Source organism: Mus musculus, chromosome 1 (genome assembly GCF_000001635.26).
Source record: "Mus musculus strain C57BL/6J chromosome 1, GRCm38.p6 C57BL/6J".
Taxonomy (NCBI): Eukaryota; Metazoa; Chordata; class Mammalia; order Rodentia; family Muridae; genus Mus; species Mus musculus.
The window spans coordinates 36,661,774-36,783,669 of NC_000067.6; the positions used below are offsets into that span (position 1 = coordinate 36,661,774).

Below are 121,896 nucleotides of genomic sequence, written 5' to 3' on the forward strand. Positions count from 1 at the left end.
GCCAGGGCTATACAGAGAAACCCTGTCTCGAAAAAAACAATCAATCAATCAATCAATCAATCAATAAATAAATAAATGGAACATTGGGACTGGCAGGATGGACCATGTTCCATACATAGACTTGACTCAGGACCATTGAGACTGGCAGGATGGACCATGTTCCATACATAGACTTGACTCAGGACCATTGAGACTGGCAGGATGGACCATGTTCCATACATAGACTTGACTCAGGACCATTGAGACTGGCAGGACCATGTTCCATACATAGACTTGACTCAGGACCAGGCTTGGAAGACCAGGCTGCAGTGAAGATGGCCGCCAGCTGCTAATGAAAGCCTGGAACCCAGTGACCTAAGGAAATGAGTTTATAGAAGTTTGCTCTAAACCAACTAGGTTCACACTTAATAACAGTGGAAAAAATTCAAATCAGCTGGGCATGGTGGGGCATACCTGTGATCCCAGCACTCGGGGGTAGAGACAGGTGGGTCTCTGTGAGTTTAAGGCCAACCTGGTCTGCAGAGTCATCTTTATAACTGCAATATATCACTAAAAATTTAATTTTTATAACTGATCAAAAAATTAAAAATGATTACAATGAATACTGACATGTGAGAAATGATCACTGCTTACACTTAGAATGGCTTGTTTGGGGTCAGCAAGGCGCCTCAGCTGGTAAAGGTGTTTGCCATGGAAACCTGGAAACCTGAGCCCAACCCTTGGAACCCAGGTAAAGGTAGAAAAGAGAATCAATTTCACAAAAATGTCTTCTGACCTCTCTTCATGAATCTGGGTATAAAACATGCACACAAGTTCATGTACACAACACACACTAATAATATAATGATAATAATAATAATAATAATAATAATAATAATAATAAAATGGCTTCTTTCTTTTGTTCATTTGTTTTTTTTTTAAAGATTTATTTACTTATTATATGTAATTACACTGTAGCTATCTTCAGACACTCCAGAAGAGGGCATCAGATCTCATTATGGATGGTTGTGAGCCACCATGTGGTTGCTGGGATTTGAACTCAGGACCTTCAGAAGAGCAGTCGGTGCTCTTAAACGCTGAGCCATCCCACCAGCCCCCATTTGTTTGTTTTTTTGAGATAGGGTCTCACTATGTAGCTCTCTGGCTGTCCTGAAACTCACTCTGTAGACTAGGCTGGCTTTGAACTCACGAAGATCCACCTGCCTCTGCCTCCCAAGCGCTGTATTAAGGCATGCATTACTGGTTAAATGGCTTCTTTCTTTTAGGGACCAACCTATCAAGGAAATGTAACCATAAAAAATGTCTGTACCCTGGAACAACATCAATAAAAAGTTATTCAAAAAGCCTTAGGATATGAGCTGTCAAAGGTCTATAAGCTGGTAAAAGTCTCAGAACCAACACTTTATGAACTATGAAGTTTAATAAATTAGAACACCTAAAAAAACAGCTGGATATAGTGGTGGCCACAGGTAGACATTCTATTCAGGAGTCTGGGGTAGAAGGATCAACTGAATTCTGGAGTTCCTGGCCGTTCTAGGCAACAAAGCAAGAGAGGAGAGAGAAGAGAAGAGAAGAGAAGAGAAGAGAAGAGAAGAGAAGAGAAGAGAAGAGAAGAGAAGAGAAGAGAAGGGAAGGGGTCTGGAGAGATGGCTTAGTGGTTAAGCGTTCTCACTGCTCTTGCAGAGGACCTAGATTCCATTCCTAGATTCCATTCCTAACACCCTTACAGGTGCTCACAACTGCCTGTAACTCTACTCCAAAGGAGTCTGACACCCTCTTCTGGTGTCCACAGGCACCTGTGTCCATGTGGTGCGCATATTTGCACTCACATACACATATACATGAATAAATTTTTTTAAAAAAAAATCTTAAAAACCAAAACCAAACAACTAGGCATGTTGGCAGGCCTTTAATCCTAGCACTTAAGAGAACAGATTTAGGCAGATCTCTTGTATTTGGGGCCAGCCTGGTCTACACAGAGTTCCAGACCAGCCTGGAACACCTTATCTCAAAACAAACAAACACAACAATTAAAAAAACCCAGAAAACAAGAAATGAATCCAAAACAAGTAAGAATGTCACAATGACCTGGTCGTATCCCTTTGCCCTAGCTGGATAGATACAGAAGGATAACTGAAGGTGCTCTTCAGGGTTGGCATCGCAAGTCTCCAGAGGCCCCCCAGGGACTCGACTAGAGACCAGAGGCTTATGGCTCTAAACCATAAGAGCTAAGAGCCTCTAGTTTCTGGCTGTAGAAGCTAGAGACTTAAAAGTTCTCGGCATTAGGTTATTACAGAAATATAAAGCAGGGCAGTGGTGGCACATGCCTTTAATCCCAGCACTTGGGAGGCAGAAGCAGATGGATTTCTGAGTTTGAGGCCAGCCTGGTCTACAGAGTGAGTTCCAGGACAGTCAGGACTACACAGAGAAACCCTGTCTCGAACACCTCCCCCCAAAACAAAACAAAACAAAACAAAACCAACCAACCACCCAAACAAACAAACAAAAAGAAATAAACTGTAACAACCAGCACTGCCTTGGCACTTGGAGGCCACTGTAATCTCAGCTTCCAGCAGCAGTGTGTAGCAGCAGCAACTCCAATAGTGGCATCCCAGCAGGCCTCTGGTGCTGGAACCCTCAGCCCTACAGTGGGTCAGTGGGTCACAACTCAGGTATCAGCATCCTCAGTCCTTGACAGAAGCTGGTGATACAGCTCCTGGGCTCAGGGTGTCACAAACACTGGCCTTTGAGGCTTAGTAGTGTAAGCAGGACTTTTTATGGTCCTCGTTGTCCTTATCTTTACCCTTTGTTTCTGCCCCCCCAACCCCATCATTTCTGGAACTCTTCAGCTGCCCTCTTGTGGTTGCTGTTGCTATCTTCAAGGCCACTCTACAGTAACACCCACCCTCTTATTCGATAGTGTTATCAGCTTAGCAAACTCTTGTGATAATGAATATCAAAATTGGGCCATCGAGATAGCTCAGTGGGGAAAGGCATTTGACCAGCAAGTCTGATGCAATTAAATTCAATTTCTGGAATCCATGGTGGAAGAAGAGAACCAACACCCACGGCCATGCATGTGTACTCAGGCCAGAGGCCTTTGGCTCCCAGCAGCTGTAGTTATAGGTGGTTGGGAGTCACCTAACATGGGTCCTGGGAACCAAACTCTAATACCATGGAAGAACACTTAACCACTGAAGCCATCGTTCTATCAGCCCCCCCCCCCCGTACACTCCCCCCCTCCCCCCCACGGCAGTGCACTTCTGAATCCTACCCCTTGGGGGTGGAAGCAAGGAGGATATGAACCTTGTCATTTTTGGCTGGACCCTGAGTACAAGGCCAGCCTGAGTTATTCTGATACCCTGTCACACAGAACCAGAATAATCACACCAAAATAAAACAACCTCTAGAACTATAACAACACCAACAACATCAATATTAAAAAATAGGCAAATTAAAAAGACCACTGAGAGAAAACCTGGGCTTAATGCTGTAACATTTGGAAGCCAGCGCAGGAGGGTATCTCCTGGATGACTCAGAACGGGAGGAGAACAGCCTGCCCATCCCAATAGAAGGGTTGGCAAACATGTCTGCACCAGTCATGGCATCCCCTCATGTAAATGAAGGACCGAATGTGAACCAACCACACAGACTTTCTGCTGGGCCCCTGGAAAAGTGCTGCTCCTCTGGCCTGGGCGAGAGCTCGGCTACAGGGTCATTGAGAGTTCAGAGGCTTTGACGGCAACCAGTCAAGCAAGAGTTGTTGAAACAGTCATGGCTGAGTTAGCACTCTGGATTGGGACTACTTCTGCAGCACTCAGTGCAGCTAGGGCCGCACTGAGGCTTACTAAAGATGCATGTGGAACTTCAACGGTGGGCTGGCATGTGGGCACTCAGCTGGGTGCTCGGCTCAGAGTCCTTGTGCGAGGCGGCAGTGCACCAGCCTAAGAATCGAATGCTGTCCGTGTTGTCACACTTTCTACTCCCTAACACTCTGTCTGATTCAAAGGAAAGACAAACATTAAAAGGGATTGTGGTGGTTTGAATAGGAATGTCCCCATAGACTCCTGTGTTTGAATGCTTGGCCCATGGGAGTGACACTACTAGGAGGTGTGGCCTTGTTGGAAGAAGTGTGTCCCTGTGGGGGTGGGCTTTCAGCTTTCCTATGCTCAGGCTCCCCAGTGTGCAACGAGAGCTTCTTCCTTGCTGCCTTCTTTCTGATCACGATGAAGAATTCTTGGCTCCTCTAGCACCATGTCTGCCTGCATGCGGCCATGCTTCCTGCCATGATGATAATGAACTAAACCTCTGAACTGTGAGCCAATTAAATGTTTGCCTTTATGAGTAGCTGGGGCCACGGTGTCTCTTCACAGCAATAAAACCCTAAGAAGTGGTGGCTGGGGCCTACAAACATGGCTCAGTGGGCAAAGTGCTTGCTGAACAAGCATGAGAGGCAGAACTCAGATCCTTAGTGTGTATTTAAAGATCCAGCTGTGGTGGTGCACATCTGGGTACTTGGGGCCAGCCAGTCTAAACAAAACAATCAGCTTCTGGATCAGTGAAGAGACCTGGTCTCAAAAAATAAGGCAAGACTGTGAGGTGGCTCAGTGTCAAGTGCTGGCTGCAGGCACAGGAAGAATACAGAGCAGGGCTGGAGAGACGGTTAAGAGCACTGACTGCTCTTCCAGAGGTATTGAGTTCAATTCCCAGCAACCACATGGTGGCTCACAACCATCTGTAATGGGATCTCATGTCCTCTTCTGTTGTGTCTGAAACAGCTACAGTGTACTCATGTACATAAGATAAACAAATATTAAAAAAAAAAAAAGCCGGGCAGTGGTGGCACATGCCTTTAATCCCAGCACTTGGGAGGCAGAGCCAGGCTGATTTCTGAGTTCGAGGCCAGCCTAGTCTACAGAGTAAGTTCCAGGACAGCCAGGGCTACACAGAGAAACCCTGTCTTGAAAAACCAAAAAAAAAAAAAAAAAGGCATAGAACCCTTTAAATGTTGAGGGGGTGTGGTTACCCACTGGTAATTACAGTGTTTAGAGGATGGAGACAAGGGATCCTTGACATTTTCTAAACACACACACACACACACACACACACACACACAAGACAAAACAAAATGTGGAGAAGAGTGAGGAAGATCTACTGATGTCAAATTCTAGTCTCCTTATGCACCTGTACAGGTAAGCATACATGTAAACACAGGTATACCTACACAAGCAAACAAAATAAAATACACACCTATAATAAATTTTTTATTAGCATCAACTGTAATTTTTGTATCTAATAGCACCTACAGAACAATCAGCCCATGACTCCATGCTCCAGGGAGAAGTGGGCTGTGCTAAGTTGAAATTTCAAACGTTCATACTACCAGTCTCTCCTTCCCGCCACCTCTCTCTCTCCCCCCTCCCCTCACCCCCTTCTTCCTATGGATCAGGATGTAGCCCCCTCAGCTTTGGTTCTAGCATCATGCCTGCTTGCATGGTACCATGCTTTCTGCCATGCTAACCCTCTGAAACTGTACACAACATCAAATTAATTCTCAAAGAGCTGTGGCTGAGGTTTGTGGTGCCTGGGATACAACCTGGGGCCTCCCACTCTTTACCACGGAGGTAATTACCAGGCCCTGGTTCTGTTTTCTGACTCCAGCACCATCTTGCAACTCTCTGATTCTGAAAATATCCTCTTGGGCCTTTGTTTCACCTTCTCCTACTCAGGACTTCTTCAGAGATGGAGTGGTCTTTGGGGAAGCGTTTGTCAAAAGCATGAAGGGCAAATATGCTCACTGGCTGGATGGAAAGAGCAGCCAAGGGAGCAAAGAGCTGGGCAAGGAACAGAAGCTGATCTCGCTGGGGAGTGCCTGAGAAGACCCTCAAGGTTAATGCCTGCATGATCTCCCAGAAGCTCCTAGTGAGGAAGCCCCAGTTAGGCAGTGGCAGGAGACCTGGTGAGTCGCTGAAGGAGCACCCAAGGGAACCAACAAGCACGGCCAGTGCCTCTCCTGCTGCAGGTCTCTTTCCCCTCACTTCCTCTCCCCTTTTCTTCTTTTGCTTTAAACTCTGGCTGTTTAAGACACTCTATTAAACTTCTTTTTGAAAGAAGAGAGAAAGAAAGAAAGAGTGTGTGTGTGTGTGTGTGTGTGTGTGTGAGTGAGAGAGAGAGAGAGAGAGAGAGACAGACAGACAGACAGACAGACGTCTTCATATACAGCACTGGCTGGCCTCAAATTCATACCTGCCTCAGCTCCCTTCCACTCTCAGCTTTGAAATAATGTAATGGTCACTCAGCTAAAGCAACAGAAACAAGTGATCATAACCAAAAAAAAAAAAAAAAAAAAAGCCTCTAGAGAACTCACTACCCACACAGGAACAACAAATCCTAGAGCGTAAGAAGCCAGCTGTAAGCCAAGTGTTATCAAACACACCATAAAAATGCCCAGTTGTGGGCTGGTGAGATGGCTCAGTGGGTAAGAGCACCCGACTGCTCTTCCAAAGGTCAGGAGTTCAAATCCCAGCAACCACATGGTGGCTCACAACCATCCGTAACGAGATCTGACTGGAGTGTCTGAGGACAACTACAGTGTACTTACATATAATAAATAAATAAATCTTTAAAAAAAGTGATGCAAAAATTGAAGTTACAATTTCTTACATTAGCACATAATTTGCATGTTGATGTAGGATTAAAGCTTTTAAAAATTAAAAAAAAATGCCCAGTTGTGCCTTTTTTGTTTTGTTTTAATGACCTGTTATCTCTCCTGTAGTTTTGGCTATTCTAGAACTTCCTATGTAGACCAGCTGGCCTCAGCTCACAAAGTGAGTTCCAGGACAGCCAGGGCTACACAGAGAAACCCTGTCTCGAAAATAAACCAATAATAATAATAATAATAATAATAATAATAATAATAATAATAATAAGTGAAAACATTTCAATGCCTCACAAATAAGCAGATGAATATAAGCCAGTGTGTGGTAACTCCTTTTTCTCCTGACTTAAAAGATGGCTATGTAACGCAGCACTCATAAATCTCTTCTGACAGACACAACATATAAAGTTATTACTTATATAATAATGTCAACATAAAGGAGGGATACTATAGCTATACTGGTATACAAAGGTTTTGTGTGTTTGAATTTAAGGCCTCTAGCCTAGGCTGTCTCACACTTCACTCTCTCTATGTAGCCAAGGATGGTCTGACCCTTCTGAGCCTCCTCTCTCCATCTCTTAAGAGTTGAGGTTACAAGCAAATATTACCATGTTTGGTTTATATAAAGAGTATGTTAGACTGGGGCTTGAACCTAGGTTGGTGGTTTGAATGTCCCCATGAGTCTGAGAGTTGTGGCCTTGCTGGGGAAGTGTGTCACTGCAGGCAGGCTTTGGAGCTCGTTCTGTTCCCTGCTCCTGTTTCAGGATGTGATCTCTTGGCTACTTCTCCTGAATGAATAAATAAATAAATTCTGCATTTATTTTATTTTATGTGTATGGCTATTTTGTCTCCATGTATCTGTATGGACTCTGTGTATGTCTGGTCCTCCTGGAGGTCAGAAGGGGGCATTGAATTCCCTGTGAGTGGAGTTATAGACAACTGTGAGCCACCACGTAGGTGCTGGAAACTGAACTTGGATCTTCTGGAAGAGCAGTAAGTGTTCTTAACCTTTGAGCAAATTCTCCAGCCCCTCAGACTTTATGTAAGGGGACCATGGTATGTAGAGACCACTGAAGCACAGTCTTTTTTTTGTTTTTGTTTTTTGTTTTTTTTTGAGACAGGGTTTCTCTGTGTAGCCCTGGCTGTCCTGGAACTCACTTTGTAGACCAGGCTGGCCTCAAACTAGTGCTGGGATTAAAGGTGTGCGCCACCACGCCCGGCCTCATCAAGTGTTCTAGCCACAGAGCTGTATCTCCAGCCTCTGTAAGACTATCTTAAAGGGTGGACTGGAGCTCAGTGGTACAGTGCCTGCTTTAGCCTGCATGAGGCTTAGGTTCAACCACACACACTGGGGAAAGGCTTATTTGGCTTCCAGTTATCCTTCATGTCAAATGAAGACAAGTAGGACAGGAATCTAGAGGGAGGGGCTGGTGCAGAGGCCACAGACCAATATAACGACCTACAGGCCTGCCTACAGCTCAATGTTATGGAGGCAGATGAGGCTCCCTCTTTTCAGATGACTGTAGCTTGTTAAGTTGATTAAAAACAAACCAAAGCAAACCAACCAAACAAAAACCTACCTACTTGCATGGCAATCAAAAGCAGCTTGAGGGGCTGGAGAGATGGCTCAGCGGTTAAGAGCACTGAGTGCTCTTCCAAAGGTCCTGAGTTCAATTCCCAGCAGCCACATGGTGGCTCACAACCATCTGTAATGGGATCTGGTTCACTCTTCTGGTGTGTCTGAAGAGAGCAACAGTGAACTCGCATACATAAAAAAGTAAAATCTTAAGAAAGTATTTATTAAAAAAACAAAGCAGCTTGAGGAGGAAAGGATTTATTTCAACTCCCACTTCTAAGTTCCAATCCATCGTTAAGGAAATCAGGCAGGAAGTGACGCAGAAACCATACAGGGACACTGCTTGCTGGCTTGTTCCTGAGCTTCAGCTCAGCTAGCTTTCTCAGACACTGCAGGACCACTGGCCCCACAGACACACGCCCACAGGCCAATCTGACAGAGACAAGGCTCAGTGAGGTTCCTTCAGATAACTCAGGCCTGAGTCAAATTCCTAACTGCAGTCATCTAGGAGTGTGTAAACCAATGCTTAAGCTCATTATCAGACTCAGCACTGCATTACACAGTACTTCAAAGCACAGACTGTGCGCTATGAGGACATACAGCTTTTGCCAGCTAAAATTAATTAAGGATCTATAGCAACTATAAATATTAATTATAACTACCTAAAAACAGAGCCCTAGAATATATGAAGGAAGCGGACAGAATTGAAGGAAAAAAGACAGGCAATGATAGTTAGGGTTTTTATATCTATTACTACAAATGAGAATGTGGTTCTAGCATAGAGCATTGCTGAGCATGACAGAGGCCCTGAGTTCCATGCCTAGCAGCACAAAAGAAAACCATAAGAAAGTCAACTATAGACAGAAATCAAAAGAAAATAAAGGGTTCCAGAGCCTCATGTCTATAAACAGGAATTGGTGAGTCTGAAGTCAGCCTGGACTAGACAGCAAATTCCAGCACAGCCTGGGACAAAAGTTAGACCCTAACTCAAACCAAAAGAATGAGCTGAGCAATGATGTCACATGCCTTTAATCCCAGCACTTGGGAGGCAGAGGCAGGCGAATTTCTGAGTTTGAGGCCACCCTAGTCTTCAGAGTGAGTTCCAGGACAGCCAGGGCTACACAGAGAAACCCTGTCTCAGAAACAAACAAACAAACAAACAAACATACAAACAAAAAATCAAATGAACAAATGAGAGAGAGAGACACAGACACTGCAGCATGGACCTTACTGGGCAGCTTACAACTGTCAGCTTCAGGGGATCCAACATCCTCTTCCAGCCACTAGGCATCTACACTCGGATGTCCCTTGCGGGCTCCGGCACGGACACTTGGCCTCAGTTGGTTGCCCTTTAGGGAGGTTTAGGAGGTGTAGCCTCGCTGTAACGCTGACTCTGAGAGTTCATATCTTCTTCTACTACTGTGCTCTCTCAGCTCCGTATCTGCTGTAACAGATGTGATCTCTCTGCTTCTTGCTCCTACCACCATATCTGCTGCCAGCGGCCATGCCTGCCATGCGTCCAGTCATGATGGACTCCGTTTATTTATTTATTTATTTATTTAGAGATGGAGTCTCTCTATTTTTGTAACTCTGACTGTCCTGTAACTTGCTAGACAACCCTTCTATTAAGTTGCCTTGCTTGTGGAGTTTTAGCACAGCTACAGGGAAGGAACACTACATACCTACTTTAAATTTTTTTGTTTTTGTTTTTGTTTGTTTGTTTTTTTCGAGACAGGGTTTCTCTGTATAGCCCTGGCTATCCTGTCCTGGAACTCACTCTGTAGACCAGGCTGGCCTCGAACTCAGAAATCCACCTGCCTCTGCCTTCCAAGTGCTGGGATTAAAGGCGAATGCCACCACCGCCCCATAATACATAAATCTTAAAAAAAAGAAAGAAAGAAAGAGAGAGAAAAGAGAGGAGAGAGGAGAAGGAAGGAGGGAGGAGGGAGGAGGGAGGAGGGAGAAAAAAACCCAAAAAGCAAAAATGTCACTGTTGCTACTCAAGCTATATTCTTTTTTAAAAGATTTATTTATTTTATGTATATGGTACACTCTACTCATGGTTGTGAGCTTTCATGTGGTTGCTGGGAATGGAGGTTGTGGTTGGCCCTGCTCACTCCAGTCCAAAGATTTATAAGTACACTGTAGCTGTCTTCAGACACACCAGAAGAGGGCGTCAGATCTCATTATGGGTGGTTGTGAGCCACCATGTGGTTGCTGGGATTTGAACTCAGGACCTTTGGAAGAGCAGCCGGTGCTCTTAACCGCTGAGCCATCTCACCAGCCCCCATTTGTTTGTTTTTTGAGACAGGGTCTCACTATGTACCACAAGTTTCACTCTTGAAAGGACAAAAGAGGACAATGATGGAGAGACACATCAAAAAAAGTTACATCAGGCCTGGAGAGATGGCACAGTGGTTAAGAGCACAGCTTTCTGTTCTTACAGAGGACTAGAGTTCCAATCCTAACACTCATAATGGTGGCAAATGACCACCTATAAGTACAGTTGTAGGGGTTCTGACATCCTTTTCTGGCCTCCAAAAGCACTCACGCATGTGGTTTACTGACATACATGTAGGCAAACACCCATACACATAAAAATAATTATTTTAAAAGTGGCTTGTGTTGTACTGCTGATAGAGAGGCAAGAGGGAGAGGCAAGGTCTCTGGAAGCTCCTTGTGAGGGACCATGCCTCTTGAGGTCTTCCAAGTGTAGGACAGAAGTCATAAAACTTCTCTTTAAAAAGACAGTTTATTTTATTTGAGGATTTTAAAGTAGCAAGCAAGTCTGTAACATATGCTGAAGACTGAGCGGCTACCGAGATGATAAATCAAATACAAAAAGGAACGGCTGATGTAAGGATGAGAGGAATTCCATGTGGTCGGGCCACATGTGGCAGGGAGGGAGGGAGGGAGGGCGGGCATTTTCTCCGTTTTAGATCCGTTTCTTTTCTGAGCACAAGTGCTGTCTGTGTCATCCTGACAATGCAGAGCCGCTAAGTTTAGGCGACATAATACCAGTCTTTGTTTTGTCCACTCGGGTTTTCTGTTCCCATTTCGGCTGCTCCTCAAGATCACCCAGGGGTTCTGCGAGTTCAGCAGTGCTCCATCCCCGGAACCCGTGGCTGGGGGAGGGGGGTGATCCCAAATGTGGATCAGAGGAGAAAATGTGTCACCACTGACTGAAAAGCTGACATGACACCCAGCTCCTCTTCACCCTCACAAAGAGGCTTGTGTGTCTCGACCACATTGATGAGCTTCAGTCCCTCAGCACACAGATGAAGAGTCTCTGTGCCAGGCACCCAGCCTAGGGCCTGGCTCAGAAAGGATTCGCAGAAAGTTAGGGGCCACTGTTCGCTAATGTGCAATGTACTAAACACAGAGCAGAGATGCAGACCCAGTAATTACTGTACAATGCACATACAGACAAGTATACTCAAGGAAAAAAAAGAACAAAGACACTGTTAATTAAAATATTACCATGTGTGCACGAGAGAGTACCATGTGTGTACCACATGTGAAGTGAGATGACAACTTGTGGAGTCTTTCCTTCCACCCTGTAGGCCCCAGTACCTGTTTTACTTAGGGTTCTCTAGAGGGACAAAACTTATAGGATGAATATATAGATAAAGGGGATTTATCAGAACAGCATGCAGGCTGTGTCCCAGCTAATCCAACACTGGTTGTCTCTATCAAGAGAAGGCTCAAGAATACAGTAGTTAGCCGGGCGGTAGTGGTGCACGCCTTTAATCCTAGCACCTTTTCTGAGTTCGAGGCCAGCCTTGTCTACAGAGTGAGTTCCAGGACAGCCAGAGCTATACGGAGAAACCCTGTCTTGAAAAAAACCAAAACAACAACAACAACAACAACAACAACAAAGAATACAGTAGTTATTCAGTCATGAGGCTGGCTGGATGTCTCAGCTGGTCTTCAGTTTACCCCAAAGCCTAGAAAAAGAAGGTGCTGTTGCGGGTGAAGGAATGGCCTTGCCAGCAAGAGATAGAGCAAACAGGTGAAGAGCAATCTTCCTTCTTCCATGTCCTTGTATAGGCTGCCCTCACAAGTTGTGGTCCAGAGTAAAGGTGGGCCTTCCCTCCTCAAAAGTTCCAGATTGAAAGTTTAAATGATTTAATTAAGAAAAACAACCCTCTCTAGACTCACACTGACTGAGCCTTAGGACAGTCTCAGCTCAAGACACAACCTCAGATCCAGTACAGCACAGTATGGAACCAAACGCTCACCTTCCAGGTTCTACCCCATCATACTCTCCCTCCTTCCTCACATTCAAAAGGGAATGCTCGGTGTTAGTGTTTTAGGATGTCCCTCAAGGGACACTCTTTTAGTATCTCAAGCATAGGTATACTAACCACTGCTACCCTCTTAATATTCTTAAAGACACTGAGGAAAGAAAACACAAATATTTGTACATGTTAACTATAATCTTCATTTCTACAACTTGTCACATGAATTTTTTTGTTTCTTTGTTTTTCGAGACAGGGTTTCTCTGTGTAGCCCTGGCTGTCCTGGACCTCACTCTTTAGACCAGGCTGGCCTCGAACTCAGAAATCTGCCTGCCTCTGCCTCCCGAGTGCTGGGATTAAAGGCGTGTGCCACCACTGCCTGGCTTGTTCACGTGATCTTAGCTGGTATTTGTAACTATCTTCTACTAACCAGTTTATACTTCCTTCACCCCCAGTAAGTACCTCAGCAAGTCTTGGCCTTTTTCCTAGAGGTTTGACCCACACCTTCATCCGTGAAGGGTCTGTGCCCTTTTGTCATCTGGCCTGAATTAGGCTGTTGTAGTTTCTCATGGACTTTCTTCTCAGGCCATGGAAGCACCAAGAGACACCTAACAGACCTCCTGCACTCCAATCTCTCTTACCTGTATGCAGAGAAGCAAACCAATTTCCCCTTGGTGATCTGCATCAATCACCCCTCCTAACACCGATATTCCTCTTATCCTGTCGGCTTAAGGGCATCAAAAGTCCAGAGTGGTGGTGGGAGGGGAGGTCGGGATTTATGTCCCTAATCCCAGCACTTGGAAAGCAGAGACAGGCAGTTTAGGGCCAGACAGCAAAGGCTACAAAGAGAAACTCTGTCTTGAAAAAACAAACAAGTCCACAGTGGCCAACAGAATGTTTATCATGGCTCCTGACAGGAGCACTCTCTACTCTGGGACTAAAACTACTAGGCCAATAGAACTTAAGGTCACAGGAAAAGGAAACAAAATTTTTCCTAGTGGGTCATTAGGGTGATAGTGAGTGGAACTCTTCCTTTTCCACCCCTTGACTCCTGGCTATATGAGAAACTGCACCATATATCTGATATATGGACAATGACTGGAAGCATTTACTGACTTCTGGAGAACCCTGCCTTACCCCTCCAGGATGCTGCCACCTAATTAGCCCTGTAATTTTGTCTTCAAAAGGCCATTCCATCATTCTATCAGACGGTGGGGGACATTGTAAGACCAGTGGAAGCCATGATCATGGGTCCACTCTCACACTTCTGGCTGTGAAGTGAGTTTCTCGGGCAGAAGCAATACAGAGTGGAATGCCGAGATGGTGGATAAGACATTCTGTAAATCCTTGGATGGTGGTTTTGGCAGAATCATTATGCTCAGGAAAGGCAAATCCACAGCCAGAACAAGTATCTACTCCAACGAGGACAAAGTGGTATCCTTTCCATGAAGGAAGTGGTCCAATGTAGTCAACCTGCCACCAGGTTGCTGGCTGGTCACCCCTAGGGAATGGTGCCATCCATGGGACTCAGTGTTAGTCTCTGCTGTTGACAGATCTGGCGGCAGCAGCTGTGGCCATATCAGCCTTGATGACTGGAAGTTCATGTTGCCTAGCCCATGTATAACTATAACCTCTATCGCTGCTACTGTGGCCACTGTGTTCATAGGTCCATGAGGTAATGACAGGGATGGCTGAGAAAAGAGGTTAACTGTCCTCAGAAAGAGGCATCCTATCTACTTGATTACTGAAGTCAACTTTTGATGAACATTTATGCAGGACACATCCCATGTATCTTCACATCCTCTGCCCACTTGAAAATCTATTCACATGCTTCTTCCTCAGATGTTTTGCTCATCAATTATTCTATTGTGATCTTTCCAAGTCCTTGACCAGCCAGCCAGTCCATTGGTTCAGCGAACAATTGCACATCTGGCCACTTCTCCTTCCAATCAAAGTGTATGACCATGTGTACTGCTTTAAGTTCTGCTCTCTGTGAAGATCTCCCTTTGTCAGGGTCTTTCAGGGTTGCCCCAGAAAGGTGTTGTAATGCTGCAGCTGTCCACTTCTGCGTGCTGTCTGCATAATGTGCAGAACCATCAGTAAACCAGATCTGAGTCACCTCTTTCTCAGTCAACTAATCATAGGGCATGTCCCATAAAGCTACAGGAGCATGTTTGGCAGCAGTCTGCATTGTAGTACAAGTAGAAACCATAAGCATTCAGGCAATTTCATGTAACTTGCCTTCAGGACCTATTCAGGCCCAATCGTGTATATACCACTTCAGTTTGATAATATATTGCTGCTGTGCATGTCCTACTTTATGACTTTGGGAGTCAGATAATACCTAGCTCATGATGGGCAGCTCAGATTGCATGGTAATTTGGTGGCCCATTGTCAAACACTCAGTTTCCAATAAGGCCCAACAGCAGGCCAAGAGCTGTTTTTCAAGGGAGAATAGTTTTCTACAGATGATGGTAGAACCTTGCTCCAAATCCCAAAGGTCTCTTCTGTGATTCTCCTATAGGGGCCTGCCAGAGGCCAGAGGCTCCAAACAGCATTCCTATCTGCTACTGACATCTCAAATACCATCAGGTCTGCTGGATCATCCTGCCCAAGAGGGTAGAGCAGCTTGTGTAGCAGCTTAGACCTGTTGAAGAGCCTTTTCCTATCCCAGGCCCCACTCAAAACTAGCAGCTTTCTCAGTCACTTGGTAAATGGGCCTGAGTAACACACCCAGGTGAGGATCTGCTGTCTCCAGAACCCAAATAGACCCACTAACCATTGTGCTTCTCTCTTGATGTAAAAGGGGCCAGGTGCATTAACTCACCTTTCACCTTAGAAGGAATATCTCTGCATGCCCCACACCACTGGACTCCGAAGAATTTCACTGAAGTAGATGGTGCTTGACTTTTGGTTGGATTTATTTCCCATCCTCTGATATGCACTGTGTGTTACCACATGCTGGTGCCCTCTCACCATTTTGCAACTTATAGGACTGGTGAAGAACATGTCTTCTGGGTCTTCTCATTGTGGAGGACTAGGTTTTACACAGCATACCCACTCTGGCATTGTAATTTCCCTGAGCCTTATTCATCAACACTAAGCCAAAGAAAATCAGGCCTCTCCAGCTCCTTTTTAACAGGCCATCTTTTGACAAATGCTGAAGTCAACAATTCAAACATCTTCAAACCTGGATGCGCTTCCGTATTAAACCAAGAATCTTCCCTCAGAGAGCCCATATCAATAAACTCAGCCTGATCCAGTTTTATGTTCCTTCCACCATTATCCCACACCCTTAGAATCTGTTCCCACACATAGTCCCCAGACTTCTGCTTGAATGAATTAGCAAACTCATTACTTTTTTAGTAGTCTAGCACACTCCTCCAGGGTCACACTTTTTAGCTCTCCTCTAAGGAGCCTGCTTAGCTTGAGTTTGGTTGGACACTGCTGATGGGCCCTGAGGGACCTCAATATTGTCTTGCCTGGCATCTCCTTCTGAGATAAAGGACAGTGAGGGATTAATTTCTAGGTCAAAGGCAGAAAGGAGTGGAAATGGGAGTAACATCTGCTGAGGGGTCCTTAATACGGCTGCCACATAAGGTATGGCCCAGGTTAAAGGCAGATCTTCCTATCAAAAGATACAGATTAAAAGTAGGTCTTCACTGGACAGTGGTGGCATACGCCTTTAATCCCAGCACTTGGGAGGCAGAGGCAGGTGGATTTCTGAGTTCAAGGCCAGCCTGGTCTACAAAGCGAGCCCCAGGACAGCCAGAGCTATACAGAGAAACCTTGTCTCAAAAAACCAAAAAACCAAAAACCAAAAACCAAAAAAAAAAAAGTGGGTCTTCACACTTCAAACCATTTTTCTTTTTTTTTCCATTTTTTTCCATTTTTCTTTTTTTTTTCCATTTTTCTTTTTTAAATGTATGTTGAGTACACTGTTGCTGTCTTCAGACACACCAGAAGAGGGCATCAGATCCCATTTCAGATGGTTGTGAGCCACCGTGTGGTTGCTGGGAATTGAACTCGGAACCTTTGGAAGTACATTACAGTCAGTGCTCTTAATCATTGAGCCATCTCTCCAGCCCCCAACTTCAAACTAAGAAAAAAATCCCTCAAAAGTGTACAGAGTAGCTTGGGTTTTATTTAATTCCAGCTGTAGGAAAGTTGACAACCAGAAATAGTCATTGCAATATCTAACTCAGGTCATCTGGCTTGGTGGCAAGTACCTTTACACACTGAGCCATCTCACCAGCCCAAAATACCCAACATTTTATACCTTAGAAAGATTTCTTGTTCTGTCCCATCAAGGAAACACCCCTTAGCTTGAACACTAACAATTTATTTTGCCTATTCTGGAACTTGACACAAATATACAATCATACATTTTCCTTTTTTTATTTACTTACTATCTATAAATATTACATATATAAATATTATATTACATCTATCTATCTATATAATTTTTTGAGATAGCATTTCTCTGTATAGCTTTGTCTGTCCTGGAACTCACTCTGTAGACCAGGCTGGCCTCCCATTCAGAGATCTGCCTGCCTCTGCCTTCTCTGGGCATGTGCCACCACACACAGCTTCAACATACATTTTAACTCTTTCGTGCCCGACTGCCCTTTCCTCAGCATCATACATATATGGAACTCATGCATGTTGCTGCGTGAAGCACTGGCTCACCACATGGCATTTTATCACAGGAACACCTCACAGCTCACTGAGCCACTGCAATGCCCTTCCTCCATCCAGAGCACCGAAAGCCCCTCTCTCTACTGCTGAAATTCTCAAATGTCTCTTTGGGGGCACAAGCACTTATTTATTTCTATCCCCAATTCACCAGGTCATACAAGATTTTGATGTTATGGTACCATAAAAGGCACTTGCAAAACCTTCTCATCTCACATGTATACGTTTTTTAATCCCTCCCTCCCTCCTTCCTTCCTTCTTGTTTTTTTGAAACAAGAGTTTCTTCATGCAGCCCTGGCTGTCTTGGAATCCACTCTTAGACCAGACTGGCCTCGAACTCACAGAGATCTCTACCCACCTGGGTAGGTAGGTGCCTCCCAAGAGCTGGGATGAAAGACATGCACCACCACACCCAGCCCTTGACCTATTTTTTATTTGGAATTAATTCCAGACTTGACTCAAGTTCCATTTAATAGAAAGATTTAGCCAGTCATCAAAATTCCCCAAACGTCCACATTTTTTGTACATGTTCTATCGGTACTTTCTTTAGTCTCGATGTACACACATGTACACATGGCTGCTACTTTTGCTAACATAGACTTTGCCAGCCAGGAGTAGTGGCGCACACCTTTAATCCTAGCACCTGGGAGGCAGAGGCAGGTTGATCTCTGAATTTGAGGCCAGCCTGGTCTACAGAGTGAGTCCCAGGACAGCCAGGGCGACACAGAGAAATCCTGCCTGGAAAAACAAAAGGACAGACTTTGCCTCCGTGCCTTCTTTCTGCTGCGGCCTCCTGAGTGTTGGGGTCCGGGGTCTGCCACCACACCTGACTTAAATACCTCATTTTCACACTGTTTGAGCTCTGGTGAGTCAGCCTGGACCTGGGTTACCAGTCAGGGTCTGTGTGGGGCCGTGTGTGCTGAGACCCAGGCTGTATGCTCTGAGCAGCCCTCTGAGCACCTTGTCGGAAGGCACATACACAGTGCCCATTTGTCCTGGTACAGCTGTTACTAACTTCAGTCACTGGCCAAAGTGGACCAGGATGCTCTGTGCTGCCGCTCCACAGTTTTCTTATAACTATCAGTTCTTCCAGGAAGATGCCCCAAGGCAATATAAACATCCCATTTCCTGCCATACTTTCTTTCCCCAGTTTCAGCATCCACTGACGATCCTTGCCGGGAAAGATTTTCATTGCTGTGCTTGAAAACTAGTTTTGTTTATTTTTTAAAAATAACTTTTAGTACTTTGAAGAAATCAAACTCAAAAACAGAAGATCAAATAATATCTACAAGTAAAACATACCCAGGGCTGGCAGGGCTCAGGAAGAGAGCATGCTTGCTGCGGAGCTTGAGCTCAGCTGGATCGGAGGAAACCTACCCTTGGAAGGAGAGAACTGGCTCCCAGACTTTGTTCTCTGACCTCCACAGACACACTATGGTACAATATACATGACCTCTACATATACATTTCTATGCCCACAAATATACATACACATGCAAAATAGGTAACTGAAAAGCAAAAGAAAATTAAAATGACACCCCAAAGTCATTCTCAAAGATAAAAAAGCAAAGCTGGCCCTGATGCCACATGCCTCAACCCAGTACGGGGGGGGGGGGGGGGGAGGCAGATGGATCTTTGTGAGTTTGAGGCCAGCCTGGTCTACATATCTACACATCGAGTTCTAGGACAGCAGGGGCTACATAAAAAAGACCCTGTTCAAACAAAACAAAGCATAAAGAGATGAAAAAGCAAAACCAGCCACCTGGTGTGGGGGTGACAGTAGTTGTGACTTCATCTGAGAGCCAGGGAGATCCCAGAGGTGGGAAGGGCGACGTCCGTACACACCATGGCCATGTTAGCTATGATTTACATGCTAAAAGAATCTAATTTTAGAAGAAGCTAAAAAGTCATCCATGAGTGGTCCCAGCAGGAGTCAAATCCACAGAACACAAGGCCTTCTGGGGTCTAGTGTGTGTTTTCTCTCAAGACAGAGACCAGGGTGATGACCCTTAGCCTTAGGCTTGGTCCATGCCCATCTGTTTAAACATACCACCGGCCACAGACAACCCGTGCTGCTGACTGGTACCTCTGATATCCTGCAGCTTCATTAGTGAACCTCACTGGGAGCACAATCGTTAAGCCAGCTTACAATACAGTAGTAAGTAGGCCAAATCCCCAAAGCTCATCTGGCACGCTCACTTAGAAACAAAAGAAACAGGGCTGGAGCAATGGCGCAGTAGTAAAGAGCTCCAGCGCTCCTCAGAGGACCTGTGTTCCATTCCTATCATCCGCATCAGACAGCTCATAACTGACTGCTTACAATTCTGGGTTCAAGGGGCCTGCTACCCTCTTCTGGCCTCTGTGGGTACCTGCCAGTATATGTACATAACCCCTGACACCGCCCCCCCCCCTCTCTCACACACTCACACACACACACACACACACACACACACACACACACACACACACACACACGGTGGCATGGGAGGGAAAGATCATGTCCAGGTGAGCTCCGAGTACTAATAACTCATAAAGTAGCTGCAGCAGCAGAAGTCTGAGACCCAAGGACTGGGACTGCTGCTTGCTGGGCAGCTAAGTTTGGCTGCTTTAAATACCTTTCACTCCAAGGCATTTCTCTATCCACAAAAGAACATGTACACACACACACATTATACATGCCTATTTTCAGAACCTATCCTTTGGCTCACATTTCTTGACTACATAAACATTTCCAAAGAAGTCAGTCCAAGGATCTTGGAATCCAGTCTGATAGCAGCTCACTCTTTCTCCCTGAGTCTCCAAATCAGAAACCTAAAATCACTCAATCAACAACGCAGCTGACAGAGATGCTAATGATTTCAAGGACACCGGTGACTTTCAAGCTGCTAAGACAAGATGACAAAGGGAAGGCAATTATGGGACCCAAGTTCAGCGCTGTCTCCATGTGAATAAACACACATCTTAGAATCAGAAAGAGGAGTTGTTAGGTGTCCAGGCTAGAACACAGGAGATGAAGGTCTAACAGAGAGGCCTCAGGTCCCCTGGTTAGTGTGCACCATGGCCAGCAGGAGGGCCAACATGGCCAGCAGGAGGGCCACCATGCTCTCCCGAGTTAGTGCTTTTCCCAAATCACACATAGCCAAGACTCTCTCCACTCTCCATCTCGGTCTCATGGTGTGCTTTCAACACGTGACCTCCCACCTTTCTATCTTTCTTTTTTCTTGGCTTTATGGAAACGAAAATAAGAACAGATCCTTGGAAAATAAGAATATACTATTTTCTATACTAAATATAGAAACTCCAAAGCGCTTTGAGCATCAATGTCCAAACAGTCATGATGAACGTGGAAAATTATAGCTGCCTCGAGTTCCCTAATACTGCTGCAGCAATATGCTTTGCTCCCAGGAGCATGCTCTATGTCTTCTTTTAAACAAATATTTATTGGCTAGGGATGCTAGCGAGGGCAGTGGCAGGGAGGCCCCAGCTCACAAGCTGAAAGACTTGAAGATCGGAGTGTCATTCTCTAAGAAAAATTAAGCAGACCCCAGCGTTGTAAAACTCTTACATCTATCAAACTAAGCATAAGCCGGGTCTGAGAACAGCCGATGGTTCCGGAAAGACAACAACTCATTTTTATGCCCCGGGAAACATTAAGAAACAAAACAGGACAGGCCACACCACCCCAAAAAGAAACCATCACGCCAGGCCTTGGCGTACAGCATGCTCGGCAGAACAGGGCTGTGGGATTCTGTTCATGTGGGCTGACCTGACAACATGGAGGGGTGGGTGGGGCTTGGCCTACCAGTGAGGGCTAACCCTGAGCCAGATGCAGGAAAACAGAAGGATGCAGGCAACCGCGCTAACATGGCCTCCCAGGCCCGGATCACTCACGGGTGAGGAAATTGTGGTCCCGGAGGAACTTACCGGTAAAAGGCAGCTTTTGGTCCTACCCCGCGGGCTGTGATGGAGGCCTACTCATGGGAGCCCTGGACTCAAGAACCTGAAGAGCAGCCACAGGAAGCCGTGGCACGGGAAGGAACCTCCGAGGCAGCCTCAGAAGATGGGGCACAAGAAGCTGGAGCAGGAGACCACGGTGGTGGGGGGCCAGGTCAGCAGGGACAGTCGAGAGGAGGGACCTTCTCGGGGGCCCAACCGAGCCTGCCAGGCCTAGCGCACTCACCGTTAGGGCAGGCTGTGACCTCTCACGTGCTCCTCCCCACCCCGTCACGTGGCAACCCCCTACGCGCCCTCGGGTCGCGTGGCAACCCCTCCACGTGCGCGCGCCCGGATCACCCCGCGCCACTCAGCTTCTGAATTTCAGCCAGCCTTGGGTTTTCCAGATGCGGATGCGGAGGGCTTGCTTGTGGCCCAAGATCAAAGGGAAGGCAAGGAGATTTGAACTCGGGATGCGCAGTTTAACGTTCAGCGGTCTAACGACGGGACTTTTCCAAAGTCGAGGCGCCGCAGTTAGTGGTGCATAGCTCTACGCCTTTCGCTGTTGAATGTTGGCCACGAGCTGCTTTGAGAACCTGTTCTGGGCGTTCTTCTGTGTGAGTATGCAAGCGTGAAGGAGAGGCAGCTTAAGGGATGTCAACCCTGCGGATTGACAGCCAACACTGGTTGAGCCCTGGCCCAATAACTAACATTGAGAGAGGCCACTTATATGCGTCATTTTGATTTAGCCTCAGCCAGACCTGTCTTCCATGAAAATCTGTGCCCTACACACTTGAGGAACCAGTACTTAATTAGGCATTACTTGTAGCTAATTAATGATCTGTTGGCCCTGTTCTCCAGGCAAGAGGGCAGTAGAGCTGAATTTTGCCAGCCCGACTCTGGAATTTTAGCAAATTCTGTCTCTGGAGGGAGCCCTTCTTTGGTGACCAGGATGGTATGGGCAGGATCACAGCTGTCCTAGTATGCTGGAGGAGTCTTCCTCTTTTCTTTTAATGGTCTAGTCAATTCATCCGACTTCCAGTTGCAACAAGCATTTTTACTTTTAATTTCATTAATTGTTTTTGAGACAGGTAGTCACTGTGTACCACAGGCTGACCTCAAACTCCAATTAAAATATCTGATTCTCCTGCCTCAGCCTTATGAAGAGCTGGGTTTACTCAAGGAATCAGCCCGGTCCTCTCTGAACTCCTTACTGTTCTTTGGAAAGCGCAGGCCATCTTAAATGTTTGGGCGGGTTTCTATTAAAGAGCACCATTTGAAAGTTTAATAGAAAGGCACGGAGCCAAGCCCAACCAAATGAGAACACAAAGGATAACTCAGTGGATAAACTGTTTCCAGAAACGGAACCGCGCGTTAGCTGTCTGCAGCCCGCTAGAGGGTGCTGGTAACCTGACCAGTTTCCAGATAAGAAACAGGCTCTAGGGCCACCTGCTGGGCCCAGAGCTACTGTATAGGCTTCTGAGAGCCCAGCTTGACCCTGGGGCTGTTTCTACTGGCCCGTCTTTCCCCGTAAGGGATTCCATTCTGTTTAGGGACTCCCCGTGTTTTGTGTCTTTAGGACATTTGAATTCATCCAAGGGATTCTGGAAAGAGTGGAAACGGTAGTTTGTTAAGCCGGACTGCTTCATACCCTGGAGGCCTGCTGACTCTTTCTCCTCTTAGAATCTGCTTCCTTGGATTTTATTCCAGGGTAACCACATGTATGTGTGAGACTACTAAGTTATGAGTCAAAATTAATCCCTTTCTTTTTCTCCTCCCTCTCTCTGCCCAGGCTGATCTGGAACTCACTACATAGTCTTGAACTCACTGCAAGTCTCCTTCCCCAGCCTCCTTATTTATTTATTAGTCTTCATATACCCCAGAAGAGGGCGTCAGCGCTCATTACAGGTAGTTGTGAGGGCACCATGTGGTTGCTGGGATTTGAACTCAGGACCTTTGGAAAAGCAGTCAGTGCTCTTACTCCCTGAACCATCTCTCCAGCCCCTTCCCCAGCCTCCTAAATGCTGGGTTATGCAGGTTAGCTACCACCCATGACTGTGATTTGTTCTGTTAACACAGTAAAACAGGTAGCTTTAGGCCTTAAAGTTTAGGCTGAAGCAGGGACTGCCCAAACTGGCTGAGTACTCCGCAATTGTCCTCCCAGAACCTCCCTGATCTGTTCCCTCTGCTCTCTGTGCTGGAGGGAGGGGAGGGGTGCTTCCCTCCACATTGGATATCAAAGGTTTTCTCAGGGTCTAGGCTGTCCCTCTGAATGCCAGTGGAGCTCAATGGTAGAAATGGGGGGGGCGGCGCACAAACTCCTCTCACTGCCCTGGCACAACCCTTACCAGTGACAATCCCAGGTGCCCAGTGGCTCTCACAGAAATTTCAGTGAGGCACCTGAAAAAGGGGTAGGGGCTGACTTGACTGCCCAGCTGTCACGCTTGACTCCATTCCATAAAATAATAGATGCTTTCAATAAGCATCTTAGTCTAACCCCCTGAGCCCAGTGGTAGCCAGGCTCCATGCTGGCAGTAATTTCACATGACCCATTTTGGATTTGTGGTGTCTGCATAAAAACATTTCACTCTGATGTGAAAGGGTTTTGGCTCCAAGCAGCTCTCCTCCTCACACCACCAGAGGCTCCTTAGGGTCAGGCCTAGCAGGCCCGAGGCACGTTTACTCCTCACCCCTATTATAATTTTTTTTAAAAGATTTATTTATTTATTCTATGTATATGAGTACAATGTAACTGAACAGATCGTTGTGAGCCTTCATGTGGTTGTTGGGAATTGAATTTTTAGGACCTCTGCTCACTCAGGTCAACCCCACTTGCTCTGGTTGGCTCTGCTTGCTTAGAGCCCAAAGATTTATTTATTTACTTTTGTTTTGTTTTTCGAGACAGAGTTTCTCTGTGTAGCCCTGGCTGTCCTGGAATTCACTCTGTAGACCAGGCTGGCCTCGAATTCAGAAATCCTCCTGTCTCTGCCTCCCAAGTGCTGGGATTAAAGGCGTGTGCCACCACTGTCCGGCGCTTTATTTATTATTATACATAAATACAATGTATCTGTCTTCACACACGCCAGAAGATAGCATCAGATCTCATTATGGGTGGTTGTGAGCCACCATGTGGTTGCTGGGATTTGAACTCAGGACCTTCAGAAGAGCAGTCAGTGCTCTTACCCACTGAGCCATCTCGCCAGCCCATCCCTGCTATAATTAAAAACTTGCCCAGCATGCATGTTCCAATGGTGTCCAGGGCCTCTGGGGCCACCAGAGGTCAGAGCTGTATCATAAGCAGCAGAACTAAACCTGAAGAGCTGCTTTTTGTTGTTGTTGTTAGATTTATTTATTATATGTATGTGAATACACTGTCATCTTCAGACACACCAGAAGTGAGCATTGGATCCCATTACAGATGGTTGTGAGCCACTGTGTGGTTTCTGGAAATTGAACTCAGGACCTCTAGAAGAGCACTCAGAGCTCTTAACCGCTGAGCTATTTCTCCAGCCCACTGAAGAGCCTTTTGACCCTACCATTTCAGCTTTGGTGATTCTGACCATACTAAGGACACAGATCCACAGACAGACAGACAGACAGACACACACACACACACACACACACACACACACACATACACACTATACCAAATAGATTTTAAGGCAGAAATATTTATTTGACTTAAGAACCAGCCTTGGCTTTGGTCCTGAAGACTCAATATAATTGCTTTAATATTCAGTAAGAATCAGAAAAACAAACAGTTCCCCTAAGTAAGAATATCACAATCTCTGAAGAGGTAACTGTCTTAGTTAGGGCTCTCCAGAGTCACTGAACTTATGGAATGTCTCTATATATTAAGGGAATTTGTTGTGTGACTTACAGGCTGCAGTCCAACTACCCCAACATTGGTCAGCTGTGAATGGGAAGTCCAAGAATCTAGTTGTTCAGCCCCACAAGGCTGGTTGTTTCAGCTGGTCTTCTGTAGAAGTAGACTCCAACAGATGTGCTGGCAAGTAAATGCCAAGCAGGTGAAGAAGAGAGAATCTTCTTTCTTCCAATGTTCTTATGTAGGTCTCCAGCAGAAGGCATGGCCCAGTTTAAAGGTGTGTACCACCATGCCTGGATCTGGGACTTGTTTTGTCCCAAGCTGATCTTGAACTTGGAGACCTCCTTGCCTCAGTCTCCTGGGATTAAAGGCATGTGGTACCTTGCCTAAATTTTCATAGCCATTGTGCCTCAAGATCTCCATGCCAAGATCCAGTCAGAAACTTGTATCTTCCAGCCTCAAGATCTGGATCACAGGTGAGCCCTCCAATTCTGGATTGTAGCTCATTCCAGATATAGTCAAGTTGACAACCAGGAATAGCCATTACAGTAACATAGTCACAGAGTTAAACACAAACTCAAAACAGTCAAAATAGGAAGTAAGAAGTGTTCGTTTCATCCCCACCTCCCCTCATGGACCAGCTCCCTCCAAGTCGACCCTTCAATTTCGTGTTCACAAAGGTAGCAAGCAGTTTTGTTTTGTTTTTGCATGTCTAGAATTTCCCCCTCCCCTTTTAAGTTTCATTTGTTCATTCACTCATTCATTCATTCCGTGTATAGTCTGTGGACACACGTGCACATGTGCCACAGCATGAGTGTGGAGCTCAGATGACAACTTGTGGGAGCCAGTTCTCTCCTTCCCTGGGGGTTCCAAGTATCAAACTCCTTCTGCTCTTGGCCATTTTTCTGGCCCCAGAATTCCTTTTTGTCAAAGGATGAAACTATGAGCACACTGAATAGAACACCATTAGGCTAACATTTACTGCTAGTGTATATTCACTGTGTTTTAGGCAATTACTCTGTCATCTGCAGAAAAATGTGGAGACATGGAAGACACTGTGTCAAGTGAGAGAAGAGACTCACAGAGCGACCAGCACAAGTTTCCTCTCTCATGTGGAAGCTGAACAAGGGCGTCTGGACTGTAGAATAGGTTTGATATGCTTGGCCCAGAAACTGGACATATTTAGAGGCGTAGCCTTGTTGGAGTAGGTGTGTCACTGTAGGTGTGGGCTTCAAGACCCTCATCCTATCTGTCTTGAAGTCAGTCTGTTTGCCTTTGGAACAAGATGTAGAACTATCAGCTCCTCCTACACCACGGCTGCCTGCACGTTGCCATGCTCCCACTTTGATGATAATGAACCTCTGAACCTGTAAGCCAGTCCCAATTAAGAGTTGTCTTGGTCATGGTGTCTGTTCATAGCAGTAAAACCCTAAAACAGATAGTAAATGCTAGAAGCTGGGAAGGCTGAGGAGGGGGCATAAAGGAAAGCTAGATTTGATTAGTGCCCACCATATACATGTGTGGAAATACCACAGGGCAGAAAACGCCATTCAAGGCCTCGCTGTGTAGCCCTAGCTCACTGGGAACTCACTACATAAACCAGGATGACCTTAAATTCACCCAAGATTTGCTGGCATCTGCCTCCTGGGTCTGGGGATTAAAGGACAATGCCACCACTCTTTAATACATCTTAATAAAAAATAAAATAATAAGAAAAAGAAGAACTAAGACACAGGGTTAGTGTAAGGTAGTTTGCCAGAGTGGCAGTTGACAGAAAGGGCAAAAGACCGAGACAATCTGAAAAGATGTGCTGCCCGAGGCCTTGGGACTCAGGTAGCTGAATGTCTGTAGCAGAAACAGCTCTGCACTGTTCTCTCAGCTAGAGGCAAACTGGGAAGACCCTACTAGTATGGAGATGAAATTGCTACACATTTCTAAGCAAACAACTCAGCATAAAGTGTCAAAATGTTTCATGCCCACACTCCTGTGATCCCAGCTACAGGATGCATTGCCACAGCCTAGGAGACAAAAATGGGAAATCTGGCCTGGTGAGGAGATTCATTCCTGTGTTCCCGGCACTCAGAAGTGAAAGAAGGGTTAAGAGTTCAAGGCCAGCCTGAGGTACAGGGTGAGAATGTCTGAAATGGTGGTTCTCAACCTTTCTGTGACCCTTTAATCCATTTCCTCATTTTGTGGTGACCCCCCACCCCCAGCATAAAATTATTTCGTCGCTACTTCATAACTGTGATTTTGCTGCTGTTATGAATCACAATATAAATTTCTGATATTCGAACTCCAAAAGGGTCCTGACTCACAGGTTGAAAACCACTGGTCTAAACCAGAAAGGGCTGGGATGCAGTTGAGTGGCAGAATCGCAGCCTAGCATGAGCGCGGTGTCCAGGATAGTCCTGTACCACAATGGCTCAACCACATGTCTCTATTGTGCTCCTGACTGAGCTCATGAAGAGTCTTAAAAAAAAAAATCCTCAAAAACAAAGCCTCAGAAATCTCTATATCCACCAGTCCACCAGGGGGATAGTTGGAGTCATTCCAACACATCTATAAAGAATATTATGCAGCAATTATAATATATGTGTTGACCTGGAGGAACGTCCACAAAATATTCTGTTCAATTAGAAAAGCAACTCCTCAGTCATTTATATTTTTATCTCACAAGCAAATCCATCTCGTGTATGTGCATTTCTTTGTGCTCAGGACACTTCTGTTGCCACCCTGGAGACTTCCAGGAGGGAGAGTTTCCAAGTCCCACAGTACACAAAGGGAACCCTCAACCCCTCCTTGCTTCAAATCATCTCCAGGCTCAAAATATTAATTGTGCTGAGGCTGAGAAAAATCTGGCTTAGTGTGGGTCGGGGACAGAAAGAATAAATGCCAAATTGCCAGCTTGTGTTGTTTGTGTTATATGATTTTTTTTTTACAATGTGCTTTTGATGCACATTGACTAAGAATGGCCTCCATGGTCTCATATATTTGAAGGCTTCGTCATTAGGGAGTGGCATTACTTGACAGAGATTAAGAACTATGGCCTTGTTGGCAGAAGTGTGTCTCTGCAGGTGGGCTTTGAGGGTTCAAAAGCCCAAGCCAGACCCAGCGTCTCTCACTTCCTTCTGCCTGTGGATCCTGAGGTAGAACTCTCAGCATCTCCTCCAGCACCATGTCTGCCTGGATGCTGCCCTGCTTCCCTCCATGATGATAACGGGCTAAACCTCTGAATTGTAAACCAGCCCCAATTAAATGTTTTCCTTCATAAGTGTTGCCGTGGTCACAGTGTCTCTTCACCCTAACAAAGACATCTAGTCTTGGTTTTCCTGAGTGTTCTCTAAAGGAGGAAAGATGGTGGAGCTGGCTGATGGGGCTGACTGGGGTTTTCCCTCTTAATGTGGACACAAATCAATAATGGGTTCATTGGAGGAAAGATGCCTTGAATTAGGAATTAATCCAGATGATTGTAGTGGAGACAAGGAAGTAAAAATGAAAACTATGCAAAGTGTAAGCCCATCTTCACAGTCAAGAAATTTGGTGCCTCATTATAGGCTATTTTTTTTTCTTGGTTGAGGGCAGCCATGAAGACCAGGTTAGTTCCTCTGAAGGAATGTTCCACCAGACCCTTTTGAAAATAACCTACAAGGGGTAGGTGACAACACCCAGGAATTTAGTCCTTTGTAGTTTTCCTCAACTTGACCTTTTGTAGTCACAAGCTCTATAAACTATATTTTTGGTCCAAGCGGCAGGATTTACTAAAAGTCATTTGATATTATTATGTCAGGCCTCTGCAAGGTACTTAAGATTTCATCACTGGGACGCAATTAGGGAAGCATAGATACTGTATGCAGCCATAGTGTTTCAGGAATGTTCCACAACGAGAATAAATCGAAGAAGCCAGTGTTTGGAAATCTAGTGAACGCTCTGCCGTGAGTTGTCAGGCTTTACCTGTGTGCAACACTGAGCAATGGAGGACGTTTTCTGTCTAAATTAGAGACTTCTGGCCACGGTGCCTATTGTCATTTCCAGTTGCATTATTAACTTTCTTTCTGTCCCTCCTCCTCCTAGTATCCTCATCGTGGTGGAGTGGCCATCAGGAGGTATCCTACATCTATGCCTCCAAAGCCCTTCTGCACCGCACCCCCCGCACCCCCCTCATCCTTGTCCCTGGGGCCAACACCATCACCTCCCATAACATTACTATAGGAGGAAAACTGAGGACGGTGCAACAGCTTTAATCCCAGCAGAGGTAACCAGATCTCTGTGAGCTTTAGACCACCCTGATCTACATAGGGAGTTAAAGGTCAGCCAGGCTACATAGTGATACCGTGCTTAAAAAACAAAACAAAACAGAGTGGAGGAGGGAATTGAGGCTAAGACTGTGTGTGTGGGGGGGTGTACTGTCAATTTCTGACGGAGTGGGCCATTGCAACAATTTGGTAACAACTAAAGCTGTCTGCAGTCTCGAACCCGTGGCTAACAGGCATAACAAACACAACAGGCTTCCTGAGCTCACGCCCAAGGTTGTATGATTCGTGGTGGAAGCCCTTGACTGCGGGAACTTCGGCTTCCACAGCACCTCCACTACAAGAACTACTATGTGGCTGGGACACTGGGCGCGAACACTCAAGCGGACAGGTCATGAACCCGAAAGCCGCTAGCTGTCAGGGTGACTGACGCCACGCCCCGGAGGCGGCGGGAGTCTGCGCGGCCCACGAAGAGGCAGAACTGCGCATGTGCGGCGTCTACTTTTAGCGCTGCTTCGGCTGGTCGGGGCAGGAAGCGGAAGACTGACCGGGCGTTGTTAGACTCCCACCAACGGAAGTCCCGCCCATCTTGCTCAGCCTGTTCCCGGAAGTGCATCTGCTTGTCTCGGGCGAGATGGCTTCAAGGTTACTTCGCGGAGTGGGCGCTTTGGCGGCGCAGGCCCTGAGGGCCCACGGCCCCCGTGGCGCGGCCGTGACCCGCTCCATGGCTTCTGGAGGTACGTGACCAGCTGGGCGGGACAGGCCGGTGTCCATGGCCTCCGGCGTGGTTGGTGATGGGCGGTCGAGCGGGGTCGGCCATTAGCGTTCTCTCGAGCCCTGCTGACCACCTTAGGCTCCGGGAGCCGGCGCTCTGTCCGGTCTTGCTGTAATTTCGGCCGCCCACCCGATCGAACCCGCTTTCAAAGTGCCCTCACTGGAAGGTGCCGGGTGACCTTGGAACACAAGGACTTGGAGGGCTGAAAAAGCGCTGGACCAACATTCAAATCCCTTGCCCGCCACCAGCCAGTATACTCTCATGACTTGATTGTAGGGAAAGTCGACAACCAAGCTTCCGCGGTGGGAAGGGAAAAACGGTATGGCTTGGGAGTCATGCCTCAGTGGGCTTAGGGGACTGTGGGAATGGGTAGCTTGGGAACCCACCAAAGAAGCGGATAACGTCACCTTTCCCGTGTTGATCTTTTTATCGTGTATCCATCGTGGTCATATCAATTGCCGTAGCTCATTTTTCTTCTTCTAGGTGGTGTCCCCACTGATGAGGAGCAGGCTACTGGGCTGGAGAGGGAGATCATGATAGCAGCACAGAAGGGACTGGTAAGGAGAAATGCTGTGTCCTCTGGAGCCCTGGGGCTTGGATGGGATTAGAGGAGTTCCTGTCAGCCAGCGTCTGGTCCTGACAACCCAGCTTGTAGGAACGGCCCTTTTGCAGTGCAGTGGCAGGCGTTATCTGTCATAAATAGTCAACTCTTGTCTCTTTCAGGACCCATACAATATGCTACCTCCAAAGGCAGCTTCAGGCACCAAGGAAGACCCTAATCTAGTCCCGTCCATCAGCAACAAGAGAATAGTGGGCTGCATCTGTAAGCACTTTGTTTTTATTTTCTGGCCCATTTGTTTATAACCTGCCTCACAGAATGTCTATAAATTGCTTCAGATATGTGTGTATGATGGACTGTATGTGTGTAAAAATGTAAATATGTGTATACATTGTTGTAAGGGTTGTTGACTGTCTTAAGTCTCAGTATGCATGAGAAGTCACAGAAGGCAGATGACCCTGGAGCTGTAGTTACAAGCAAGGCTGTGAGCCACTTTGCTGTGGCTACTGGGAATTGAACTCAGGTCCTCTGGAAGAGCAGTCCATGCTTTTAATTGCTGAACTATCTTTCCAGCCCAGATTATTTACACACACACACACACGTATGTACATACATATGCCAGGTACTGTTTGTTTCAAGCACTAGGGATACACATGAGTACAGATCCTGTTTTGGAATTTTGCATAGGGACTGGAATTGTTAGAACCTACAGTGACCCCATACAAGGTTATCTTACTCACAGGTAAATGCATCCCCGCTTTTTCATTTGAAGGAGCGGAGCGTGAAGTGGTCTCCTAGTCAGTGGCAGTTTTGTTGCTGTGTCCGAAGTGTCTGTAGGAAAGAGGTGAATGCTGAAAGCCTCCCTCTGTACATGGACGCTGGATGACTGTCAACCGTCTTTCCCTTTCAGGTGAAGAGGACAACTGTACTGTCATCTGGTTTTGGCTGCACAAAGGCGAGAGTCAGCGATGCCCCAACTGTGGAACCCATTACAAGCTGGTGCCCCACCAAATGGCCCACTGAGCCCCTGTGTTATCTTTTCAGAATGTAAAGAAAAACTTCTCTCTAATAAAGATTAGCCATTGCACTGGCTCCTCCCATAGCTGGCTAGTCTTATGTCTATAGTCTTTTTTTTTTTAATATATATATATTGAGACCACCTATCTCTTAATACTAGTTTGGCATCCACTTAGAATGTAAAACCAGTATAGAATTGTTAGAATTTTATTTTTAAAAAATTTTAAACTTTTTGTTGTTGCTGTTATTTGTTTGCTTTTCGAGACAGGGTTTCTCTTTTCTCTGTGTAGCCTTGGCTGGCCTGGAACTCACTCTGTAGACCAGGCTTGCCTTGACTTCAGATTCTGAGTGCTGGGATTAAAAGTATCTGCCACCACAGCCTGGCTAAAAATTCTTTTAAATTTTAACTTTTATATAATGTAGAGGGGGCAAAAACCAAGGGGGATTGTTAGGGGCAAGAGCAGTGACAATATGCTGACCTTGCTCAGATCTTCATGGTTCCGTTTTGCCCTGCTAATGACTGAATAACTGGGCCATATGCTACAGAGACACTAACCCTGACGCAGGACTTAGGGGAAGGACGTTACAGAGCTCCAGCCCACTCTGTCCTCCAGTGAGAACTGTCACTGTGATCTCTGCACCTGTCAGTGGTTCCCTTTAAAAGGGAGAATGAAGAAAGAGAGACGCACTGAGCTGGACCCGGTCATGGAAGTCCCAGTCACTTGAGAGACTGCCGTGAGACGATACCTGAGCCTGGGTGACCTAGACCTCACTCTATAAAATAACAGTGATGATTGGAGCTTAGTATTGGTGCCTAGGTATTTACTGAATTTTTATGTGTGAGGAGTTTTTCTTTGGAAATACTCACGGAAATATAAACTGGGGAGGGCAGCCACAGCTCATCTCAGCCAGCAAGTTTATGATTCATGTTGAAATTCTCAAGGCAGATCCCTATAAAGTGGAAATGCCTTCTCATTCTGTGTTGAAATTTGCCAGAGGTGACTTTGGTTACTATCTATTAAGCGGGTTCACTATACATAATTTCCCGGTTGATTTCAGGGATGGAAAGTGGAGTGGCCCACCATCTTGGTGACCGGTTTGGAAGGTGTAGTGTAAGCCTTTGCTTCCACTCTTTCCTCTGAGTGATCATCTCTGCTTCCAAGCAGTCAGGCATCGATTGGCCACTTGAGGCCTTTGCTGTGGGAAGGGAGTCCCGTTGAGCTGTTAAATCTTCCTCTGCCAGCCGGGCGTGGTGGCGCACGCCTTTAATCCTAGCACTTGGGAGGCAGAGGCAGGCGGATCTCTTGAGTTGGAGTCCAGCCTGGTCTACAAAGTTCCAGGACAGCCAGGGCTATACAGAGAAACCCTGTCTTGTAAAACCCCCCCCCCCCCCAAAAAAAATCTTCCTCTGCCAATCTCACTTTAAATGCTGTTCCTCACTAGCTGGACCCTGAGGGCTCCATGTACTGCTGGGAAGTTCCTGTTTGCAGCCTGGTGCACTGCACTGTTTTCACACGCTCCATCACGCTCTATAGAAAGATCTAGATCATTAGGTCAGTCTATGTTCTCCCGGGCTTCTTATTGCCAAATCCCCCCTCGCTGCTTTTCTTTTAACATTTGTTACCAGTACAGAAAGGAGAATATCCAGGACGTTTCCCGGCTGTGGTGTGCAGAACAACAGTCCTCTCAAGGTGTCCACATCCAAATCGCCCCACCCCCAAACCTGTGTGTACTTTAGGTCATACAGCCAATAGGAATTAAGGTTGTGGATGGAATTGGGTTTGCTGGCCTTAGAGCTAGGACAGCTGGCTGGCTGGCTGGTCACCTCTTGCTCAGCATGTAAACTACCAGCTGCCCAGCCTGATGACAGAGTTCGATCCTTGGAACCCTCATGGTGGAAGGAGGGAACTGTTAGTTGTCCTCTGCCCTCCACACATGTGCTATGGCATACATGCACACTAATAAATGAGCCAAGAAATGCTAATGGTCTCTGGAAGGCAGGTGAAAGTTATTATCTGGTCTCCAGATAGGAAGGCCTATGGGTGCTCTGGTTTTAGCTCAGTGAGACCCGTGCTGGGCTGCTATGTAAGATAATAAAAATTTTATATCCTAAGTCACTGCATTTGTGATTAACTTTTTATAGCAGCAATAAGAAACTAAAACAGACTAGTGAATTCTTGAGTCCATAGGCCTTTAATTTGGCTGCACTTTGGAATCACCCAAGATCTACAAGTCTTAGGACCCAGGCCATCCATCCTACTGACACAGTCTCTGGTGGTGGGACTTGGGTAGCAGAGCTTTGGCTCCCTAGGTGCTTCTAGTCTTGGCTAGCCACATGGGCTTGGGTAGCTCCTGTAGCATCCCGGGAGCATCTGGGCTCTGAAGGAAATGCAGTGTTTTGCACAGAAGAGGGTTTCATCTGAACCTTTGGTTCTGTCTCCTGCCACCAAGGAAAAATAAATTATCTGCAAGCTCAAGAATAAACATTTCCAGGACTACTTGCAAATTGCTAATCTGATGTTCCATTATGTATGTATATATGTATGTATGTATTTTTGTTTTTATTTTGATCTAACTGGCTGGTGTGGAACTCCCTGTGTAAACCAGACTGGCTCAAACCTGCCTGCCTCTGCCTCTCGAGTGCTGGAATTAATGCTGTATGCCACCACTGGTGCACCTTTTGTTTTGGTTTTCGTTTTATTCTGTGTGCACAAATGCATGTGCATCATTTGTGGCCATGTGGACTGTGGCACACATAGAAGTCAGGACAACTTTGAGAGGTCTGCTCTGTCCTTCCATTGTGTTTGGGAGGCTGGCTCATGACACCAGGCTTGCGTGCCAAGTGCCTTTACCCACTGAGCTCCATCTTTAGCTCTTATGCTACATCCTACAGACTATTAATTCCTCCAGTGTGACTATCAAAATTAGGAAAGTACAGTTTATATATTTAAGTCACCTAATCTCTAGGCATCAAGTTTTCCTAAGTGTTCATTAGTTTTGTATTTTTTTATGATGAGTGTATGAGTGAAAAATGTTGCTGTATAACCCAGGCTGGCTACAACCTCCAGGTCCTGCCTCAGCCTCCTAGTTGCTGGAATTACAGCTATGTGTCACCACATCTAGCTGTTCAGTGTCTTTTCCAGCAGGAGGGTCCAGTCCAGAGTCGCATTTCCTTCCATTGTCATATCTGGGACAGTTCCTGTCTTATTCATTCTTTTGACCTTGTCTGTAGTTTTTAAATTTTAATAACCCAACTTCCATTTGTGCTGTTTATATACTTGTGGGTGTGGAGCCATCTACTGGAACACAGGTCAATTTAGCAGCAACTTCAACACTTAAAGAACAGACTCTCTCCCACAGATGAAATCAACAGCCCATAGTCCCTAAGTGGGTGGGAGCTCATGAACCCATTTCCACGCCATGCTAGGCCGACTGGCTTGATCTTGTGCAGGCCGCCAGAGCTGCCGTGAGTTCCCGAGTGCACTGGTCCTGCCTATCACTGCCAGAAGACAGTTTCACTCCAGCCCTTACTAATTCTCTGCCTCTTCAGTGATAGTCTGAGTCTTGGGGAGGGGGAGGTGTACCTTAGGTGTCTCTGGTGTGGCTGAGCTCTCTATGGGGTCATGGAGTCTTCGAACTCTGACCAATTGGGAGTTTGCGGTAACCATCATCCACTGTACAAAGGAACTTCTATGTTAAGGTCTGAGAGCTGCACTAATTAAATGGGAATTTAGAGGGGAGGAGGTTCGCCCTGGGGCCAGTAAGCCTCCCCAGGAGCATGCTTGGACAGGTTTGTTGCTCCCAGGTATGTTTCTTCAGTCAGCAGTTGTCACTCCCCAGACTTTGGTGTCACAATTGCACCCGTGGGCATCTCTTTCCGGGTCAGTCATTTCAGTTCACAGCTGGGCTAAGACTTACTCTTCCCACAGCAGCCTGCATAGCACCTTGCAGTGCTGAGCGAGCCAGCAGGGATGAAGCTTCAGTCAGTTCCAGTTTGATTTTTACATGCCCTGTCACCAATGTGTGGGTATCCTCAGTGATCAGGTCTTTCCATCAGGCACTGGGGGCAGCCAGAAGCAAGCAACAGCCTGAACGGAGAGTCCCCCAGACACAGGGACAACACAAGGGGAGGAATTCTATACATGAAGGCAGGCTTTCAAGCAAGTACTGCATTAACTGAGCCATCCCTTCAGCCTTTACTCAGTCATGGATCCCTAAGGACTCAACTATTTTATTGTATCGTTTATATTACAGCCTGGAGTATGGGGGCTGCTTCAATCTGGTCCATGTGTCACTTAGACACTTGAGCTGTTTACAGTGCCGTAAGACATAGTGTGGATCTTGTGTCTCCCGTTAGGGAACTGAAGGATAGTGCCTAGAAGCCAAGGCCTAGACACTGTGCACACTGTTTCTGGGATGCCACTAATCATAGGCCCTGGAAGCAGACAGGCAGAAAACCCATGTATATACTCTAACCTGGTGCTTTCTTGCTCACAGTAAGTGTTCTTGTCAGTGTTAGAAGAGTGAGACCGGCTTATACCTGTAACTCAGTACATGAGGCTCAGTCCAGCAGCTTTCCTCGGCTGTAGCTTTTTCTATTACAACAGGCTGCCTTTTACCAGGACATCCCTGCCAGAGGGGTATGGGGATGCTTAAGGGAGGGACTGAAAAGAACCCAAATGTGGCAGCCTGTGGTTCCTAGAAATGACTTGGCCAGTATCACACCGGCTGGCTTATTTCCCCAGAAACTGGAATTCTGCTCAACAGATAGCTGGTGCCCCCCCCCCCCCCGGCTATATTTACTCATAAGGACTCATGAATATTTTATTGTATGGCTTATAAATCATTACAGATTTGAGGTGGTTACCCGCACAGTAGATTATGAGCACACACACTGGGTGGGCAGGAAGGAGCAGGGTCGTGGGCGAGGCTGGGGCCCCGATAGGAAAGGATGGGTAGCAGGATACTGTAGAGCATAGACTTAGACTGACAAGTGTGGGCACGAGGAGCTCAGCAGGAAGGTTCCAAACACGGGTGGCTGGGAGCCCATGGTGCCAGCAGGACCCTGCACAGGAGCTGGTTTGCAGGGCCCCTTAGCACAGGCGTCTGTGTAAACTTTGATGCTGTGACCACATGGCCGCACAGCATCTGCTGCACACATTCCTGATCAGTGCTTTGGCCTATAGCTTTCAACACTTGGCTCTGCTCACTACTCTTCCACAGTGAAAACTTGTCACCTAGCAAACGGTTAATGTCCTTTCTTCAGATCCCCCACATGCTAGTCCATCTGACCTCTTTGGTTTATGTCACTGTGCCACAGACCAATTTACCTTCCTTGCCAACTGTCCCTCCCCAGCCTGTCAAAGGGCTCTCCCTAACCACTGACCAAGCTCTTACAAGGCAGCATGGTGCAGCCCTAACCCTAACGGCCTAACACTGTTCCAAACTGGCTGGCATCTTTCTCCTTTATGATGAGCCCTTTGTATCTTGTTTCCTCCATCAGCCTCAATCATGTGTTGTGCACTATGCACCCACACACTAACAAGCAAGCTTCTCTACTTGCTGCCTGCAGGACTCCTGCAGATTGTTCTGTTTCTTCCTGTAGAGCCTGGTCCATTCTCAGGCTGCCTCTCCTTCTTCTTCTCCTGCTGTAAGCTGCTAAGCCTGCATCACTGCCAGCACCTGCACACCTCGGTGGGCCCATGGAGGTGCGGTACACACATGCGAGGCACACACAGCAGCCCTAGCAGGTCACAGTGGGAGGGTACGAGGCTGCTCTCACCTGTCCTGTCGCCTCAAGCTCCTGAGCTCTGCCAGTGTTCTTTCTCTCAGCACTCCCAGTGATGGGCGAGCAAACAAGAGCACAGAGCCCCAAGAATCAGAGCCACACACCGGGCCTTGTCCATAATTATTACTATAATGATTTATAAAAACAAGTATTTTTCAGGCAACTGTGTTAAATTACTGTTCAGATCTGGAGAGGGAGGGGAGGCCCTGGTCATGGTGAAGACCTTTCTTGATAGAGGTAAGCACATGCCTTCCCTTTGGGTCTGAATCCTGATTAAATGGCTTTCCTTTAGCAAATAAAGACCATTAACCCCTTCCTGTCCAGGGCACGGAGGGCACGAGGAGGGAGTAGCAAATCAGTGTAGTGCTTTGAAAGAGAGTGGGGCAAACCACGAGCTGTGGCTGCCCATGGCTCTGATGCTCTGACTCTTGGCTGCATTCCCTCAGTGGATGGAGGACTGTCCCCTAGTCAGTCCTATGCAGGACATTTGCCCTGCCAGGCCAGAAAGAGGAGGCAGCATCAAACACCACTGTGCCTCACCACCCTGAGGGGAGCTCCTGGCTGTCCCTCCCTTCAGCCTACTCCAGAGATCCAGGGAGTCTAGCCCCATTGGGAGCCTGTCAGAGCAAATGGAGCATGTGAGTCTGGTCTCAGAGCTTCAAGGCCAGAGCAAGGAACCACAGGCCACAGTGGCACTGCAAGAGGGTCACTCACACCAGCTCGATGCTGGGTTCCTCAGTTCCGATGCTCCAGCTTGGGACTGCCAGCCATGCAGCCAATCATTACTCTGTGTGTGTCTGTGTGTGTGTTGAGCACAGGGGGAGGGGAGGGGAGGGCTACAGGTGACCATGATCGCACCACCTGCTCCGGGGTCAGGGCATGCAGGGGACCCTAATCTTAGAACATGAACCCAGACCAAAAGGGGTCAAGGGCTCTGGCTCCCCTTTTCTCCCTCTCTCCCAGTATGTCCACCCTCCTCGGGCATTAGAAGGTTTTGCGATGAATCGCGCGGGAGCCATCTTCTTCATATTCCTTTTTGGATACCCACATCTTCTTGAAGGTATCCAGTGAGGCGAGGATGGAGCCTCTGTGAGGATAGAGAGACAACATTTTTGAGTTCCTGTGGGCTGGGCCAACTGCCTTCCCTGGGTCCTCGGATCTCACATTCCTTTACTTGGGAAAGACGTCCATCCACTTCCCCCGGCCAGTCCCTCCCCGAGCCCTTCTCCTTGAGCCCAATCTCACCCAATCCACGTGGAGTACAGCCGTTCCTGAGGAGCAGAGATCTAGGAGCAAAGAATCGGATAAGCATACGGCTGCCACCCTCTAATCCAAGTCTTCGAGACCATGAGTGGTTGGACACAGTGCAGAACGGGAAAACAGGCTCAGCAGGGGTCCCATCTCCTTAGCCTACACCCTCTGCCCCAGAGGTTCTCAGTCTTACCTTGATTTTAACATCCTTCGGGGCAAGCTTCTTTACTTCACTTAGTAACCTGTCTCCAAAGCCTGTGGATACAAGGATGGCCAAGCCTGGACCACAGCCCACCTCTTGTCACAGTGGCCTTCAGACCTTAGCTGGTGCTGTCCCTCTTCCTGCATGTCTCCCCTGCACAACTGAGGGGCGTGACGTAGTACCCTGGCTGTGGGTGGGCTCAGCTTGCTCAGAGACTGACATGGGTGTAATCTAAGGCCACGCGGCTCCACCTGACCCCGTGTCCTCTCCGAGCACTGCAAAGTCACGGCTAAGGAGCACTCACTTCACTTTAGTGCCTGAGCATTGTTCTGTCTCTCCCTTTTCCTTTTCCTTTTTTCTTTTAATGGAGTCTCATCCCATGTAATCCAGGCTTGGCACTGAACTCATGTTCTTCCTGCCTTAGCCTCCTGAGTATCAAAATGACAGGTGTAAGCCCTCATGCTGGCGTGCAACAAACTAAAAGCATCTCCTATCAGAAAACTTAGCTCACTGAGAACCGCCAAACAGGTGACAGAAATGGCACACCGCTGGCTCCAGAGATGCCTTACCACCATCCCCACAACAGTACCTTTGAAGAGTGTTGAGCCCCCTGACAGCACGATATTGGAGAAGAGTGTCCGGCGGAGGTCCATGTCAGACTTGTGGATGGCGAAGGCCAGAACTTCATGGAGTCCCTCACTCTCATCCCCTACCAGGTCTGGCTGGAACAGCAGTTCAGGGGCTCGGAAGCGCGCAGGCCCCACCTGTGGAGAAGACGGCTGAGGCACAGGTTCTTCAGAGAAGCCAATGTGTCGTTCCCCCACACCCCCATGGTCGGCATTAGCTACCACCTTAGAGTCAGGCCTGACTACTTACATCAAGCGTGCTGCCGTCTGGAAGGGTGTACTGCACCTTCTCAGTCTCGAGAGCCTCGTCCTTTTGTGGGTTGATGGACAGATAGCAAGCTCGCTGTATGGGCAGGGCAGACTCTTAAGCAGGCTGTAGCAGAGACACTTGTAGACAGAGCTTGCTTTCATATCTTGGCCTCCCCAGCCCCAGCCATGCCCACATGCTCTTTATCCCCAGCCCGGCCAAGCCCACATCCCCCCCCCCCCCCCCCGCCCTGCCACCCCCCATCACCTCTTTGATGGTCCGGACCACCTCAAACTCAGCTGAGGTGTGGAAGTCTGCCCCTTCCTTGCGTAGCAGCAGCCTCAGATATCGAGAGACGTCCCGGCCCGCAATGTCAACCCGCATGATGGAGTGTGGCATGGCAAAGCCCTCATAGATGGGGACAGCGTGAGTGACCCCGTCCCCCGAATCTAAAACCACTCCTGTGGTGCGTCCTGTTGCGTACCTGCCACCAGGTCAGTATGCTTTTACATCAGCCACTGAGGTGAGAGGATCTCCTCAACCCCGCAAGGGACCCTGGGATATTATTTTTACTAGTGTAGAAGGCATGGAGGGGACCAGAAGGCTGTGCCTCCCGGGACATCAGGGCTTGGGGCACTCACAGGCTAAGCACGGCCTGCATGGAGATAAACAGTGCAGGAACATTGAAGGTTTCAAAGAAGACCTCTGCCGCCTTCTCCCGGTTCTTACTGGGGTTCAGTGGGGCCTCCGTTAGAAGAACAGGATGCTGTGAGAGATGAGGGAGTCACACACACAAAACAGGCCAGGCCTTTAAAGAGCTTTCCTGGGCTAAAAGCACCACTGAGCAGCCACCTGCCCCTCTTGAGGACTCCATCTGAATCAGCTCTAAACCCCAAGCCGTGGAGCATTTAGCCTGGCTGTCACTGGGTGTACACACACACACACACACACACACACACACACACGCGCGCACACACCACACACACCAAACAGAACAGGACGTTCTGTCAATAGGCAGTCAGAAAGCTGGGAGCAGGGGGAAGGGTGGGTACCACACCTCCTCAGAGAAGGTCTGCAGCTGGTCCTTAGAGTAGACGTACTGCCAGATGCGTTCCATGTCATTCCAATCCCGTACCACACCGTGTTCCATGGGGTATCGGATGGTCAGCAGCCCCCGGTGCTCCTGGAGGACAGGGAGAAAGCCAAACATAACACCTGACCCTCACATGTTGCAAATCATGAAGCTACCTCCTGCCTCTGCCTGCTTCCTATCTCCCTGGTGTGTACAGAGACTCACAGAACTCAGCTGGCTCAGCCCTCTCAGGACCAGGGAAAATGACATGTGTATTGAATACAGGTTTTTGAGCCAAACAGCAGCCATTTTCATCAGATCAACTGTGCTGGCAAGACACCACCACAAGTAGGTGAGGGCTAACTGAAGGGGAGCTCCATCACTCATAATGGGTGGGACCTTTCCAGGTGCTTCAGGCTTCCCTGCAAGTAGCCCCTCATGCACACACTGAGTAACCTCACTGTTTGCCCAATAACCTCACTGTTTGCTGTAGTTAGAGTTTGGGTTTCTTAAAAACTCAGTTATATGAATGTTTTTGTTTTAATCCCAGGTGTGAGATGAGAGGCTGCTTCACAACGGGTGATTAGGATTTGCCTTGTGCACTAGCAGGGGTGTGACTTTGCCAACTGCAGATAGTTTAACTCTGGGAACTATGGAGAGGGCATAAATGTCAGAGTCCCGAGAGGGATGGGGTCACTCTGAAGGTGGCTTCCCTGCCCCATCCCTGGTTGTTGTTGTTTGAAGTCGGCGATGAAGATTGGACTCACCCTAGGAACTCTATGTCCCTAATCAGCAGGAAGTAGTTTACAGAGGTCTACATTTCCTTTCCCTCTAACCTTCCTTCTCTCCTACCTAGTGTTGAGGGGCTCTGTCTCTGAAGCCCTGAGAGAAGCAGCCTGTGTGAAAGAGGTACTGCAATGCATATATACACATGGCTAGAACCCTCCATGTTAGCCTGGGATTTAGACAGAAACGTGGAAAAAAGGAGAGTGGTGTTGGCTTAATTTTTGTTATAGGAAGGGGACCGAGAAGCACACAACTCAGATCTGGGTTAAGATCTGTTTGCTGTAGTGACCTTGCTGAGGCCCAGGTTCTGGCACCAGTGGGAAGCACTGCGTTAACAAGAATGGGGCAAAGAACTGAGAGGTGGTGTTTAGCACTCCAGTCGCTGGACAAGACAGGATGGTGTTTATGGGGGCTTAGAAGGAAAATGACTCAGCAGGGTCCTTGGGACAGGGATAGGGATGGAGCTTCAGTGGTGTTCATGGCTCATTATGCCAGCTGCTGGTGGAGGTAGCTTTTGGGAGGGGGTAGAGATCATAACAGCCACTTTGCTAATGAGGTAGCCAGGGATACCTGTAGGTGTGGACCAGATAAATGCCATCCTGTCTTGTCTAGAGGACAGGAAGCCCCTTGCTGAAGTATGAATTTATTGGCTCTCCAATTATATGAGCCAGGCATGGTGGCACACACCTTTAATCCCACCACTCAGAAGGCAGAGACTGGTCAATCCCTGTGTGTTTGAAGCCAGCCTGGTCTACAGAGCCAGTTCCAGGAGAGTCAGGGTTACAGAGAAAGACCCTGTTTCAACACCATCCTCCACCCCTTAAAAAAAACCCAAGACTATTTAGGCTTGGGTAGGTGCTGGGAGCAGGTGTTCCTTGGTTCTTGGTAGCCCCCAAGAATACCAAAGACAACGAGTCTCAGGTGATGGAAATGGGCTAGAACAGTACAGGTGAAAAGAATTAACTCTGGTTGGCCAGAGTTAGGCAACCTCCCTCTCAGTGTGCTCTCAAGTCCTTTTAGCAGCCTAGTGTGGCAAACAGAGAGGCACTGCCTGGCTGTAGTGCTACTGTAGTGCCAAGGATGTATCAATCTCAAGTCAAGAAGCTGCAGCCCTGAGAGGTGGACAGGCATAAGAAATCTGTTCCCCTGGCCTTAGGTCTGGTCAGCTTGTGCCATCTGAGCCACACTGAATTCATCAACAACAGGAAAATGCATCAAGGACCTATGAAAATTCCCCAAGGATGAGGAAGCCGGATGACTGGTACAAACAGGTGGGATCTCTTGATGCTGTGCTGCGCTGATGTTTTATGTTAGTGTCTCCTCTGCTTGGATTTCTGAGAACGGAAACTGCCTGGAATGGACTGTGCATTCAAGGTTATCTTCACTTCACAGCACTATTGGATGGGGACCTAGGCTCTTGCTTTGACGTCCTGAGCATCCCCGGTAAAGGGTTTAAGTATAAAGAAGACATAATGCTAGCCTGCGTGCTTTGTAGGTTTGGAAGCCCACGTGGAAGACTTACCAGTGCATCTAGAAGGGGCACAGATGGGAAGAAAGTTGGTTCACAGGGTGCTCGGGAGTCTAGTACAACTATGGAATTCTCAGGGGCTTTATGGTTGGGTGGAGCACAGATGATATGCACTGTGCTGGCAAGTCTTTTATCTTCTTGAAACAAGCTAGAGTTATTTGAAAGCAGGGGACCTCAATCGAGGAAATGCCAGCATGAGATCAGCTGGCTGTAAGACATTCCCTTGCCACTGGTTAGCTTTTACAGCCCTGGAGGGTGCTATGGAAGCTGCCGGGAGAATTATGGCCCAAAGCCCTACCTGGTGGCAGCCCTTGCATGCTGCACCATGAAGTGGCCGTTAGTGAGATATTGGCCGTTATAGGTACAACCAACTTTCTGATTAGACTTACATGGCCGGCTCCACAGATGGGAACTTCATCCTCTACTGTGAGCTCAGACAGAAATGCTCCCTGGATGGGGAAAGTTATAGACCCTAACCAGGAAACAACCATGGTCATTAAACAAATGTGATGCTCCTGGCTAAGGTGCCTTCCAACTATCTGTGTTTACACCCTTAGGTTCTTTCTGCTGTTAGCTTCCACTGGATGTCTTTATGTTTCCTCTTTCTCCCCTTTTCTTACTTGTTTCTGAGAAGGATAACAACAAGTCTATAGACATGGAGAGATGGTTAAGATGAGGGCTTGGTACCCTGCTGAATAGCCAGATACGCGTCACCCCCTCTAAGGCCCGGGGAACACTGCTGAAGGGAGCGTGTGTGTGTGTGTGTGTGTGTGTGTGTGTGTGTGTGTGTGTGTAAAGCCTTTAAGAGCTGGAAGAAGAGGTGCAGCATTATAGAATGCAATACTCCAAGCAAAAGAGGAGCCATTTTCCTCAGGTCAGCTAGACCTGCTTGCCAGAATCCGTTTGAACAGCCCTGCTGAGGTTCCCTTAGGAGAGGTTGTGGGAAGGGTCATTGGACCTCCCAGCCATTGGCAGGGAGCTCTACCCTACCTGCATATGGTCTCAAGGTCTTGAGAAGTGGTGGTGTACAGTCTGGGGAAGGCTACTGGAGAGTTAAGGCTGCCGTGGGTTTCCCTGGATCCCACACTAATCTCTCACCCATGCTCTGTCAGTAAAGTCTCTGGTTCCCCAGGATGAACTCTGGTGGAATCCTAGTCTGGTTTCTCACTGGGGCCTTAGAAAGAACCACTGTTTACATCTACTCAGGGGAAGAATTCTTGAAATATGCCCGCCCCAGTCCCTCTTCTTTCCATACACACGTTCCTCGCTCACTGCCTAGGCTCTCTCCAGCATCTCATTATACACTGTCCAGCATCCATCTGCAGCACAGTAGCCCATGCTCTGTCTGCACTGTCCCCCCAGGCCACCTGAGCCCATCATTCCTCCAGAGTACAGCTGGAGCTCTGACCTCTTGGCCCAACTCCCCACCTGCCCTCGCCTGTCTGTCTAGGAGACACTTTGCTTCTCATACAACAGTGGCTGGCTTTCATCTCCCACAGCCTCTCGTGTGCCCTTCTATTCAGGCCTCCCCTTCCCAGGTGCCTTATTCCCCAGGTGCCTACCTGGCACCTGCCTGTGCTTGGCTGACACTTCCCCCACACCCTATACTGGCACCCTCAGAGTCTGATTCAATGTGCAGTCCCCAGGTAGGCCATCCTAGCCAGAATAAGAAATGGCCCCGGCCTTCCTCAGAGCAGGTATCAGGTCCATAAAACCTAGGTGATTCTAATTCTTAACTCACTTTTGGGGGTGGCTGAAGAAGACTTTGAGCTTCTGGTCTTCCTGTCTCCACCCCTCCCAAGTGCTGTGACCTTAATCAGTTCTTTCTCCTATAGTTTCCAGTTTCTGAAAGCGGACACGGAGTCAAACCACGAGTTCCTCAGGAACGTTGGTTCATTGGCATCGTACAGAAGGGGGGTTGCCTCTACACACACACACACACACACACACACAAACACACACACACTGAACTGAAGGTAAGAGGCCCAAGAAGGCACAGAAAGGAACAGGTTGCTCTGATCACCAGCTAGATCTATGACTGACAAACTCAACTTAGGGACAGTTACCTCTGCTTTCGGTCCAATGAACAGGTCCCCCTCCAGGGCTCCAGCCATAACCCGCATGTGCTTTGGCCGTCCGACACTGCAAGGTCACAGAAGGTCAGTGAGTTGGGCAGGTGCATGGCTGAACCTGTGTCCAGGAAAACTGGAGTCCAACTGCAGAGCTCTAGAGGGTGGCCATGCTAAGCACTGGGAAGTGGCTCAGAGCCTAGACCTATGGGGAGTGGGAAAGCAGCCTGGCTCTTAGAAGCACAAGCACTTTGGGGTCTGAAGGAACGAGCCTCTCCCCAGGGAGGGCTAAGTGTGAATGTCAGGATCCCGTCTTAGCCTGGCTCTAGCAAGGCCACACTTCTATAGCCACACTGACTAAGCCCACCCACCCTCTTGTCTGCTGATGGATGGAAGACAGCCCTAGAACTCTGAGGCTTTCTGGTGTATCCCTCCCACAGTGGCCACTCTTCCACTGCCAGGGCTTCCAGAATAGAGATCAGTTCTTGGCAAGCACATATGTGATGAGTTACCATTCTAAATTGTGACCCACATTCCCCACAGACTGCCAACAGCCTTCCCTGACACCCACCCGGAGTTTGGGATGGAAAGCTGAAGCCCTCTGTGAGTCCAGGCTGGCTGTAGCTCTTAAAGCCACTCTAGGTTTCCAGCTCTGATCTGCAGGCCACTGACAGATCCTTCAAGCTCTGAGAGGTGCTTCAAGGGGAACCTTCCCAGTGGGCAGGTAGGACCCAGGCAATCCTCGATCTTTGGGACAGAACCACCCTGTTACCATTGGCACTCCCTGGGGTGTGTGGAAAGGGCTGGGCAGGAACAGTTCCTAGATGCTATACATAACTGAACCTTGATGAAAACATTTCTGGGGGCTGGCGGGGGCATTGCTTAGAATGTATGCTTAGTTTTCTGGAGGCTAGGGGTTCACCCAAACTCCACAATAATCTGAAAAAAAAAAAACTTTCCAGGGAGGAAGGGGTAGCTGTGTACACCCCCCCCCCAACTCTCTGTGGGAGTTTAGCTCTTTCCCTGGAGAGAGGTTCCTCTTATTCCTGCTCCCGCCTTTACCACACCCCATCCCCAGGGCAATGCTGGATGCTGCTCCTAACAGGCTGAGCCAGAAACAAAGGCAAGAGACTCTGAGACCCAGCAGTTACTCTCAGGGTCACCTCCACCAATCTGGTGTTTCCTCTTCCAGGTAGAGGAGGGACTTGCCTTCCAAGAGGGAAGCTGTAACACCACAGGGGACGCATTCTTCCCAAAAGCAAATAAGGGGCTGGGGAGCTTGCTGCCCTCCGCCCCCCAGGTGACAGGTGACACTTACTAGTTTGGGAAACAGTACTTAGGAATCTGGTCTCCTGCAAAGCCAGCCTTGATCACCCCTGAACCCTGCAAGGAAAAGCAATGTTTTAGCTCCTGCCAACGACTCAAGATGCAGTCAGGGTCCCCAAGTGGAGAGAGCTGGCAGTTCTACCAAGGCTGGACAGGGAGGAAGCCAGAGACCTGACCTAGAGAAGGAGATCACTTGCAAGCACTAGCACATCAAAACTAGGTGTGAGGCTGCATTTTCTGTCCTGGGGACCCAAGGGGGAGATGAGAACTGTTAGGGGCATCTGTTGGGTGGAGGTTATCAGCAATGACTGGCCCCAGATGGGCATCCGTGAAGAGAGACCACAGATCTCCTCTGTGAATGCTCTGGCTAGTACCTGTAGGGAGAGGAAATCAGCTACACTTTAAAGATAGCTAGATGCTACGCCTCAGCCTTACTCTATTCAAGAACCCTTGTCTTCACCAGCAGACAGAGACCACATACTGGGTCCATGGAGGGGAACCACTTGGTGGTCTCCAAGTACCTTTCTTGGGTAGTAAGAGGAGAGGCAGTCCCTGTCCCTGCTGGAAGCTGGACCTAGGCTTTCAACATGAACTGGACACACCTTCCACTTAGTAAATGAGTCACCTACTCACACCCTTTGCCTACCAGTCTCTATTAGGGCCAAAATAACATATCCAAGTAACAAGCGAGAGGCTCCAAGCCCAAACTCAGCCAGGCAGGTGCCTCTGAGCTCATTAGCTTGTTGGCCACCAAACAGGTAGGTAGCCTGATGTACACTGTAGCCTGCCCCAAGCACACCCCCAAAGTCCAGGACTAGCCTCTCTGATAAACAAGTTATGATTTAAGGGAGCCCACATGGGTGCTCCAAAAAAAGGCAGCCACAAAGATGCCATCAGGGGCTCACGTGGGAAGGAGTCAGTTCCCAGAAAGAGAAGTGTGTCACCGTCAAAAGCTCCAAGGCCTACACATCAGCTCTGGGCACAGCTAGAGAAAACCCCAGCCACGTCAAGGCCTCTAAGGATAGACAGCTCCTAGGGCCACTGAAGGTAAGCACAACCCAGGCTGGAAGACAACGCCCCGGGAAGCAGGACCTCTTTTCTTTCAGGCTTGCAAACTACTACCCCAAACTGCTCCGTCCTGGGGAAAGTGGCTACACTCTCCGAAAAGATCATTTAGAGTGAGGGGGTTAGTTAAAGCGGCAAAGAGGCCACCAGGTGGTGGCTGGTGGAAATTAACGTGCAGTGTTTGCTTCTGGGTGCAGCCCCTTGGGAAGTGTTGTAAAGATCACCAGGCCCTTCAAGAGATAAAGCCAGCAGTGTGCAAGAAGTCAAATGTCAGCCGACCTCCATCAGGCGGCCAGAGCTTACCACCAAGCAAAGGGCCAGGGGTCTTAACTTGCCCAGCGATCCCACCCCAGACAGACGCGTTCACCGGCCTAGAGCATTAAGGACCGCCTGACTGTGATCAGCTGTACCGCACATCCTGGACTCCGAGGGAGGTGCTCCCGAGGCCCACCCCTGGCCCCACCAGCGTGGGCCACCGCACGCCGCCTGCGACCCCGCGGCGGGTCACAGTCCTTCCCCCACCCCCCGCTGCCCGGCCTCACATTGTCGATGACCACGGGCTGGTTAGCGATGATGTCGTAGGACTCCATGGCCCGGCCGAGCCGGCCCTGCCCAGCAGGCGGGCTGCAGGAGGACCGGCGGGCTACAAGGTTCGCGGGGAGACCTGGACGGATGCGACTCCAGACACCGCGCCGCTCCCCTCCCCCAGTGCGCTGCCTACGCGAACGCGGCCCCGTGGCCAATCACAGATGCCAAATGACCTGATTGACGGCCGGCGCCGGGGAGGGTTGCTGGGGGAAGTGGGAGGGGCCTCTTGGAGCCGGCTAACCAATTGAAGCTTTCCGGAAGAACAGCCAGGCGTTGCCAAGGTAGGCTGCGCGGCCGTAAGATGATGTCATGGCTGGGTTCTTAAAGGGGGCAAGAATTAAAAAGGAGGTGGTAGGTCTATTGAAATCAGGAAGTCTTTTGAGTTCACCTACTGGAAGGTCTTTCTTTTGATGAGACATCTGTGAGCATTCCTCTTCTTAGGATGTCAGCTCTGATTATTTCAACGGGAGAGTTAGTTTAGTTAGATTTATTCATCTTTTTTGGTTTTTAGAGGTAGGATCTCTGTGAAACCAAGGCTAGCCTTCAACTTGTGATTCTCCCGCCTCACAAATGCTGGAATTACAGGCATGTACTACCATACCAAGCAACAGTTTTGGATTTAATAAGATTCAAACGCTAGGTGAATAATTGTATTTTATTTTAGAAGTATCATAGATTTACATTTAGACCTATGTTTAATTTGAGTTAGTTTTTATACATGTATCAAGTAAGCATCGGGGCATTTATCACTAAGGCTGTCTACCTGGGGTTTGATCCCAGAGACCCATATGGTAAAAGAGAACCGGCTTCCACAATTCTGATTGCTACAAGTGCACCATGGAATATGTACAGCCACACACACACATTCGCAAACAAAATAAATAATGTACAAAAAAAAGTGGGGGGTTGGCAAAGAGAAACTGGGTGTGATCATGTCATTCCTGGTAACAGGGAGGCAGAGGCAGGCCAATATCGGAGTTCCAGAGGTTGACAGAGGCTACATAGTGGAATCCTGCCTCAAAAAATTATATATATATATATATATATATATATATATATATATATATATATATATATAATTTATATTTATATAAATTTATAATGAGAGAGAGAAATTTTTTTCAAATTGCCTTGGTGCCTATGTCAATAGTTGATAGTTTCTGTCTACCTTTTATTCTGTTTCACTGGTCCATTAGCCAATAACACATAAACTTGTGGCGTCAGTTTTATGTTGTTGGGCAAAACATCAGAGAAAATCATCTTAAGAGAGGTCATATCTCTTAACTGTTTGATAGCGTTCACTCATGAAGTTACCTAGATCTTGAGTTTTCTTTGTGGGAAGAAAGTGTGTATATTTATAATATACAAATTAAGTTTTTAAAAAAGAGATGTAGACTGGTTCTGGTGGTGGTGGCAGCTTCCCCTTTCCATCCTCCTCTTCCTCTTCTTCCTCCTCCTTTGGTGTGCTGAACACAGAACCTGCACCTAGATAAGTTCTCTACCAACTAGCTACACTTGCGGTCTTGCTGTATCTTCTTGAGTTACATTGTTTTGTTACTTTGTATGTCATGGAATTTGTCAGCTTTGGGCAAATGTAATGGGCAAAAAGTTGTCCATAATGTATCCAGGGTTTTCTTTCAGTGTCTACAGAGATGTTTCCCTTCTCACTGGACACCTGGGATGCCCCCCCCCTTTTAACCCTGATCAGGCAGGCTAGAGCAGGGGAGCAGCAGTTCTCAATCTGTGGGTGGCAACCTCTTGGGGATCCCCTAAGACCATTGGAAGATAGGGATTCAAGTTATGATTTACAACAGTGGCAAAAATTACTGTTATGAAGTAGCAATGAAAATAGTCTTATGGTTGGGGAGTTACCACACAGGAGGAGCTGTATTAGAGGGTCACAGCATTTCCTCAAAACACTAGCTTTCAATTTCATTGACTAGTCTTTCCAATGGTGCTTGCATTCCTTTTTTTTTTTTTTTTTTTGGTTTTTTGAGACAGGGTTTCTCTGTATAGCCCTGGCTGTCCTGGAACTCACTTTGTAGATCAGGTTGGCCTCGAACTCAGAAATCCACCTGCCTCTGCCTCCTAAGTGCTGAGATTAAAGGCGTGCGCCACCACGCCCAGCTTGGTGCTTGCATTTTTAATGGATTGTAGCATTGACTATGAAGAAGAGTATACTGTAGAGAAGTTTGTAGCTCACAGACACTAGAGTATTTTCTATTTACCTCTCAACAGGACAAGTTTGCTGACTCCTACTCTTGTCCTAGGCAACTTGTGTAAAAGTTTTTTTTAACCTAGGTGTAGTGGCCAAGAGTTGGGCCAACAAGATGGCTTGGTGTGCAGTGGTGCATGCCGCCAAGTCTGACAGTTCAATCCTTGAGTGCCACATGGTGGAGGGTGAGAAATGACTCCTCTAAGTCTGCCTCTGTCCGCCACATATGCACTGTGACATGAAATACATACTCTTTTCTGGTGTGCATGAAGACAGTATACTTATATACATACAATAAATCTTTTTAAAATTTTTCTCAAAAAACAACAAACAAACAAAAAACCCAAACACACTTCATATGAAGGCTGGAGATATAGCTCAGATATGAGGAATATGCTGTACCTAGGTGGAGCCCCTTACAACAATTTGTATGTAACTTCAGTTTTAGGGGACCCCCACATTGTCTGGTCTCCAAGGGCATCCACACGCATAGATAAATACACATTTAAAATTTACTTTATATGATAAAAGGGAGAGTATTAGAGGAACAGCTAGTAAATGCTTGTGGAGTGTATTGTTTCATTAACGTGAATAGCCTATCAAAATCATTTAGCATGCATTATATTTAAAATAAGTATTACTGCATTAAATTTTATATTTACATTTAAATATGAATATTCAAAAATCCACATATACAGATATATTGGAAATAGAATTTTTATTTTTTTTATTTTTATTTATTATTTTTTTTTGTTTTTGTTTTTAGAGACAGGGTTTCTCTGTATAGCCCTGGCTGTCCTGGAACTCACTCTGTAGACCAGGCTGGCCTCGAACTCAGAAATCCACCTGCCTCTGCCTCCCAAGGGCTGGGATTAAAGGCTTGCGCCACCACGCCTGGCCAGAAATAGAATTTTTAAAAGTAGTTTTCTTTAAAAACTTTTTTAATTTTATTTTTTGATAATTTCATATATGAGTATTATATTTATATCACTCTCCTTTCCTCTCTTTCCTTAAACCCTGTCATTTCCTCCCACTCCCGAAGTTCATAGCCTATTATTCTTTGACTATAATTGATGTCTGTGTGTCTAAGTACAGTTATTTAGTGAGATAATTTAGTGTTGCTCAGTGTATTTAGGGCTGACCTCTTGGGACTAGATAGCTTATCAGGAGCTTGACCCGGGGAAGGCTGAGTCTCTCTCCCAGTGACCGTTCATTGCTTGTAGAGATGGTCTTGTTAAACACTAGTTTCTAATTAAAACACAAACTAGTATTCTGTAATTATGATTCAAGTAGACTAAGATTACTCTACTATTGTAAATATTGCTCCTATTAAAAATTATTCTCAGCCAGGCAGTTGTGGCACATGCCTTTAGTTCCAGCACTAGGGAGGCAGAGGCAGGCAGTTCTCTGAGTTCGAGGCCAGCCTGGTCTACTTTGGTTTACTTTGACTCCTTGTTTCAGAGGTTTCAGTACATGAAGTCAGCAAGACAAAGCACCATGGTGGAGTAGGGCTGCTTGGCAGAGCAAACTGTTCCCCTTATGACGGCCAAAAAGCAAGATGGGGCAGGGTCCCACTATTCCCTTGTTTGGTTACTGTTCTAGTGCTGTGAAGAGACACCACAACCAGATCAATTCTTATTTTAAAGAAAGCACTTCACTAAGGCTTGCTTGCAGTGTCAGAGGTTTAGTGCATTATCATGGTGGGAAGCATGGCAGCACACAGGCAGACATGGTGCTGAAAAGTAGCTGGGTGTTCTACTTATGGATCTGTAGGCATCAGGAAGAGCAGAGAGACTGGGCCTGGCTTGGGCTTTTGAAACCTCAAAGCTTCACCCCCCCCCCCCCCAGTGACACACTTTCCCCAACTAGGCCACACCTCTTCAGTCCTTCTCAAGCAGTGCCACTCCCTGATGACTAGGCATTCACATATAATGAGCCCATGGTGGCCATTCTTATTCAGACCACCAAATGCCTGAAACAGCCCATTTCTGGTGATCTTCCAGTCACCACTCCTGCCTCCTAAAGAGTCTATTGTCTTCATGGGCTGGTGACCAGATCTTTAATCTCTGGCCCTTCCAGAGCTAACCTATAGTGAGAACACTTCACTAATGCAATCCCTTCTTGTTTTCTTGGTGCTAAGGTTCCACCTCAGGGCCTCATATGTGCCAAGCAAGCCCTTTACCACCACAGGACAACCTCTCCTGTCCCTCCTGTTAATGTGCTATGTTGACCAATACAGTACACCTGGTGGCTCTAGCTCCAGTGGCCACAGTTGAGTTTCATTCCGTGTATCCTGTTGACACATTCCCATCTTTAGGTTGCAGGGCATGCAGGATTAACCAGACCTCAGAGAGCTGAGACAGTGAACAGAGAGACTGTTTGAGGGTCACAAGTGTCCCTCTCCGTCCCTGACTACAGACTTGCCCCTTTCCCAGTGTGACCTCACAGAACACGGGTTCCACAGCATCCTGGAACTTGGGGCTGTCCTATCTGCGAGCAGTTCAGGAGAATGGCTCCTCCCTGATGGCATTCTGGTTGTGGCAAAAATGAGCGACACTGTGTTCTTCTCCTTTGTTATCTTCCTGGGCAGCCATTGGGGCACAGAGCCCCTGTCTATCCCTGTGATTGAAGGTATCATCATCAGTATACTGTCATGGCAACTGGAGGGATGGAAGACCCCTAGGGAGCCTCAGCCAGGCTGGCTGGTGGGCCCTTCCTGCCGAGGCTGGGACAGTGAGCCCTCCTCATGTCCTACTTCCTTTACCTGAGCTTGCCCACCTGTGACACTCCCTCAAATTCTAGAGCTTTGTAAAACTATCCCGTATTTAGAAATGTCGACCCTTTATTAAAAAAAATTGTTTTTCAAACCTCTCACAAGTAGAACAATCATTAGAAAAAACAGCTATCCACAAACTTCTCAATCTTATCCACACATTCATATTTTAAAATTAGTATATACTAAGCCGGGAGGTGGTGGCACACACCTTTGGTCCCAGCCCTCGGGCAGGAGGTAGAGGTGGTCAGATCTCTGTGAGTTGGAGGCCAGCCTGGTTTACATAGTGAGCGAGGTCTACATAGAGTATATACTGATTATATACAACCAGCTATGGCATTTTTGTACTTGTGTGTAGTGTATTTGTTTAAATTCACCTGTCACCTGTTGTTCCCACCCCACTCTCTCCGGTCTCCTCCTTCACCCCAGTTACTCCCACTTGTAATTTCATCTCTTTGTAAAATAGCCCAGTGAGTTGAATTACACTGTTTACAGCAGGATGGGGGAGATGTCTGTAGAAGTGCCACATTAGTGGCTACACCACTGAAGAATGTCCACCCCACCCTGAATCATTAACTTCATGTAAACCCTCAGGGAGTGGGGGAGACCTTGTGAGCTCATTCCCCCTCCGTGACAAGGTGTCGGCTGATGTAAAGTGGAGGTTTTGTGCAGATAGTCATGGCTGCTGTGGGTACCCATGTATGATGGCTGTGTCATACCTGGGAGTCAGTGTTCCACACACTCCACATCTTCCTCTGTCTCTTACAGTCTTGTGTCCCTTCTGCAATGTTCGCTGCAGCTTGGAAGCTATGGTCTAGATGTCCCATGTATGGCTGGGGATCCCAACCTCAGGAACTCTCATCTCTTTGATCAGCTGTGAGTTTCTGTAGTTGCCACTGCTTGCTGCACCAGGGAGCTTCACTGACTGAAGCAGCCAGCAGCATTAATCTGTAGACACAGACACAGTTACTTGATGGGTATGTCCTGACTGTTGAGCTGGGCAGTAGCTCCTGTACTAGAGCTTATGACCTCCCAACCACGGGCTTTTGACCAGGCTTAAGGTACCAGACATGAATTCTCTCTCTAAGTGGGCCTCAAATCCAATTAGAATCTGGTTGGTTGCCTCCTATAACAGACTTGCCATGGTGGTACTGGTGGGTATATTTTGCCTGGCTAATTGGTAGTGTAGCATGCAGGATCCATGTCTTAGTAAGACTTGGTGACTGGAGAGATGACTCGTAGGTTAAGAGGTCTTATTGCTTGTGCATGGAACCCAGGTTTGATGTCCAGCACCCACATGGTGGCTCACAGTAATCCTTAACTTCAGTTCCAGGGGCTTTGACTTATGCACACAGCACACTTGCATTTATACATATAAACAAAGACAAGGACAATTTCTCACCAGCAGCTTGGATGACACCCTCTAACATTTCGAGGGTCACGGGCAGTGGGGGGACTTCCAGTCTTTCCCAGCTTGATTTCTCTGTCTTGCTACCAGAACATGTGATATCTTCAGTAATAAGATCTTACCATCAGTTGGGCATGGTGGCACACACCTTTAATCCCAGTACTTGGGAGGCAGAGGCAGGCGGATTTCTGAGTTCGAGGCCAGCCTGGTCTACAGAGTGAGGTCCAGGACAGCCAGGGCTACACAGAGAAACCCTGTCTCAAAAAACCAAAAAAAAAAAAAAAAAAAAAAAAAAAATCTTACCATCACCACTGGGCAACCAACAGCAATGACAACTTCCTGTATTGTTTATTATTTATGTGTCTCAAAAATAATGTCCATCTATATGTATCACCCTACTGTGCAGGATACAGTCAAAGGCCCCAGTGGATACCTGAACCTGTACATAGTACCAAAGCCCAATTCCTCTCATATATGTATAGTCTGTCTCTCCCACTTAACTGTTACATATCACTCATGGTGGCCATACTTTTGCTGTCTTGGGTATAATACCAAACAGGCACTAAATTTATTTGCCTTCTTCACAGTTGCATGGACAGAAGATTCATTTTAAATTTGTACACTGTTTTCTATAACCTTGATGAAATTGGGGGACCTCTTGCTCTGCCCTGCCTACAATGTAAGCCATTGCTTTGTCCAGTGCATCCACACTGTGTGTGCTGCCTTCCCTTTGTCCCAAAGCCATCCATGGCACCATGTCGCAGATGCTATGGTGTCACAGAGCTTGTGTTCATGCAGTCCCTGTTCTCCTGATTATTATTGTTATTATTATTTGTGTGCATGTGTGGAGGTTAGAGGACAACTGAATGGAGGTCAGTTCTTTTCTGTGGGTCCCAGGGATAAACCTCAGATCATCAGGATTGAAGGCAAGTTTCTTCTTTCCCCACGACAATGGAGCAGGAGCAAGTACCTTAGCGCCCAACCAGTGTGTCCCCCTGAACAGCCAAGCCATGTGACAAACCTAGTATGAAGAATGTTTATTGGCGGGAAGGGAAGGGAAGCTGGCAGGAAGGGACAGGGAACTGGAAAAGAGGTAGAGGCAGAGAACGGGGTACAGGAAGGACAGAAAGAGTAGAGAGGCCGGGCGTGGTGGCGTTTGCTTTTAATCCCAGCACTTGGGAGGCAGGCTGATTTCTGAGTTTGAGGCCAGCCTGGTCTACAAAGTGAGTTCCAGGACAGCCAGGGCTATAAAAGAGTAGAGAGGAAGAGGCTGGCTGAAACAGGTCAAGGGGTTGGGGGGGGTGGGGAGGAGAAGGAGGAGATAGAAGGGGGTTGGGGAGCAGGAGAGAATAGCTGGGTGGCTGAGCTGTTCTTACATGCCAGGTTGACATGGCTGTTGCTAGGTAGCTGTTGGGCAGAGCCTAGATGAATTGCCAACACCCACTTGCACCACCTTTTAAGCCTGCTTGCTCTTGTAATAAAGGTCCAAAGCTGGGGTAGTGATCCAGTCCTTTTAAACAGCCCAGAGAAAAGAAACAAGGCAAATGTGCTTGACTCTAGGAAGAGAATTGAAGGTTGCGGTTGATGAGATGTGCAGTTGGGATGGATTGAACTCAGACCTCGAACACGGGCCTTATTACTAACCTTCAGTCTCAGCCCCAGAGTGAATTTTCTATTCATGCAACTGAAGAAGGCAAACTGTTGGAATGACCCTCAAATGTTGTATTTACTAGCTATGGAAGAGTGTGTCCGTGTGTTTTCACTTGTTAATTGCTGGGCTGTGTAAAGCTAGCATGATATGTAAATGTTAGCTTCCTCACCGGCCCCAAAAGAAAGATAAGTTGCAATGGGGAAGGTCTGGGTAACCCCCAAAGCCAACTGGATGAGAAAGGAGTGTGACTTTTTGTATAATACAAGTTGGTGGCTGGAACTGGGGCAGAAGGATGGACAGAGTGACCAGGGGGAAACAGACGCAGGAGGACAGAAGGGAGACTCGAACTGAGCAGGGAGGAGAGCAGAGAGAGTTTTGTGGAGATGGGCAGCTTTGGAGAAATCAGTTCAAGTTACATGAGCTAAGAGTCTGCCCAGGCAAACAGGCCAACAACTTTATAGTATACAGATGTCTCTGTGTCTTTATCGTTAAACCACAATTGGGATCCTCAAAAGCCCCATAGTAGCAAACAAAATTAGTGCCTGTTTGGTATTATACCACAGAGAGCAAAAGTCATGGTCACCAAGCATAAGTAACAGTTAAAATGGAAAAGACAGTACATGTATGTACACATGAGAGAAAACATACATGGGCTTTGATACTGTGCGCAGGCTCAGGTGTCCACTGGGGCTGTATCCAGCACGGAGAGGTGATACATACAGAGGAAGGCTATTTATTTATGTATTTTTGACACAGAGTTGTGAAGTCCAAGCTGGCCTTGAGCTTGCTCTATGGGCAAGGTTGACCAAGAACTCCTGGTCCTGGCCCCACTTACCTCGAAAATACTAGATCACAGACGTACACCGTCATGCTTGCCTGACCAGTGAAAGATGTAATCACAGGGGATCCTGTTTCTCCTGCAGGTGTGGAGAACAATTTTTCCTCAAGTTCAAAGCATCTCAAAGAAGATATGGATAGACTATTTGGTAAGTAGTCTCCTGTGGAACCTGAGGCTGGATTTGAAGAAGTTACCTCTTTCTAGTGGTTTGGGTAAGAGGGAACGGGGAGGGGGGGAGCATTCTGCTCTGTGGCTAAGAGTCAGTTCCCCTAAGCATGCAAGTGCCCCAGAGTTAAGCAAATGGGGCAATAAACCAAACCTTGGTAAGATTTCTGCTTCTCAAAATGGGGGCAGGGGAGGGGGTCAGTACTGCCATCTAGAAGTTCACTAAAGCCATGAGCCACCTCAGGCCACCATATCACTCCTGCCTGGATGATTTCAGCTTAGCAGACAGCATGGGGCCCCAGGCTGAGCTGGGACCCACCTGGGGGACATTAGATTTAGTAGAGGGGTATTTTATAGCGCTACAGGTCAAATCCAGAGCCTCATGCTTGCTAAGCAAGTATCCTACCATTGAGCTGCCGCCCCAGTCCTGTAAGGTTTACGTGTTTGTTTTTGTTTCGAGACAGGGTCTCACTGTGTAGCCTTGGTTGACCTCGCACTCAGAGACCCACCTGCCTCTGCCTCCCAGCTGCTGGGATTAAAGATGTGCATCACCAGACCCGGCAAGTTTATCTGGGCGACTCCAGACTGGGGATTGCTGATCTTCTACAAGTCAGTGAAGTAGAGGCAGAGGGAATGGTTCTGACTCACAGTGGTCTGCAGAGGAAGCACTGGATGGCAGAGGCGCACACCTTCTGCAGAGTGAGGCTTTTCGTGCTTTCTGTGGGCAGCCTTTTCTAGCAGGAACCACTTCTTCCTCCTGAGGTCTGCTCAGCCTTGGGTTGGTGTCCTGCCTGCTTGGACACCGGATTTTTTTTTAACTTCTCTCCTTAACCCAACCCTGGCTTTGCTGCCCTTAATGAACATGTTACACACTGACTGTTTGCTAATGTGATACAAAAAGTGGTTTCCTCTGTCCAAGCATCTCAGGTTAAAGCCAGTTGCTTTGAGATCATCTGGTCCTTCTCTGATGGCTGTGTCTCTATGCAGAAAAATGGCTGCTGCAGCTCCAGACATTGCATCCAGACATCCTGCTTTCCAGATAGAGAAGTGCACGCTCAGCATTTGAAATTTTAAAATTTTAATTTTTTTTTTAATTCAAGCTGAGCCTGGTGGCACACATCTTTAAAACCAGGTCTTAGGAAGCAGAGCGAGGCTGATTGTGTGTTCTGGGCCAGCCTGGTCTACAAAGACCAACTAAGGGTATGCAGTGAGACTCTCTGTCAACCATCCTCCAAAATACATAAAATTAATAAAATTTTCTATCTAGAGAAGCAATAGCCTTCCTGGGTCTCAGTTGGCTTTTGAGGACCTCTGTGTGTGCTGTGTGGCCTCAATTTATCGACCAGGGAGGGTGGGAAAGGAAGTTTCTCTGAGGGTGTAGATGTCTGCACCCTTTGAGGCTTCAACCACAGGCTAGATGCAGAAGGAGGTGACAGAAGCTTGAGGTGGAGAAGCATAGACTCGGTGACAGAAAGCCCGTTTTCCTGTGAATGGCATTCTATGTGAATGACACCTTCGTTTCTTGGGCGGTACACTCACTCCTTTTCCATCCTGATCTCCGCAGTCCACAGAGCAGAGCGCTGATGTGTTCCGAAGCTGCTCTGTGCTTGCTATTATAAGATTGGCAGTGAGGTGTTTGGCCCTGGACACAGTATTCACGTTCATCCTATGCTCAGTGCCTTGCGGACCCTCTTGCACAGTTTTCACAAAAGTCCTCTGAGTTAAACGCTTCCCCATCCTATTGGTGAGGGTAACCACAGATCCAAGAGGTAAAGCTATTTGTCCTAGCTGGGATTTGATTTTGAACCTATTGGCCCCAAATCACACTGAACTTCAGTGTCAAACGAGGGAAAAGGATAACGGCATAGATTGTTGGTTCATTGCCGCAGACCCTCTGGGCCCCTTTGCGCGGAACAGGTCTCTAGTCGCAGGTGGACAAAGCGTAGGATGAGTGACAAACAGACGCACACAGGAGAGGTCATGTGGAATCTGAATGTATTTTTCAAATCGAGCATCAGACTTTTTATGGAGAAGACAATAAGGAAGTTGGGTGACATATTCACAAGGTACAAATGAGGTAACCGGAATCCTACATAAAACAGAGGAATGCAAACACAAAAGGTCTAACGGGAATCACCTGGGATAGAATTCATTGATAACAACTGGGATAAACAAGGGCTCCACTTAAGATTCACTAATCTTAGAAGCCAGGGTCAAAGGCTACGCGCCCTTGCCATAGTTCCTATTTTAGTCTATTGTATAGTCCACCTTCCCCTTAGGCCATTGTAAATATGTGTGTACGGGTGTAACTTTGCTATAGTTCTAAGTATCTATTCTGGTTTCTCCTTTGGTCTGAAACTTCTTTCTTCCTAGTGATGGTAAATTCCTGTGTAAGGGATTGCCCTAGGTTTTATAGTGTAGTACTAGAGGCTATTCTGATTAGCAACATTCCTACTGAATTTCTAGTCCATGATCTTCCTCAAGGATGTTCTAGGACTGTTGGAACACTGAGGCTTTAGCTATGTCAGAATTCAATCTTAAAAGGCACTTATAATAGGAAAATACTGAAAGAGAGCACGTGGATCCATACACTAGACTAACGCGGGAATGGAGAATTAAGATAATACCAGACTCCAGGAGGAGAGCTTCCTTGAAACTCTTTTTGCCTCATGAGCAGCTTTTAGGCATCCCTGCCTGACAGGCTGACTCGACCGGAATACCGTGGCAGTTCATGAAAAGGGTTCGCATGTAATTGCATTCAGGGATGAGGATCGTTAGGAGAAAGGGCTGCCAGACCACGACAGAGCCCGGATTCAGCAGTGTTAGAAAGGAACAGTACAGCACATTAAATCCAGCACAACTGGGCCTTAGGAGTAGAGGTGTCACCAGTAAAACCTCCAGGGTTTAGTAAGAATGTATGTTAGCTGCTGTGATAAACTCAGGGACCTATGGCTTATGGCTCCTGAGGAATAGAGTTAATAGCAGAGAGGGCATGGCAGCAGGAATAGGGAGCTGGCTGACCACATTTGTGTTCACAAACAGGAAGGAGGGACACACACATGCACACACACACACACACACACACACGTGCTTCCTCGTGCACACACATTCATACAAGCACACACACATGCACACAAGCACACACAAATGCACACAAGCACACACACAAGGCACTCGCACATACACATGCACACACCTGCACACACTCGTATGCACACACACACACACACACAGGCACTCACAGTCGCACGTGATTGAACAGAAAGTGGGATGAAGTTTCAACAGATCAGAATCTGTTCCCAATGATATACTTCCTCTACCAAGGCTGTACCTCCTAACAGTCCTATAATCTCCCCCCCCCCCCCAAAAGAGTGCCACTAACTGAGGACCAACTGGTCAGACACACGAGCCCATGGGAGGCACTGCTCACTTAAACCACTGCAGAAGGATAGCTAAAATAAGAGAAAGATAGTCATCATGACAGGGTGGGGGGAGGCCCAGAGGAGCCTTTGGAGAAACCCCTCCCATAAAGGAACCTGCTTTCCGCATCACTTTATGTGTGTGTGTGTGTGTGGGGGGGGGGTGAGTGTGCACGCATGTGTGTACACGTGCACGTTTGTGTGTGATGGTGTGCATGGTAGGCATCTTACCTACACATCAGGAGCGTGGAGGAGGCAGGCATTGGGTAGAACCATTCATAAGGTGCTGTAAAAACCACACACAGCATGTGACAGACAGCTTAACTCTTTGTCCCAGGGCAGAGCTGGGGAGGGTGAGGTTTGAAGGGATTGGAAAGAAGTGACTGTTTCTTCAGGCTGTGGGCTTTATAGCCTCTTAGAGTGACTAGCATTGTAAGGGAACAGGCCCCTTGACCTAACACTGGAAGAGACAATATCTCAAATGAAGAAAGGATGTGAGTCATAGAGACATAAGAAAGACATTTTGCTTGTGTGTGGGGCAGCTTGCGAACAGACTCAGAGGCAGGCCAGGATGACTCCAGGAACTAGACCAGTAATTCTCTACCCTTCCTAATGATGCTTTAATGCAGTTTCTCATGTGGTGAGCCCCCCCAACCATGAAATTATTTTCATTGCTACTTCATAACTGTAATTCTGCTACGGTTATGAATCATAATGCAGGAGCTGGAGAGATGGCTCAGTGGTTAAAAGCACTGGCTGCTCTTCCAAAAGTCCTGAGTTCAATTCCCAGCAACCATATGGTGGCTCAAAACCATCTGTAATGGGATCCAAAGCCTTCTTCTGGTGTGTCTGAAGACAGCTACAGTGTACTATCTGGTGCAATCATGATTCTGTAGTTATGGTGGCATCTTAGAGCAGAGCATCCTGCATCTGCTGAGTTTGCCTTCTCATTCATTCACGAGTCTGTGCACGCGCTAGGTAGATACAGACCAAGATAGACTGTGCTTACATCCGGTGCTAATGACCCCGTGTGTTTCTCTTCAGACGAGATCGTGCTGCAGGTGTATCCCAGCAATCTAGATGACGCACAAACAGCTGGCAGACTGATCACGGGGAGAGACGTGAATGAAAGCAAGTATATGTCAATGGGTTCAACGAGCACAGGCTGTGTGGTGGTTAGTGGGTGTGCTGGCCTGTGACTTGGGCAGCCTCGAAACCAGCTGTGGGGCACTGCCAAGCTGAAATGCAGAGAAAGAGGATGGGGGACCCTCATTGTAAACTCTATGGCTTATGATGCCTGTGGTTAAAGAACGACTGTGCCTGTTTCATCCGGGGGTGGGGGTGGCTGTTGTGCAGGGTCAGGCAGCTTCTGTCACTACAGATGTTGTCCAGAGGGTGGGATCGCTGTTCCTGGTAACAGCTTGAACCTCCTTCTCTCTCACCCTTTATAGTTTATTGCCCAGGAATTGCTAGTCTTGGGGTGTACAGTCTTCTAACCCCTATCCTGCATCAGCCTTTGTAAACTATTTGCCCAGGGCCACACAGCTGATTTTTCCATTCACACCCATACTCGAGTGCTTAGGCTAAGAGAAAACATCTGGCCTTGCACACAATCCAAAGCAACATACCCCACCCCCACCCCCATGCATGTGAGCCCTAAATCATGCAGATAGCAGAGAAGGCAGTCTCCATTAAGTAATATTGAGAGTGGGTCATTACTTAGCAAAATAAAGCAGAAATATGTGTTGTGCTGAAATTACATTATAGGTAAAGCAATTTTGTAACTAATGATCCTGCCGACGCATTTTATAGGCCACTCAATAAAAGCACACGTGTGAATACTTTTGTTGCATTGTCTTTTTAGCTTGCTCTGTGGCAAGTTTTATGCTATCCCCTTAGTTGATACAATAGGGCATGCTTTCAGTGGAGTGCTTAAGGATTAGATGTATTCTGTTCTAATGGCTCCCTCACGTCTCATTAATAGAGAATTTTGATTTTTATTGGCTCAAAGCAGCCCTGCTTTTGGCTTTTGGCACCCACCACTCAGGCCCTTCTACCAGTTTCAGTCTCAAGTGAGAGCCTGTGTGTGCACACACATCAGTCAGTGGCTTGTGCCTATTGTCTGCAAAGACACAGTGGGAAATGGTCTCTGCCAGGCTGTGTGCTGGAGCTTCAGGCTCTGTTTAAAGTATTTTCACACACATTTGTTTGTCTTGTGTGTCGCGCATGCATTTGCTATGGTGTACAGGAGGAAGTCTGGAGTTGGTCCTTTCCTTCCAACATGTGGGTCCCAGGTATTGAACGTATCAGGCTTGGCCAGAAGTGCCCTGACCTGCCGATCCACCTTGTAGGCCCAAACTTTAGATGCTTGCAGATACTCCGTAGATGCCCTGTGCCACTCAGACAAAGTGAGCATGGAGTCACAGTGATGGTTACTTCTCTACTTTGCAGAATTAACTTTGCATGGGCCTCTGGGCATGCCTATGAGGGGTTATCTTGATTTTATCAATTGATGTGGGTGGGACCATTTTCTGGACTGGGGATGCTGGGCTGTATGAGGTGGAAAAACTGAGTGCAGTATATAAAGCATGCATGCATCTCTCCTTGCTTGCTGAGCATGGATGCGATGTTACCAGCCAACATCCTGCTCCTGCCTCCGTGTCTTCTACACTGTAATAGACTGTATCCTTTTGGAAGCACAAGCCAATACAAATCTTTTCTCCCTAAAGTTGCTTTTGCCAGAGTAATTTTTTTTCACAGCAATGAGAGGGAGACTAAGGCACCAGTTATGTGCTCTTCCTATAGAAGTGCCTTGCAGAGGAGTGGGGCTTTAAAGAGACAAGGTTTAGGTTTGAGGAGAGATTTAACCACTGCTGAAATTTGTTTTCTCACAGCCTATCTCCACCATAATGGCATCAGCGATTCTGAGTTTGAATCAAGTTCACATAAGCAAGATGAATACTTGACTAAGATATTTGGTAAGTTACCTCCTTCTGTGAAAGCTTTAAGTTTTGAAGAAGTCTCCTGCTTGTCCTTGTCTCTGAGGTCACTCCTTGGCTGTCTCTGAGGTAACTCCTTGGCCATCTCTGAGGTATCACTTTGGCTGTCTCTGAGGTAACTCCTTGGTTGTCTCTGAGGTAACTCCTTGTCTGTCTCTGAGGTAACTCCTTGGTTGTTTCTGAGGTCACTCCTTGGCTGTCTCTGAGGTAACTCGTTGGTTGTCTCTGAGGTCACTCCTTGGCTGTCTCTGAGGTCACTTCTTGGCTGTCTCTGAGGTAACTTGTTCTGCTCCTTCAAAGGGAAGTTAAGCCTGTTGTCTTGTGGCTAGAATCTGTTCCTTTAAATGTTGGAGTCCTGAGAAAATAAGCAGTAAGTGGAATTCAAACACCAAGAAAGGACTCTGCTTCTCAAAGCAGGGGAGAATAGCCTGGGTGACTGGAACAGGCCAACCTGCCTACATGCTTACACCCTGGGGCGTGTGGAAAGACCTTTGCTTTAGGACTTCCGACAGCCCTACAGAGCTGCCTCATCGTTCCCTCTGAAAGAAACTCTTGCTCAGGTTTTGAGAAAGGTGAAGATCCAGATGTCACTTGACAGGATTGGAGAGCCCCAGAATCTGTTCCTTTGCCAAAACGTCAGCAGAGCTGGCAAGAATTGTCTTCTTTCTTTTCTTTTTCAGAAGCTCTTATTATTATTTTTTTTATATTTTTATTAGGTATTTTCCTCATTTACATTTCCAATGCTATCCCAAAAGTCCCCCGTACCCTCCCCCCTACTCCCCTACCCACCCACTCCCACTTTTTGGCCCTGGCGTTCCCCTGTACTGGGGCATATAAAGTTTGCAAGTCCAATGGGCCTCTCTTTCCAGTGATGGCCGACTAGGCCATCTTTTGATACATATGCAGCTAGAGTCAAGAGCTCCGGGGTACTGGTTAGTTCATAATGTTGTAGAAGCTCTTATTTTTAATCTTTATAAGTATTTTTCTCTGAAGGGCATAAAGTTTGACATATAAAATTAAAACCTCACTTCAATTATTCAAATCTATTTAGTCTTTAACATTTATATAAACTAGATATACTGACAGACTGTTATTATGTGGGTGTTATTTATTTTTAATATTTTCTCATACAACATATTTTAATCATATTGTTTTCCCTTTCCTAATTATTCCTAGATCCTAACTCTCAACTCTCTACCCACCCAACTTCATGTTCTTTTCCTCTCAAAAAAATTAAAAAACAAAGCCCAAACACACACACACACACACACACACACACACACACACACACACACGTTGCCCATTTCATATTGGCCAAGTGCTCTTGAACCTGAGGCCTGCTCTGTAGTATGGTTGATATACCCAGTGTCATTCCATTGAAGAATACTGCCAGGACAGCCAGAGCTACATAGAGAAACCCTGCCTCAAAGGAAAAAAAAAAGAGAGGAGGAGGAGGAGAAGGAGGAGGAGCAGGAGGAGGAGGAGGAGGAGGAGCAGGAGCAGGAGGAGGAGCAGGAGGAGGAGGAAGAGGAGCAGGAGGAGGAGCAGAAGGAGGAGCAGGAGGAGAAGCAGGAGGAGGAGCAGGAGGAGGAGCAGGAGGAGGAGGAGCATGAGGAGGAGCAGGAGGAGGAGGAGCAGGAGGAGGAGCAGGAGGAGGAGCAGGAGGAGGAGCAGGAGGAGGAGCAGGAGGAGCAGGAGCAGGAGGAGGAGCAGGAGGAGGAGCAGCAGGAGGAGGAGCAGGAGGAGGAGCAGGAGGAGGAGCAGGAGGAGGAGCAGGAGGAGGAGCAGGAGGAGCAGGAGCAGGAGGAGGAGCAGGAGCGGGAGCAGGAGCAGGAGCAGGAGGAGGAGCAGGAGGAGGAGCAGGAGGAGCAGGAGGAGGAGGAGGAGGAGGAGTAGGAGGAGGAGGAGGAGGAGGAGGAGAACCTGTCTCAAAATACCACACACAGAAAAAGAAAATTTCTGCCGGGCGGTGGAGGCGCACGCCTTTAATCCCAGCACTTGGGAGGCAGGTGGATTTCAGAGTTCGAGGCCAGCCTGGTCTACAAAGTGAGTTCCAGGACAGCCAGGGCTATCCAGAGAAACCCTGTCTCAAAAAACCAAAAAAAAAAAAAAAAAAAGAATATTGATTCCCCTCCTCTGAGCAGCTATTAATTGCAAACAGCTTCTTGGTTAGGGTTAGGAATTGCAACAGTTTCTCTGTGTTGGAATTTTGTCTGGTTTGAACTTGAACATGTCTTGTGTACGCATTCACAAGCTCTCTGAGTTCATACGCGCATCAGACCTGCTGTGTATGGAAAATAATACTGTCTTGGAGTCTTCTATCCCACCCTACCCCCCCCCCCCACTCCCACTCTTATAATCTTTTCTTCTCCTCTTCTATACAGCTCCCTGAGCCTTGGGGAGAGGGAGTTTGATAGAGAAGCCCCATTTAGAGCTGAGTGCTCCGAGGTCCCCCACTGTCCAGCTGTAAGTCACTGTGTTAATTACCATCTGTTGCAAGAAGAAGCTTGCTGAGCTGGAGAGATGGCTCAGCGATCCAGAGCAGTGGGTGCTCTTCCAGAGGACCTGGGCTCGATTTCAGTACCATGCTGTGGCTCACAAACATCTTTAACTCTAGTCCCAGAATATCCAACACCTTTATCTGGCCTCTGGGGGTATTAGGACTGCACAAAGTGCATAGACATTCAAGTAGGCAAGATATTCATACACATAAATTAAAAATAAAGAAATCTATAAAAAAATTAAAAAAGGAGTGACTTCTCTGGAGAGGATGGAGTGATGCCCGGGTCTACATGTGTAGCACTATGTCACCAGGAGCCATTTTGTTGCTATGTTCATTTAGCAGAATATTAGTAGTAGCTTTCCTCTAGGTCCTGGGATCTAAACCTTCCTAGTTTGGTGACCCACCACCATAAAATTATTTTTGTTGCTACTTCGTAGCTGTAATTTTGCTACTGTTGTGTACTGTAATGTAAATGTCTGTTTTCTGATGGTCTGAGGTGATCCCCGAGAAAAGGTCATTCAAACCCCTGAGGGGTTGTGACCCACAGGTTGAGAACCACTGCTCTTGAGCTGTGAGCTATCTAATCTCAGATTCTTGGCCTCAGTAGCAGTGCCAGTTATGAACTCCATTTTATGGACTGGGCCATAAACCCAGTTTTTAAAAAGTAGTTGATTACTCCCATAATATCTGTACCAATATTGCATCGGGGATATGTCTTGTGCACAGGTCGATATTGTAGCTTTCAGGGTTCACAGATGGGCAAGATGATGGTAATTTTTCTGCGCTGGTAGGGTGTAGAACTTCCAACACTCTGAATGCCAGCCAGTAGGGGTGAAACTTATGGTTGAGCAACAGCTCAATTTTTGGGGGTTAATGACAGAAGTATGTGGTGTCTTCAGCAATGGGGTCTTACCAACGGGTAGAAGAGGGTAACCAACAGCCATTGTCAATAGCTTGTAATGTTTTGGGGGAAGTCTGTGGGCCAATAAGTCAAAAGGATGCAACCCATTCCTATACTGGGGTTTACCTGGTAGCATATCATGTGTAGTTGGGGTGTTGTACCCTCACTATATGGTGTGGACTTACCACATAATGGGGAGAATTGTCTTAGGAATTGTTGGGAGGAGGCTTGTCAAATTCCTACAGTGCCTAAGAAGAGGCCACCAGGATTTGGGGTTCTGCTTTGGTCTGGTGTTGCTTTAGATCATTGAAGGGCTAGGACAGCAGGAATATACTGTACTATAAAGCTCTCCAGGCTATGGAGGCTTCCAGACTAGTGAGGAACTTACAGAGGTAGGTCTAGAGAGATGGATGTCTCAGCAATTAACTGTATATACTGTTTTCTCTGAGACTGACTCCTTGTCTCCATATCAGGTAGCTCATGTTCGTCTGTAACTCCACAAGAATACAAGTCTTCTGGCTTCTGTGGGTGGCTGTACTCATGTGCAACACACACACACATACACACACACACACACACCCCTGTATATACACACATACACACCTATACATACACACACCTATACACACACATACACACCTATACATACACACACACCCCTATATACACACACATACACACCTATACATACACACACCTATACATACACACACACATATACACACACATACACACACACACACATGTCTCTACCTTAAAGAAAGAGGAAGACGCTGTGTAGGGTGGGGAAAATGGCTGAGCAGTTAAAAGTGCATGCAGTGCAAATGTGATGATCCGTGTTCAGTCCCAGAACCCACGTAATATAGGAGAACAGGCTGCAGGGCTATCCTCTGGCCTCCACACTTGTCCCCTCGACAGGTGTGCCTGTGCTCACATACACCACCTATAAAGAATTAGCCTTTTTTTCTTCTTTTGCGAGATAGAAACTTGAGAACATCTTGGTCAGGCTACTGGCTGACCTTAGAGATTGTAAAACAGGCAGGGCCCATACTTACTAAGAAACACACATTGTTCAAAATAGTTTGACAAAATTGTAACTATGTAGTCCTAGCTCTTAACTAGCAAGCAAGGACCAGCAGCCCCCTGAGAAGGGGAGGATAATATCAAGAGTTAGCAAAACACAGCTCCTCAAACGCTCACCTTAAAAACCAAATTACAAAGCATACAGGGAAGCAGGCATGTAAGGTTCATTCACAGGAAAAGGGAATTGGAGGTCTACCCATTGACAGCATCAGAGCTATTAACTTAGAGGTGAATGAATTAGATAAAGACAAACGCAGGGAGAAGAAAACTAGACGAGCAATATATGATGAACAGAGCGAGAACAGAGCGAGAGTATTGATAAAGAGGGGATGTAAGCCATTACTCCATACCTGGAGCCCCACCTGGAGGGATGGAGGGGACACAGTGAGCTGGGCACTGTGTGTGTGTGCACACGCGTGCGAGCGCGTGTGTAAAAGTTCCAGCCTTGGGTCATAAAATAAGGCCTTAATTAAAACCCAGAGGTGGGTGGCAGGGAAGGAGTAAAGGAAGGAGGGGAGATAAAGAGAAAGGCGCCAAGGAAAGTGGTGAAGTTAAAAAATAAAGCACTAGCTGGGCAGTGGTGGCCCACACCTTTAATTCCAGCATTTAGGAGGCAGAGGCAGGGGAATCTCTGTGAGTTCCAGGCCAGCCTGGTCTACAGAGTGAGTGAGTTCTAGGACAGCCAAGTCTATACAGAGAAATCCTGTCTCTAAAAACAAACAAACAAACAAACAAACAACAATAAAAATGAGAACTCCCTAGAAGAGTTCACCAGCAGTTCTGAATAGATAGGAACTGGGTAAACAGTCTTGAAGATAAGACACTAAAATATTTGCTCTGAAGAGCAGAAAGACAGACAACAATAAGGAAATGCAACATAAGGGCCTGACAGATACGTACTAGGATGCAAAGCAAGAGATTTCAGAAAGAGGCCAGCCAGGTGTGGTGGTGCATGTCTTCAATCAGAAAGCAGAGACCAGTGGATCTGTCTGAAATGCCCAAACCTGGTGAAAGACTTGAAGAACTGCACATAAGCAGCTGAGCAGGAGCCAAGCTCAGTTGTCAACCTGAGCCAACTCTGGTTGTTGGTTCGGTCTTCCCAACCCCTATGAGTCCAGGTTAGTTGAGTTTTCTTGTGGTGTCTTTGAGCAATATTTTTCAAGACACTTACAGGACAGCAGATGCTTCTGAGAGGGTATAGTGAGTGATTTTGCTGATAACATGATGAATCTGAGGGCGCATCTCTGGCATTCGTCCCTCGAGAGATGATGCCAAAATAAATAATGCACACTTTCTTTTATATGGGAGTGTTGGCTCTTAAGCTTTAGATATGTTTCAATTCGAATAACCACAGAGGTTGTGTACCTAGGAAGGGGTCAGTGGGGAGGTGGAAGGTCTTCCAAGGAAGGGGAAATACAGCATTCTCGAGATAATTAGGGAGATCTAATGGGTGGGGGATGGGGAGGGCAGGGTAAAGGAGGAGACATGAAGGAGGACGGCTAACACTAAAAGGCAAAGCCAAATGGAAACCTAGTACTGTAGAAGCCTTTTAAAAATGTAAATATATGAGAGGAATTTACATGGCATCACTGTATGACGAGGGAGACAATGCCTCAACTAGATAACAACATGGCCAAGTAGCACCTTCAGCACCAGGAATGGGTTGCATCGATTTGATCTGTTGGCCAAAGGGCTTCCAGAGATGCCTCCAACTATCCAAACATTGCAGGCATCTCCAAGGCAATGGTTACTCTCCACGACCCGATGGTTAGGCCCCTTGATGAAGGTAAAGCTTACTTATGTCACCAAACATGGCAAAATTGAAGCTAGAAGTTGTATCCCTACTAAGTAATGTCTGTGGTGCTGAAAGGTACCTCCCTCTCATGCTACTGGAAGGAAAAGAAATCATCAACTTCACCAAGATAGAAACTCTGTAGCCTACGACAGGGACTTGCCTGTAGGACAGAGCGGTACAATCATGGCACAGGTGTCATGGGAGTGACCAACCCCCTTTTGACTGTATTTAAGGCTCACCCCGTGAGGTGGAACCCATACCCAACAGTGCTAAAGCGGCCTAGAATCTGAGACTTGGATAGTCATGGGCCTGGGGGAAAGCCTAGTACTGTTATCTCACTAAAGGAACACTAAAAGAAAATGATTCCTGGTGACATGTGGCCACACCCAGGGAGCAGAGCATCACTTAAGCCTATTCAGAGAAGCTTCTCCTTACGGTTGATGGTAACTGACTCACAACTGGATGGTGCACACAGGGTGAGAGACTTTGGCACTCAGCCCTAAACGGGATGTCTTTATCAACCCCCTCCCTTCAAGACTGAGGGGTCTATATGAAAGGGGCAGGAAGACTGTAAGGGTCAGAGGTGGTGGATGAGTCTGAGGGAGTAGTGTTCTCCAGATATAGCAGATCTGATGCCCACATGAACTCATAGAGATTAACAGCACAAGTTCAAACCAGACCACACCCCAGCACAGAGGCCACAAAGCCCCACCCCAAACCAAGAAGCTATTTGCATTTGATTCCTGCTCAGAGAGGGAAAATCAGTTTTCTCCAGTAGAGTGTCACTGAGTATATCAACCTTATTTCAAGGCAGGTCCCATGTCCAGGAGCAATTGGCCAACACAAAACAGACCTCAGTGTGTGTATGTGTGTGTGTGTGTCTGTGTGCGCACATGTGTCCTCTCTTCCTTTTAACTAATTCTTAAAGATTTTTCAAAGTTTGGATTTTTACATTTTTATTTAATTTTTTTTTATGCAAGTATTCTGGCCATATCCTTTTCCCTCCAATACTCCCTAGATTCTCCCAACCTCCCTACCCATTCATCTTCATGTTGCAAAAACAAAACAGGATAAACAACCCAGAACATGAAAATTAAAACAAACTTAAAGAATCAACAAGACATAGCCGGGTGTGGCGGTGCACGCCTTTAATCCCAGTACTTGGGAGGCCGAGGCAGGCAGATTTCTGAGTTTGAGATCAGAGTGAGGTCCAGGACAGCCAGGGCTACATAGAGAAACCCTGTCTCGAAAAACCAAAAAAAAAAAAAAAAAAAAAAAAAAGAATCAACAAGACAAAAAACACCAAATGAAAACAAAGAGCACATATACACACACACTCATGCATACCACACACACACACACACACCACACACACGCACAGCACACACACATCCTTGGGAATGATCTCAGAGCCTTTGGGAAGTGAATGGGATTTTTGATGATTGTTTTCTGTGGGGAAGGAGTAAAATGGTCACATTCCAGGGAAAACAGATGCCTCCAGGCGTTAAAAGGGAAGGAGACGTTAAAACATTAAAAAGTTTCTAGTTAATCCCAAAATGTTAGTAACAGTTTTTAAAAAGATTTATCTTTATTTCATGTGTATGAGTGTTTGCTTGCATGTATGTCTGTGTATTATATGGGTGCAGTGCCCAAGGAGTCCGGAAGAAGGCATCATGTCTTTTGGAACTGGAGTTACAACAGATTGTGAGCCATCACGTGGGTGCTGGGAATCTAACCTAGGTCCTCTGGAAGAGCAGCCAGGTCTTTTAATCACTGAGCCATCTCTCCAGTTCTACTAGTAAGAGTTTTATAAATAAAACTCCTAATGACCGTTTAACATGTTTTGCCTCATTTCTGACTCTTAGCCTCAGCCTGTCTGTATGTATCAATCCTGGAGTGTTATGGGGGAGGGGGAGTCCCAGTGACAGGAACAAGAAGGACCTAGAGTGTTATGGGGGAGGGGGGGTCCCAGTGACAGGAACAAGAAGGAAAGCCGTATCTCCACATATCAGGCAGGGGACAGAGATTTTAGTCAATGTGCTTGGTGGGTGGTGTCCTCTGCCCGGGATATTTGGTGCAATCACGATTCTGTAGTTACGATGGCATCTTAGAGCAGAGCATCCTGCATCCACCGAATTCAGGTTATTCCTTCATGCATCCATGGATGTGCTGAATATGTGCAGTGCAAAATATGCCCACGTGTGTTGCCGTATGCTAATGTGCTTTTGCTTGTTTCTCATCTTCAGATGAGATTCTGTGGCAGGTGCTTTCTAAAGATTCAAAATATTCATCAAAAGAAGATGCAAGAACAACTGCTGAGCCGCTCACGTGGGAAGACGCGAATGAAAGCAAGTATTTTGCCCCTAGATTCACTGTTCATGTGTTCTTATAGGCTGTGTTGTATTGGGTGTTCTATGCTGTGATCTGGAAAAACAACTACTGATGAGTCGCTGCCAGCGTGAAAACTGAAGAAAGTGTCTAAACCCCTTGCTGTAATTTCTGTCAACCATGGAGTCTGTGATATGCAGGTCAGGCATGTTCTGCCATTCTGGATGACATTCGGCAGAAAGCAACTTATTTGGGAGTAGAGTTCACTGTTCCTGGTGGCCCAAACCCTGAGTAGCACGAATAACATCCACTAGACACACTTTATAATTTCATGTACCTGAATAATTTGAGAGAGAAAAATACGGTATTGCATCCTTCCTTGACTACATGGTGAGTTTGAGGTCAGCCTAGGCCACATAAGATCTTGTCTCAAAAAAACAAGAAAAAGAGCTGGAGAGATGGTCTGTGGGTAAGCTCACTGGCTGCTCTCCAGAAGTCCTGCGTTCAGTTCCCAGATCCCATACCATGCAGCTCACAACCACAATTATGACTTCTAGTTCCTGGGTATCTGACACCCTCTTCTGGTCACACACACACATTCACACCACACTAACTGTTAAAAATTCCCAAACTAAGCAACAGTAATAACAAGCAAAAAACCCCATCTTAGTGTTCTGTTGCTGTGAGGAGGCACCACGACCATGGCAAGTCTTATAAAAGGAAACATTGAATTGAGGCTGGCTTACACTTCAGAGGTTTAGTCCATCACCATCATGACAGGAGCATGGAGGCACACAGGCAGACATGGTGCTGGAGAAGTAGCTGAGAGTTCTACATCTGGATCTGCAGACAGCAGGAACAGCAGAGAGACACTGGGCTGGTTTGGGCTTTTGAAACCTCAAAGCCCACTCTCCCTGTGACACACTTCCTCCAACAAGGCCATGCCTCTAATTTTTCTCAAATAGTACCATGCCCTGATGACCAAGCGTTCAAATATAGGAGTCTATGAGGGTCTTCCCCTCTTCCCCTCCATCCCAACAAATACCTTTTAAAATCTTTCTCTTCTCTTCTGTTTCTTGCTCTGGCTGTCCTAAAACTCAGTGATCCCCCCGTCTCTGCCTCCCAAGTGCTGGGATAAAAGGTGTGCACCACTGCTGCCTAGCTAAAATGAGTATTTCTAATATCCTTGACTTTGTTTCCTATCAATATCATGCCAACGATATGTTAAATACAATTGGGCATCTCATCGGTAGAAAACTAGACATACCTTGAGCGAGGCCTGGAGACAATGGCCTAAGGAGTGGGCGAGGGCCAGAACGTCTACTTTTCCCTTGTTACCTGTGTCTGCAAAGCCGCCATGTCCAAGAAAAGATAACAAATCTGAAACATGAAGCTTTTCACTAAACAGTTTTTAGATACAATCAGCCTATTTTTCCCTGGAGTGGCTACCAGTTGTCTCAGTGCCATTTATTAGAAAGTCCATCGTAATGACAGTGGTCTGATATGTTTCCTTTATCATGGAGTAACACCCCCCCACACACACTCTGGGGTTCTATCTGAGCTTCCTATTCATCTCCTTGTGTAACATCATCACACAGTTTTAATAGGGGGCTTAATATTTTAATATTTTGCTTAAACATCTAGTAGAACCCTTTATAGTTTCTGGGTTTTTTCCCCCCAGTGGTTTTCTGGCCATTTTGTATAATACTTTTTCCATATAAACTTTAACACCATTCTAATTTTATTAAAAGCTTGTTTGTATTTTTCTCCATCATTTTGGAAAAACCGGTGTTGAATTATCCCAGGCTAGAAATGAAGATACCATGGACAAATTATCAAGCATGTCTTTGCCTTCTTCAGTGTGTTCCCTATTTTTATCTAGCTATAGGAATATATATATGTCTGTCTGTCTATCTATCTATCATCTACCTATGTCTGTGTGTATGTATATCTATATGTATGTATATATATGTTTCTATGTGTATATATATCTTTATGTGTGTATAAGAATGTTTATTTGCTAAATTATACTTTTATGTATTGTTATTGCAAGTGAAGATTTCCCTATTATTCTATATGCTACTAAATTAAAATTTTGGTAGGGGGCTGGTGAGATGGCTCAGTGGGTAAGAGCACCCGACTGCTCTTCCGAAGGTCTGGAGTTCAAATCCCAGCAACCACATGGTGGCTCACAACCATCTGTAACAAGATCTGACGCGCCCTCTTCTGGAGTGTCTTAAGACAGCTACAGTGTACTTACATATAATAAATAAATAAATAAATAAATAAATAAATAAATCTTAAAAAAAATTTTTGGTAGGAAGAAAACTGGTTTATGCATGGTCATTTCCTATTCTTAGAACATCTGTGCTGGTTGGTTTTGTCATCCTGACACAAACTTGAGTGTGACCTGGGAAGAGGGAACTTCAACTGAGGGATTGCCTCCATCAGATTGGCTCATGGGCATGTCTGGTGGTGGTGGGGGGGACATTTTCTTTTTTCTAACCAATGCAGGAGGGTCCAGAGGGCTGTGGTCCTGGGTTGTGCAAAAAGGCGAGTGAGTAAGCAGCATGCCGGCATGCTGCTGTGGTCTCTGCCTCAGTCCTGCCTCCAGGTTCCTGCCTCGGTTTCCTGGGATGATGGACTGTAAGCTGTGAGCCGTGTGAACCCTTTTGTTCTCCAGTTGCTCTCACCCATGATGTTTATCACAGCATTGGAGAAGCAAACTAAGACTGGACCTTACTCGATTCTTGTATATTAATATGAATATGTGTGTGTGTATGGTATGGCATCTGCAGATATAATTTTACTTTACAAATTACAGAGTCTCTCACCCATACTCGTTAATTACGTTGTTACTATCTCTAAGACAATCTTTATGAGCAGTGGAAATACAGTTATACTCTGTCTAGTACCTCTCTCAGCAGGAAATGCTTGTACTGTTTTCTGAGTAAGTTAGAAGTTATGGGACTAATATAAGAAAGATTATCTATCTATCTATCTATCTATCTATCTATCTATCTATCTATCTATCTATCATCTATCCCCCTCTCTACCCAAACACATACAGAAGTATGTACATATATCTACATATTGAGAATGAATTCTTCAATTTCTATTTGCTGTGGTAGGCTTGTTTTTCAAGATCTATGTATTTTTATGGGTATGTTGAGTATCTGCATGTATGTCATCTCACTGATCCTGATAGTCGTCATTTATGTAGTCTATGCTTCAATGACAATAAGGCAGATGATAGCACTGTTTAGTACAGGTTAGACACTGCCCCATGGAGGCATTAGGGCATATGAAGTGCTGATCTGAATGTTATTTACTAAATGGATCTGGGGGTGACCGGCACAATAGTAATCGCTATTGTGCCAACAGAGTGAGCACTCACCGGCTGTCAGCTCTTGGAGTTTTCTTCTGTATTTATTCATTTTATCTCCACAGCGATCTGGGGTGGCAGCGTTGTAACTGATGTGGCAACATTGTTACTGTGTGTGGCCACACTGTTACTCCGTGTGAGTTTCCTATCTAGGGGATGGTTAAATAACCTGGTGCAAGTCTAATGTCCAGCAGGGGGCAGTGCTGACCCACAAATAGAGAATGACAGGGATAGCAGTTAAGTCTAGTTGGTGTTTTGTTTTGCAGACATCAGCCAGAGCAACATAATCCAGGTGTTATCTTTAGACACTTACCCCAGTGTCCCTGGGTGGGAAGCTCTGTCTCCAGTCAACCTGCCTTTGGCTGAATGACTGATGGTGTCAGAATATTTGTCATTGAGCAGCAGCAAAGACAGTGTTTTTTCCCTTCTAAAGCATTTAGAGTATGAGATAGTTTTTAAATATGGGTGCTTGTTTCTTGCCCTCTATTGTTTCTCTAGCAGGAGCCAGGTGCTCTGTTGGGCTCAGCTCCCCGATACAAATTTGATATCTCATCTTAAACCTTAAGGAAGTTCCTAACCTGCCTTCTTGATAGGTTTTTCTGGAATATTTGCCCAGGAGTATAGAAGACCTCACTTTAGTGTCACTTTAATAAGCATATTGATATTTTCCTCCCTTATAGAGCCTTGTTTATAGAGCACATGGCCACAATCTTAAGTACACACTGGCCTTCTTTTCCTTCCTCTTTCTTCCTAGAACCCAAGGTATGTAGTTGGCTACCTACATTAGGTTTGAAGCCAATTAATACCAAACTGATTTTCACAATATAAACTGATTATTTGTGCTGGTGAGATAGCGGCACTGGTAAAAATGCTTGCTGCACAATAGAAGAATCTGAGGTCTCGGATCCCCAGTACCCATGTGAGAAGCTGGGTACTGTGGCCCGCACCTCCATTCCGGTGCTAGGGCAGCAGAGATGGTCTATTGGCTAGTCCCTATAGTCAGTTTATGAATTCCTGTGAGAAACCCTGTCTCAAAAAATAATGTGGAGATCTGGAGAGATGGTGTAGCAATTAAAAGTGCTTATCACTCTTGCAGAGAACCTGAGTTTGATTCTGAGCACATACGGCAGAAATATGTTTATATTGTGAGTATAGCTGTTTTGTCTGTGTGTGTCTGTGCACTGTGGGAGCACCTGGGGCCCGAGGAGGCCAGAAAAGGGGTATTGGATTTCTTCTGGGGCTGGAGTTACAGATGGTTGTTGGGTGCCATGCGGGTACTGGGAACTGAATCCAGCTCCTCTGGAAGAGCAGCCAGTGCCCTTAGCCGCTGAGCCCCACACCTTTAAAGGTTGTTTTAATGTTAAATTAACTTGTATTTTATGTACATGGGTGTTTTGCCTGCATGCAAGCCTGTGCATCATATGCATGTCCGGTGCCCATGGAAGCCAGAAGAGGGTGCAAGATAGCCTGGAAGTGGAGATAGAAATGGTTGTGAGCTGACATGTAGGTGCTGGGAACCAAACTCAGGTCCTCTGCAAGAATATCAAGTGCTCTTAACTGTTGAGCCATTTTTTCTGGTTTAAAAAAAATTAAATCATGTTATGTTATGTTATGTTATATTATTTGTGTGTGTGTGTGTGTGTGTGAGAGAGAGAGAGAGAGAGGGAGAGAGAGAGAGAGAGAGAGAGCCCAGTGTACCTGGGAGGTCTCAGGAGCCTGTTCTTTCTTTATATCCTGTGGATGCTGGACCTTGAACTTAGGTTGTCAGGCTTGGCGGCAGGCACCTTTATCCACCGAACCATTCCATTGGCCTCCCCTTGATGTTGATTTTGAGGTGGGTTTTTCGATAGCCTGGAACTCAGCAAGTAGGCTCAGCTGATTGTCTGGCAAGCCCCGGGGATGCCCCGTCTCTGTCTCTCTAGAACAGCAGGCTTTCAGATGTTCACCACCATGCCTGCCATTTCTTTCATGGGTCCTCGTTTTTATGTGCCGAGCAAATTCCCTGGCTTAGCTTATCTCCCCATGCATAAGCACTCTTTATACCAGCCTCTGAAAGACTAGGCAATGCAGCCCTCAGGGGTGACACGAAGTCAGTCACACTCGGTCTCTGTCTGCTGATCCCTTTAATGAGTTGCCACATTCAAAGTCAACTGATTGCCAGGCATATTAAGTTGAACCTTTATCTTAAGCCAACTTGGAAAATGAATGGATCCCTTTCTTTTCTAAGGATGACAAGAACTGGGCTGGAGAAATAGCTCAGCGGTTAAGAGCACTGACTGCTCTTCTGAAGGTTCTGAGTTCAATTCCCAGCAACCACATGGTGGCTCACAACCATCTGTAATGAGATCTGTTGTCCTCTTCTGGTGTGTCTGAAGACAGTTACAGCGTACTCACATATAAATAAATAAATCTTAAAAAAAAATGATGAGAACGTTGGGGAATCTCTTACCACACACTTAATATCCTTCATTCCATAGCAACTAGTCTTGTTTCCTTTGTGAACCTGCCCAAAGATTCAGGAAGCTTACCCACCAACCCCTGCCACCATTTCCTATCAAGGTTTCAGGTATATCTCCCTGTCGCTGGAACCACAGCTTGGCTTGAGGTTGTCTGGGGGTGTGGAAGTCACTTTCTGACCCTGCCCATTTGTTCTTGTTAGTTTTCCTTTCCAATTCACACAGACCATGAAGATCAGGCTGAGCTCCTGCCCATGGCTTCTAGATTGTTCCATGGAACAGCTCAGATCACATATAACAATGTCTCTGGGGTCTTCCCATGCCTGCCAAAGACAGCTCTTGGCCTCCCATTTCCCTGGACCAAATGCCCCCAGGGATTTTGCCAGCCCTCTTACTCACGTGGGTCACGGATAGCCAGAGGCAGAGCCGGAATGCAAAGGTTTCTCATTTCCAAACCTGCCTCTTTCTCCTAAGGGCGTTATGTCGTTTGGAGATTGCCAGTAGATATCTCGGTGTGGTTCATTTTCTCATTTTGTTTAGGTCTTTGTGGATTGCACAAACATTCTGCAACCTGTAGGGCAAGTCATAGCATCTATATTTTATACAAATGGAGACTGAAACCAGAGCTCAGAGAGGCTCAAGCCCAGGCTAGATGCCCTGTGTCCCCACAGGCAGCAGCACTATCTGTGAGCCATGCACACTCTCAAGTCTGCTTAGACCTATAGAGTCAGAGACTCTCAAGCGGAGCCCAGCAATGGTGTTCAACAAGCCCTCCGTATGAGAGTCATTGTCTCAGCCATGAGCGGGTGAATGCTCTGGCTTATAAATAAAACCAAAATACTTATGTGCTTTAGGATACCCAAAAACTCCTCCAAACCCCCCTTTCCTCTTTCCTTGAACTCTAGAAAAAGCAGCTTAAGGGATAGGGCAAAAGTGTTTGCCACACAATATAAGGACCCAGGCTAGAATCTCCGTAACTCACAGAAAGCTGTATGTGGGAGTATGTGCGTGTGCGTGTGTGAGCCAGTGCTGCAGGGGTGAGATGGAAGGTGAGGGCAGGAGGGTCCCTGGAAGCTTCAGGGCCAGCTCACCTGGTACACAGTGGCTGACAACAGAGAGACCCCCGTCTCAAACAATACAAAAGGTGAAAACTGTCCTCTGGCTTCCACACATGTGCTGTGACATGCACACACCCAAGGGTGCACATGTGACCCACCCATGAACACACATGACACACATGCACACACACTTGCATACATGCACGTTCGTGCATGTGTGCACACACACATACAACACACAAGCTTCTCTATTATAAAAACAGAATTGGCCAATGAGCATAGTAAAACTGTTACTGTTATCTTTCTATCCCTATAATAAAATACCTGGCATGATCAGCTTAGAAGATGCTGACTGACACCTTTAGAAATTCTAACCTATGGCTGCCCATGTTTCCATGTCTGGGGCCTGTGGAGAGGTAGAGCAACATGGTAGGAGTGTGTGAGAGATCAAATCTGACTCTCCATGTCCAAGGAGAGAAAGGAGAGGGAGAGGGAGAGGAAAGGGAGAGAGGCAGAGGGAGAGAGGAAGAAGGAGGAGGAGGAAGACGAGGAGGAAGAAGATGAGGAGGAGGAAGGCAAGGAGGAGGAGGAGGAAGACAAGGAGGAGGAAGGCAAGGAGGAGGAGGAGGAGGAGAAGGAGGAGGAAGACAAGAAGGAGGAGGAGGAGAAAGATGAGGAGGAGGAGAAAGATGAGGAGGAGGAGGAAGAAGATGAGGAGGAGGAGGAGGAAGAAGAGGAGGAGGAGGAAGAAGAGGAGGAGGAGGAAGACAAGGAGGAGGAAGGCAAGGAGGAGGAGGAGGAGAAGGAGGAGGAAGACAAGAAGGAGGAGGAGGAGGAAGATGAGGAGGAGGAGGAAAAAGAGGAGGAGGAGGAGGAAAAGGAGGAGGAGGAAGAAGATGAGGAGGAGGAGGAAGAAGATGAGGAGGAGGAAGACAAGGAGGAGGAGGAGAAGGAGGAGGAGGAGGAAGATGAGGAGGAGGAAGACAAGGAGGAGGAGGAGGAAGATGAGGAGGAGGAGGAAGAAGAGGAGGAGGAGGAGGAAAAGGAAGAGGAGGAAGAAGAGGAGGAGGAGGAGGAAGACAAGGAGGAGGAGGAGAAGGAGGAGGAGGAGGAAGATGAGGAGGAGGAAGACAAGGAGGAGGAGGAGGAAGATGAGGAGGAGGAGGAAGAAGAGGAGCAGGAGGAGGAAGAAGATGAGGAGGAGGAAGACAAGGAGGAGGAGGAGGAGGAAGATGAGGAGGAGGAAGACAAGGAGGAGGAAGATGAGGAGGAGGAGGAGGAGGAGGAGGTGGTAGAATTCCAGAATCCTCTAGGGCATAGCCTTAAAACCTTCCATAGGCCCCACCCCCTATAGGTTCTGGTACCTTGTCAGAGAGCCCCCTGACCGAGCCTTTAGTATGTGGACCTTTGGGTGGCATTCAATCTCGCCTTCTCTTTTGTCTTCTGTAGCTCATAGTGCTGAGAATAAAGAGCCATCTCTATTCAACAGGGACGTGAGCCCTCAATTGACCGCTGAAGACAACGAAACGCTCCAAAAAAGCACCCGAGGTACCATCCTTAAAATATGCTCTAAGTCTCAAGTATGGAGGGTTCCAGAACATGTCTTTTTTATTTCATGGTATTTTAGCCGAATAGAGTCAGTGTACCTTTAAATCGCCTGCAGAAATGTGCAGACAGCTCGTGTGGGTCACATTCCTGTAGGCTGCGGCAGGAGGACCATGAGTTTAAGGCCAGCCTGGGCTACATAGTGACACTGTCTAAAAAGCAAAACAGAAAACAGACAAGTCATAGGGCCTACACATAATGAATTAAATATATTTCAAAAAGTTGATCATTTTTTTCTAAAGGATTTTCATGTTTTTTTTGTTTTGTTTTGTTTTGTTTTGTTTTGTTTTTCTAGAAAGCCAGGGTCATTTAGAATGTGGGATCCTTGTCTGAGGCGCTGCCCCTGCTGGGTCCTGAGGCTGTCCTAGGTTAATCTAATCTCCTAGGGGTCTGGCTTCTTCCTTCTTGTTGGGTTGACTGAGCCTGCACTTGTTGATAGTGGGGAGAGGCTGAGCCCATGCTGGTACCGTGCCCACTATACCTGTCCATACAGCCGCTCCGTCTACCCTGTTATTCCTTCCTCACTTTCAGGAATTAACCACCAAGCCTGGCAACTGTAGTCCAATCCTCCAGACCCTCCTGGCAGGACAAGAGAACGGACTCCCACAAATTGGCTACACTCGTGCATAGCGAGTGTAGGCGCACTTACATACACACACAGACACACAAAATAAAGAAAATGTAATGTTAAACTTGCTAGTGCTGAATTTTTGCAGCATAGCCCTCAGAGATACTCCTCATGGACCTGGGAGGAAGGTTTGGGCTCCGGTTTTACCCCCTAACCCAAGACAGCCCTTGGGCAGCACTCTCTGCCTGTGTTGCCCAATCTCTTCAGCATTCGTCACTCGGACGCTCCTTCCTCTCAACGTATCTTTTCTCCCAAGTCTTCAAACCCTCCCCTTCCTCTGACCAGATTATAAATGGAATCAGAGACGCCCCACTCCCCAAGTCTACAAATGTCAGCTGGCATTCCAAAGCCAGCCTTGTGATCTCTCAAAGTCCCCAGAGGGTTGTCAGAAGTCAAGGCCATCTCTGGCACCATCTACACAGGATGACAGTCAGGAATCTTTCAAATCACAATCTTGGTCAGTTTTTCATCACTGTGGCAAATATGTGAGAGGAGCAAATTCAAGAGCTTATCTTGGCTCTGGATTTCAGAGGTGCCAGTCTATGGTCAGCTGTCCCCTTGATCTGAGGCTCTGATAAGGCAGAAAGCATGGTGGAGAACAGCCACTGACTACATGCTGGCCGGAAGTAGAGGAAAATGCCTCCCCTCATTGGCTGGCTCCCTCCTTTCCTATTTTTATTCTGTGTGGGTTCTTAGCCTTTTGGAGAGTGCCACCCAAATTCAAGATGAATCTCTGCCTTCTGTCACTGTCTCACATGTCAGCCATGGGAACACTCTCACATACACACACACACACACACACACACACGAGCACTCATTCTAATCTCCTGTGTGTGTCTCCGTTGTATCAAGATCACAGTCAAGATGACCAATCATGCTTACACACACAAGGCAGACTGAATCTGCAGTAGAATTTCTAAAAGCTTGTGGGGCAGGAAGAAGGGGGCAATAGAGAGTTATTTTGGCCACTGCCAGGTGAGTAGCTGTAATTCAAATACTCTGCCCTTTGCTGTCCAGTTTCCGGTGCCGGAGATTTAATCCGGTGTCTCCAGCCTGTTAAACAATTGGGTTACCACTGAACTACACTGTCCGTGATTCTCCAAGCCTTTGAAGTCGGACGTTCCTGCCTCCTCTCCACCTCCTCCTCCTCGCTCTGCCTCCCCACGGACCTCACCTCCTGTCTTCTTACTTCCTGCACCCTATGGTTTGTTCATTCTTCTTCATGAACGTGCTGCTGCTTGTCAGCCCACACCCTCTGAATCTCAGCTTGTCACTGGCGGCAAGGCCTGTCCCTTCCCCCGCTGGACTTTTGAAGCCAGTGGCTGAGGTGCTAGTATGTATACTTCTGCTCTGAGCAAGGCCGCCCACCGGATTGTCCTGGTTGCTAGTCACCTGTCAGGGATGGATTCAGGCCTCCTCTAGCTTCTGCTCTTGTGTCTTCCTACCTAGGTGCCTCCAGGGAGAGTCTGCCGTGCGGACAGCTGCTGAGCTTCCTGCAGAAGAATATCATCTCTGCTACCGTTGCCATGGCAGCAGTCCTCCTGGTGACGGTGCTGGTGGTGTTCACACTGGTCACATATAAAAGGCGGAGACAGACAAAGTGAGTGGCTCTTGGCATCTGTCTGCTAAGAATTCGAGAAGTTGGGTGGTGGAGAGATGGCTCAGGTTCCGTTCTGCACAGGTGGGTCATAACCACTTTCCGTTCCAGTTTTAGGAGAATCCAGTGCCCTCTTCTGGCCTCCCAGGGCACTGCATGCATTCGGTACATGCTGGCGAAACACCCATACATGCAAGTTAATGTAAGTGGGTTTTGCCAGGCAGTGGTGGCGCACGCCTTTAATCCCAGCACTTGGGAGGCAGATTCAGGTGGGTTTCAGAGTTTGAGGACAGCCTGGTCTACAGAGTGAGTTTCAGGACAGCCAGGGCTACACAGAGAAACCCTGTCTCAAACTCCCCACCCCCCCAAAAGTGGGTTTTGTTGTTGTTTTTAAGCAAACAAATGACTCAAGGAGTTTGAAGCACAGTTGCTTTTTACAGATCACAGATGTTGGGAAGACAGGAATGTCTTCCTGTTATGTCTTGGCATCTCCTAGCATGGTCAATAAAAGTTCCCAGGTGATGGGTTTCAGCCACTATCTGACAATTCTGAGGCACTCTGAAACTCTGGAGTCCCTGACTTACTTCTCAAGGCCACACAGATTAGCCAGGTTTCCTCATACCAAGAGGAAACTGGAGGGGAGATGGCAGAGCTTCTGGTTAGAAGACTGGAAACTAATCTATTCCCCTCCCCCTCCCCCTGAAACAGAGTTTCTCTGTGTAGCTCTGGCCGTCCCAGAACTCACTTTGTAGACCAGGCTGGCCTTCAACTCAGAGATCTACCTGCTTCTGCCTCTGGGATGCTGGGTCTAAAGGTGTGCGACATCACACCTGGCTACAGACTCTAGATGCAAAAAAGGCAAAGCACGGCTATGAGAAGGTGCAGAGTGGGGGGGGGTGGATGTGGGGAGAGAGCGAGGCTGAATCCAGTCAGTGTATGCTGGTTTGCCTGTGCTGACTAGACTTCCTCTAGTAGACTGTCTCTGTCTTCCTAGACACTCTCACGATCCTGTCAACAATGGGTTAATGCCTGGCACAGCAGGAACCTCAAGGGGGCAAAGACAGGGTTTAGGCACAGACAGGGACCTTAGGCAGACAGCAGAAGCAAATAACTTGAAAGAACAGCATATGCGCCCCTCTGCATCCTCTGAGACACACATTCCTGATGGCAGCCAGCTACAGGCCACCTCCTGTGGTGACACTCATCTTGTCACCCTTTGTTTTGGGTCTGAGGCTGTGGTAGTTAACTTTCTCCTTGAGAGCTTATCACTCCCTTCTCTAAGTGCCAAGGCCTCTGGCACGTAGTCCACCCAAGCAGACTAGCCAACAGCTACCTCACGTCCAGCTTACTCTTCTGAGACAGGGTTGGGGAACCTGGATTTGAGGGGTCTGAAATTAAGCTTGGCTCACCTTACAGACCTGACCAGGGCCCATCCTTGGATCAGTTATTTTCTCTTGGAAAAAAACTGGTTAGGATGAGCGGGGGTGGGGTTGGGGGTGGGTGTGTGTGTTGGGGTGGGGGGGGGTGGGGAGAAAAGCAAGCAATGGAGGCGTTTCCTAGAGGCACCTTGTGACCCTGGGTCAGAGGGCCTGTCATTCAGGACAGACCTTCCCTGAGGTAATAGAATTCAGATCCATCAGAAACCGCAGTGGCCCTCCTGTGTGTTTAGTGAGCCGTGTGGTGGTTTGTTTTCTTCATGTTAGGTATCCTCCAGCGAACATGACATACAATATTTTTATAATGAATGGGAAGTCTTTGTGGCAAAATTCCCAAGATAAGGACCTCAAAAAATTCATGGGAAAGCCGAAGCACCTGAAGTACAATTCCTTCGTCTGAGCCGGTGGAGGGGCCAGCAAACGGCCACCCAGCCACTGCCAGAGAGTTCTTTTGCGCTACCCGGATAGAAGTCCAAGGTAGGCAAGAAACTCTTCTAAAGCTGGTCTCTGGAAATGTGGGCTTCACATCAGTGCGGGTGGGTGGAAGCAGTGGCGGGTGGCGCCCCCTAGCGATAAGTCTCGTGTACGCCTCTCGTGTGGGCATGCATTTGACAGCTTCATCCCTACTTCCACTTTGCTGCTTCTTTCTGCTCAGCCACTGGAAACTGTTCCTTCCGTTGTCAGTCCTATCACCAGGATAACTTGGGGAGGGGATACTTGCCTCCGTTAGGGCAGCATTTGAGAAGTGGAGCTGCAGTTTCTGAATGGGTCCTGGGGGTGGCTGCGATCATTAAGGGGTGGGTATCCTTTCTCACTAGGAGCAGAATCCTAGTGGGCTCGTGGGATTCCCAGCCTGGATTCTTAGCGGGTCCTGGGCAGTAGCGCCATGCTTGCAGAGCTACATTAGCTCAGGCCTGTGGGCGCTGCTGGAGAATGGGCTGGAGGTCTAGGTGGGCAGCTACTTTGCCTGTTGCATGGCATACCAAAGCCACCACTATGTCACTTCTTAAGTGGATCAGTGGTGGGTCCAGCACCAGCCACTGGGACTGCTTTGAGAATGCTTGGGCGTCTTCAACTGCTGACCAGTCGTTACAGGAACTTTGAGCTGGGGCCCTGATCTTGGGACTGCGGACTTCACACTGGGCAGTTTGGAAGCCCACTCTTGGCAGTACTGGGTTTGAGGACAACACTGGGCTGGGCTGTGTTTGGGTAGAACGTGACCCTGAGTGATGTTGCGTTCACCTACCTGCCAGGATCTTTTTTGATCAAGCCTTGGCCTCAGGCATTCGCTGGCTCAGCTGTCACACACAGGCTGCCTTCTGCTGCATGGCTTCATTTTAGCTCAGACTACACTAAAGTCAGTGAAGCAAGACCATGCAGAAGACCTTATTGGATCTGACACTGTAACAGTAGGAATCCTGCGTAGCACAGGAGACTGCCCCACAGCCAGCTCCGAGAGAGCAAAGCAGCCTGCTTAAATAATCCTGAAGGGCTGTTTGGGACCAATCACAGCAATTTGTTGGGGTCAATCGTTCCCCCAGGCTTATGTTTTGGACCAATCACAGGCTTGCCCTGGGGCCATAGTAGTCACTCCACCAGGGGTAGTTAGCCAAAGTGGAACTAATTCACTATGTGACTGCAGAAAGTTTGGCACAAACTGTTTCACTAGGACCTCAGCACGCCTGTGAACTGTGTAGTTGTCTCAAGGCATCAGCAGGGCATTTAAGATGGCCAGTGCTGGCATATATGACGCTGTTAAGATCCACAGTCCTTTTGCTCACAAGCAGCTTGGGCGACAAGAGAAGGTGCCAACGATGCTAATTAGGGGGGTCAAATTGACCCATCCCAGAGTCTGTTCATTTACAGGTGATGAACATCAGAAGTATTGCTTGTTATAGATATGTGCAGAACTCAGCGTTAACAATGACAACGACTTTAGCAGACTTGAACCGTGCTTTCCACCTGCCCTGTGCCCAGAGAGGGGTGGGCAAGGAAAGTCTCGTCATGGAGAGGCATTTGAGGTAGAGCTGTGAGGTGTGTTCTACAACCATGCTTCCCTTCACCCACTTGTCTTGACTGGACCACTGGATGCTTGTGCTAATGGAGTATGAAGGAACAGGGCAGGGTACTTGGCTTGCGTTTGAGCACACTTCCCAGTGGACGGTGCTGTTTTGGAAGATTGTAGTGCCTTTAAGAGGCCACACCATAGAGGAGGGTGGGGACCAAAGAGGGCAAGCTTCAAGGTTTTATTTATGTATTTATTTTTAAAGATTTGTTTGTGCTTTTATGTGTGTGGAGAGGTATGCACAAAGTCACATGACTTTGGCTATCCTATGAGGTTAGAGGTAATGGAGCTGGGGCTTCAGGTAGCTGCCAGCTAGCTGGCATGGGTACCAAACTTGGAGCCTCTCTGCAAGAGGCAGGAAGCCCTCTTAAACTCAGTCTGCTTTCTCTTCTTGTGTCTCTGTGACCAATAATAACTCAAGAGAACAACTTGAAGGTGGGAAATATTACTTATTCATAGGGTCAGTCACTGGTTGGTCGGTCCCGTGTGTCTAAACAGTGGTTCCTGTGGGGGAGGTGAGCTATTCACATCATGGCTGACATGGAAACAAAGAGGAAGAGGGTGCAGAGCCTCAGCTGGCAGTCTCTCTCCTTTCCTTTGTATTTTCTTCAGCTCCCTGCCCACTGGAAGGCTTCACCTGCCTTGAGGGTGTGTCTTTCCTCCTCAATTAATTTTCTCTGGAAACACCTGCCCAGACACATTCAAAAGTACACTACGGCAGTCTTATGGGGGAATCTAAATCCAGTCAAGGCAGTGGTTCCCAGTCTTTCTAATGCTGCGACCCTTTAATAGATTTCCTCCTGTTGTGGTGACCCTCAAGCATACAATTATTTTGTTGTTACTTCATAACTGTAACGTTGCTATAGTTATGAATCGTTAATGCAAACCCCTGATATGCAGGACATCTGATACACGGCGTCTGTGGGGGTCGAGACCCACAGGTTGAGAACCATAGAGCCAAACTGCCTGTCTTAATTTCTTTTCTTGCTGGGGTAAAGCACATGACTAGGCAACTTAAAAAACATAGAGTTTATTCTGGCTTACAGTTCCAGGGGGAGAGTCCCTGATGGTGGGGTAGCCTAGAACCAGACAGAAAGTATGGCAAAGCCACCATGACCACGGTAATATTTAAGGAAGAGAGGGTATTTTGGGGTGGGAGCAGGGGTTACAGTTCCAGGGACCTGAGAGTTTCAGAGGGCAAAGTTTGTCATGGAGAATTATTAGCAGCAGGAACAGAAAGCTCAGAGCTCGAATTTGTAAGTACAGAGCAGAGAGAATAACCTGGAAATGGCCCAAGTCTTTAGACTCTCAAAGCTCAGCTCTGATGACATAGTTCTCTCACAACACTATAGCTCCCCAAAGAGTACCACCCATGGGGGACCAAATGTTCAGGAACATGAGCCTGCAGAGGACATTTTTATTTAAACCCACACTGGCAATGAAGACTAACCATCATACTAGCCATAAATCTTGTTAATAACCATATTCTCCCTCCTCTGTCCCAAGTCTCTCATCTATTTGATATTCAAGGGCTGCTGGCCACAAAGTAATGTGGAGTGGGGACTTCTCAATGTGGGGCAATGGGCAATTTCTGGAGATATTTCTGGCTATGTGTGTATATACATGTGTGTGTATGTATGTGTATGCATGTGTATGTGTTATATGTGTGTTTATATATGTATGTGTGTTTATGTGTGCATGTATGTGTGTCTATATGTGTATGCATGTGTATGTACGTGTATGTGTGTATGTATGTATGTATATGCATGTGTATGTGTGTTTATATGTGCATGTATGTGTGTATGTGAGTTTATATGTGCATGTGTATGTATGTGTGTGTATGTGTACTGGCTAGTTTTGTGTCAACTTGACACAGCTGGGGTTATCACAGAGAAAGGAGCTTCAGTTGGTGAAATGCCTCCATGAGATCCAACTCTAAGGCATTTTCTCAATTAGTGATCAAGGGGGAAAGGCCCCTTGTGGGTGGAACCATCTCTGGGCTGGTAGTCTTGGGTTCTATAAGAGAGCAGGCTGAGCAAGCCAGGAGAGGCAAGCCAGTAAAGAACATCTCCCTCCATGGCCTCTGCATCAGCTCCTGCTTCCTGACCTGCTTGAGTTCCAGTCCTGACTTCCTTGGTGATGAACAGCAGCATGGAAGTGTAAGCCGAATAAACCCTTTCCTCCCCAACTTATTTCTTGGTCATGATGTTTGTGCAGGAATAGAAACCCTGACTAAGACAAATTGGTACCAGCAGAGTGGGGTATTCCTGTGACAATCTGACCATGTTTTGGGGAGGTCTGTGGAAGGACTTTGGAACTTTGGTCTTGAAGATCCATTCGTTGTTAAGAGCTCTGTGGGATGTTGTGTAGGAGCTTGGAAGATAATGTTGAGAACAGTGCAGAAGATGGAGGCCTGGCTTGTGAAATTTCAGAGGGAAAATTAAAGACTCTTTTCAGGGCCATTGCTGTTTTGATTGTGAAGATTCTGTAGTTCTGGTTAGCTGGGGCTGAAGAATCAGCTGTGATTAACAAGATACCAGAACTACTAAAGCAAAAACTTTGCATTACTGGGACTATTGATGCTGGTTAGCTGGAGCTAAGAAATTAGCGGTGATTAAGAAGAGACCAGCATCATTGAGGTGACATCTTCTGGGAAGTGTTTTCTGAGAGCACAGTGGCTGAGTTCCAGATATAGCCAAAGTTGTACCTTGTGCTGTGGCTGGACTTGGTAATGTGTAAGGGTCACCCAGGTGGTACTGGTTTTGAAGGCATGAAGGAGTTGAGCAGAGCAGCTGAGGCTTGGCACTGTGAGAGGCCATGGAAGGCCATTGGTGAAAGTCCAGCCTCAGTTGCAATTGATGGCCCAGGACTGAAGGGGTCATGCAGTGTTTTGGAGATGCCAGTACCATGAGATGACCACCAAGAGCAGCAGCAGCAGTGGAGTACAGGCATCTGGAGCCTAGAGGATGACGCGTGTGCTACAAAGGGCATGGCTGGAGAAGTGACCCAAGCCCTTGGAGGAGCCCAGAAGATCGTAAGTTGGATCCCAGACATTGGACGGTTGGAGATTGACTTTTGCTTTTGATTGTGGCTGTGCCCTGATATTTTCCCTCTTGAAGGAAGAAACTGTTTTAGTGGAGCCCACAGTTAAGAGACTTTTAATTGTAAAAAGACTTTGGGTTTTAAAAGAGATGGATATTTTAAAGAGATTGAAATTTTAAGAATATGTAAAGGCTGTGGGACTTTTAAAGTTATTTAGATCTTGGGGATGAATAAGAATGTAAGAGTTGAGGCTTACTAGTGATGTGTTTGTGTGTCAAGTTGACAAGGGGTCAATTGTACTGGCTAGTTTTGTGTCAACTTGACACAGCTGGGGTTATCACAGAGAAAGGAGCTTCAGTTGGTGAAATGCCTCCATGAGATCCAACTCTAAGGCATTTTCTCAATTAGTGATCAAGGGGGAAAGGCCCCTTGTGGGTGGAACCATCTCTGGGCTGGTAGTCTTGGGTTCTATAAGAGAGCAGGCTGAGCAAGCCAGGAGAGGCAAGCCAGTAAAGAACATCTCCCTCCATGGCCTCTGCATCAGCTCCTGCTTCCTGACCTGCTTGAGTTCCAGTCCTGACTTCCTTGGTGATGAACAGCAGCATGGAAGTGTAAGCTGAATAAACCCTTTCCTCCCCAACTTATTTCTTGGTCATGATGTTTGTGCAGGAATAGAAACCCTGACTAAGACAGTATGTATGTGTGTATGTGCGTTTATATGTGCATATATGTATGTATATGTGTGTTTATGTGTGCATGTATGTGTGTCTATGTGTATATATGTGTATGCATATATATTTGTATATGTGTGTATGTATGTATGTGTGTGTGTAAGTGTAGGTATGAGTATATGTGTGTATGTGTATATGTATGTGTTTATGTGTATGTATGTGTATGTATGAGTATGTATGTATGTATGTATGTATGTATGTATGTGTCTGTGTGTATCTGTGTGTTCTGGCACCTGATGGGTAGAGGCTAAAGATGCTGTTAGGCATCTTACAATGCACAGGAGCACCCAGCCACCCACTAAGGAATTATTCAACTCAAAGTCTCAGTAGTCCAGAGGCTGAGACTCTGGAATAGATCTGCACTAGGTGTGACAACCTCACCAAGATGTCCCCTTTTTCATGGTCACTCAAGGTTTCCCTGAGTAGCCAGTGATGTAACTGCTGCCTGCATCTGGATGGGGCCTGAATGTCTGTAGACTCATTGTAACCATGACCACTTGTTTCCACACTAGCTGACAAGAGGCCATAGAGGCAAGTGCAGTAGAAACATCAGAAACACACACTGGGGGAGTTTGAACTACCTGCTTGCACTGGATAGCTTGGCCCTTGGGTCCACCTGCCTGTTCATAAACCTGTTTATACATGTGTATGCATACATGTGTCCCTTACTGGTGAGAATACAGTCTGAGAAACGTGTTAGGTAACACCACCAGTGTTTGACTACTAGAGAGCGTACTAACCCACACTACACTAAGTTGGATAGGATTTCTCTAGATGGAAAAACATATGTTTTATGTGGTGCTGGAGAGTGAACTCAGGGGCTTACGGATGCTAGGCAAGTGATCTAGCACACACACACACACACACACACACACACACACACACACACACACACACCATTGAGCTATACTCCCAACTTCTAAATGATACGACCTCATGGGATTGCTGTTCTATACAACAATCTGTTATTGACTGAAATGCCATAAGCAATTTCCATGGACTCTGCTGTGATAGACCATGACTGAAGACAAGCTGGGGAGGAAAGGGTTATTTCACTCACAGTTCTGTATATTAGCTTGTCATCAAAAGCAGTGAGGGCAGGAACCTGGAGGTAGGAACTGATGTAGGGGCCATGGAGGGATCCTGCTTACTGGCTTGCTTCTCATGACTTGGCCAGCCTGCTTTCTTATAGAACCCAGGACCACCAGGTCAGGGATGGCACCACCCACAATGGGCTGGGCCCTCCCCCATTGATCACTAATAAAGAAAATGCCCTACAGCTGGATCTTATGGAGGCATTTTCTCAATTGAGGTTCCCTCCTTTCAGATACTGTAGCTTGTGTCAAGTTGACATAAAACTAACCAGCACAGACTCCCGTATGACTTATTGGAAAGGATATTACCATTTTGAGTACCTTCTAGTCTGAGTTAATGTCTCTACTAAGACCCACTCATAAGCTGGAGCTGCTTTCTGATGGAAAAGTATCAACAGAAGAGCGGCCGGCCTCTCCCACCTCCAGGTCCAGGCTGCAACTATTTCATTGGAGGGTCCCTGTGCTTTCTCTCTTCTATCAATCCTTCCAGGATGTCTAGGTCTGCTGGCTGAGATGGCTCAAGGGACAGCAGCCTGCATCCCAGCCTGCATCTGCTGCAGAGGCTCTCTCTGACATTCTGGTTGGTATTCAGGCAAGGAGATTGGAGAACCAAACCCACATGTGGTCTAAACAGCCTTCCTAATGAGATGCCCACTGAGCACTGGACCCACTTAATGGGCAGCTGCATGTGCTATAGAACACCTAGCCATCCCGTCAACCAGGCAGGTCCCAGACTTACTTTGTTTGTCTTCGGTCCTCTGGGAGACTCTTAGCCTCCTAAGGCTCCCGTGCAACTTGCTGTCTAGCTGGCTGGATGCGGTGACCCAGCTTGGTTGTTCTGTAAGAGCAAGTGCTCAGGTTTCTCTGCTCAGTAAGGGTTTCCTAGCACTTGGAGACTCACTGGTTCCCAGCTGGGATTGGGTGAGGTCCTGCTGGGGTGTACCTGTTGTCTCTCTGCAAACTTCCATTTCCTGTTCTGTTCTGCACAGTGCTGCAGGGACTGTCTTAATCGGTGTTCATTGCAGTGAACAGACACCATGACCACAGTGAATCTTATAAAAAGAAGGCGTTTAATTGGGGGCTGGCTTACAGTCTAGTCTGTTATCAGCATGGTGGCAAGGCAGGAAGCATGGTGGCACACAGGCAGACACGATATAGGAGAAGTAGCTGAGAGTTCTACAGCTGGATCAGTAGGCAATAGGAAGAGACTCTGGGCTTGGAATGGGCTTTTTGAAACCTCAAAGCTCACCCCCAGGGACACACTGCTTCCAACAAGGACTCTTCCTAATCCTTTCAGATAGCACAACTCTCTTGTGGCCAAGTATTCAGATCTGTGAACCTCTTGGAGGGGCATTCTCAGTTAAACCACCACCCAGAGCCCTTGCTCTTCTCAGATGCCCTTGCTATCTGACTTCTGCTTATTTCTGCCAACAGGAAGCCCTGGCTGAGATTGGGAGGTCAGAAGAGGGACAAGCAGCTTCCTTTCTTGGGTCAATTTAGTGGGAGCTCTGCAGAAACAGAGGGTAGCAGCAACATGCCTTGAATGGTGCGGCAGGAGGTAGAGAAGCAGCTGGTCCCGGGTTGTTCCTTGTTACAGTTGTCCAAATGTATGCGGCTGCAGTTTCTCCTGAAGTCTACAGCTCAAGGCTGAATCCATGTCTCACCCCAGCAAGAAGGGGATGTACCAGTGGGAAAATGGATGTACTCCGGCAACAGAATAACTCCCCATGCTGGAACTTCATGCTTGGTACCCTAGTTATAGGGATGCCAAGGGAGGGGTGAGAACAGGGATGAGATGGAATCAGATGGTGAAGAGGTCAGCTCAGGGCCGTTAGAAAATTCCACCAGATCCTTCCCCTCCTGTAAGAGAGAGGTCAGAAAGCATGTAGGCCAGAAGGGAGAGGCTGAGTAAGCCCCTACTACCTCATTCCCTAAAGACCAATCAGTTTAAAAGGTGCACTGTTCTGCCAATCATATTGTACCTAGTTGCTGATGCTCTATTCCACCCCTGGAAACCATATAAAAACTCCATGAATGGGCAGCCGGTGGTCGCTGCCTCTCCTTCGGGTCTGGGACGACCCCAGTGCACTGGAACAATAAATTCCTCTTGCTTTTTGCAATGATTCTCAGCTCTGCATCATTCACACAGAGAGTCCCTGGTAAGCTATGGCTCACCAGAGTCTTACAATGGTACCTTCTGATGGGATACAGCCAGAGTACAAAGTCATAGTCAAGGTGGGCTCAGCCCCTATTTAAGATCTATGGGAGAGGGGCTGGAGAGGTGACTTAGTGGTTAAGAGCACTGACTGCTCTTCCAGAGGTCCTGAGTTCAATTCCCAGCAACCACATGATGGCTCATCATCTAGAATGTGGTCTGATGCCCTCTTCTGGAACACAGGTGTATATGTAGATAGAACTCTCATATACATAAAGTAAGTAAAAATCTTTAAAAAAAAAATCTGTGGGAGCCAGAGAGATGGCTCAGCAGTTAAGAGCACTGACTACTCTTCCAGAGATCCTGAGTTCAATTCTCAGTGGTTGCATGGTAGCTTACAAACATCTGTAATGGGATCCAATGCCCTCTTCTGGTGTGTGTGAAGACAGTTACAGTGTACTCATATAATAATAATAGTAATAATAATAATAATATCTGTAGGAGAGGCATCACTTGAGGCTCCAAGCCCAGTGGCATGGCTAGAAGCAGCTCTGGAGTGGAATGTGTTAGCCAAGTAGAAAAGTGATCTCAGGTCTTTAGGTAGGCAAGAACACACTGGGGCTCTTAAGAGAGCATGACTACAGGACATAAAAAAAAACTGCATGCATGCCTCGATGAATGTGGCCTACAGGCAAGGGGCCTTTCTCTGATGTTTTGGTCCCCAGAGCATATAAGGTTAGGCTGGGCCACTGTGGGGAGGGGTAGGGGAATGTGAACTGGTGGGGTAGGCAGTGGCAGGGCAGACCCCGGCTGGTCCCTGGTGGTGTGGTCAGCATGCTTGCAGCTTCTAGGGGACAGCAATGATATTGTTAGGCCCCTGGCTAATTCTTCATGCATGGATAGAACGTGAGGGTTCTTAGTTAAAGTCTTTAAGGGATGAGAGTGGTGGAGTAGCCCAAGGTCAGAGCCTGGGGGGAATTGTGGACCCGTCCACGTAGGGACTGAAGACAGGACTGCCCCCAGAGGATACTATTTAGTTCCTTGCCAAGTCGAAAAGTCAGCCCACCTCCAAAAATATGGGTTTTTACGGGCCATTAAGTTAAAAATTGCTGTGCTGAAGTCACATGCAACCTGATGTATTAGACAGAGGTGGCTCTGCCAAGATGCCAACCCCCAAAGACCAGAAAGTCAGAGTTCTAGTCCATAGCGCACCCCGCATACTCCCACCTTGCCGATCTTCCAGGGTCTCAGGCATGAGGGGAAAGGCAGGAGCCAGGGAATAGGAGGGGAGGGGGCTACCAAGGGCGGAAGGGAAGAGTGGGTGAGCCTGCAGAGGAGGCAGGTGACACCCCACCAGTGTCCGTAGCTGGTCCCCACTCAGGTGAGCATTAGAGGAACACTCTGCTAGGCACAGTGGCCAGTGGCCCTCACCATGGCCGTCTCCCCTGACAGCTGACTTGTGTGGGCCTGGCCTTTCCATATCGCAATCAAAGAAGCCAGAGATGGAGGTGTGAGGGGAGGAGGGAATAGGCCATCAGAGCTGACATGGTTATCCTATGCCTTTGCTGCCCAACTGTGCTCCGTGAGCTTGCTCATCACAGGAACAAAGGGAGGAGGTGACAGCTGTAGTGTGCCCGGCCTCACAGGTACGGCATGCCTGTCTAAGACCTCACGATTCTAGCTGGTTCTCCACCCTAGAGCTGGGCCCAGCCTTGTTCTACCACTGGTCCTTCCTAGGCTTGCTCTGAGCCTCAGCTTCCTCAATCTGACAATACCTTCTGTGTGCCAGACACTAGGCTGGGTTGGAGACACTGTAGAAAGTAGGGACCGGAGTCCTTTGGAGCTCAGATGAGAGGCACCGGTCTGGTCACCTGTACCCTCATAGGCTTCAGTCCAGTCTCTGGGCTCCCAATTCCCAATTCTGACCTGCAGGCCACCCCGACCCAGATCTCCTCTTCCTTTCCCAGGCTTCTCCTCCTGGAGGTGTGCACCCCTTGCCTGTAGGCCCACGATGGTCTCCTTCATCTTCACCTTCACCAAGAGGGGGTGCTCTTTGTCTTATCATCTCCCCTCTACTTGGTGGGCTTCCTGCCCCCCTGTCCCTTTCTGGGTGAGCCAACAGATGGCATTGAGTTGAGTCCAGCTGGGTGGTGGCTGTGCTCTCTCTCTGTGTTCCACCATGTCCTGGGAAGTCTCAAGTCTGCTTACTCTTGGCCATTTTCTCTCTATAGCATAGGCTAGCCTCCTTGGTGGGGTTGTTGTTTCAAATCTACCCTCACTGCAGGCACAAAGTACTGCTCAGTATATATATATATATATATATATATATATATATATATATATATAGTGTGTGTGTGTGTGTGTGTGTGTGTGTGTGTAGCTGTGATTTATTTCTGCAATGTATTGGTTTTCTGCCTACCAAGCATCCTTTGCATTCCTTCCTTCCACCCATGCCTGACCTGGCCACACCCATATCCATCCATTGGCTTTAGAGACTGGTTGGGACTCGCTATTTAGAGATAGAGATAGGACCCACTCATCCAATGCTCTGTGTTGGGTGGGGGCATTCTCTGGGAATACTGAGAAAACAATCCTTGCTCTTTGACAGGATTTGAAGTGAACTCCCGACCTTGAAGCCCAGGAAGAAAATGCGGCCGAGGGAGGAGCCAGCAGGTGGTAGGCAACAACCCTGGGACTGTGGTTTGAGCCCAGAGCTGGTATCCTGAAGCCCATTTCTGGAATCTTCATCCCCTCATACAACAATTTCCAAACACTGTTCTTTTCTGCGTCCGTTTGCTTTCTGGGACAGTCTCATGGATCCCAGCCTGACCTCAGACTCCCTGCGTAGCCAAGGATTACTTTGAGAATCTAGAGTATTTGTTCTTATGCGTATGTGTGTGACTGCATGTAGGTATGTGAGGGTCCATGATTCACCAAGGAATGATACCCCGGACTCATAGAGCATGTGAATGCAGAGTGTTTTATTCTGCAGAAGTCCAGCATGCTGGGGTCTCCCATTACCAAGACAGAGAGACACCCAAGTGAGCTCGCAGGCTTGCTGTAAAGCACAGTGGGGTTCCGGGTAGATGAGCTTCATCTTACTCTGTCTCTAGGCATTCCGGAACCATTACTGGGCCACGGCACGAAGACTGGAGCCTGGGTTTTTTTTTTTTTGTTTGTTTGTTTGTTTGTTTGTTTTTTTTTTCCTGTTAGTAATTGACTTGCTTGGGCTTGCCTGGACTCACTCAGTTCTTAGGCCTAGTCTTCTTAACTGCCAATTTGAGGTCTGCCACAGAATCAGCCTAGCCTTCTCAGATATATATGCACTATATGCACGAGAGTAGAAGCGCCCACATTGGCCAGAAGAAGGCCTTAGATTCCCCTGGAGCTGGAGTTGCTAGGAGGTTGGGAGCTGCCTTAAGTGGGTTCTGGGAACTGAACACCGATCCTCTATAAGAGCAGCTTACACTCCAGACCAGCAAGCCACCTGTACAGCCCATGCTTTGAACTCCATGTCTACCTTCTGGGTAATGGGACTACAGGCATGTACCACTGTGTGACGCTGTGGTGCTGGGGGTGGGACCCAGGACCTCGTGCATGCTGAGCAAACGCTCTGACAGCCGAGTAACATCCCCCACCCCTCAAACACTAGGGCTAGAGACCCCACCTCACCACACATTCCTGCGTCAGGCTGTCCTGCTTGCTGCGCCTATACCCATTCATTGTCTCGGGCACCCTCTTCCCGTCTTGACTCCAGATGTCTCCTCAGTGAGTCCTGCCCTGACTGGAGTTCCACATGACACGCCAATAGATTTTCATTCCCAGTGTTTCTCTCTGAGGTATGGGCGTACTGTATGGGATACTCCCTTATTTTGCTAAGTCTGATTCTCCGCTATCAGACCGTCACCTCCGCGGGGAACAGGTCAGCGTCTGCACTGTCTATGGCAGGCCTCTGGTGGGAGGCAAAGGGATAGGCTGATTGTGGCGTTAGACTCTGAGGTACTGGCAACTGCCACGGTGGTTTGAAGATTGCAGAAGGAGCCAGCCGTTTGAGAAGCGCTCAAGAAGGACACACAGCAAGCGGCTGCTGTGAGTGGAGCAATCGAGCAATCGAACAATCGAGCAATCGAACAATCGAGCAATCGGTTGATTCTCCTTAGACTCAGCTTGGGTTCATTTGCAAGGATGATGACCACTTTCAATTTTCCCAGCCTCCTACGTGGTGCTTGGCAGCTTTCCGTACCCCAGAGATTCCCCTGGAGAACGCAAGAGAATTCTGGGGCTGCACAGCATAAACCAGAATGTTTTACAGGCTGTGGTTCAGCTAATCCCACAATGTCTGGCTATGAACAGGAAGTCCAAGATGCCAGTAGCTGCCCAGTCCACAAGGCTGGGTGCCTCAGCTGGCCTTCAGTGTAAGTAGGCTCTAATGCCAGTGAAGGAATAGCCATGCTGGCAGGCTGAGGGCAAGCAGGCAAAGAGCCTGCTTCCATGTCCTTGTATCTAGGCTTCCAACAGAAGGTGTGGCCCAGACTAAAGGTTTGTCTTCCTGTCTCAAGATCCAAACCAAAGACTTGTGTGTGTCTTCCTATCTCAGAGGTCTGGACTAGAAGTAGATCCACCTTCTTCAACCCAAGCAAAAAAAAAACAAAAAACAACAAACAAACAAACAAACAACCCCCCCCCCCAAAAAAAAAAAGAAAACCAAAAAAACCTTACAGGTGTGCCCTCCATTTCTGGATTGTGGTTCATTCCAGATGTAGTCCAGTTGATAAGGATAGCTATCACAGGCAGAGTTTGTTTTCAGGCCTGTTTTAATATTCACAATGGCCCCAAGAGGTAGAAACGGATGAGGGATAGAAGGCATCCTAGCCAGGCCCAGAAGGAAAGTAGCTGAGTCACTGTGTGTGTGTGTGTGTGTGTGTGTGTGTGTGTGTGTGTATGTGTGTGAGTGAGTAGGGGCAGGGGGGTGTCAATCCAGGAGGGACCCTGGTGAAAGAGGTTGTCCTTGTGGCTGGGGCTGCAGGGCAGGTGGAGGTGGTGGTGTTGGCAATCGAGTTGACCTCTCTGGAAGGCTGAGGCTCCATCTCCTCCCCTCCCAGGGCACCTGCCATATTTTTCCCACTTGAGGTCTGATGTTCCTTTAGCTATGGAGCCAAACATGGCCTGCCTAGTTTCAGCTGCCTGCGCACTCGGGCCTCTCTGGCCAGTGTGAGGCAGAGGGAGGTTTCCTAGAGGAGGCCAGGTTGCTTCTCCTCAGAGGCACACCTGGAGGTGTTGGGGCACAGGTTCAATTTTTTTCCTAGGCTCTGAGTTCACAGTTTACTGGACACCCCCCCTCCCACCAGACGCGCTGAGTTCCCTAGCATCCGGTAGCCCTTCCCTCTGAAGTTCAAAGGACGTGCCTCCCTCTTGCCACCTCATGGGACAATGCTCCTATCTGTGGCGATCTGCATCCTCTCCTCAGTGAAGCAGACATACTGCGGGCTGCAGCTATGACACTGTTTCCAGTCGCAAGCTTCTGGACACGAAGTGGGACAGGAAGGGGCTTGTGGCTTGCTGAGACCAAGATGTCCCTTCTCTGAGCACTGGAGATTCCCACCTCGGAGGAGGAGAATGCCGCCCATTTCCCCCACCCCCAACCCCCATCCCCGGCCCCTGATGCTTTCAAGTAACTGGTGTGGCTCCCAGAGACCTTGGGGCAATGCACATTTCTAGTATGATCTAGATATGTGAAGTGGTCAAGGTGGTAGACCCTTGTGGGGCTGGACTAGAGTGTATGAGTGTCGGGGGACCCCGCCTACTTGTCCCAGCTCCAGAGCCAGTTCTTCCCAGAGCTCCTGTAGAATAACCCTGCCATCGTGGCTTTTTCTAGGTGAACACCAGCCTAGCTCTGGAGTCCCAGTGGGCTCACCCCTCCCTCACCCCAGCTTTAGAGCTTTAGAGCCTGCCTCTAGGGTTCCGGCAGAGGCCTGCCCCTGGATGCTTCCAAGAAATTGGGCACTGTACTGTCTAGATTTATATCAACTTGACACGTATTATAGTTATCTGAGAGGAAACCTCAATTGAGAAAACGCTTCTATAAGGTTGCGTTGTGGGCGTCTGATGGTGGGTGGAGCCATTCCCAGGCTGGTGGTCGTGGGTTCTAGAAGAAATCAGGCTGAGCAAGCCAGTAAGCAGCAGCCCTCCATGGCCTTCGCATCAGTTCCTGCCTCCAGCTTCCTGCTCTGTTTGAGTTCCTGCTCCAACATACTTCGATAATTAGCTGTGGAAGTATAAGCCAGGTAGACCCATTCCTCCCGAACTTGCTTTGGTCACTGTGTTAATCACAGTAATAGCAACCTTATCTAGGACAGGAACACATTGGGGACCCCTCCTTTCCAGAACTTGCCCTTCCCCCAACACTCCAGGTGCCCCCCTCAGGTGGGGGCTCACTGTGGGAAGCAGCCTTTGCCCCAATCCCTGGCTGCTACAATCCCCACCTTCCTCTTGTGTTCCCGACACCCTGCGGCTGGTACTGCGTGACCCCGGAAATGTGCTCTGCCCCGCCAGGAGCATGTGGCCTGTGATTTTCCTTCCACACAGCATTTTGTTGCTTTGACGTCAACTTCAAACACGGCTCTCTTTCCTGTCTTCGCATCAAGGAAATAGGCTGAGCTGCAAAGAAAGGTGCTGGTGAGAAAAAGTGCTCTGGGGACACCAGGCCTTCCGGCTGGGCCCTGCCGTACCCTGTGAGCTGTGATAGCCTCGAGGGTGTCCAGGTGAGTGGCCACCCTTTAGCCTTTGGTGGAGGGAGTGTGACTGGGTGTCACTCCCTTACTCTGATCTCTGTGTGAGGAGGGTGGGGTCCGCAGGGGCCTGAGGCTGGGCTTGGGTAGGCCCAAGTGGTAGGGACCTGAGACTTTGCAATCGGTGGAGCTAAGGGGCGCCCTTGGGGAAACAGGTCACCCGAGGGGTGCCGGTGTCTTTTTCTGGGTTCCTAGACTCCTGTTGGGTCGGCTCCTTGGCTTTAGAAAGCAGCACAGGCAGGCTGGTACAATAGGCCTGTGAGCTTGGACAACAGAATGTCAGTAGCTCTGGAGAGGGGCTCGAGTCAGGCTCCACTCGGAGTCAGGTCATGTTAAAGCAGGGGAAAGGAACTATCACTAGATCTCTGCTCCGTAGCTGTGTGCTCTTGACAGTTGTCTTGGCCTCTCTGAATCTGCATTTAAAAAACAGATACAGAGTTGGCTGCCTGTTAAATGCTTGCCTTGTTTGTTGGCCAAGAGGCTGGAAGAGGTATCTCAGACAGTGAGGCCTGGCAGAAAATAGCAGGGTTCCTGTGAACGGTCACAGTGACATTCATTGCTCTTGTCTTAGCTAGGACATCAAACACACAGTAGGTGTTTACTGAAGCCTTGCTGAAAGATTGGGGTCACCAAGTCCTAAGTTGGAAAATCGAAGGTGTCACCTGCTAAGGTTCCTCTGACAAACCCAAAGTTCACCTGACCTTCAGTTTTGCCTTTGCAACCCCCGCAGATGCTCTGGTGGGCCAGCAGCCTGGAGGGTGTTAAAGTTTACACTTTTTAGGGCCAGGGGCCTGGGTCCATTTAGATCTGCCTGCTCTTTATTGCTGTGTGACCTTGGGCAAGTCACCCCACCTCTCTGTGCTTTCACAGTTTCTGTATCTGACACCTCATTCAGTGTTCAGGGACATAGGTGCCATATAGTTAATAGGTTGTTAGGATGCTAATTGTTATCATTAGCTCTGGAGGGTCTCAGGCCCTGATCACAGATTCTGGAAACTTCCACGAGGCCTGCAGCATCTGAACCACCCTATACTGACCACCCCTGCTCAGGCCCAAGGACCACAGGAACGGGGTCATGCTGACCTAAAGCCAGCTGACGCCGCCTGTCCCCAGTGGGCACTAGTGTCTGGAGATGTTTTTGGTATTAACTTGGGCAATCCCGGCATGCAATGGGTAGATGTCAAGAATGCTGTCAAACACCCCTTCCCACGGCCCTTCCCTCACCATTCCTCTACTCTATGGGCACTGTCCTGGGTCGCCCCAATGTTTTCTACCTATCTTTTACTGTCCTATAGCTGGATATCTAGAGAGCAGAAGCTGCCTTGCTTAGGGGGGTCACGTCATTTCTAGAATCCAGTCAGTGGAGGCTGGGCTGGGGTTCTGACCATTCTGCGGGGTTGGAGGGACATTGCCCCATCAATTGACATATGCTCAGCGAGCTAGATTTAAGACCATCTCTGGCCCCCACCAGCCTCAAGGCCTTGGCAGTCCAAGTAGTTCGGCTGCAGTGTTGGGGTCTGCGGGGACATGGAGTCCCCGGGGACTTGGCTCAGAGCTCTACGGTCTCTTCTGCACCGTATTAGTTGGAAACATCAGTTTCTGTTGGGCCTGAGTGACTGTGGGTCAGGTTGCGTGCCTGGCATAGCTTCTCCGAGCCTCAGTTTCCCCAGATGAGGAATGGCAGTATCGGTCCCCAGGTGGCAACTGTGCTGAGGAGCAGGTTAAGTGGAGTAGATCCTAAAGGATGCCCCACAGCCTCGTAAGGAATCGCCGGCCTTGTTCTCTGTGTGGGAGGAAGCGGGGGCTAAGACAGAAAAGGGGCTGCTGTGGTCTGTGCCCGGAGGAGCCAGGCTCAGGGCAGTCATAGAAAGAGCAACAGACAGTGACCGTGAGGGCTGGGTTGTGGGAGGTGCGAGCTGAGGAAGGCTCCCCCTCCTAGGCACCTGATGCATCCTAGGAAGGATGGGGTAGGGGGGCATGGCAACATGAACTTTTCTAGCAGAGAGAGGCAGCTGGAATCCTGGCATAGAGCCAGGACAAAGGCATGGCTGGCTTTGATCCCTGAGCAGATCTTCTCACCTGTGTGCTAGATGGTAAAGCCCCCAGGCCTCCTATTCCCAGCCCTCCTTGTGACCCTCATGCTTGCCAGGCCCTTGAAGGGGTATCCCTGTTCATTACAGCCAATGATAGTCCTTCTTGGCTCCTGGATGTTTAGTGGCAATGAAAATGAAGCATGCAAGGGACCAAGATGTCAACATATTGATACATGTGTATCATATTTAGTGGTAACGCTAACCAGGAGATGAGCTTGGTGTGGAGAACCACCTAGAGGCTGTGCTATAGGGAAGTCAGGGGACAGACCCGAATGGAATGGAGGAAGGGGGTATCTAAGCAGTGCAGAGGCCCACAGCTTGGACCATATTGTTGCGCTTCCACTGAGGGGCTTGAGCAAATGGACTGAGCAGGTTCCTGTGGTGGGAGGGAGGACAGAGTGGGTGTGTTAGCACAGGAAGGAACTGTGCTTGGGAGCTTGGCAGCTCTGAGCGGCATCCTTGGCCCTGTCTCAGAGCATCCGGGAGCCCAGCTTTCTGGCCGGGTCCATACCACCATTCTCTAGGAGATCTGAGACCCTGGGATGCAAATCTGTCTTGGAAAACCAGGAAGGAGCCTGTTACCCTCTGTGGTGTGCTTACTACAGGTAACTGCAGGCACTGGTGCTTATTGTATGATATAGATGGGACTCTGCTGAGCAAGTGTCTGTCGTGAGGAGCTGGATGTGGCCTAGAAATAAGCAATTGTGACTTCAGAGGACTCCGGGTAAAGGCTATGGGGTTCAAGGTGGAGGGAGAGCACAGGGGGCTAAAACAGGGAGAGAGTGATTCTGGATAAGTAAGAGAACGTCCGCAGACCAAGTGTGACGGCACATGCGAGTGGTCCCAGTACTTGGTGGGTAGAGGCAGGAGGGTTGGTATATAGAAAAGCCTTGTTTCAAGAAAGCAAAGTGTGGTGTGGTGGGAGGCTGGGAATATAGCTGAGTGGCTAAAGTTTGTCATACCAGGAAATGAGCTTGACATGGTGGTTGCTAAAGCCAATACCAGACTCAGTGTTGAATTCAGGCAGAGGATTATGTATCTCTGTTAAGGTAGCTGGAGGCAACTGGGTCCTCAGGATAGCCCAGAAGGCCTTTCAGGAGTCCCTTCCCCAGCTTCTTGATGTCCCTGGATTTGGCAACTTCCTCCAGGTCGGGTGGGTCAGATTCACAGCAGTAGACGTATTGGGGGTGGGAACATGGAAGGCCAGGGAACTTCCTGCTCAGTTCTGGGATGATTTACAGCCTTTCTACGGCCACTGGATGCAGGGATGGTGTTCTGGACATAGCCTTCCTGCTCACGGTTTCCCAGAGGAACCATCCACGGTCTTCTGGGTAAGGTTATGGCGTGGAATGCGGTCGTGAGTCCCTAAGTAATGCCAAGGTTGTCGTGGGTGACATTGGCCAGGGGGCCCAGCACTTGGTGCTCTAGGAAGTAGTGTGACAATCCTGAAGGAATCATGCTTCCTGTGGTTCACGTAGGGGCATCAGCCTAGGGGCCGGAGATGATGGCCCTCTGGGTTCCACACTGCGAGTGTGCTTTGGCCTTCTTCGTGGAGTTGAAGACACCAGTAGACTCCATCTTGGCAAGCTCTCCTTCCTGGAAGATGGAGGTGACCTTCCTGTTGATGATAGTCTCCCATTCTCGGCCTGTGCTGTGGATTTGCCATGAGTAGAGTCATAAGGGAACACTACATCGTGTAGACCATCAGTGAGGTCGCAGATGGAGCAATCACAACTTTTCAGAGTTGAACACAGCCATGGCGAATAGGTGCCCAACCTGGACATGTCTGTTTACTCTGGCTTTCACTGTCATGTCTCAGGGCACTGCAGGAGAAGATATGGTGGTAATCCTGGGATGGGGAGGAGCAAAGACCATAGTAGGCTTCTTCACCCAAGCCCTGCTTGCTTCCTCCTCTGATGAGGCCCTCGGATCAGCCCAGACAGGGTCCAGGGTCCTGGTGGGCTTGAAGAACACACTCAAGACAGATAAGTGGTCTAAAAAAGAGATGATGCTCTGAGTCCAGGTTTGCACTGGGAGGCTGCGAGTGAGCCGGCTGGCTCCTGGGAGCAGCTGGACCACACTGGTCTGGCCTGGTTGCAGGCGGGAGACAAAGACTTTTGCTAACATCTTGCCCCTAGCCCTTCATCTTCTGCCTTTTTCTGTCATCTTCCTCTGGTCTCAGCATCTCTCACTACAGTATCCCTAAAGACTTGGTTCCCATGTTGCATGAATACGAGGAGAATGAACCAGGAAAGCTAGGAAGGTGGATATAGACACATGCCTGGATGCAGGCAACTCTGGGATGGCTGGCTGTCGGTAGGGCATGATTGTCATGATGGCTGTCACAGTAGTGGGACAAAGGATGGAGGAAAAACAGGGTAAACTCCTACCTCTGGGCCACCTTGGCCTTTGGTCTGAGATGCCAGTCTTGGCTTAGAGCCTTGTACTAGACCCCGAGATCCAGCCCTCCTCAGCCTCTCTTCTATAACTAACATCTGATTACCCAGGCTGCACCTGTGGCCATGTGGGACAAAGCTGCTCAAAGTGTGTGACTGACAGCTTCCTGCCACAGCTTCCTGCTCCAGAGACCATCCTTGTTACTGACCCCCCCTCCCCAGAACATGTCCCCACTCCCCGACCCCTGCTGTCCTATCCTGCAGCCTCATACTCTGAAAAGCAGCCTTAGGAGCCTCCAGGAAGGGCTGTCTGCATCTGGGGAGATGGAGAGGGCCAGGGAAGGCAAACTCAGAAAAGTCCTGCATAGACAGACATCTGGAAGTGGGTCTGAAGGAAATCAAGCAACCCTGCCCGGTTGGAGCAGAGTGTGGAGGAGTTTTGATCCAATGAGGGAGCCATAGTAGGTTCTTGAGCAAAGGAGACCATGGTGACAAATCACCCAGGAGCAGCATGCAGGCCTCAGAGCTCAGCTCAAGTGGAAACAGACAGTGGAGGACTCAGCTAACCACAGGCATTCTGCGGCTGAGATCTGGGTCTGTTTGTATTAATAGAAACAGTTGGTGGAGATCAAAGGAGATGGTGGTGACACAAGCCAGCATCAGGTTAGAGATCTGGCTCTGGGGAGATGCATGTATAGTTTGGGTAGCTATGGTGGGATGACCAAGTAAGGGGGCAAGGCTGGGAAAGGGGAGAGACAGGGAAAGAGAGGAAGGGAGAGGGAGGGAGGGAGGGAGAGAGAGAGAGAGAGAGAGAGAGAGAGAGAGAGAGAGAGAGAGAGAGAGAGAGAGAGAGAGAGAACACAAAGAACACACAGGAAGTATAAGGGCCAAAGAGGACAAGCCAAAGACTTTGTGAGGACCACAGAGATCTGAGATCAAACAGAAGGGAGGAGACATGACACCCATTCCCCAGAGGACCTGGCGTGGAGCAGCAGGTGCTTGCCTAGTACCTCCCTAGCTAGGGGTGGAGCAGGGCACCAGGCTAGATGAGAGCCAGAATGGGAGTCGTCAGATGGAGACCGGAGGGAAGCCGACCTGATTGTTGTAAGTTTTCCTGCCTCTGTTCTTACTGAGGGCGTGAACACGTCTAAACTTCCCAGCTGCTCTTCCCACCCTTTGTTTAAAAATGGAGGTCGTTTACATCCAGTGGTGTCTTCGGACCGCCCGTGGGAAAGGTCTGATCTGACAGATGTGTGCAGGGGAGAAGCAGCCACTTTTGCCAAACTGTAGATTATTCTCTAATTCCTTCAGGTCCCTGTAGTCGCCCCCACCCGTTGCCGCTGACAGAACTCCCTGCCACAGTTCTGACAGCCTGGTTGGCAGCCATTCTTTGCTTTGGTCACAGGGCATGCTGCTGTGCCGTCTACACTGGAGGCACCTGCCTCTTTCTACCTGTTGAGAAATATTTACGTCACTTTCAGCGTTTGACAGTTTTAAATAAAAATTGCTATAAAACTTCCTTGGAGGCTTTTCTATCAGGTTCCATTTTTTTTTTTTTTTAAGGAGCCTGGAACTTGGTGGCTTGTTTCAGGTAGTCTCATGAAATACTCTCTGAAAAGACTCTTTTTAAAAATGGTTCTCTTGGGGCTGGAGAGATGGCTCTGTGTTGAAGAGACTGGCTGCTCTTCCAAAGGACCTGGGTTTTATTGCTAACATCTGAATGGACTCATAAATGTCTATAACGCCCACCCTCTTCAGATCTCTGTGGCCACCAGGCACACATATGATCTACAGACATACATACATGCACACAAAAACACTCATATACATAAAACAAAATTGAAAACATTAAAGGGTCCTCCCTCCCTCCCCTCCCTCTCTTTCATTGTTTGGTTTTCTGAGACAGGGTCTCATTATCTCAGGGGCCTTAACTGTATCCCAGACTGGCCTGGAACTCAGTCCTACAGGCTCAGCTTCCCGAGTACTGGGATCACAAGTGTGTATCACCAGGCCAGTTTGGAAACTACCCTTCTCCCAGTGGAAAGACCAAGACTGCAGTGCCATTGATGGTGTGGGTTTCTGATCACTGCTTGCAATTAACTATTGTGGGGCTGGGTAGTCCATAGCTTCCCTCGCTGCTTCTGTGTCATGTGATCAGCAGCCCCGGAGCCTGCCCCACCCAAGTATCTTCTTCAGCTTCAGCCTCTATCCCTGCCCCTCCCTGGACACTCCTATCGGACACAGCCTTTCTCTGTTACCAAGCCTGTCCTTATACCCGGGTGCCTTCATTTGCATAAGGAGGACACTGAGTCGCTTCCGAGTCTTCCCGGGTCAGCTCAGTAGGTAACAGGCAGTTGTTATGATAAGCTAATTGTTTTCAACATTGCAGAAAAGCAAGAATACTGAGAGTGGAAAGAGTGAATGGTCTCACATTCAGCCCTGGGTCCTGCAGCTCACATTCTGCTCCGCTTATCAGCTTATCAGAGAGATCAGCCCTCATTATTCACAGATTCCATATTTGAGAATTCACCTTCGGGCTAAACTTTGCAATCCTCAAAATAATATGGTGTTTCCCCCCACGATTTGCAGATGTACATTGAATGGAAAGAATTATTGAGTCACAGATGATAACTTCACTACGGAGCATGAGCAATACAGGGCTCTGCTGCTTGCTCCTGTGGGGTGGCACATTTCTTGGGCCTTCCCATATGAGGCAGAGGTTCTGTGATAGATCCAGCCCAGCAATGTGTTTTCAACCAGATGTTGTGAAATACACCACACACACACACACACACACACACACACACACACACACACACACGAGTACAGCTGGCTCTGATGGGATCTCAGGTCAAAGGCCTGCCTAGGACATGCCTTTAAGCCCGGTGTACTGGTGCAGGTTTACATTCCCAGTAAATGGGAGGTGGAGGCAGGAGGATCAAGAGTTCAGTCTCAACCACATAGTGACTTTGAGGCCAACCTGGGCTCAGCACTGTGTGGTTCTCCTTGACGGAGCAGATACAATAAATCTTAATGCACACTGAAATTTGATTAATTCAGACACTGGTGTAACCCAAGCTTGAACAAGATACAGGATACTAGCAGCCTTCCAGGGAGTTCAGGGTAGACAATTTAAAATCACTTGCCTATCATATTATCTGTCTATCTGTCTGCCTGTTTGTTCATCTATCTACCTCAGATCTGTCTAGCATGTATGTATCAATATACCATATATTTATCTCAGATCTATCATCTATGTCTGTCTATCTATCTGTCTGTCTCAGATTTGTCTATCATCTATGTTTCTATGTATCTATATACCTATCTATCATTCTTAGATCTATTATCTATGTGTCTGTCTATCTGTCCATCTGTCCATCCATCCACTCATTTATCCATCCATTTACCCCAAGCTGACCTTAAATTCATGTGACCCTCCTGCCTCAGCCTCTCAAACGCTGGGGTAGCATACTCGGGCCACCATGCTTTTCTGTCTCTTCTCCCTAACCACAAACCCCATTTCGTCCTCATGGTTGCATCAGACTTAACATTAGAGTAAAATCCTGACTTTTAACAATCTGTCTATGGATGGATAGTCAGATTAGCTCTTACTTTCTGAAGCTGGTTCTGGCAGGCAGAGGGGTGGGGACAAAGGGAATTACAGGAGACCAAGGGCATCCTCTGGGAAGCAGGGAAGACTGGGGCCAGGTTCCCTGCTGAGCAGTTAGTTAGCCTTGCTCTGCCTTACACTCTCCCCTCCTGTTTTTGTTTTGTTTTATTTTTTCAAGACAGGGTTTCTCTGTGTAGCCTTGGTTGTCCTGGATCTTGCTCTGTAGATCAGGCTGTCCTTGAACTCACAGATCTACCTGCCTCTGCCTGCCAAATGCTGGGATTAAAGGCGTGGGCCAACACCGTCCAGCTTCCCCTATAAGTTTTTTTTTTTTTTTTTTTTTTTTTTTTTTTTGAGATGGTTCCACCTTATCCTCATGCTCTGAGCTAGAGGGGGAGGCCCTTCTAGCCATGGTAACCTCATTCTCTCATATCATTCTTTAAAACCCAGACTTCAATCTATAATGGTAATGGTCACGCCTATCACACTATTGACCGCCACCTCCCGTGTGTGTGTGGCCTTCGAAAGGGAAGGGAATGACATATCTTTGGAAACTGAAGGGTCAGTTCAGACCTGGGGACCTTCGGGGTGTCTGGATGTTGTGCACAGGTCCCCAAAAAGTCAGAAGTGGGTTTCAGAAGTGGGTGCCAGGACAGGGTAGCTCCTCTCTGGAACTGACTCCCGTGCAAAGATGAGGCACCATGATGGCCCTGAAACGCCTTTGCACCCACAGGGTCCAGCGATGCCCGATCCCGCGGCGCACCTGCCATTCTTCTATGGCAGCATCTCGCGGGCTGAGGCCGAGGAGCACCTGAAGCTGGCAGGCATGGCCGACGGGCTGTTCCTCCTGCGCCAGTGTTTGCGCTCCCTGGGCGGCTACGTGCTGTCGTTGGTGCACGACGTGCGCTTCCACCATTTCCCCATCGAGCGCCAACTCAACGGCACGTACGCCATCGCGGGCGGGAAGGCGCACTGCGGCCCGGCCGAGCTCTGCCAGTTCTACTCTCAGGACCCCGACGGGCTGCCCTGCAACCTGCGTAAGCCGTGTAACCGGCCGCCCGGACTGGAGCCACAGCCCGGGGTCTTCGACTGCCTGCGTGATGCTATGGTGCGCGACTACGTGCGCCAGACCTGGAAGCTGGAGGTGAGGGCGTGGTCAGAGGGGGAGTGGGCGAGGCATGGAGGCTGATGCTGTGTCTTCATTGGCTTGCAAGATGCTCTGAGGCCTGGGATTTGGAAGTGACAGAATGCTGAGGCCCTAGTTGAGCCCATGACCTGGAAGGAGGACTTGCAGGTCCAGGCTTGCGCAGCCTGAATGATGCTGTGGTGCTTCACCATCTATGATGCGCCTGAAGGTGCCAGAGAGGACCATGAAGGGCAGGCCTGTGGCCTACAGAAGGATGGCAGACAGAGACTATAGGCTGTAGTCCTCAGCATGTGCTATGCTTGAGCAGGAAATTGTGTAGGACCTTGAAGCTGATGAGCTTCAAGCTGGCCTAGAAGGTGAAGCCTAGGCACGGTGCCTCCCTGGGTGGATTAGGAAGGAGACCTTAGAGCTGACAGAGGTTCCTCCAACAGCTTTCAGACACACTCTAGGGATGCCTAGGTGGGTGGGTTCCTCTTACGGAACAGGTGTTCTGGAAAGTACAGAGCAAGCAAGTGGGTTCTGGTGGCTGGCCACTTGGCCACTCCCATAACGCTCCTCTTTCCTCCTCCTCAGGGCGATGCACTAGAGCAGGCCATCATCAGCCAGGCCCCACAGGTGGAGAAGCTCATTGCTACCACAGCCCACGAGCGAATGCCCTGGTATCACAGCAGCCTGACTCGTGAGGAGGCCGAGCGCAAACTCTATTCCGGCCAGCAGACCGACGGCAAGTTCCTGTATGTGGGGCATGGGAGTGCAGTTGATGAGGGGCCAGGGCTTATTGGTTGAAATCCTGGGGGCCAGGTGGGCAGGCAGACCTGAGTGTGCACGTGGGCTCGAAGAGCAAATATGTCTGTGTGCACATGCGCAGAGGTACTTTGATACGGTAAAGTCCTTACAGTGAACTGGAAGGACTCCAGAGCTGGAGTCACCTGCATTGAGCCTAGCTTTTTGCTGCCTGTAGGCTACGGGCTGGGTAGCAGGCAATGGTATGGATTAGACAGGGAGGATGTTGAAGGAATCTATTCTATAGATGCCAGCAGTGTCTGCCTGAGACCTGTGTAAAGAATCTCAGGAATCAATGTGTGTAGAGCAGTAGCGTAGGCAAGTTAGATATGAGCCCTTGTGTTCCTGCGCGATGCTATGGTGTGTGACTATGTGCGCCAGACCTGGAAGCTGGAGGTGAGGGCGTGGTCAGAGGGGGCGTGGGTGGGGCATGGAGGCTGATGCTGTGTCTGTGTGTCTGAGCCATGGCAGGGGTCATTCATGAGTTTCTTACAGTCAGAGTCTGAAGCTCTTTTTTTTTTTTTAGAAGCCTGCTGAACATTCAAAAGCCAGGGCCAGGTGCTACTTCCTTGCTTGGGTGTGGGTGTTTTAAGTATAAATGTTATTCAGATATCAGCCAGTCACTAGGCATCCAGATAGGAGAGTTGGTGCCTGCCTCTCTCTGTGACCCCAGAAAGCCCAGTGTTTATATCAAGTAGCCTGGGGGACAGTCCCTAGGGCCTCTCTGCGATGAATCATTGCTCCGCCTCCTCCCCCAGGGCTGTTCCCTTTCCCAGGATCTGCTTGAAGAACTAACCCTTGACCCTCAATGTGGTCTGTGCTGAGAGCCTGCAGGTCTCCCCAGAGATAGCATTCTCTCCTGGACTTTGCTGTCAGTGGAAAGGGAAGAGTGTGTATAATACCAGACTGGAGAGAGGGATCAGCGGTTCCCAGCACCTGCGGCACGGCTTACATTCACCTGTAACCACAGCCCCCCTCCCCCTGCACTCACAGGCACATACCCCACTTCCCATACATACAATTAAAAATAATAGCTGGGCAGTGGTGGTGGCACACGCCTTTAATCCCAGCACTTGGGAGGCAGAGGCAGGCGGATTTCTGAGTTCAAGGCCAGCCTGGTCTTCAGAGTGAGTTCCAGGACAGCCAGGGCTACACAGAGAAACTCTGTCTCGAAAACAAAACAAAACAAAACAAAAATGGTAAAGTGGATCTGGGGGAGAGGGGAGATATGGTGGGATGGAAATGGGGGGAATGAAGAGGGGGAAACATGGTTGGGATGTATTGAAAACAAGAATTAAAATAAATAATGAAATAAAAGAAAGACATTTTAAAAATGTATATCTACACATACATTTATATAATGCACATATTGTATATACATACATGCATGTATATTTTATTTTGCCTGACAGTTGGAATATAAATTGTAGGGATATTTCTAATGCTTTTGAGGGAGGTGTTTTTCTATCTTTCTTTCTTCACAATGTGGGGATTGAAGCCACGACTTTGCCTACTGTAGGCAAACACTCTACTACTGAGATCTATTCCCAGTTAGCCCTGAGAAATCTCTTAAATTCTGATTAATGATAATTTGCTGGGGCTGGGGATGTAACTAGTGATGGGGTGTGTGCTCAGCACGCACACAGCCCAGAGTTCAGGCCCCAGCACCATGGTTTAAGAAAAAAAGATGAGGTTCAACTTAGGAGTACAGTGTGTGTGTGTGTTTAATTTAAAAAGTATTCTTTTTAATTATGTAAATACACAGGTATCTGTGTGTCGGGATGCTCACATGTATGCAGGTGACTGAGGAGATGAGAGGCGTCAGACCGGCCTGACACTAGAGTTAGAGGCAGTTGTGATACTGGGAGCTAAACTTGGGTCCTCTGCAAGAGTGACTGCTGAGCCGTCTCTCCAACCAGAGAAGACAATCTTTGGATAACTTATATTAAGCATCTCCCCCGCATCCAGTCTAAGAGGAGACCTTTGCATTTGTATCAGTTAGCTTTTGCTGTGTAACAAACTGTCCCCAAATTTATTAACTCTAACCCTGCCATGTGTTTACAATTTTTGTAGGCCCTCTGAGCAGTTCTGTTTAGGTCAGCTCGGCTGGGATTCAGAAGGTTGGAGGGGGCACTAGTTAGGGTTAACATACTAGTTAGGGTTAACATACTAGTTAGGGTTTACACTGATGCTCTGCAACACCATGACCAAGGCTACCTGGGGAAGAAAGAGTTTATTTGGATTACACTTCCAAATCACTGCTCACCATCAAAGGAAGTCAGGGCAGGAAGTCAAACAGGGCAGGAACTGGGAGGAGGGAGCCATGGACAGTGCTGTTTACTGGCTTACTTCCTATGGCCTACTCAGCCTGCTTTCTTATAGAACACAGGACCACCACCAGCCCAGGGATGGCTCCACCCACAATGGGGCCCTCCCTCCTCAATCACTTATTAAGAAAATGCCCTACTGATTTGCTTACAGCCCCATCTTATGGGAGGCGGTTTGTTGATTGAGGTTTTCTCCTCTCAGATGACTTGTGCCAAGTTGACATAAAACTCTCCGTCCCATGTGGTAAGTGGGAGTTGGAGCCTCCAGCAGCAGAGACTGGCTATGACTGGTGATCATTTAGCAAAACTGTACTGCCCAAAGGTGACGCTGGCAAATATTTTACACAACAAAGAGTTGTTTAGAACAGGCTTAGAGCTAGTAGTCAACTGAGATAAGAGAAACTTCAGAAAAAAAACCGAGCCAACAGGTGAATAAAAGAGGCTTGTGGGACCAGTGCTGTTGGGGAGCATGGTGGCGGGGGGGGGGGGGGGTTGGAGTGGGGGGGGTGTGGAGGGTATGGCAGGGGCGGTACTGGGGCTGGCAGAGAGACAAACACAATTAAACAGTGGTATCATAAGGGGCAGTGAGTGACTCATTTAGGGAACAGCAAGAGACCAAGAAAAACTATGAAGAGCCAGATTCCTAGATTAGTTGAGGCTGGCTTTGGCTGGAGACCCTGGCAGGTTCCTTGTGAACCTTTATCATCAGCTATGAGGATGGAAATGCCTGCTTGCTCCCTGGTCCCATTTGGTTGGAGCACTTCTGTCCATCATTTAACTCCAAGGCGATACCTAGCTTTAAAACAATGATGTGTGTCTTGCAGGCGACAGAAAGATGGATTTCCATTTCTTGATCCATTCAGCCAGTCTGTGTCTTTTGATTGGAGGATTGAGGGCATTGATATTTATTATTGGAATGTGTTCATTGTGGCCATCACATTGTTGATGTTTGTGTTCTCAGTGTTACTTTCTGTTTTAATAATTATGCCTTTATATCTCTCTCCACAGTCTGCCTGCTATACTTATTCCTCTCTTTGCTTCAATAAGGCTTTGTGTGTTTTCTTTAAGTTTGGCTATACAATATTTTTTATTATTTGAACTATTTATTTATTCATTTAATGTGTGAATGCTCTGCTGCATGTACACCTGCATGCCAGAAGAGAGCATTGGATCCCACTACAGATGGTCATGAGCCACCATGCAGTTGCTGGGAACTGAACACGGGACCTCTGGAAGAGCAGTCAGTGCTCTTAACCACTGAGCCATCTCACCAGCCCTTAGATATACAAATTTTAAGGCTATTTATGTTATAGAAGGTTTTTCTCTCTCCTTTCTTCATGGCAGATAGTTTTGCTGGGTATGATATTTTAGGTTGTGTCTTAGAGTTTCATTGCTGTGAACAGACACCAACCAAGGCAATTCTTATAAGGACAACATTTAATTGGGGCTGGCTTACAGGTTCAGAGGTTCAGTCCATGATCATCAAGGTGGGAAGTTTTCTTCTATGATCTTGTTGAAGAACTTATCTATGCCAATAACTTGAGATTCCCCCCACGCCCTCCCCACTCCCACCTCCGCCCCTGTCTATGCCTATAGTTCTAGGGCTTGATTTTTTTCATGATGTCCCAAAGATACTATTTTTAAAGTTTGTGTGTGTGTTCCTTGGGTATGTGGTCTAGACCCTCTACTTTATCTTTGAGATCTAATATTCTATCTTCTGCTTGATATATTCTACATGTATGGCTTTCCTTTGAGTTTTCTAGTTGGGCTTCTCAGTTCCATCTTCATTCTGGCTTGAGTTCCCTTCAGCATTTCTATCCTGATGGACACTGATTGCCTTCCTCCTTCCCTCAGCCCCGTGCTTGTGGTTCCCTAGGCATCACTCAGGCAGTTTTCCTCCTCAAGCTCTCTCTCAACAACATCACTGAACTATTCCTTAGTGTCTTCTCTAAGCTCCTTGAATGCCTTGATGAAGTTTATGATTGGCTACATTCTATGTCTTGGAGTTCATCCAGCCTAGAGGTTCTCAACCTTCCAAACGCTGCGACCCTTTACTGCACTTCCTTATGTTGTGGTGACCCCTCAACCATAAATTTATTTCCGTTGCTTCTTTATAACTGTAATTTGGCTACTGTTATGATTCGTGATGTAAATATCAGTGCTTTCCAGTGATCTTAGGAGACCCCTGTCTTTCTATCCCCAAAAGGGTCAAAGCCCACAGGTTGAGAATTGCTGATGTAGGCAATCCTCATTGGCAAACATGTCTACAGGATTGGTAGGATTTGGAGAAAAGATAGTGGCATGATTGGTATTCTTGTGATGACATCTGAGTTGTGACTTCCTTTGTTCTGAATTTGTTATGGACAGAGCAGGTTGGGGAAGAGAAGGTGTTGGGAAGGTTGGGTCTAGAGACTGGAAATAGCTTGGATGGAATGAAGGCAGGTGGGCAAAGGGCCTGGGTTTTCTGTTCCAGGCCTGGAACATGGGAGTAGATCAGTTTGATATGACTTGGGAAAGTCCTGTGGTTTGGGGACCTAGGTAGGGACGATCCTGGGTCGAGCCTAGAATCCTCTACAGTGAAGGGTAGACTAGGCTGTGTGCTGGATGTAGGACCCAGGCTAAATCTAGTGGCTTATAAAAAAAAGGTATAGCTGGGGAGGTAAGGGGTACTCACTGGGCTGGATCCTGGAGGAGGACAGAGGAAGTTTGGGTAGCTAGAGGGTGGTGAAGGTGGCTTAGAAGGGGCCTGTGGGTGGTTGCAGGTACGACAGGTCCTTGTGGAGGCCTTGGCTGCTGTGCAGGCTCAGGGGGCCAGAACAGGCTGGGGTGCTGGCTGTGGAACCCAGGTTGTAGACAAATAAGGACTGGGCATTTGAGGGTACCACAGGCTAATGCCTCGAGGAGGACATGGAAAGTCTGAGTATGGAATGGGGTGGCGGAAACAGTGCCCAAATGAAGGACCTCTGACTTAGCATAGCTCTTATATTGTGCAGTGACACATCTCCTCCAACAAGGCCACACCCCTCCAACAAGGCCACAGCCCTCCAATAAGGCCACACCTCTTCTAACAAAGCCACACCTTCTCCAACAAGCCCATGCCTCCTAATTCTTCCCAAACAGTTCCACTCTCTGGGGACCAAGCATACATGACCTTTTGGGGGGCCATTCTCATTCAAACCATCAAAGTGGCTGATTGTCAGTCATGGGTGGTTAAGTAGTCCTCACATGATATTGTGTTGTTTGAGGTATTGAGTGACGTTTGCCATGGGGTTTCATGTGAGGTTGCCACTGTATGACTCTCAGTATGTTTGTTATAACATGTATGCATGTGAATGTGCACAGGGATGGAGGCCACTGTGTGTATGTGTGTGTGGCCATACACAGGGATTATGGGTCCCTATGTCCTTCATAGCTGAATGTACCCCTCATGATTGGGCACCCCTGAGGATAACGGCCTCTCAGTGGGTAGCAAGCGTCTCACTGCTGTGGAAGAACAGGTGGCTCCTGTGTATGGGTGACCCACCTCTACAGCTCCATATCCACTGTGGGCCATCAGTATTCCCCTGGGAAGAGATTCAGGTCTGCCTTTGGATCACCTCATGTCTACCTCTGTCCACTCTGCTTTCTCCTCTTTGTCTCCTTCCCCCACGGTCACCATAAGGCCAGAAGTTGGCTGACATCCAGCAGTGGCTTTCCCCACTCTCTGCTGTTGCTTTAGGAGATTCTGGGTATGGAGCCCATAGCATGTGTGTTAGTACCTGAGGCACAGGAAGTCCCCTCCATGTTGCTGTAGCAACATGTGACACCCTTCCCCCCACCCCCTTCAGGCTGAGGCCCCGGAAGGAGCAGGGCACATATGCACTGTCCCTGGTCTATGGGAAAACTGTATACCACTATCTCATCAGCCAGGACAAGGCTGGCAAGTACTGCATCCCCGAAGGCACCAAGTTTGACACGCTCTGGCAGGTAGGCTGCCCACATTCTGGGGAGAACCCCGTGATAGTGTGCTCAGTTTGGGGTGGGGGGAGGCCTCACCTGACACCCCTTCCCACAGCTGGTGGAGTACCTGAAGCTGAAGGCGGATGGACTAATTTACCGCTTGAAGGAGGTCTGTCCCAACAGCAGCGCCAGCGCGGCAGGTGAGGCGGGCAGAGACAGGAGGCAGGCAGGCATGTAGGGGGTCTGTCTCCCATACTTATTGTTCCCTTTGCTCCCTAACAGTTGCTGCACCCACCCTCCCAGCCCACCCATCCACATTCACTCAGGTGAGCCCGTGGCACCTCAGCGTTGAGACGTGACACTGGGAGGATGGGTGGGATGGAGGAGATGGCCATGCAGGGAGCTGTCCCTGGGGTGTCCTCAGCAGGCGTGGGTCTCATAAGAGGGCTGAGTCTCCCTGACTGCTGTTGACCCTGTGACCTTTAGCCTCAGAGACGAGTGGACACCCTGAACTCGGACGGATACACCCCTGAACCAGGTGAGCCGCAGAGGCAGAGCTGAGCATGCGCTTATGCCCACCCGAAAACAGGGTCCCTGGCTGGCCTGTGGGACTTAGCAAGAGTTGACAAAGCCAGAGCCATTGCCAGGGGTCTGTCCCATGCACAGCAATGCTTAGTCATCACGCCTGCCCATGGGCCTGTATATCCTAGTGTATGCCACGTGAGGGTGGGTACATCATGGCTTATGGCCGTGTGTCTGGTGTGTCTGAGCTTCCCGTGTCCTTTACGTGCCCTTCCCCCTCCCCCATTCCTCTCTAACCCGGGAGTGCATGACACCCGTATGTATACCCAGCACGCTTAGCGTCATCGACAGACAAGCCCCGGCCGATGCCCATGGACACAAGTGTGTACGAGAGTCCCTACAGCGACCCTGAGGAACTCAAAGACAAGAAGCTCTTCCTGAAGCGAGAGAATCTCCTCGTGGCGGACATCGAGCTTGGCTGTGGCAACTTTGGCTCCGTGCGCCAGGGAGTCTATCGCATGCGCAAGTATGGCGGGGCCTTCTGCCACAGCGTGGGTATCAGAGCAGAGGAGTTGTAGGAGCCATGGACCCCTGAGAGGGAGACACTGGCCCCCACTAGGAGGGCTTATGAAGTTATGCAGAGGGGAACCCCTTGTTGACTGGCCATGACAGGCCACGCAGGCACTCCCTGGGAAGGTGTCTCTGACTGAGACAGTTCAGGTATCTCTGGGAACGGATGGCTTGGCAGTGAACCAGAGGGTGCACGGTTGACGGGGGTTGGGGTGGGTGGGGTGGGGGTTGGGAGTGGAGGGTAGGGGGTGGTGGAGCAAGAGAGCCGGGTGTGGCCTGTGTTGGCCCAGTTCCCACCCAAGCTGTCTGTGGCCTCGCACCTGGGCAGGAAGCAGATTGACGTGGCCATCAAGGTGCTGAAGCAGGGCACAGAGAAGGCCGACAAAGATGAGATGATGCGAGAGGCCCAGATCATGCACCAGCTCGACAACCCCTACATCGTGCGGCTCATCGGCGTGTGCCAGGCAGAAGCACTCATGCTGGTCATGGAGATGGCGGGAGGCGGGCCCCTGCACAAGTTCCTGCTGGGAAAGAAGTGAGCCTGGGGGACACTCACGGGGTGGGGGAGTAGGGATGGGGGTGGGGGTGGGGGGAGAAATAGAGGAACACACACAAAGAGAGAGAGAGAGAGAGAGGGAGAGAGAGAGAGAGAGAGGCAGACAGAGAGGCAGACAGACACACGCACAGAGACACAGACAGACGCACACACAGAGACACACAGAGAAAGAGAAACAGAGAGACACACAGATACACAGAGAGACAGATAGGTATACACAGAGGCAGAGAGACAGATAGACAGGCACACAGAGACAGACACAGAGAGACAGACAAGACATACAAAGACATACACACAGAAATAAAGATACAGACAGACAGATAGACACAGACAGAGACAGACACAGAGACACACACACAGAGACAGAGAGAAATGGATAGACATACAGAGACACACAGAGACATAGACACAGAGACAGACACACAGAGAGATAGACACAGACAGACACAGACACACACACACACACAGAGAAATAAAGACACAGACAGACAGACAGACACAGACATACACAGAGACAGAGAGAAATGGACAGACACACAGAGACACACACAGAGAGACAGACAGACAGACACAGAGACACAAACAGACACACACACATACAGAGAGACACACACAGACAGACAGACACAGTGCACACCACCTGCCCTTACTTCTTCCTGGACATGCCTGCCCTATGTGTACTCTGACGCTCACACTCATGCTATAAAGAAGAGCTCCTGACTCTGTTTCCCCACGTGCACTATGGTGGCGATAGCAGGAACTGTGCCCAGGGTTCCTGTAAACATTGAACATGTAATAAAGCTCTTAGCATCTGGCACTGCCAACAAGGATGGTCTACATGCCAGCCACATCACTGATGCCCAGGTTTTCTACACCCATGCCCCATGGGAAGGGAGACTGACTCCACCATCCCCTCCACCCCAGGGAGGAGATCCCTGTGAGCAATGTGGCTGAACTGCTGCACCAGGTGGCCATGGGCATGAAGTATTTGGAGGAGAAAAACTTTGTGCACCGCGACCTGGCAGCCCGCAATGTTCTACTGGTCAATCGGCACTATGCCAAGATCAGCGACTTTGGCCTGTCCAAAGCCCTGGGTGCTGACGACAGCTATTACACAGTGAGTGCCACCCCAGTGGTGCCCAGGTGGAGGTGGCTGGTGGGGGAGGGTTCCCAAGCTCCGGTCCTAGCAGTTCCTCCCCGTCTCAGGCCCGGTCTGCAGGGAAGTGGCCTCTGAAGTGGTACGCGCCAGAGTGCATCAACTTTCGGAAGTTCTCCAGCCGCAGTGACGTCTGGAGCTATGGGGTCACCATGTGGGAGGCCTTCTCCTATGGCCAGAAGCCCTACAAGGTAGGCTGGGCAGTTTGGCAACGGTGGGCTGGGGAGGTGGACCCTGGCTCCTCACACACGAATGCCTTTGTCCCTGGCCTGAGCAGAAAATGAAGGGCCCCGAGGTCCTGGACTTCATCAAGCAGGGTAAGAGGATGGAATGTCCGCCGGAGTGTCCTCCTGAGATGTATGCACTTATGAGTGACTGCTGGATCTACAAGTGAGTTCCAGGGGGGCGGGGGGGGGGGGCGGGGATGTGGCCGTACAGCCCTGAGCCTAGCGAGGATCTCCTCAAGCCCAGGCAGCGCTACCTTTACCCTTAGTATTCCACTCACAGAGTCACACCCGGCTTCTTCCTTTAATCTGTCCCCATCTGTGCTTGGCTTCCCAACACACTGGCCCTGCAATGCAGCCACGGCCCTGCTGCCACCAGCACACAGTTCCCGGAGTCCTAGACCACCATGTCACACTGTCACCCAGTGCGTTGTTAGTGTCCCACATCTAGGACGACTTTCCAGTGCTTCATTATCAATCCCTACTGATTGATGGCCGACGCTCAATGACCAAGGACGCAGGGAAGCCACGAGTGCCGGGGCCAAATGCGTAATACACTTAATTCTCAGTCACTCGACGCCACCCAGACCAGATGACAAGGAGATACCCAAACAAGCTGCCCTGTTCCAACATTTGATATGCCTCGAAACAACCACGGCGCTGACTTTGGAACAGTCCGTGTGACAGGGATGGGTTGGTCGGTGCATCCCATTTCAATTCAGGCTAACTCAGCCTCTCTCAGAAAAGACCCACAACACCCAAGCCGGATCCCATCCCAGCACCACGAACCAGCTCCCCACCAGTCAAACCTGCTCGTGCTCTGATACCCCCATCCCAAACCACATACCCGCCTCTGTGTAAGCTTACACCTGGCTCATGTACCCAGCCTGTCTGTGTTTGACATCCTTGCTTCCTGTGGGCAGGACTGTCCACTCTGAAGTTTCTGTACCTCCTGGACAACACTCAATATGACATTGTTATCCGTGTTCTGTAAGGCAGCAGCTTTGCTTGTTAAGGCTGGGCGCCCCAGAATTCCATCCATCTCATACCAAGGAGACCTCATCCAACAGCCCTCCCTCCTCTGAGCCCCAAAAGTCTGCCCCAACTCCCTATCCCTTGGTACCTTTCTGCCCTCTGGCTGAGGCTGGGTTCTGGGTCTTCCCAACAGGTGGGAGGATCGCCCCGACTTCCTGACTGTGGAACAACGTATGCGGAACTATTACTACAGCCTGGCCAGCCGGGCCGAGGGACCCCCACAGTGTGAACAGGTGGCCGAGGCTGCATGTGGCTGAGCCCCAAGCCTCCCTACACCCTCTGTCCAGGATGACCTGTGTTCAGGAGCCCTATCGACTGTCCCATGTGATTCGCCCCGCCCCATGGGCTGGGGCTGATGGGATATTGGTAAACATCACCAGTGGGCTGAGAGGATGTGTGCTCCCAAAGTCTACTTCCGCTGTTTCTGAGTGGGAGCCCAGAGTCCTCCAGGGGTCACTGTCAGCATCAGAATAAACTCCACTTCTCTTGGCTGAGTATTCTCATCTTCCCTCGACCAGGGCCAGGAGCCTGGGAAGGGCTGGGCAATTGAGTGGAACCAGTAAGAAAAAAACGTAGCAATCTTGTCAGTAGGTCCAGCCCCATGGGGCCCCATGGAAGATAAGGCTGTGGAAGGGTTATCATCAGGGGAACGAGGTGTCAGGGCAAACTGGGAAATGGAGGCCAGGGTGGGTTTGAGTGCTAAGGGCTGTGTATGTCAGGGGCCTCAGCATCCCAGATTGGACACCATGGGCTCTTTTGTAACAGCTACACACCAGGATCAATCACCTGGAGAGGCTTTTACAGACTACCTGCTCCCCTCCCCAGCCAGCTGAAACAGGTTTTCTGGCCTCTTTAGGGGGTCCTCACACCCAGTTCTTATACTTGTCCTGACTGGGTTGTTGCCAGTGTCTGCCCCACACCTGCCCCGGCCCGCCCCCACAGTCACAGCTAGTCCATATCCCCAGGGTCAGTTCAGGTAGAGTCCCACTCAGAACTCCCCAAGTCTTACTGCCTCAGTTTCCCTACCCAAGAAATAATGGAGGGCATACCCCAACAGGTGAGGTGAGATGGAGTCAGGATTCTAATGGTTCGACTGTGCCTGCCACCTGTGCCCTCAGCGAGATTGGCTCCTCCCTCAGCAGCAAATCAGTGCCTCCTTCCCTTGGCCAGAGTGACTTGGGGATGGCAGGGTGCGGGGGTGGGGGGGCATATCACACTTAGAGCCAATGAGAGGTGAGATTTGCTGGGAATTCTGGGGAAGTAAAGTTTGTTGTTATTTGTGGTGGAAAGCCAGATGCTCTGGGAAGGTTCTGGAAGTTTTGTGAGGGTCACAGGAGAATTG

The 121,896-nt window shown here is 48.1% G+C and overlaps 5 protein-coding genes, 1 long non-coding RNA gene and 1 pseudogene across 26 annotated transcripts in view; 3 read left to right on the forward strand and 4 right to left on the reverse strand.

The window, feature by feature from the left end:
• Window positions 1-21,417, reverse strand: part of Fam178b (family with sequence similarity 178, member B) — a 120,495-nt gene extending 99,078 nt beyond the window's left edge. For 2 of the 9 annotated variants that reach the window (NM_001126046.1, NM_201365.2), the window contains exon 1: window positions 21,095-21,410. The gene's annotated coding sequence lies outside the window, so the exon portion shown is untranslated. Of the gene's footprint in view, window positions 1-21,094 lie in introns of all 9 variants that reach the window. The other 7 variants (NM_001372417.1, NM_001372416.1, XM_017321446.2 and 4 more) reach the window with 6 other exon arrangements.
• An 8,296-nt stretch (window positions 21,418-29,713) lies between these two features.
• Window positions 29,714-31,615, forward strand: Cox5b (cytochrome c oxidase subunit 5B). Its single transcript, NM_009942.2, has 4 exons — window positions 29,714-29,916; window positions 30,438-30,511; window positions 30,678-30,777; window positions 31,424-31,615. Exons 1-4 carry the CDS (start codon window positions 29,814-29,816, stop codon window positions 31,534-31,536), a joined length of 390 nt encoding a protein of 129 aa, NP_034072.2. The 5' UTR covers window positions 29,714-29,813; the 3' UTR covers window positions 31,537-31,615.
• A 4,725-nt stretch (window positions 31,616-36,340) lies between these two features.
• Actr1b (ARP1 actin-related protein 1B, centractin beta) lies at window positions 36,341-48,244 on the reverse strand. Of its 4 annotated transcripts, none has more exons than NM_146107.2 (11): window positions 48,033-48,152; window positions 46,418-46,482; window positions 45,097-45,172; window positions 40,702-40,827; window positions 40,286-40,410; window positions 39,912-40,128; window positions 39,648-39,740; window positions 39,361-39,535; window positions 38,763-38,824; window positions 38,564-38,604; window positions 37,429-38,405 (listed from the first exon to the last, which is right to left on the reverse strand). In NM_146107.2, the coding sequence occupies exons 1-11, from the start codon at window positions 48,078-48,080 to the stop codon at window positions 38,303-38,305; spliced, it is 1,131 nt and encodes a 376-aa protein (NP_666219.1). In that variant the 5' UTR covers window positions 48,081-48,152; the 3' UTR covers window positions 37,429-38,302. The 4 variants fall into 4 exon arrangements, with proteins under 4 accessions (XP_011236787.1, XP_011236788.1, NP_666219.1 ...); XM_011238484.2 differs by having other exon boundaries at window positions 37,436-38,405; window positions 38,564-38,655; window positions 48,033-48,244; XM_011238485.3 differs by lacking the exon at window positions 46,418-46,482 and having other exon boundaries at window positions 36,341-38,405; window positions 48,033-48,203.
• Window positions 48,245-51,074: 2,830 nt separating this feature from the next.
• Gm33533 lies at window positions 51,075-83,019 on the reverse strand. Of its 6 annotated transcripts, XR_865346.3 has the most exons (7): window positions 82,681-83,019; window positions 77,240-78,568; window positions 73,424-73,500; window positions 72,903-72,999; window positions 63,535-63,901; window positions 53,786-54,014; window positions 51,075-52,912 (listed from the first exon to the last, which is right to left on the reverse strand). It is a non-coding gene; the product is annotated as a predicted gene, 33533 (long non-coding RNA). The 6 variants fall into 6 exon arrangements; XR_865345.2 differs by lacking the exons at window positions 51,075-52,912; window positions 53,786-54,014 and having other exon boundaries at window positions 62,525-63,901; window positions 77,240-77,392; window positions 78,397-78,568; XR_373319.3 differs by lacking the exons at window positions 51,075-52,912; window positions 53,786-54,014 and having other exon boundaries at window positions 62,525-63,901; window positions 78,397-78,568.
• Window positions 52,764-96,186, forward strand: 4933424G06Rik (RIKEN cDNA 4933424G06 gene). The gene is made up of 9 exons (NM_001374322.1): window positions 52,764-52,924; window positions 57,049-57,111; window positions 61,592-61,678; window positions 63,442-63,525; window positions 72,075-72,176; window positions 80,505-80,603; window positions 82,738-82,888; window positions 84,589-84,798; window positions 96,017-96,186. Exons 1-8 carry the CDS (start codon window positions 52,840-52,842, stop codon window positions 84,719-84,721), a joined length of 804 nt encoding a protein of 267 aa, NP_001361251.1. The 5' UTR covers window positions 52,764-52,839; the 3' UTR covers window positions 84,722-84,798; window positions 96,017-96,186.
• A 3,838-nt stretch (window positions 96,187-100,024) lies between these two features.
• On the forward strand, window positions 100,025-121,048 carry Zap70 (zeta-chain (TCR) associated protein kinase). 5 transcript variants are annotated; one of them, NM_009539.3, is made up of 13 exons: window positions 100,025-100,169; window positions 109,029-109,439; window positions 110,016-110,176; window positions 116,380-116,518; window positions 116,607-116,691; window positions 116,774-116,817; window positions 116,978-117,029; window positions 117,344-117,539; window positions 117,912-118,118; window positions 119,064-119,256; window positions 119,346-119,486; window positions 119,573-119,685; window positions 120,688-121,047. In NM_009539.3, exons 2-13 carry the CDS (start codon window positions 109,038-109,040, stop codon window positions 120,809-120,811), a joined length of 1,857 nt encoding a protein of 618 aa, NP_033565.2. In that variant the 5' UTR covers window positions 100,025-100,169; window positions 109,029-109,037; the 3' UTR covers window positions 120,812-121,047. The 5 variants fall into 5 exon arrangements, with proteins under 5 accessions (NP_033565.2, NP_001276695.1, NP_001276694.1 ...); NM_001289766.1 differs by lacking the exon at window positions 100,025-100,169 and adding an exon at window positions 102,742-102,894; NM_001289765.1 differs by lacking the exon at window positions 100,025-100,169 and adding an exon at window positions 105,161-105,348.
• On the reverse strand, window positions 103,245-104,110 carry Gm18828 (predicted gene, 18828; annotated as a pseudogene).
• Window positions 121,049-121,896: the final 848 nt, after the last annotated feature.

What these genes read in the sequence shown, in the direction of transcription:
- Cox5b (NM_009942.2), top strand. Translation starts at nt 29,814, where the DNA reads ATGGCTTCAAGGTTACTTCGCGGAGTGGGCGCTTTGGCGGCGCAGGCC. An exon ending in CCGCTCCATGGCTTCTGGAG is followed by an intron (nt 29,917 to 30,437) that starts GTACGTGACCAG and finishes TTCTTCTTCTAG; the next exon opens with GTGGTGTCCCCACTGATGAG. An exon ending in TAGCAGCACAGAAGGGACTG is followed by an intron (nt 30,512 to 30,677) that starts GTAAGGAGAAAT and finishes TGTCTCTTTCAG; the next exon opens with GACCCATACAATATGCTACC.
- Actr1b (NM_146107.2), bottom strand. Translation starts at nt 48,080, where the DNA reads ATGGAGTCCTACGACATCATCGCTAACCAGCCCGTGGTCATCGACAAT. An exon ending in AGCCCGTGGTCATCGACAAT is followed by an intron (nt 46,483 to 48,032) that starts GTGAGGCCGGGC and finishes TTTTCCTTGCAG; the next exon opens with GGTTCAGGGGTGATCAAGGC. An exon ending in CGAAGGATGTTAAAATCAAG is followed by an intron (nt 38,605 to 38,762) that starts GTAAGACTGAGA and finishes CTTTGCTCCTAG; the next exon opens with ATCTCTGCTCCTCAGGAACG.
- 4933424G06Rik (NM_001374322.1), top strand. Translation starts at nt 52,840, where the DNA reads ATGAGCGACACTGTGTTCTTCTCCTTTGTTATCTTCCTGGGCAGCCAT. An exon ending in GTGGGAAGACGCGAATGAAA is followed by an intron (nt 72,177 to 80,504) that starts GCAAGTATTTTG and finishes TGTCTTCTGTAG; the next exon opens with CTCATAGTGCTGAGAATAAA. An exon ending in AAAAGGCGGAGACAGACAAA is followed by an intron (nt 82,889 to 84,588) that starts GTGAGTGGCTCT and finishes TCTTCATGTTAG; the next exon opens with GTATCCTCCAGCGAACATGA.
- Zap70 (NM_001289766.1), top strand. Translation starts at nt 102,832, where the DNA reads ATGCAAATCTGTCTTGGAAAACCAGGAAGGAGCCTGTTACCCTCTGTG. An exon ending in CGGATACACCCCTGAACCAG is followed by an intron (nt 117,030 to 117,343) that starts GTGAGCCGCAGA and finishes ATGTATACCCAG; the next exon opens with CACGCTTAGCGTCATCGACA. An exon ending in AAGTTCCTGCTGGGAAAGAA is followed by an intron (nt 118,119 to 119,063) that starts GTGAGCCTGGGG and finishes CCTCCACCCCAG; the next exon opens with GGAGGAGATCCCTGTGAGCA.